At 45.1% G+C, this 143,224-nt stretch overlaps 3 protein-coding genes across 7 annotated transcripts; 1 reads left to right on the top strand and 2 right to left on the bottom strand.

The window, feature by feature from the left end:
- Nucleotides 1–3,780: 3,780 nt before the first annotated feature.
- Nucleotides 3,781–23,784, bottom strand: ATP12A (ATPase H+/K+ transporting non-gastric alpha2 subunit). Its single transcript, XM_062594411.1, has 23 exons — nucleotides 23,776–23,784; nucleotides 21,540–21,689; nucleotides 19,746–19,805; nucleotides 18,579–18,782; nucleotides 17,861–17,974; nucleotides 17,550–17,684; nucleotides 16,926–17,043; nucleotides 16,460–16,728; nucleotides 15,204–15,402; nucleotides 14,623–14,732; nucleotides 13,760–13,894; nucleotides 13,288–13,480; nucleotides 12,671–12,846; nucleotides 11,480–11,616; nucleotides 10,599–10,749; nucleotides 8,656–8,824; nucleotides 7,765–7,919; nucleotides 6,981–7,104; nucleotides 6,479–6,624; nucleotides 5,709–5,842; nucleotides 4,671–4,772; nucleotides 3,999–4,090; nucleotides 3,781–3,809 (listed from the first exon to the last, which is right to left on the bottom strand). The coding sequence occupies exons 1-23, from the start codon at nucleotides 23,782–23,784 to the stop codon at nucleotides 3,781–3,783; spliced, it is 3,111 nt and encodes a 1,036-aa protein (XP_062450395.1).
- A 24,882-nt stretch (nucleotides 23,785–48,666) lies between these two features.
- SCN3B (sodium voltage-gated channel beta subunit 3) lies at nucleotides 48,667–55,259 on the top strand. The gene is made up of 7 exons (XM_062594410.1): nucleotides 48,667–48,727; nucleotides 48,958–49,125; nucleotides 50,700–50,863; nucleotides 52,523–52,748; nucleotides 53,754–53,892; nucleotides 54,580–54,676; nucleotides 55,174–55,259. The coding sequence occupies exons 1-6, from the start codon at nucleotides 48,667–48,669 to the stop codon at nucleotides 54,641–54,643; spliced, it is 822 nt and encodes a 273-aa protein (XP_062450394.1). The 3' UTR covers nucleotides 54,644–54,676; nucleotides 55,174–55,259.
- A 2,144-nt stretch (nucleotides 55,260–57,403) lies between these two features.
- On the bottom strand, nucleotides 57,404–125,527 carry LOC134150518 (protein Aster-B). Of its 5 annotated transcripts, XM_062594513.1 has the most exons (21): nucleotides 125,407–125,527; nucleotides 97,432–97,642; nucleotides 90,104–90,124; nucleotides 85,690–85,788; nucleotides 81,386–81,470; nucleotides 80,394–80,497; nucleotides 80,147–80,242; nucleotides 79,585–79,665; nucleotides 77,197–77,312; nucleotides 76,548–76,704; nucleotides 75,729–75,918; nucleotides 75,225–75,368; nucleotides 74,035–74,153; nucleotides 72,456–72,598; nucleotides 71,674–71,777; nucleotides 71,059–71,262; nucleotides 70,758–70,848; nucleotides 68,340–68,447; nucleotides 64,834–64,951; nucleotides 63,919–64,037; nucleotides 57,404–62,446 (listed from the first exon to the last, which is right to left on the bottom strand). In XM_062594513.1, exons 1-20 carry the CDS (start codon nucleotides 125,427–125,429, stop codon nucleotides 63,948–63,950), a joined length of 2,304 nt encoding a protein of 767 aa, XP_062450497.1. In that variant the 5' UTR covers nucleotides 125,430–125,527; the 3' UTR covers nucleotides 57,404–62,446; nucleotides 63,919–63,947. The 5 variants fall into 5 exon arrangements, with proteins under 5 accessions (XP_062450497.1, XP_062450496.1, XP_062450498.1 ...); XM_062594512.1 differs by having other exon boundaries at nucleotides 57,404–64,037; XM_062594514.1 differs by lacking the exon at nucleotides 85,690–85,788 and having other exon boundaries at nucleotides 57,404–64,037; nucleotides 81,386–81,488.
- Between the last annotated feature and the right edge of the window lie 17,697 nt (nucleotides 125,528–143,224).

Raw genomic sequence — 143,224 nt, 5'->3', positions numbered from 1 at the left:
GTCTGCGTAAGGTGAGTTTCATGTTCACTTGCCTCAGATACCATAACATCAGAGATGAGTTAGTTTTCGGTGGAGAGCAGTTATACTGGACCAGGAGGCATTCCCTGCTGTGTCACGCACATGCCGTTACGCAGTGGTCTGTGTTGTCCAGTGCAATAATTCCCAGATGCATTTGTTCTAACAAACACGATGTATGCCACTGAGTGAATGTAGGATTCGTTTTTTACACGCTTGTGGCCTGTTTGTCACCCCCATTTGCCTTAATGCTCTCCAGATCTTGCGTAAAACTAGAAAGTCTCTTAAATTTAGAAACAGTGAATCTGTCTTCAGGCCTTCTTGGGTTTGTCATTCTTGGAAGTGATGTTGATCTTTTGATTTCTTCATCTTGCCTTTTCAGTTTGTTACTTTGCCTGCAGCTGAATTGGACTGTCTGTTTAGACACTTGATACAATAAAATTGCTAAGATTGCTGAGTACGTCTTATTCCCTCAAAGAAAATAATGGCATGAGGGAGTCATAAGCATCTGAACTGTAGAGGAGCTGTTAGGCTACATATTGTTCTTAGCTTCTAAAGTGAGCTTTGAACTAAAATGACATGTTTAAAATGCAAAGGTGCATTTGCTGGTGACTCTTGTTAAAAGCAGAAATGACTTTGCTGGTATGAGAGCAGACCATTTCAGAGTCATCTGCTAGATTTGAGGTTTCTGCTCCAGACAATCAGCTATTTTATTTTGCTGTTACTGATCTTCTAGATGACTTTTGTTTTAAAACCTAAAACAAATATTCATGTGGGAATTTGTGATGCTGCAATTCCTCCCCACTCCACTGCCCAAAAAAACTTGTGCTGTGCTGTTCACCAGACTGACTTGAGCACAGAGGGAAATGGAGACATACATTTACTAGGTTTCCAGGTATTATTATGACAGACTTCTTTTGCTTTTCTGTTACAAGCATATGCTAATGCTAAAAACAGATATATCTAACATTTAGGTTTACCTCTGAAATCCCTTTTTTTTTTCCTTATGCTGTTTTTTTTTTTCCAGCTTGCATTAATTTGTGTGTTTTTTCCCAATTTCCCAGTTTGATGCCTTCTCAAGCCCAGGACATCATATGTCAAAAGTTTCTGGTGACATGCAAGGACACATTTTGTCAGAGGAAGGCAGAATGATTTATAATATGGCAGGGAAGAATGTCCCCACTAAAATAACAAAGGGGTTGGACAGAATTTCACCGTTACGGTTCTAATGATGTAATTTGGCCTTGAAATCCTTGAAAAAAATTCTCCCTTGCGGCTCTCTGGTTTTATCAGTCTCTTCTGCTGTGTTGTGAGATTGTGATGAGCAGACAGTCTTCCCTCCAGCCCATATGCCGCAGTCTCACATATCACATTCATCCCATTTTGACGGAGTTAAAACCATGCTTTTCTCTCTGTTGTATGGCCTGTTTGACTTCTCTTCAAATTCTTTTTGCAGCTTCAGCAAAAGCTTTTCCTAAGAGAGCTTTCCAGATTGACCCTGCAAAGTAACAGCTTTGTTCTGTCTTTGTTTCTAGACTTGTGTTCTAGAAAAGTCATGAAAAAATAAAGAATGCAAAAAGATTATACTGTTACTGCCCATTTGAGAGCAAGGCCCTATCCTACATATTGTGCTTTTCAATATATGATTCCAGGTCACAATTACACGTGTCATTCTGGCATATCCGATGCAATTTTAAAAGTATATACAATTCTGTGAATATGTTTTTCTTCTGTATTAGCAGCACAAATGGATGTGGCCTGTGAATGTAGTCAGAAGTGCTGACTCCAAGTGACAAAGCAAGGCCAGAAAGAAAACGCAACCACCTAGGCTCCCCACTCACAATGTTTAGAGATAGCACTCTTCCATTCTTCAAGAGCAATTGTATGAGGTGGTAATAGCAAGGATTTAGAGCCCAAGATAAATCTCTTTTTGTAAGAGCTGTTTATCTAATTTGTCTACCAAATCTAGGTCTTTGACAAGCAGAAACCTTTGGACTCTTTACTCCTGAGGTTGTTCTGCAGAGCAGCCACTGGATTTCTCAGTGATTTTAGGGTTGGGTGTGTTCTGTGAGTGGACAACCTCTCCAGTTACCTTTTCCCAGAGTTTTCTCAGAAAAATGTATTTTATACTTGAAGTAAAACAATCGTAGTTGTGTTGCTTCTTGGTTTTGTGCAGAAACTGTGCCCGCATTTTGCAGAAACTGCCCCCCCTTTCTTTTATCTTTCTATCTAAGTATGAACAGGTAGTTTTGGCTAAGTATTCCAAATCTGTAGGTGGTGGAACTAGGATTATGTTGTTCCCCTACAGCTTTTCCTCATGCTTCCTGTATTTTAAGCAGAACAGAAAACAAATCAGTCCCGATGCCTGACAAAGGAGGAGGTGTTGAAATTGTGAGCTTGACACCTTACGTGTTGGTTCTTGGTGTGTTCTGACAAGGCTGCTTTGCCAAGAGATAAGGAGCACGCGAGGGCATGTGCCTGGAATCTGGACTCGCCCTCATAATTCATAGTTTACATACTTACTCTTGTCACTCTTCCTTCTTTTATAATTCCTCTTCTTCATCTCAATACGTGAAAAACAATACTCAATATAATTGATACTCAGTGTAATACCCAGCTGGATATTACAGGGAGGAGTTTTGAGGAAGGAGGCTTACAAAATGCAAAGTAGCTTTTAGCAGTTAAAGGTGGGGACGTTTGGAAATAGGCAGGCCTTAGGCTGGAAAACATTCTCCCGGTCCCCTCCCTCAATTCTTCTCTTGATTTCTTTCTCATTGGTAATCTCTCTTTCCTTTTGCTGCAACAGGAAGTTCCGTGTCTGTCCCTGTTTCTTTTCTAAAGCTTTTTAGAGATTTGTGTTTAAATGCGAAATAGCAGCATAAGTTACTTATCTTGTTTTCTTTAAAATTTATAATGTTGTAGTCTAAACAGGGTGTGATATCTATCGATTCTTGCAGAACTGGGCATACTAAAGCCTTGGTTTCAAAGAGAATTTTAACTGAGCTTCTTTGCATGCTAAGGTCTGTTTTGCCATATATGTTGTGGGCTGTGGAAAATATTAAAATATTAATTGAACCTCTTAAAATGCTTACATCACCTGAGTGTGCCTTGGTTTCCAAGATGCATTAATCAAAACTGAACAGGTTTTTGAGGTATGTTATTCTCAGTCAGTGAGAGCTGCACTTCTTTTCTCTTTCACCCTGGCAGAGATTAGATCCTTTTTGGTTTCACTTAGATGTCCTTAGTCTTTACAAGAAAATAAGGTGAAGAACTGTTTTCTGGAAAATACTTTTATTATCAAATTATTCCTATACAGCCTTGTTACCCCTGGTAACATAATTCAGGTTTATGCTTGCACTCGTTTGTAATTCAATTGCACCAAAGCAAAAAAATCAACAAACACCTCTAGTGCAAGTTAGTGCCTTATATTATTTGGATTTTGTCTTTTTCCCCCCACCCTTTATGTGTGTTTTCGTCTCTGGGTGCTCTCTACGTTCATCTTAGAAAGAGAGAAATTTGTACTTGTTACAAAAATAGACAGAGTTTCAATTTCTAGACAAGTGTAAGCTTTACAGTACAGTAGAAGGTAATTTATCAGCCTCTTAAGTCCTTATTTCTTCATGAAATTCATGACACTTCTTCAACTCTGCATGGGGCAAGCCCAAGTGATTATTGCACAGACAGGACGTTTAAGCAGCAGAGGCTGAATGAGGATGGAGAAGAAGGTCTCCACAAGGAGGAAGATGACCAATGATAAGGACTGTTTCAATAATACATGTTCTTGTCCCACCAGCCTGCAGTATAAGAAAGAGGAAAAAAAATCAATAACTTTATTTTTCCCCAAAAAAGAAGGTAATCACTAGAACCGAACAGTCCATTTCTAAGCAGCCCACCCATCCAAGGGAGCTAAGGTAGGTGAATGAATTAAAGGATGGAAAAGGACTCCTTACACTCAAATCCTAAATGCAGAAAATTCTACTTACTTCCTGGGTATCTCCTGATAAACAGCTTGCGGACTTCATCGTAAACCCATATCAAGATGGCAAATGGTACAGCCACAAGCCAATACTGAAACCTGGGTGTGAGAAAGGAAGTTCTTATTCAGAAGCATCTAAGCACTCAGCTGTTTTTCTAGTTAGGCTTCTCACTAAAAGAGAATGTGCCCTTCTTGGGTTTTAAACATTCAAGGAATTAGAAATAAAATGGTGTTCATGTAGGCCTCCCAAGCTTAAATAGTCACTTAAATTCTTTTATTCCAAATATTAGAAAAAAAACTTGCAGTCTGTGAAGATGAAACAAAAACAGAATAGTTTGAAAGTGATAAAAATAAAAGTTGCTTCTCTAGAATTAAACAAAATACTATCTAACCTCTAAAGAATATTGAGGGAGTCCAGGGAAGATAATTAAAATGTTTATTCTACACAAGTAGGTTTCTGTATCCTTGTTAATAAATCTAGTTTTTTTAAAAAAGGCATGTTTTTGTGGAAAATAATAGCCTTTTTGGCTAAGAAATTGTTTGCTCCATTCTTCACAATGAGTATTCTTAAATATTTATCTTTGGATTGAGCTCTTGTTTGCCTGTTCCTGGCAGAGTGGTACATCCAGATCTGTTTATACATGAAGGGCAAAGGAAGTGTGCACGCAGCAGAACTCACCTCAGGGGTGTGAAGTTCAGGGCTGTGACATGTCCAAGGCCATAAGTAAGAATCAGAGCAATTCCTATCTGGGAAAATATACCCACCCAGATGACTTTGTTCCTGTAAGAAAACCAAAGAGGAGAAGTTTACATGCTTCTGTCCATGTATGAAAAACTGATGCTGCAGCATAATGCAAAGACCATGACGTGTGCAGAGTCATGACTGTGCATGTGGTAGCAGCTTCAACGATGTGCATCAGGTGATAAGCGCTTGCAAACGCAGTAGTGTGGAACAACTAGTAGGCTCTCTAGCATTCTTGTGTATCACATTCACCTGTATCTTCCCTGCTACTGTTCCTGTCCTAGCTGGATCAAAGCTAGCTTGAGGGAGACCTGCAATATGCTTTGGTCATGTCCTCGAGTTGCATTGAGAATGTGCACATTGTGACTCATGTATGTGGAAGAAGAAAATATACATAGGTATAGGCTCTGTGCCTGCAGATAAAGAAAGGAAAATAATTTGCTTTCCTATCTCTGAGGAAGAAAATATACGTAGGTGTAGGTTCTGTGTTTGCAGATAAAGAAAAACACTTTGCTCTCCTATGCTCTGACTAGATGCCAGCTTTTATACATGGCCTCTGTCTGTCCAGTTAGGTATTTCTAACTCCCTGGCTTTTATGGGTTTGAAGAATACAAAGTCTTTTGCAGAGGGCAGCCAGGGAGTTTGACCAGCAGGTACCTCTTCTGTGGGAAGTTAGGAATCCCTGGGAGAAGACCACATTTTATTGAACAGAATGCACAGTTGTTTTTTAAGGTGGTGCATCTTCAGAGATAATGGTAAGAAGTTTTTGTGTAATGAAACCCACTAGTATGAAATAGTATGAAAAATGTTTTATGACACTTTTCCCCCCTCTTCTTTCCTATTGCTTGAATCCAAATTCAGTCTTGGCCCGAAGACTAAATATCAGTGGTCTGAATCACTGTACTAACCTTCTGCTAAAATTACCAGTGGACTGATTTATCCTTCGATGTCAGGTGAGGAACCTGCAAAACTTACCTGAAAAGACCTTGCTGGAAAATGGAGTTTCTTCGTGTTTTCCTGATGATCAAGTCTGCCACTTGCTGAATTGTGATGCTGACAAAAAAGGCAGTATACCCAGTCCACTGTAGGTACATCCTCTGGTATTTAGTCTGCAAAGCAAAGAAAACAATAGACACTCATTTTCTGCAAGTGACTGCAAACCTAGATAGTGGAATTTAAATTATTAAGATGTGAATGCCGAGTTATTGCAGATTTGGAAGTCTAAAGATCAGATTTTGGCCTGTTGTTCCAGTCTGCTAAGTTGCTATTGGTGAGTAATGAAGCAGGAGAACTAAGCTGGTGTGGGAAGGAAAGCATATTGATTTATTATTTTTTTAATTATTTTTTATTAGCTTTTGTGTGTTATTTCTGTAGAGTGAGAGAGGGAAGGTCAAGAATGAAAGCAGGAGGCAGAGTTTGCAAAGTATTTCAGTAGTGTTATTCAGAAACAGAATTGAGAGATTATGATGCTCAAAACATAAAGTCCAGAGAAGATGTATTTGCAGGGACTTTGAGGCAGAAGAACGGAAACTGCAGAAGAATGAATAAATGGAGTGTGAATGGAGGAGCCAGGTGGAAGAAGCTCTAAAGAATCTATCCTGAGGGACCATTAGATGAAAAACAGCTCTATTTAAACATTTAAATCTGTTTCTTTCTTTCTCTAATCTTTTATTCTGGAAGAGTGCAGAATTTTTCAGAAAGCGTTGTGTAAGAGAGAGTGTGAGGGCATTTCAGTGGTTCTTTACCCATTCCTGTCCATATGAATCCTCAAAGTCATTGATGGCGTTGTTTTCCCAGTTGACTCGCACACCAAGCAACGTGGAGGGGAGGAAGCCTTGTTCAGCATACACTGTGAAGTAAGTTACAAAGGCTCCCACTGACTGCATGATACCTGCAGAATCAAAGAGGGAAGAATGAGGAAGAAGCAAAATCTAGGAGCACTGGGGTATTTTGTTGATTTAAGTGCTGAACTATCTCCTAAGCTGTGCAACTTGACATGGCTTTTAATATAGTTTTACTGCTCTCGGTGCTCTTAAGCTTCTCGACCTCTGTAGACAGAAAGTGTTGCACTGGTACATAATGAGGGACAGAAAGAAGTTAGTTTATTTGCCTATGCTACCATAGTGAACTGTGACCAGAGAAAAGATTTGAATTTCAGATCCCCCTCTTGCTCTCAAGACTGTATGAAGCTGCCTCTGTCTTGCTCTTTCAATGCAATATAGAGTTTCAGAGAATAGGCCAACCTACCAATGTGCAGATAGGAGTAAACAGCAAGTTGTTCGTTCACCAGCCTGTCTTTCCTTTTATTTCGAGGTCTCCTGTTCATAATATCACTTTCAGCTTTTTCATAGGCTAATGCAACGGAGGGAATCTACAAAAGAAATAAGCCATGAGAATCCTGGTGGCAAAATTTGTATGCTCCTCAGAGGCTCACCAGAAAAGTTTTACTTTTCAAGTGTTTCTGTTACTATACCTTGGTTTTTCAGTATATACAGAGCAAATGAAAGAAGGCCTAATGTAGCACTGTGTTGACACATATAAAAGATTTGAAGGAAGGCAGAAAGTCTTTTATAGGTTTAATGATCATATGACAATCCAAAGGACTAGAGGACACTGAAAACATTAAAGGGTTCTCCGTATCTCCCAGACAGGGCTCTGATCGAGTGTGTGGTATTCCTTCCCTGTACTGACTGCAGTAATCTGTATGATCTCGTGATAATGGTTTGTCTGTATATTCTAATCAAAAGATGCTACCAGAAGTTCTGCTGGTCAGTGCAGAGAAGAAAAGTCTTTTCTTTCCACTCACCCCCTTTTTCTCTCTGCAGTTTTTTTCATCTCCTCCTCCTCCATACCCAGCAGTTTTCAGTCTAGTCCTCTACCCTGTCACTAGTTCTTTACTTGGTTCCATGCTAAAACAGCTAATTCTTCTAGTGAGCAGCACATCCCTTTGTACTCAGCCTCTCTCATTTATCATGATTTTTCAGTAAAAAGTAGCTAAAAAGACACCAGTTATGAGACAGCAACAACTTACAATGTCTGTGCCCAGGTCAATGAAGAGGATGGTGATGGTGCCAATGGGCATTGGAATGCTGGCAATAATGTAGATGAGAAAAGGGCAGAGTTCTGCAATATTCTTAGTCAGAGTGTAGGCAATTGTTTTCTTCAGGTTATCAAAGATCAGGCGGCCTGGAGGAAAGAGAAATATGTCTATAAAAGCTAATTGCCAGTAGTGTTTTCAAAAACAAAAAGGAATTTTTTAACTAAATGAAGCGAAAGTATTTATGGTTTGTGTCTGCACTCCTCATATTATTTTTCCTTTTTCTTTTTTTTTCTTTTGAAACTATTCCCCTTCCTTGCCTTCCACCCTTCTGAAAATTCAAGGGGAAATAAAAAATCTCTTTCACTAATGATCTCGGGAGGAGAAAAAAAATCCCATCCCACAATAAGCTTTAGTGTTAATGGAAACTGCAATCTCTTTGCTGTGAGAGTGTGATAGTGTCACAGATGGAGTAGGGTGATGATGATGTGTGAACAAGTTACTGGATGAAAATGTAGAGGGAAAAACTTGGATCTTTGTGAGGCTCAGAACTGTATAGGAGCAAGTAAGATGGGACGTGCTTTTGTCTGGAGTTTGAAAAACCAAAGAGAGCAGACTGATGACTGCTCTGCTTAACAAATATACGTAAAAGATAAGGGGAGAGAGGGATGATTTTCTTTCTGTCTATGAGCTTGTCATATGTCTGTGAATGAAATTAATTCCCAAACTCTTTTGAGTATTACAACTACATTTCCAAATCCAGGAAGGCAATGAAAGAAAAGGGAAGGGAGTGGGTGGGGATGGTGGGATTCACAAGGACCTGTAAGTCCTATGTGGCTGTCAGTAGCTTTCAGATGAGAAAGTAGATAGCAACATTATTTTTACCTTCTTCCACTCCTGTGACAATAGAAGCAAAGTTATCATCCAGCAGTACCATATCAGCTGCATTTTTAGCTGCATCAGAGCCAGCAATACCCATAGCAATTCCAATATCTGCTTTTTTCAGAGCAGGGGAGTCATTGACTCCATCTCCAGTCACTGCAACAACTGCTCCCTGCAACACACAAAAGGATCCAGACATGATTTCTTGAGGAGATTGTGCTATCTTCTGCTAAGCAAGATCTCCTCTCGTTGTGCTCCTTGTCTTTAAAGCTCTAAGAGAGAGTGAATAGATTAGTACTTCCTGAATTCCTGCATTGCTTTTTAAAGTTAATCTGTGCTGCTAGAAGGTACTCTGTGAACCATATGGATATGATTTTTTGAATCTTCTTCCTACCCACATAAAACATATCCGATGTTCAGAAAGACCACAGATAGGATCAGTGCAGCAGCAGCCTTCCGTGCTATAGTGTCTGTATTGTCTAGGCTCCCTTCATAGTTAGCAGAGAGAAATGGGAAATTCAGGGGTATGATTTATCTCTTTCTAAAGCAGACATCTGAAGTGGATGCATCTAAGATCTGGTTATTTCTTTCCATGCTATACAGCTTCCTGGCTATAAGGGAGCTTAAAAAGGAAGACATCTCTCCCAGTATATATAGTCTGTCCCTGTTCGAATTGGTCCGGGCACATCTGTGGGAGATTCAGTAGACACCACATGTTCTGTCCTCCTCTTTATTCTGACGTGCCTACAGAATGAGCCAGTTTTGGTATTAAGTGTCTATTACATAACTGTTCAGTTAGAGACTTCTCGTCTGACCCAGCATCTTTTGGTCACTACCAGTTTGGACTAGAGTTGTACCTAGTGACTGAACAGATGGAAAAAACTGATTCCTGCAGTCAATTTCTCTGGTATTTTGCAGAGAAACATCTACTGCAGCTAAGGGTCCTGTTCTAGTTGATGCAGAAATTCATAGCTTAATAGCAGTTCAGTGTGTTCTGAGTGGGAGAAAGCCTGGCAAACTGATTAAAACGAATACTGAATGTCCTGTCCCTTTGAGGATTTAGCATAGTGTCATTACCTATGAATAATGCCATGTACAGAAGGGCTCATAAGCTCTCAGTATTAAACACAGCATGTAGACTGACTGGCTTAGGGGTTGGAGGGGTCATTCCTCTTTATCCTTTAAAAAGATAAATCCACTAGAAGCGTGGGTGTCTAAGCAGCACAGAACACATTTACTCTATGTCAGCCAAAGGCCATTCAGAAAGACAAAAAAAGACAAAAAAGAGATGAAATAGAAAGATTTTATCCCCCTCCTCCAAAAGCAATTCAGACTTAAAACCAAAGCGCTGATAATGATGATTGGAAAGCTCAGCTCTGGTGTAATTACAAAAATAAAGTAATGGCTTGTGCCTGCATCTGCTTTGTTTGCATGTTTGCAAAATTTAGGCAGGGCAGTCCTGTAGCTTGCAGTTCAGAAAATGTTGTGTCAAAGGGGAAAATCCTCTGATGACAATGTGACTCTTTTTCAGAGTGCAGCGCATCTTATTTCTTTTCCTCTGCCTCTTGTGCTTGCTACAGTTAATGCTACTTTACATAACAATAGTGCCTGCAGATGGGACAAACTCTCTTTAAATCCTGCCTTATGTTCGTAAAGTTCTGTGAGTTGTTGTACAGTCTTTGGAAGTAATTACAAGGCTTGTCCCTGTATAAATCATGCTATGACATTTTATGGGATTCATACCTTATTTCACTTTGTCATTAGTCGTTATTTGGCAATCTAATAGATAGTGTCCTCGCACAACGAAAGAATATCAGCAAAGCTTAGAGTGCATTGCAAATTGGCTTCCATCCTCTCACCTAGGGGATGATACCTGAGGAAAAGCTACTGCCTAGTGAATGCCCTATAGCTGTATCTGTATATAACCATTTACACCTCTTACTCACCTGTCTTTGGCAGCCTTCCACTATAATCAGCTTCTGTTGGGGCGATGTCCGAGCAAAGACTATCTCTGAATGGTTACACAAGACCTCATCCAGTTGCTGCAAGCTCATATCCTTCAGTTCCATCCCATTAACTACTGCTGCTGTAGCTTGCCTGCAATAGCCATGAGAAAGCTGGGTAAATTTTTGTATCAGAAGATTTAGATAAAAACAGTGCACTCATACAACATATGCAGCTCAAAAGTGAGGAAAGCAGCAAATAGAGTTAATTTCAGAAGCTTTAGTTGTTAATCAGCAGGTGCTGAATGAAAGCTGAATGTGGAAATGCGGACTGTGTTACAGTTACCTAGATACAGAAGGTAGTAATTGAAGCTTCCTTCTGAGTAGACAGAAACAGCAGAAGATGATGGTAAAGAGGAGTCCAGGTGGCGTAGGGTGGAGTGGAGCAGTGGTGGTGGTGGTGGGGGAGGACTTCTTTTCTATAAAAAGCTTTTATGTTTCTCTAAGTATGCTAATATTTTTACATTGAAAAGGTGAAAGAGGAACTTGAACTGTCAGTCGTTAGGCCATCATCCAGCACTGCATGTGATTCTAGATTTTGCTTTTCGTAAGTGCATGTTTTTTCAGGTTGGCAGTGACAGCAAAGCCCAGCATGTTCTGCAGAGTTTTACTTGCTGGGAATTTTCAAGGGCCAGTGAAGGCTGAGACGCACTGACCTTACGTGCGTAGTTATTTAGGTAGAGGCGACGCACTGCGTGGACACAATGGCTGGGAATGTTCCAAGCAGCCGTAGTGTGGAATAGGCTAAAAGCATTGTGGAGGGAGAAGGCGTAGCTGTCAGAAGATGAGGCCGTATGTATCCTGCGTGTTCTGTCTGCTCTTACCGTCTGTCGACTTGCTCGACTGGAATGTTGAGGCGCTTTGCCAAATCTTCCACAGTCTCACTGGTGGCTGAAATGATACCTACGCTCTTGGCAATGGCCTTGGCAGTGATTGGATGATCGCCAGTGACCATGATAACCTGAGGAAGGGACAAGCACTTAGGGTGAGTGAGAAATGTGTATGCAATAGATGTAGAGAGATAAGATGAAATAATCTATTGTTGTAGACCAGGAAGCAATTATCCAATCTGCACTTGGAAAAGTCTATTGTGTACAGAAGAAAGACAAATTATGACTATTAATAAATTAGCTCTGTATTTACACTAGTTCTGTACCTCTTGTTGTTGGCCTTATTTTATCCGGGCTGTAAGGGAACTATTTATCGCACCTAGCAAGGTCAGAATAATGCAGAATAAAGAAGCTTTTGTGTATGAATTTACATTACATATACTCAAAGGCTCGTTAGAGAATCACGTCATAAACTGGACCCTTGTGACTCAAGTGTCCTGACAGACAAATCAATGATTTTTCTAAATATTTCTTGAAGAAGGGTTGCTAATTGCCATGTCTGTCTTCAGACTACAAAAAAATCAAGTCAGTGTTGGGACTTGGGATTCATCTAATCTGGGATCAGTAATTTTAATAGCAATTTTGCTTTATTTAGCCAGATTACCTCTGAACCTAGAGCTGAGAATTCGTGTGTGGGTCTCTTGGGAGTGAAATCAGAATTGGTGCATCAGGTCAGCTTGACCAGTTTTGAGATTTTAATGACTCCTGTGCATGAAAGTTCATAACAAGTGTAGCCCTTAGGATCTGCGTCCTTATACTTTCTTGAGAATTGTTTCTATTGCTTTACACTGTTTACAAATCATTAATTCTAGCTGGCAATGGTTTCTGTATTTTAGGAATAGATCCAGTGAGCTTTTCCAAATTTGGATATTCAGTCTCAGTTCCACACATCTTTACTGTGGTCTAATTCCCGCATAAACTGATCTAAACCTTTATGGCTCTCCAGGCCTTCAAGTAATTTCTTCAAGTTATAATTGCAAAACAATGTTAATGACTCGAGTGTTTACATCTTTTCATAGATGCCTCTAGAAAGATATTTAATGACAATGCAGTGGAAGATCTTATGGTTTTATTATCATGAGTCTTTTTGTAGACTCACTGTATGCTTCATTGTGGAAACCCTACCTTGATCCCAGCACTCCGGCATTTTGAGACAGCATCTGGCACTGTGGAACGTGGTGGATCGATCATAGATAAGAGCCCAACAAAGCACAGGTTAGAAGTGGGGAAGTTCATGGAATCTGTGTCAAATGGGTAAGTGTCTGGAAACTCGTTTTCAGGCAGATACAAATGACAGAAACCTGGAAACAAATTTAAGATGATGAAATGAACAGGAGATGGTGGGAAAAAGAGGAGAGCTTGCTAAGGGTTTGATTTTTTTTTTTGTCTATAAATCTGTAGTGAATTTAATGTATAGTTTTTCATGATGGAATTTTTAATCTGCTGCAGTAGCCTGCACATTGAAGTTTGTATAGACTTGGCATTTAGTGCAACAACGTGGATTAGATACAGATTTTTCTTAGCTATGCAGTGTGGCAGGACAAAAAAATCAATATATACTGATGAGAAGGTCTCTGCCACAGAGAACTTGGAGCATATCAGTGAGATTTTAACAGTCTGCTTGAGAGGCTATATGCTTTTCTTTTTTGCCTCCACTGCAAGAGGAATTAAGCCCAGAAGCACTGGATTGTACCAGGATTTGAAACCTCATTTTGCACCACAGTGCCCCTGATTGTACTCACCCAGGACTCTCTCTCCCATGCCCCCCAGCTCCATGTATGCTGTTTGGAAAGCTGCTGCCTTTTCGCTGTCCAGTGGTTCTTCCTTGCCATTGATCATGATGGTGCTACATTTCTCTAGAATCCTCTCTGGGGCACCTTTCATCACCAGCAGAAAGCGTTTGTCATTGGGATCGTCAGTCTCGTGAATGGAAAGCTGCATGCCACAAACATGAAATAATTTGAAAGAGAATATATGATATCATCTGTCTCTGGTTTTGGTCACTTTGAATGGAAATAATGTTTCTTACCATTTTCCCTGAGAATATTGTTCTTTCCATGAAATGGGATGAGCTACATTCATTATAGCTTAAATTTCCCATGTCATTGCGTTTCCACGCTAAGACTGGCATGTCACAAATAGTTGAGTTAGACATGGTAATAGAAACAGATAGGTTGGAAACCGCCTGGCCTAATTTCCAAAAATAGAACACACCTGAAATTTGTTGGTAGAGTTGAAGGGAATTTCAGCCACTTTCTTGTTTCGCGCTCTAATATCCATGACGTCACCCAAAACTACTTCTGCAAATTTCAGCAGAGCTGTTTCAGAGGCATCGCCTACCACAACTCTCTATATGCACAAAAAAGAGGAAACAGTTTGTAGTATATATGCTTCTGCACTTCTACCAAGAGAGCCTTTATATTTTTGCAGCATTCTTTGCATGTTTAAGTATCAGTGAACCTACATGAAGCAACAGTTGTTCTGAAAAATCATTACACTAACAGTTTGAGGCATGTTTTACAGTTGTTGTTAAATCAAAGTTGTTGCAAAGAGATGAAATTAGTGTATGATTCTGAGAAAGTGCAAGATTTGTAATGACTTTCAGGTTTCAGTGGAAGCTTTATAATGCAGTTCTAGAGTGAGAGCAGTATGCACATGCAGCTGAGCTAACAAATGGACAGAATGAAATGACTTTGAAGAAGGCATTGACGGAATAAATAGTAGAGATCAGGGATGTATATTGCCTATAGTCTAGTCACCAGACTATTCCACTTCAAGTGGTCATGGTAAAGATGTTAAGCAAGGCATGCTTACTTTTTCTATCTCTTGCTGTATTAAATTAATAGTGTAGTAGGAAAATTCCTGATACTTGAATTGTCTTTTTACTTATAGTGATAGCTGCTCTTGGTTTTATGTTTCCCCCCCACCCTGTTCTTCAAACTTTCTGTGAGTATGTAGCAAATAGTAACTTCAAACCTGGGCACGTTAAAACTGAAGAGACTGGTAAAGCTAAATACAATAATCCTTATATATTGTTTCAGAGGAAGAAGAATAAATTGATATGAAGTAAGTGGTACCTTCATTATTGGGAGGTTCTCCTGTCCTGGTTTGAATTCTGCTCGGTTGCAGAGAGTTACAATTTTTGATAATGCTATCCATGTCTGAGAACTTTGATCAAAAGGCTGGGCTGTGAGGAAGTAAAATAAATATTGTGTCCTTCAACATATTGCTTGATAGCATAAGAAGCTTAAGTTTGAAATAAAAGGGTTGAATTACTTGCAGAAGCAAATTGCTCTTTTGATAGGTTCTGTTATAGAAAAATAATTTGACACAAACTTTTCCATCTCTCAACTAACAGTTCTGGCAAAGTTACTCTGTTTATTTCCCTACTAAATTTACTGTTGGTAAATGGATCTGGATTAAAACCTCCTTCAGACTTACTTTCTGTGAGTGGAATTCAGATTTTAGTTCTTTCTTCACATCGCTATATGACTAAGAAGGGACTTTGCTATCGCAGACTGCATTTTTGTGTGGCAGGGAGACATATCTACTTTAGCTATTAAAAAGCATCCCTATTGACATCAGTTCAACAGCCAGTGGATGTGAAATGCCATGTTCAATCCATTTAGTTTCCCAGATCCCCTGTTCCCATATTTACTTGTCTGATCTTCACTGGTGTCAGCTGAGTAGATCTGATCATCAAACCAGAGGTGAGCAACAGTCATCCTGTTTTGTGTGAGGGTCCCTGTCTTGTCAGAGCAGATGATAGAGGTAGAACCTAGTGTTTCTACAGCTTCCAAGTTCTTCACCAAACAGTTCTTCTTTGCCATCCGCTTGGCTGTCAGAGACAAACTCACCTGGCAGATGTAAAGAAGTTGAGCTCACTGTTAGTAAGGCATAGTTAAAGAACAACAAAATGAGGTTACAAGCTTGCTGTTTTTTTCAAAGCGAACTTCTTTTAAAAGACTTCTACCTTTTGGTTGACAGCAGTACGTTTTTTTTATTTGTAATGGCATTATTAAGATCAGAGGTTTGGCTGTAACTAGCAAAAGAACACATGTTGGAAGGAACCTGCTTGCATGCTGATGGAAATAGAGTGGAGTATCTAGTTAAGAGGCCGTTCTAGATGAAAGAAGCTATTTGGGAGGAGCTGCTGATTGCCAGCTTAATGAATTCTGAACTAATTCTCCTCATTATTGCAAAACTTCTAGTTGGTCTTGGTCGCTCTTGGTGTACTTTAGGGCTAGTACTGCTTGGCTATTCTCCTGCTGCTTTTCAGCCACGGATTTTACTGGTGCTTTTTTTGAGTTAATGTCTAGAAATCCCATACATCCTTTAGGGTACCATAGCCTCATTTCAAACAGGAACAGGCTGTGGGGAAATGATTCATGTCATGCATGGGTAGCAACTGAGGCAGAATGGTGCTTAAATAACATTCTGTAGAACTGCCTTAGGATTTTTGTGATGAAGTTCTTAGGATAGATGGCTGAGTTATATCAGAGTTCCCTGTTATGACCTAGGAAGGTGCCAACTCTGAAAAAAATCTCTCTTTGTGGTAATGATTTTAGAGTGGATAGAAAGCTGTGTGTGAACACTAAAGCAGATGCTGTCAGTTTGCTACAAAACTGCTAAAGAAAGGGTCAGCAGAAACAGGGAGGGAGGGTGAAGTAAATCTGAATTTGAATTTTTTTTCACAGCTAGTGTAGAATTTCAGAATTCATTGAAATTTGAAGAAATGTTTATGTTTATCCTTTTGATTTCATGAAAATAATACCCCTGTTTTTAACTTGACTCTGCCAAGTCACTTAATAGAGTGAGCATCCGTCCTGTTTTTCATCAAATAGTTTTACACCGTAAAGAACTTGAGAGATGAGGAACTGCAGTGGCAGCCAGTGGATTCCAACACAGACTTACCGTTACTGTGGCTAGCAGTCCCTCTGGCACATTGGCCACAATGATGCCAATGAGAAAGATGATGGAGTCCAAAAACTTGTTTCGCATGGAAAGAGAAATAATGAAGAAGAGAACACCAATGGAAATGGCCACTCCTGCCACCAGGTAGACAAAATGTTCTATCTCAATAGCAATGGGTGTTTTCTCGTTCCCGACTCCCGATGCGAGAGAGGCAATGCGCCCAATGATAGTGCGATCCCCAGTGTTGATTACAATGCCAGTAGCAGTGCCTACAAAGAAATAGCAGGCTGTCAACTCGAAGAGGGATTGATCCTGTCTTCTAAACACAGTACTGCTTTGACAGAGATCTTTCTCTGCCTTTGTGTGACTGACACATCACCATAGGCTTATGTTAAAAATATGTTAGCAGTATTATGTAGCATCCTTTGCACGTGTCATTTCTGGACACCCTGCTCTTTGTACACACCTTCCACGCAGGTGGTTGAGTAGAACGCAATATTCTTAGTCTCCAAGGGGTTGTCGTGGGTGAAGTCACAGGAACGGGACTGTGGTTCTGATTCCCCGGTGAGTGAAGAATTGTCCACCTTTAACAAAACAAAGACATGCCTATATTAAAATTAGTAATATGTGATTACGTATTGCCCAGAAGATAAGACAGCAACACATTTGATAATAGATCACAGTGCCATCGTCTCTGAGTGCCTGTGTTACTGAGAGAATCTATTTCTGTGGGAATTCAGTTCAGTCAATGTCATGCGTCTGTCAAGGGGATTTAGGGTAGCAGCCTGGAAGAAAACATGATACGAAGATCTACTTCCAGGTCTGTGGAGACACTAGTATTGTATTGGTGTTTCTACCTCTTCCCTGTCAGAGAGTATTGCCAGAGTATGATATGGTCACAGTGGCTTATTTTGGTGTTCAGAAGGGTGGGGTAGTGCATGAGCTGGGCATCACACTAGAGCTTCTGCATAGACATTGTGTCTAATCAAGGATCTGATAATTCCTGTTAGGTGCTGAGAAATTCTTCCTGTGTAATAAAGCCTCTTAACCATGTTTTTCCCCTCTCCCCACACCGTATGCATCATTATACCTTACAGCCCTGAGTAAAGATCAGACGGATGTCCGCTGGGATCCTATCTCCACCCTTTATTTCCACAATATCTCCAACAACCAGCTGGTCTGCTGACAACTCCTTCTTTTCTGCATCTCTGATGGCACGAGCTTGCTGTAAGACGAACGTACAACAAAAGTAAGCATTGCCCCGTCCTCCGAGTGTCTTAGAGCTAAATTCAGCTTTGTGCACAGAATTCAGGGTGTTTACTGCTCAGGTCTCACTGTTGTCATTTGAAGGTGCACTATGAGAACAAACTATCTCAAGTAGAGTTTCTTGGTTACTCTTACCTGTGGAATCATTTTACTGAAGCTGGCCATGATGTTTGTGCTTTTAGCTTCTTGATAGTAAGCGAAGATACCAGTGAGTATGACCACCAGTGCAAGGACTACACCAAGGTAGAGCTGATCAATAAAAGAAGGAATCCAGTTAATTTAGATTGTGTGTTCAGGACTACTTTCACTGGAATAAATTACAATTCTGCTATGTTGTCTCAGGAGACTCATAAAATGAGATTTTGGGCCAGTCTAAAAGTTCTTTAATTAAAAAAATAAAAAAAGTAGTTTCCGGTTTTGCCATATTAGTGATCAACTAAGGCTCCTTCGGTACAAAAAGGGGTTTTAATAGCAAGATTCCTGTCTCTCTCAAAGCCTTCTCCAAACTAAAAGCTGACACGAACCCAAATAAATTGTATTCCCAGCAAAATGTACCTCAAAAGGGAATCAAAGTCAAAGGCTCCTGAAGTCCTTTATGGACTTCAGTATTCCTCTTACGAATACTCAAGAAATACGATTGTGGGCAGTGGTTATAAACCCTTGGACAGGCACTCTTAGACAGAAGTGGTATGTCAGGTATTTGGGCACTTATCAGAAACATTCAGTAGCAGAGGCAGAGCGCTGAAAGAATAAAATGCCTCATTGTAGTTACTGAATAGCTATGAAGTAGTATTTAAACTACTTATATCGTCACAGAGTCAAATACTCACTTTGTAGTTATTCAAATACTTACGTTGTCAAAGCGCGATTCAGCTCCCTGAGCAAACTGAATGCCAAATGAAATCCAGGAGAAGGCAGCTCCTATCCATAAGAGGATGGAAAACCCTCCCACCATCTGCTTGAGGAACTTAACAATTTCAGGAGTGGCTTTGGGAGGACTGAGTGAGTTGGGACCATCCCGAGCCAAAATCTCTGCTGCTCTTGCACTGGAGAGACCCTGCAAAAGTAAATGACACCATTAAAATGAAGTCACAGAGAACAGATTTGTATGTCTCAACTCAGAACAAAATTTACATGTTGCTTGTTCCTTAAACATTATTTCTGTGATGGATCAGCTGCAGTAACCTGCATCTTTGATTCCCAAACTCTCTGATTTCAGGGTGGCTTCTATTAGAATCTGCTATGGAGAAACACTGATTTCTTTATTGGAACATTGAATTTGAGGCAGTGTTCTCTGATTTCAGGGTGGCTTCTATTAGAATCTGCTATGGAGAAACACTGATTTCTTTATTGGAGCATTGAATTTGAGGCAGTGTTCATTAGGAGTTTTCATTCTCTGACAGTTATCTGTCAAATATACATGTACTAAAAACAAATGTCTTCAACATTTTTTTTGCTGTTGTTTGGTGTTTCACTAGGAAGTCTGTGGTTCATGAGGTCCTTGGACTTACTCTGTGTACTCGGGACATGTTGCATGCTTTGATGTTCAAAGGCAACACTGTTAGGTGTCAGAGAAACTCAGTGTACAGTTTCTCATATCTACTGTTTCCTTCAAGATAAAACCATTTCCCATGTTCTTACTTGCTATAGATTGTTACAGTGCTAGTGAGAAATGAATTGTGGTGATTTCTGAGCATCAGATAAAAACTTCCTCAATCTTTAGGGAAGCTGAGATCCTGCTTAAAATATTGAGTTCAAGTTTTGTACAGAGATTTAGATTTTAAGACAATAGATAAGACTCCTTCAGACTTGAGAGAAGCTCCAGGCTAAATCCAGGTGAGTGCTGCTGGTTGGCTTGCTATGTGTTTCTAGGTTTTACTGGCTTTTTGTGTATCGTATTCATACATACGATCTGTTGATTTGAATGCTTTCCTACTGCCTCTACGAAACTTTGGATCAGCCAGAGGTAAATGAAGGCACTTGATTCGAACAGTTTCTTAATGATGCCCAGTGGACTTACTTTGCTGATGCTTGTACCATACTTTTCTTCCAGTTCCTCAGTGCTGAGTTTGTGGTCATCCTGGATCCCCAAAAGAAAGAGAAAATGATAGTGAGCAGAATGTCAGGCTGTTAGAACTTGTGTTTCAGGGTGTGGAGAATGTTCAAACTGCTTTAACATCTGGGACTGTGGGTCCAGTTCCTACTGTGACATCCTAGCTTCATGGATAGACAGTGTGCATTTTTTCACAAAAAGCACGAACCTACTCTTTTCTATTCTCAACTCTGCTGTTTGCTTTTTTGAAAAAAAAATACCCTGCAAATCATTTTCACTTGTCTTGAACAGAAATAAGAGGGATTTCACAACAAATGTGAACAAAAATATCTCATGTGGTGTTAAGAAGCTTAACTGATACGTGGAAAAAGGTTTTGGTAGATACATTTAAGTACCTAAGAGAACACACTTCACTGGAAGATGGTAGCTACATTTCTCTTTTGGTTTTGGGAGTACATTTGTAAATATCTCCCTCCTCCGGCAAATCTGTCACAAGAACAGAATGATGCTTTCATGTTAATACGACTTACCACGAATAACTCTTCTTCTTTTAGATAAATAGTTCCTGTTTACATTCTTACATGCTATAAGACCCCAATATCCAGTGGCATAAGCAATATATTGATAGAAGAAAGGCTGTAGTGTCGGAATGTGTGTGACAGTCTTTGCACCTGACTGACAGGGTAGGGTGTGTGGAATTATTTGCAGAAGAGAAGCAACAGGATCTAACCACAGTTAAAAAAAGTGCGGGAGAAGGAAATCGGAACCGTTTTCTCCTTTCCCTGCAGTGACATCTCTGTGATGTCGTTGTCCTACTTATATCTTACACTGAACAGGGATTTAAAAGCCAAGATATTTTAAGTTCTCTTCTCACTGTTGTTTTCACAGAATGATTCGTTGATACCTGGCTGTGTCAACTAACTTGTCTGTGCTTTGGCTTCCCATTTGGTACATGAAGGTAGTATTACATCCCCTGGTGGAAAAGATGAGATGCACTGAGAATTCTTTAGCTGGTACATAGATGGATCTCGGGAAGATGATGGGTGAGTTGATGCCATATTTTGGGGTTTCCTTGCCTTTGAAATACTGTCTAGCCCATAAATAACCTATCTTGTCTGTTGCTCTCAAAGCAATTCAGAAAAGAGGTCAGTATAATTATCTTCATTTTCCAGACTGAGGAACTGAAAGGTATAGACAGGAAGCAACTTTTCCAAGCTCAGCCAGCAGGTCAGTGGCAAAACAGAAACAAAATATAGGTTTCTTGAGCTCCAGCTTAGTGCTCTCTTTTCCAAGTACAGTACGGTTTGTTTGAAGGGGGAGAGGGGAAGAACCTACTTCTAAAGCTGATGTATATTTTTGGACTGACTGGAAGTCTCTGAAACAAAACATATTGCATCTGCCTTTCCCTCTGTTTCCTCACTGACTGTGCAATTGGAAGTTCTGAGAAAACCTTGGTTGTAGTTATTTTGCCTGGGAAAATGCAGACCTGTTTGGGGAGTAGAGAGGAACTGTTCTGAGCCAGAGCAGATCTTAGCATTCTTAGAATCATTCTTTCATTAGAGGCACTAATTCTACACAACTTCTTTTCTAGAATGTACATCTCAAAGAGTGTGAGGAAGCTAATCCTTCCTCATTAACCCTTCCAGTGCAACAGATCTTCTGTTAAGATCTGTAACAGATCTTTGCCCCTTCCCCAGGATTCGTTCAGACAAAGGCTCAGTGCAGTCCTGCCTGGTGAAATGTGAGCTTAGCAGCACTCACCAGGTCCAGTTCCTTCTTAAGGTCTTCTGTCTTCCTTTTTTTCTTGTTGCCTTTCAGGTCTTTGTACATAACCTCTTCATCTGCCTTCTCTGTTTTTTCCAGATCTTTTGTCTCATTGATCTCAATCGAGTAAATATCACACTTTTTCTGTTAAAGAAAATAAGGTTTTGGTGTTGTGATCACATGCCTTGACTTGAAGGAAGCAATAAGAAATATGACAGACAACAACTCTAACAAATCCACTTTTCTAATCTATCTATATGTTGTTACTGCCTCTTTTCCTAGCAACTGAGAGTGCTTGACCTGTCCTACCCTAAGATCTCCACAGCATCTATTACAGCACTCTTGGTCGGGTCTTCAGCAGACATAAATTACAGTGATTTCTGTAGAAATGTACAAAACTTTTAGTATTTTTTAGTTTGACACACAGTGTAGGAATACAGGAGCCCAGGATCTCAGCACTGCCAGCTTAAACTATTAAACCATGTATCAGCTCCAAGGAAAAGATTGGTGTAAAATCAAAAGATTAAAAAACAGGAGATGTTAGTGAGCTATTTTCTTTGCATGTGCCTGGAGCTTTCCAAGTACATGACTTCAAGATAAACTTTTTTCTTTTCATTCAAAATTCAGATTTACACATGTATATAATACAGTGAATGATCTCTCTTTAAAGAGCAAGAAAAACAAATGTTATTGCAACTTCAGCAGTTTAGTTGTGAAATTAGTGTTGCTTGATCCCATAGTGAGAAATGAGGGTAAACATCATACTGGTGGCCAAAGAGAAAGGAGTCTGTTTCTTCTCACAGAGAGCTCAGAATTGACAAGGTGATGGTGAACCCTTCCCTCAATTTTGCCAGTCCACTACCAGGTATATAGAACTTTTAAATAATCTAGGAAAGCTGCCAAGCCTGTTAAAATGTTTTGCTTTTACTAATAATCTATGGGGCTTTTTCCTACCTCTTAACTTCAAGTTAATATCATAGTCTAAAGGACAAACTTGCTGTGTTGTTAATTCACCAGCTTCTATAATCATAATGTTCTGGATCCTAATTATCTTGTAAACCACGTGCTGTTCCATGGAAGAGCTATTTGGTTGACCTTGTTTCTCACTGGGTTCCTTAGAGATTAACTGTCAGAGCTTCATCAGAGTCATGCTTACCAGATCTTATCTGCTGGTGTGCTTTACTAGTGGGATGTGTGAGCATGCATGCTGTTGCTATTTGTCTAAAGAGTACATGTGCATTTTGCAGGACTCTTGTCAATGTTTGTACTCCTGCAGAGGTAATATTTCAGATGAGTTGAAAGTATGCATCTTAATCTTTTCTAGGATGGCATAAAGACTAAACCAGAGAGCTCAAATGATTGAAACATCTTAAAACTTAGTATTTTTTTGAACTCAGAACTGGCATCATATCCTCAGATACTCTTGAATTAGAGGAATGTTGAAGTCTTGACCTTAGCAATTGGAGAAGGGAAAAGCTAAGAATTGGTGGGTAGTTTGAGAAGGTAAATATCTGCAATCCTTCTCCTAAAGCACTTCAATTTGTTTGGTTATACATAACCTAGATAAAGGACATCTCTGTTACAAGAAGTTCTCATTCTTCTTCCTTGACAAAGATGCACAATCTGGTTTATCTGTTGGAATTTTTTTGTCACCCACCTCTTCCTTCTCCTTCCTTAACCATACCACCCAAAAATCTGTTCAGCTTTTCAAATCTCCGTAAAGTAGAGAAAGACCAGGAGAAGGAAAACAAACAAACAAAAAAAAAAACCCACATTATCTGTTTTGAGAACTTAGCAGATGGAGGAGAATAATAAAAAAAATTCAAGATGTTAATAAAATCTATTGATCACCTCTATGTACGATCTACTTTTAGCCTTCAGAGGAGGGCTGCTGGGATTCTTCTCTCAAGCACATTTTCAGAAACTGTCAGCTCTTGGCATTTGCAAAAGAAATAGTGTTCATGGAACTGTTGAAGAAGCAGCCAGCCATTCACAGAATTGTTTTCTATCCAGTCTGCTGTCTTTGCTTTTTAGGATTAGAAGCATACTCTTGTATAGCGTGAAAAAATCAGTTGTTGCACTGGATGCACAACAATGTCTAGCATTAGTTCCAGTTTTCACTTAGCTCACATGCATAATATACCTATGTATATCAAAACTTAAAAGTTAATACTAGTTCTGAAGAAGAAACCACATGTTCAGGAACAGCGATTTTGGTCAACAGTGTACTCACCTTTACCATCTTGGTGATTTTCTTTCTTTCCTGATGGAGTAAAGCAGACAAGGCAAAGTGTCTGGATGAAAACCAAAAACTCAACCAGAGAATTTAGTAGCTCCAAACAGTTTGGGCTATTGGAGTGCAAAAGCTCACAGAGGTTGTAGTTCCCTCTCAGCTGATGAACATTCATTAGCTGGAATACTGCTCGTAATTTGACATCCTTCAGGCAGGACAGGTTTGTTGTCCAGAACCTGCGGAGAAAGAGCAGTGTTTGCTAGTGCTTTATAAATCAGCATCTTGCACTGCCACTCCACCCCTCCACTGCTAGGTCCAGCCCATCTTCTGTTTCACCTGTAGTAGGTGGAAAAATACCACAGTAATGGGCATGTGGGTTTCAGGTCAGATAGTTTCTAATTACTCCTTTGTAGTGTTTGCTCGCAGCTGAGGAACAGGTGTATTATTCATCTCGCTAGAAGCCAAGAGTTTCCTTTAGAGACTTTCCAGAAGCAAACTCCCCTTATGATTTCTAGCTATCATGGCAATATATGGTGGGGTAAAGGAAGTCTTGTCCATATTTTGCCTCGCATAGCTGTTTACATGGCAAGCTCTTTTCCTACTTAGGGTCCCTAAAAGTCAGATGCCTGTGCTATTTAGATGCTAACAGGGACATGAGAAGTTTGTATGTCTCTTGTTAAGTGACTTCTAATAATTGACTGAAGCGGTGCTCCTTTCAACATCTTAACTTGGACTTCACTCTTTATTCTTGCATTGCATTTGTTTGATTTTGAACTGTCATGCCTGACTGAACAATCACTTCCCAATGTATTTTCAGCAAGAGCAGTTACCTGAACAGCTTATTTAAATTGTTTGTCTTGAGCAAATTGCAAACTTCCATACTGAAATGATAACAAAATTTATGACACTTTTAATACCTGACATGTCTCATCGGTCAGAAGCCAACTTAACTTTTCATTCTTCTTCTCCCTGAAGTTTGACTGAAGAAATTCTCAGTCAAATATGGTGAAAGTTTCTTTATACTTTTGTAATACTTCTGGGGAGACTGTCTTTCATCTGACAGAATGGGTCTCACTGCATAACATAGCCTTTCAACAATTAGTCTTTCACATTATACAACTTGGCACCTTCGAATTGCATAATTTGAGAGGCTGTGAGAAACCACAGTCACTAGCTAGTGATTCAAATTGCAATGAGAGACACAAAGTGTTAACAGTGATAACCAATGTTGACCATTTCAAGCCATATATGTAAGTTGTTAGCCTGGGGAAGCCAACCAAGAAGTATCATTTACTGTTTCAACAGGAGCAATTTAATATTCAAATTAGGGGCAGATTTCTAGCAACTCGAATATCATACTTCCTTAAACAATGATTATACTGAAAAATGTAACTGCTTCTACTTCTCAGTTGGTGTTTACTGGTCTTTTTTTATGACATTCTTTGATGTTGGAATGGTTATGCAAGATACAAACACAAAAGCGTAGCTGGAAAGGTTTCATGTTGAGTTTCTTCTGTGATGAGTACTGGATTGTGTTCTAGAGCTTGAAAGAAAACCTTTCCTTATGTTAGTAAGCACTGGAGATCTCACCATATGTGCAATACGCAAAAGTAGTGATACGTTCACTGTATCCAGTGAAACTACATGTGTCATGTGTTAATCTATACTAAGATTGGTCTATCCATTACTGAAAAAGGTACTAGAAGTGATAGAAGTGAGAGGATCAAGAAATACAATGAGGCCATTTGGCATCAAACAAGACTGCTGAGGCAGGGATACATAAAATGAAGTATGGACTTGGAAACAGTGAAATGCCTACCAGGAAGACAGCTATGTTATCCGTAAGAACTGTTAATAGAGATGGCACACTGGAAAATGTGGAAAGGGACTAATATACTTTTGTCTTTTTCACTTAGAGTTCTTAATTGGAACTAGGACTTACAGTCCAGCACCCAAAAGTGATTGGTAGATGGAAAACAGGAAAGTATATCATTATATCTTGCTCTTCGCAGATTTGTAAAAGCAACTACACTCAACTTTTTAGGAATAGTTCCTGATACAGAATGTTATCTTGCCTGGTCTACATGCAGTATTTGCACTGATGCATCTGTTTTCTTAAGAGTGTATTTTGTAGCAAATTAATTAAACTGGGAAAGCTCCCTAGATTGTATGGTAGCTTTACAATATGTTATATTCACTTGATTTGTTTCCTGTATTTAGAAATCATTGAGCTGTGTTTGGCTGCTGACAAGTGATCCGTATTGAGCTGCCAAACTCAAAGTGCACAATTGATAGTTTAGAAGTTCTGTGTCATGGAGTTCATTAGTTTGTCTGCTGAATGGATCATTGGTTTTCCTACGAATTATGAAGTAATGATGGGAAGCACTGTAAAAAAGACTAATCCATTGTTCCCTGCGAACCGACATACCGTGGTTGGACAGAATAATATCCCGCTACTAGGAGGAGTGGTCTTTGTTAGTGGCAGTCACTTGTCACTGATTCTCCCGTCTGTCTGTCTTGTTTTTCTGTCGTTTTGCCCTGCTGAAGAGGTAACTAAAAGTGGGGCCCACATGAGAAGTCAGGCTGCGGTTCTGGACAAGTGCATATGCTGTTGAGTGCTGCCAATGAAGCGCTTGTCCTGTGGCTCGGCAAGATGTGAACTCACAGCATGCAGAGACAGGAATGTGGCTGTGTGTGTGCCAGAGCGTTGTAATGCTCGTGTGTGTTTCCAGAGTGTCTCAAGATTTTTAGTGGAGCCCTCTTTAGAAGGTGAAGTGAATAAGTATTGTTATGAATTCTAAATTTCTGCCTAGGAAAATAATGTCCCTTCCCAATTACCCTGTCTCGCTTACATCTTCACTAGAATTAAAATGTGCTTTGGTTCCATTCTAACTTCCTGTATGTCTGCATGCAAGTTCTACAAAAAGCAACCCAGAGAATGTTTTGCTGCTGCTTAGTGCACCGAGACCATTTGTCTTAACTCATGCAATGTGGAGATGGCAGATCTGTTGTTAGTGAGATCAGCGCTCAGGTTCTCAAATTATGGTGCAGCTCTGTTGCTCAGGTTGTGATGGGGAGATAGAAATGTTTGTAAAAGTTTTTGAAGGAAAGAAACAAAATCTAATGGATTTGATCTTTGCCTCTATTTTTCTGCCTGAAGATGCATAACTTCAGAAAGACTACTGTGTTATTTTACGTTCCTCCTGTTTTGTCGGAAGTGGGACCTGTGTTAGGAAAAGTGGCATTTTGAGGCTTTGGAAGTGACTGAAGCCGCAGGAGTGAGTGGTTGGTAGGTCTGTACTTGAGTGTGCTTTCCCAAGGTGTGGTGCGGGCTGGCTGCTGTTGCCCAGAGGGACGCAGCAGCCTCCCTGCTTGGAGCTTTCTTTGTTCAGTCACTACTTTCGCACCAGCAAAAATATGAATTGCGAGAACAGAGCGTGGGTGCGTGTGTGTGTCGCGATGTCTTGGTACAGGCCTGTCTCCAGCTGTATAGGGACATGGGGTTTTTTTTCCCCCTTTGTGACCAACTTTAAAGCAAAATCTGAACTTCAGGGGATAGTTTTGTAGCGTTAGTCATCTCTTGAAGGTAGACTAGAACTACAGTTCAGCTAGACAAGTACTAGCAGGTATGTACGTGAATTGTATGTTTTCGTTGCGCTTTGCTGAGCCTTTGAAACAGGGCCTTGCAGCCAGTTCCCGCAGCCAGCCATCTCGAGGGGCTGGCAACGTGTTAGTGAAAGCAAGTAGAGGGGGCTGAGAATGTCCTCCGGGTTCATCCGTCAGCAGAGGCAGGAAGCTGTGAGGCCTCCCTGCTTCCTTGCACAGGGAGAAAGGAAGCTGCCCTCTCAGCAGAGAGCTATTGTTAAATCACCCCTTGTTCCCTCCTTACTTTAGCTTAACGGATGTTAACCCCTAATTCACAGGCCACAAGTGACGAACACAGCACTTGAGTAGAGCTCTCGGGAGCCAAAGTGAAGCAAACACTAAGGCAGTATTTTGAAATGGATAGTTGAGGTGTTGTTCCTAAACCACTCCGCATCTGAGTGTCTACAGCATGTATTCATCTGAAGAAGTGATAGTTAGGTGTGATAGGTGTGAGGGGAGCAAGTGATCCTGTTCTCTCAGACCTTCTTTATGGACTTCTATAGTGTTGTAGTAATTGGAATTCTGTCACCTTCGGATATAGAGAATTGTTTGTTCAAAGTACTTTACCGTGGGTTTTCAAGAAGCTATGAGTGTCTCTAAATAGGCAAAACAGTCCTAGGTTATTTGAAACAGTGAGCTGGAGAGAGATGTCTTCCATGGTATGCTATCAACTGCTGATCTAGCTGGCCTCTACCTAAAGGACAAGAAGTGGGACACGCACGTTTCTTGCAGAGGTGGGGGGATCGTATTTAGAGACTGTTTTCTCTTGACTTTTGCTGTCTCTGAGGAAGAAAACAGAAGCAACAAGATAGATGCTGTATCTAGGACTTTTCTTACTCTTCTTACTATTTTATCTTCCTACTTCCTAGTGCTATTAATATGAACCATTACTCAATTCCTATTGACATGGTATTAAACAGGAGGGAATATTCATTGTCTTCCTGTTTGAAACTTCCTGGGGCTGCCCAGAGTACAGTCAGAATTGAAAGTTGCTGTGGAAACACAGTAAAGCTATCTCCTTTAAATGCAGTGATATTTTCAACATTTTATTTGCAGTTCTATGTGATTTATAGGAATTTGCACATTCTTGGCTTTCTTCCATGCAGTTGCTGTCTTGATGCTTTCAGCATTCTCTCACAGATAGGTTTTTGCTTTTAAAATGGAATCCAGTGTGCTGGTGTAGTGTGCCGAACTGTACATCTAGAGTTTGCAGGACCGATTTGTAGTTCACACTCTGAGTCTACTCCTCTGAAAAGACCCCACAGCCTGTTAAGTGACGGAGGCAAACTAACTCTTCAGGTTAAATGGCAGAATGAAAAAGGGGATATGAATATGGGTCTTTGAGGCTCACGCTGGGCCCATGGGAAGAGGAGACGGACAGTGCTGCCGAGGTAAGCTTATCCCAAAGCACTACACAAATGCAGGAGAGGAAGTTTTGGAGCGACCTTTTGCTTGCGGGTTATATGTGCTTGCAAGATACCCTGTCTGGAAGTGGCACTCGGTAGCCACAGCAAAGGCTTCTGTTCTCAATGTCTTGGAAGGATGTTGTCCGTTACTTGTTAAAGTCACTCCGTGAATAGACAGCAATTATTTCCTAATTTGAGGTGGAAGCCAGGTAATTGTTATTTGGCAGAAATGCTCTTTTGCTTAGAGAACTTTTATATTCTACTTTTCGTTTTTGTGATGAAAAGCAGGTCATTGCAGGAATGTGACTGCACGAGTAACTGATAGCTGATACAGTAGGACTAGATGTTGACTGGCAAGATAATTCTCACTGGAAGATTGCTAAGATTCATACGGCTACATGTTTACCATCTGGATGACCTCTATTGGAAAGTGATTAAAAATGACTCAGTTGGTTGAATGTGGGTTGTTCAAACAGATGATCCCTTTTTTCCCTGTGATGGCCTTACGTTGCTGTAATGTCACACCAGTTCTGCTCACTGAAAATGACAGTTTGGCAGCAGAGAAGTGGTGAGTGTTTCAGCTGAGAATGCCAAGATGCTGGCTCACAGCTTGCAGCAGCTGCTAGCAGAGCAAGTCGAGATCTTTAGTCGCAGCTTGCAAAGCCAAATGCTGAGACTGGCAAAGTGATGGCTCATGGTTTACAGAAGCTGGCAGCCCGTAGCCGTTGTTCTGATGAAGACTGACCTCTGCGTTTGATATTCCCGTTTGTGATCTGCTGGCAGATTTGCAGGCAGGAGTAAAGTTTAAGTGACCAGTAGTTGAAAAGGATGTTGAAAACTGTGGGCTTCAGCAGTTAATAGAAGAAAAGAATAAACTGTAAAAACTGATCTTGAGCTATTTTTTAAGTTTTGCCTTTGCCTTTTTGCATTCCCACAAGAGTGGGTAGAGTGTATAGGGCTGCTACAAGAGCAAGACTGTTGTCATCTGTTGCAAAATTTAATGGGGAATATTGTGTTCTCTCCTTTTTTTTTCATTTAAATGTGGTATTGCTGTGAAATTCTACAGGCTTCTTTAAAAGGCAGGGAGGGAGGAAGACCATTCTCTACTCAATTCTTTATATCTTCTGAGGTATTTCAGAAGAATCTGCATGTATTTCAGTTTTCATTTGTATTTACTTCTGAAAGTCTGTCCTCTAGTAGTAGCGACCATGCTTGTACATGGGAGTAAAATGCAGAGAAGGCTTCCAGCATGAGAGAAGAGGAACCTGAATTAGTTCAAGGTGTAAAGCAACTGGGGTATTTGAGTTGTGATACGAAGTTGCAAACAGCCTTTTACCTCTGGAATTTGAAACTCCCCTGGGTTTGCTCACAGCCTAGAGCAGTGCAAAATCTTTTCTGTACAGACCTTGCGCTCGGCCTTGTACTGAAAATACTTAGGGTCAGGAAAAACTTGTTTTATATTTGTCAAAGTCATGTGAAGGGGCATGGCCAAGTCTCCCTGCCCTCGCTGCTGTTTTGGCCCCGCACCACAGTTTGTGCTCGCTTCCTGGGTGGTCCGAGGACTCGCAGCTGGGGGACGAGCAGTTGGGGAGGTCGGATGCAGAACTAGAGGAAGCACTGCTTGCACTAGTCATTTCTACTACTGCTACCCAGAGTAGAGCCTTTGCAGGAAGAAACTCCCCCTGCCATTTCTCAGCAGTTTCTAGAAACCCAGTTGTTGTGGCTGTACGCTGCTAGATCAGGTTGCTTGTGCTTCGGCCCCCAGGCAGATCCACGCGTGCTGCGGCGTCTCATCGTGCTGCACGCTCTCTGCAGCGGGGGCGCGACACCAGGTGACGCTTTGGTAAGGATTCTGTGATACAGAAAATCACAGTAAAAAAAAAAAAAAAATAATGTCCTGCCCCTGAGCTCCATCCAGGGAAAAAGGAAGCGGGATGCGCTGTGGCCAGGTGCCAGCGCGGGGTGGCCTCAAGGGGAACGATGGCCGTGGGTGGGGGAAGGAGTCTTGGCAGCGCTGTCGGAGCCGCCCGCGAAGCCGGCGGGCGGGCGGCAATCCGCCTCGGCCCGGCCTCGCCGCGGGAAGCCCGTCCCTGCCCTCTGCGTGCGGGAGCCGCGCGTGCCGGCGGGAGCGACCCTAACCTTTCGCCTACTTCCCTCTCGGGAAAACGCCGCCGGCGTCGATTCGCCGCGGCGGAGGCCGTCGGGCTGCTGCCGAGAACCAGTCCAACCGCTCGGTCGATGCAGATTGGAACAAAGTCGGTTGAGAAAGAAATCCAAGTTCTGGGATTGGAGCGCGGCTCGAAGGGCTGCCCATCGCCCGCTTTCCCAGGGAGGAGCGGGGAGAGAGGGCCAAAGCGCATCAAACTGTATTCAAGGGCACCGTGTGGCTTGGGGGGGGGTTGGAAACGGAAAGGTGTCAAATACCTTTGGGAATTTGCAATCTTTTCTGAAACTGTCAGAGATTTAGGGCAGTTACTGTTCAGCGGCTCACTGATCTCCACATAACGTGACTTAGGCCCTTACTCAGTACCTCATCAACCATACTTGAAGTAAGTGCATGGGGTGAATCCTGTCTTGAATTCGGGTCCTAGTTACTGGATTCTGCTCTTTGACACAGTGAGGTTTAAGTTAGTAACACAGTCTTAGTGCATTTTCTTACATTCTTTCCTCATTCAGTCTTTTCTTCTAAAATAATTACGAAACAGACTGACCAAATACACTCTGATTAATATTTAAGTAATCCAGTCTTGTGCTTTATACTGGCAAGTCACCACTAGGTTGCATACAAAGTGTGTTTCTGTGCTGCGCAGCATTATGTGAGCTTGTAGAAGTATTAGGTACTGTTGCAATAGGATGCTAGACTTGATGGAGTGGAAATGCAGAGATGATGTTACCATTTGTTTTGAAATCACTAGTTATCGTAATCTATTTGACTTTGAAAATGTCTCAGAATGCAAGGTTTTGCTAGATCTAGGACTGTTTTACAGTCCTGTTTTGGTGGAGCACTCGTATTTAAAAGTTTTGAAATGTTATGTTAAACAGAATACGTGTTAGCTGGGTTTAAGTTTTTTCCTGTTACCTTTTTCCTTTTCAGAAGCCTGTGTCTGTGAAATCTGCTTCCTCACTGTGCTCAGCTTGAGGAATGTCCCAGAACTGGGTCTTTAGTGTCATACTTAAATGTTTACAAATCCCTGTATTTAGTGAGTAAAAATACCTGTGTGTGTATTAGTGGGGTTTTGTTCATCAGTAGATCTCAAAGTATTTGACAAAGGAGGACAGGAACATCATCACCACTTACAGATGGAGAAACTGAGTCACAAAAGGACAGTGACTTGTACAAGATCACCCAGTAAATCTAGGTCATACTCTAGTATCCTGTCAACTTGGGTGTGCAAGCCCCTTAGTGTTTTCTCCTATTCTGTGTACCGACGGCCACCTCAAGCACTGATGGAAAAGGATGGAGTGGTCGCAGTGTTCTGTGAAGGGGTGCAGAGCGGACCGCTGTTTGCCTGGGGTGACAGCCTCTTCCAGTGTTGTTACAGCGGGCCATCCCCACAGGCTGAGCGCTCCGTGATAAAACCAGCGGCAGTGGCCAAGTCCCAGTGAAAGAAGGGGACTTGAGTTTTCTGCTTGCTTGCTTCGTTGGTGTCACCTGCCCATACGCTCTGCGTGATAGCTACAAAATGTAATAGAATTGCTTGGGACAGGATACAGCTAACCTAATTTAACTGTCTGAAAGTGAGGCCACAGTAATCACTCAGGCTGTCTTTATAGTCACAGGAAGAAAAGAAGCACCTCTAGGCAGCAATTCATCTCATTTGTGTTAGGCATATATGAGATGAATTACCCTATTGAGGCATGCTGTTCTCTGGCTGGAAAAAAGGAGGAGCCTGGGAGAATAGTTCAGATGAAATAGCTAGCTTTGGGGGGGATGTGAATCCTCTTCTTAGGAACAAAGGTAGATAGATGAGTCCGGGTGACACGGTTTAAATAGAAAAACAAGCATCTCCAAAGCTTGGGACAGGTTTGGATTTGTCTTTTGTGTACAGACATATCTGAGCTGGTCACAGATGCGGGCACGTGTAGTTTTTGGGCTTAATTTTAAAATTTTAACATAAACTAGGAATTGAGCTCAGACTGTCAACACTGATTTGCCATGGAGAAAGATTTGCTTTTAATATTGATTTTGCCAAGAGGGGATCTTGCTAGTCCTGTTGACGTTTGCTTTAAGAGTCGATTTTTTTGAATGCATCTGAATGCATTCAAAAGTGAGAGGACTTGTAAAAAAGCAACCATGAGTCAAAGGCACCCCATATCACCAAATCTGACTTCAGAATGCAAAGTTCTCTGATAAATATGTAGGTGGTGGTTGAGGTCTGTTGGGAATTACGTGCAAATAAGCATAATGTTAGTATAAGCAAGTACATAAACTGAACTACACCTAGCGAGATAACTGTGCTTTTGAGAAGGAAGACAAATTGAGACTTATTAGTAGTGAGTCTGACCCAGGTGATTCCCAGGATTGACGAAGCTGTTTCTCTACTGGGAGAAGTGTAAAGTGCTTTAAGTCTTTGGCTGGAAGCGGAAAGTGGAATCAAAAGTGAACAGAGTCATAGGAGACACTCTGGACTCGAGCAAAGAAGGCAAAGAACTGTGAAGTGCAGCATAGGCATGATCCTGGTAATCCTGTGAGAAGATGGATAGAGCAAGGGGAAAATGCAGCATCCTGTCAAATGAACTTTTTTTCATCTTCCTTGCTGCTATATAGCTTGTCTGCAAAGCTGTCCCTGCAACACAACTATCAGGAGCAATCTAAGTGTTGAAACTGAGCTTCATGCTTTGGAATTGAATTTTGATGTATTGCGGTATTATTCCAGGGACTTTCCAGGGCAGGATGGTGGAGATGGGAGTGTCAGAGCATAACTGTACCCTGCAACAGGATGCAGGAAGGGCAGAGACTGCTGGACTACTGGCAAATGAGCTAGCTCCTGAGCTGGATGCAGCATAGCCACGTCAGCGCCGTGCTTGTGTTAATAATAAGCTCTGGTGCACTACAGCGGTAATTGTTATTTGTATAGTACTTTGCAAATACGAAAGCATTGCTTCAGTGCAAATGATAAATGTGTCGGCTTCCAGACTGTCAGTACAGCTTACACTCTCTATGAGCTGTTCTGTGAGTTAGGCATTTGATTCAGGTTAAAATAAAAGGTTGAGTCAAATACTTCTTTTTGGTTTGGCTTTGGCTAGGCAGGCCTGTTCCTTTTAACCCGTGTAGATGTGAATCCTTTTGTGTTTCTAGACCTGTTCACGAGAGGAATGTGCAGCACTGGGGGGTCTTGATTCCAGGAGGCGCCCTGCAAGGCAAGGAGGCAGTAACGCTCTGGTTTGCTTAATGTGAGAGCCATGCCGTGATGAGAGATTTACAATGCTCAGTACCATAATACTAGTTTCTCTTGAGAAGTTTTCTTCATTTTTGATGTTGATGTGAATTTAAATTTGGGGATGTGTGTAATTTAGTTACTGACTTGGGGTTTTATTGGATACCGTGCATCTACTTAGCTGGCAGTAGTGAACTCAGTCTTTGCCTTTTCATTTGGTTGTTTTAAATTGTAGCACAATTTGGGCAAGGCTGCACAGCGTAGATGGATTGTGCATTAGGGATGACTAGAAAAGGCTCCAAAATGCGTATCATCCCCCTCTCCCAAAAACACGTAATCACAAACACACACATGCACACGCGCACACACAAAAAATACCCAAGCTAGTAATTGCTTCATTGGCATTGATCTGTTGATATTTCATGTGCACATAGTAATGCTTTTTTAGGGCTGTTTCAGAACCCTGAAAATTTACACTACTGGGCATAATGAGGCTTTGTATTCATAGCTTGTAGAAATTTTAGGTTACTGCAGGATTTTACATTAAATGACTCTTCAGCATAATATATTTTAAAATGAATAATTTCAGAAATTTCTGTGTATCTCTTCAAGAAGGAAGCTCCTTAGGACAATATTTATTTGGGGGGTATTATTGCATAAAATCAGGATTGCATTCAAGTATTTTTGTCTTGCAGTATCATCCTAAAGTGCATTAGAAAGCGTGTTTATGGAGATCATTTGCTTAATGGCCCAAGCACATGTTCTCTGTCTGCTGAACAACAAATTAGTTCTTTCTTTGCTGAGAGAGATTATATGGGTTATCCTAACCCAGAGGAACAGGGGAGGCCATGGCATGAAGCTAACAAGATCAGGAACAAAGTAGAAGCAGAAGATGAAAACTAAATTTAATGAAGAACAGCTGCAAATACAAGTGATCTACTGCAGCAACTCATTCATCAAGGGGATTTGACCTTGCCTTACTCTAATCTAAATTGAATCTAGTTTAGATTCCAAGCAAGGGATGAGAATTTTTTCCTGAACCAAAACAAGCCTTGCCACCTCCTACCTTTTCATTACTCATTCCTTAATTTGTTTGGGTTTGTTATGTAGGACACTCAGGAAGAATAGCTTAAAGCTGTGTGTGTCTGAGCTAAATACAATGTTGTAATCACTGCTTAGCTGTACATTGGGTTGATTTTTTGATGCTGTCAGAGCACCCAGAGCTGGCGATACGCCTCTGCACAGGGCCCCTGGGACCGTAGGTGTGGACCTCTTTATCTTCTTTCCTGCAAGCTGAATTACTTGCGCTGCTACTTGACTTAGTCTGGCGAAGCTCACTACAGTCTTAGGGCTCAAAACAGTTTCTCTGTTTTTTAACTCAGAATATCCGCTCTGCCAGAGTCATCAGATTTATCAGTCAAATCCCTGCCAGAAGAAGGGACTGAAAGATAAGTTTTCTTCATTTTGAGATTTCCTGGTTGCTTACCTACTTTCTATTCTTGCATTATATGTTGATAAACAGCAAAATTCAGCCTCCTAGTCTGTGTATGTCTGGAGTGACTAAATGACATAATTTATTTTCTTTGGCTCCCTTGTCAGCACTCCCAGCATCTGAACCTGTGGTTCGGCCTGCGCACAGGGCCATGGCGACAGTCTTCATTCAGTGCTCTGTTGCTGATTGTTTCTTAACCTGTGCGCTGCATTTGTTCTGAGAGTATTTCTTGGGGGTTGAGAGGAAAGCAGATTTGGGCACTGATTCCAGTAGGGATTTCTGTAACATGAGGCATGTCAGGACGCTACCTTGGAGCGTGTCCCAAACCACCATGCTGCCTCATAATTTTCAGACTCCCTGTCTGCTCCTTTGGTGTGTGCTCCTCAACAGCTTGCCCCCCTCCTGGAAACCGATCCCAGTTCTGAGGCATTTACTTCCCTATAAATCCTCTGCCACCATATAGAAATCTCCTGTGATCCTGTGGTAATGTGCTTCGTAGTCTGGTCACTGCCACAGTGCCAGAAAGCATGTCATGCCTTGCATCTATGTTTCCCAAACAACTAAATTCTGTCCTGCTTGTCCTGGACAGCTTGCCTAGGTCTGAACAAAACGGTGGATCGGGCGGGTTATTGGGCCCGAAGGGTAAAGGGTTTTGCTGCAAATTCAGAACACGGGCAAAATCTGCATGCAAGTGGTGAAGAGATCACTGCAATGGGAAAATTGAGTGGGGAAACAAGGATGGTGAGAATGGTTTGGAAGGGCTTAGGAGGGATGCAGAATCTAAGAAATTACGTAGGTGTTGATGGGGCTGCAGGGACATGTCAGGATGCCGCTGAGAATTTGCTGGAGGAAAAAGCAGATGGTAATTTCCCTGAAGAAGTTAAGGTATGGTAAGAGTTAAATGTTTACATTGAACCAAAGCACATGTGATTTATATGTCTGAAGTCCTAACTGACAGTGAGTTTTCTGCCCTGTTTATCTTCATGCTTATTAGGACTGAGTGCCCTATTTTAGTATTGTTCAATAGTTTCTGCTTGCCAGCCTCCCTTTGGAAAATATTATGAGCCACGTGAATAAATGGGTGATAAAATGCTTAGTAGCAAACAACTGGAAATGGGAGTAAGGATTGTGGGAATGCTGCTTCTTTCCCACTTCCAAGAGCTGCACCAAAAAACAATGTCTGTCACATGTGCGTTGCTCTGTAGATCGCTTCAGGCAAGGGCTGGGAAGCTTTTGTTCTGGTTGCAGTAGGAAATTCCGGTCGAAACCAAGACTCGATTGGCCTCATTAGAGCAGGACACAGGAGGCAAAACATCTCCTTTCCCAGGATTCCTTTCTTGTTGCCGAGGTGAGTATTGGGGTCTGCTATTTAATGCATCTCTCCACCTTTCATGGTACAGTAATTGTGCTCTCTTCTCCAGTCCCCTGCTTTACTGATGCCTTGTACTCTCTTCTCATTTTTCTCCCTGAAATTTTCTTTCTGCTTCTGCTTAGCGCTTTGCTATTGTATATCACATACATACCTGATGATACTACTGCTTTAGTATACTTGGAGGTGAAAAGAATTTGCAGGTTGGTGTTTGGGGAGATTTTTCAGGAATGTGGAAATCTCATGAAATAGCAATAGGTGGACATGACTGATGCTTTATAAATTCTGGATTTTTACATTTTTCAGGGGGTAAAAATCATCATAAGTATTGATTACTTGTTAACAGATTTTTTTTAATAATTTTAAAACAGTTGGAAATAAGAATTAAGTGGCTGGCAGCCCTTACATGCTGCTGAACAGTTTTTCTACCTGCTCCAGTCAACGGCAGGCAATATTTTCCACTGGCAAGCCTGAGTTCTGCTCCAGTAGATTGGGCCACAGTGTTGCTGTCTGATTACTGTTGGTGCAGACTCTCCAAAATGAGCTCTGGGCTTGTGTGTTTTCTGTTAGTGGTTCTGTGTGGCTCGGAAATGCTACTTCTGTTAGCTTAAGTGGATCCCTTTAACAGTGCCAACACTCAGGTCAAGACCACAGTAGGTCATGGAGGCAGCGCCTTCTCACAGCAGCATGTCGAAGCCTTGACGGCATTTGTCTGTGTTCTATTTTCCAAATGTATTTGGAAGATTTCAACTTCCAAGTCAGCATTGTGGCTTTGAGACTAAAATAATGCACAGAAAAATCCATATGCTGCTGGAAATGTTCCTAACTGCATTAGATTTTCCTTATCAATCTAATCGTGCCTTTGGAACCGTGCCATGGAGGCCAAGCTTGTGCTCAGTGTTGCTCAGTTTCGTGCGTACTGTACTTTGAGCGTGATACGTGGAGAGTCTGTGAAGGCGGCTGATGACTGTTTTCAGTGGAATGCGGTAAATTATCAGGAAACAAAATGAGTTTGTAGAGAACTGTAGCTGTTGGCAAATTTAGTGATTGTTTCCCCCAAGAAAAAAGTATGGGAAGAGAAGAATAAAAAAGCATAAAACATTTCATTCTGAGATACCACAAGAGGAAAGCAGATTTTATAACCGGATTTTAGTCAGTCAAGGACACTTTGAAGTTAAAATGGCAAAGTTTGATTTAGTCTAGATTGGCCTACTTTTGCTTTTGTTCCCCCGTCCTAATACAGTAATCAGTTGTCTCTTGCCTTCTACTGGAACTGTAGGACCTATCTTAAAACCTGTTGTTTGCGTGACATCTGCAGTGGAGCTCTCTCTGTAGCAAAGGATAAAGAAATTTTCGTGGCATATGTCGAATTAAGACAGTGTCAGATTAAGAACTTACAATTTGTGAAATGGTCATAATTGGATGATAGTTCATATAGGATTAGGAGAAGGTTTGGGAGGTTACGGTCGGTATTCCTTAACATACTTTAAAGGGACAACTTGACACAGGCAAGTGAACATGCTGATGTTGCTAACTCCATCAGAAGTGGACTTCTGTCCACTGTCCTCTTCTGTACCTGCCTTTCATGGTATTTCATTTCTTCTCGTATGGAAGAGTAGTGAGGGAAGTGGATCCTGTGTTGTGCTGCTGCAGTACCTGCCCTGCTGCTGCTTACAGAATTATTTAGGTTAAGAGGACACAGAGGATGCCACTGTTGCCAAGCAAACAAAGGCAAAGGCTTTTGATATTTTAAGTACTGAAGTGCTTCCTGTTTGCATGTTGGTAGAAAACTGGAGGAGGGGACTGGTGTTTCAAGATACACCATGAAAGATGCAATATGGGGAAAAGAAGGGGTGGCAAAGCTTTGCCTAGAAAGGGAAATGAGGTGAGAAGGTTTTGCTGAGCAACCCGCACAGGGGGAAGGAGAAAGATTTACATTGCTAAAGAAGCCGGTGCGCTCTCATGGGACAGCAATGAAGGCGTGGGGTCAGTGATGAGGCGGAGGCTGTGCAGCCCGGTCACTGGAACAGGAAACAGGAAGCGAAGGGCCCTCGCCTCAACCCCACGGTTAATACCGGCCCACGAGCAAATCACTTCACCTCGGTCTGCCTCTGTTTCCACTCCGCCTCACGGGAGGGGCGGTTTGATGCCTCATCCGTTCAGGTGTTAGAAGACCTCATTGGTTTATGCACATACGTATGCCATAGCCATTGAAATCACAGGAGGGTGCATGGAGTGCGGGCTTGGATCTGCTGGTTTGCATGGGCCTTCAAGTTCTGCATTTAGGGGCTCCACAGGAGTTGGAAAAAAAAATACATATCCTGCTTAATTTTTTGTTACAGACTAGGAGTGTTGAGCATTCATGGTGTTCCAGATCAACTCAGAAATGCTTTTGGGTTTTACATGTTTGTTAATCCCTTACAGTTAGTTAAAAAAAAATAATAATAAAAGATTGCATTCAGTAAAACCATTTCTGGCAGAAAGAAAGTAAGCAGCTACAGTTCCTCTAAAAATTCAGTTTTATTTCTGGTTGCCAGAGAATGAATGAAAAACTACTCTTACATATTTGAGAGAGAAAAACATTTCCTTCTAGGTTGAAATAAGCTCCTGCTTCTGTTGAGGGTATGTGAATTCACATTTATTTCTGCCTCAGTATATAGCTTCATGGCTTGTGCCTTCAGTATTTTGCACCGATAGGATTTATTTATTCTTTACTTTTTAGAGAAACAACTGACGTTGGTACTATTTGTAGGCTGTTGCTCTTAGATGCTGGAAAAAGGTGTTAATTTGAATGGTATGTGAGAAAAGGGCTATATATAGACCAACCAGCTCCCATGGCTGGAGTCCTTGTGCTGTTTGCACCAGGGTGAGCGTAGGAGGAGGAAAGACTGTTGTCAAGGCATGGGGAGTTGCCCTGTGCGTAGCGAGCGGTCCGAACCCGCTGGGCGCCTTCCTCCGTGGCTCTCAGTGTGGTGTACCGCCGGGGCGGGGAACGGGTCGGTGCAGAGGACGAGCACACAGTCCTTACCAGGATGGAGCGTGCCTGAGTGCAGCTCATGGAGAACTTCCGTGTGGGTTGTGTTTTACAGTGCAAAGCGTGGTTCCTAATACAGTGAAATTTCTGGCAGAAAACCTGTGCGCTTTACAGCAAAAGTTAAATCCCTCTCCCGCCCCCCCGTTCAAAGACACTTTGGACAAAAGGTGGGCATTTAGAAAACTTTAAGAAAAGCTGCACTTTGCTATTGCACGGCGTTCCGCGGGGGAAGGTTTCTTTCAAACCAGTTGAGCTTATTGCACTAGCTCAGTGCTTCCTCTTCCTCTGTCCTGTGGTCGTTTGCTCACTTTGCGTGCGGATCCAGAGTAATCGCTGCTTCCGTGAGGAAGGTTGAGACCCCCGGGTTTTCCTCCTGTGCGTAGCTGCGTACCGTGCTGAGATGCCCTTCTACAAACACTCACTACCATCTTCAGTTTGCGCTGTCCAGAAGAGTGCTTTTGGAAAGCTCAGATTTTGTCGACCGGTCTCCTTGTCCTTCCTGCTGTAATTCCCTCCCTTCAGGAATGTGGTATCAGTGCATCGCAGATGCTCTGCTGAGCTGGAATCAGAAAGCCCATAGATTGACTTGACGGTATAAAATATTGCCCTGTTTTTACAATAAACATTGTACTTCCAAAAATGTTTTTAATCAAGGATTATTTACATTGCAGGACAAAAATAATAACTACCTGGCGTAGATATAATGGAGCAGCTTAAGCACGTGAGTGATCAGAATGTAATAGCCCCTGTACTGTTAGGGGCTGATGGTCATGTCTAGTGCTGCTGGAATGGGAAAGGTCACACTGCTGCGAACTGGGTCACAGAGGCAGCCTTTCACCTCCTTCTTACTAGGCGTTTGTGACCATATGGGTCACTTCCACCCATACCCACCTCTGTATAGAAGGATGTTTGTGTATTTGTCTGTCTTGGTGGTGTGTATGTGCTTAGTGTTTTAGTATAGTGGCCTTCCTCTGATATGATCAGCGTAACTCCTTACCAAAATCAGTTGTTATCACTGGATAATTGTATCTGGGCAAGGATCCTGTGACGCTACATCTATAAAAATATGAAAGAAAAACGCAAAAGAGATTACAGTCCAAGTGGTTTCCTGTTTTATTTATTCAATTGTATGCATAATAAAAACTTAATAAGGAAAATGATGTGTAAGTTGCAGACAAAACTTAATTGTCTTCAGAAGAGCAAGCTTCTCTCTCATGGCTGAGGTAAAACAAATACCCTTTTCTTTTACTAGGAAGTGCTACAGATAAGAAGGGCTTTCTGGAAGCCCTTGGCTGAAGTTCTATATTTTGGCATGTGTGCATATAGGTGGGGAGCTTGCTTTGACAGTGTCCCTTGGTCTTGAGTTGGAGGGCGCTGTCTGCAGCACTGGAAGACAACTGTTTCTACTGTCAAAGCAGACACCATCCAAAAAAGTTTGGTTCTGTTTTGGTTGGTATTGAGGATAGGCATGCAGTAATGGCACCAGGGCCATCAGGACATTCTTGAACTCGTTTCATCCTCCTCGTGGTACTGACAGTTGGCACTAATGTTTAGTCCCTTGAGCTGATGACCTAGTTTCAGTTCACCCTGAAATAAGCAACTGTTGTGACCTTCAGCCAATTACTTGACTCAGCTAGTTGGCCATCTTGTCTACTCTGTGTGGACCTAGGGGTGCTCTTGTCATGCTCTGTTAAGGGTTGCTGGTGGAATCAAATTATTCTCTGGGGTTCCAGCTTGTCTGATCAAATATTTTTTTGATTTTTTTTCGTTATTATTTTATTTATCTTAAATAACTGGCTGTTATGTGGCAGGTGCACACTAAGCTCTGTGCCTGATATCAGCAGTAAATGATTCATTCTTCTCAGAGCATCAGGTTTTTTAAATATAGCCAAAGCCAGTGTTTTATATAGTCCGTAACTTGTAATGACTCAGTGTAATTGGTTGCTGCATGCAACGCAGTCTATTTTTGCGTAGCGTCCCCCCTGCTCGGTGTAAACTGCTCTTTAGAGGCACTAGGGAGGAAAGAGTAAGCCCCCATCGAGGGGGCACTGCGAGGGGGCACAAGCAGAGAAGGCTTATGGATAGGGTACAGCCAAGGGAGAACGGCAGAGAAAGGAGGAGGGAGGGACAGGAGCTGGGCAGAGCGAAGAGGTGAACGGTAAGAGGTGAAGCAGGCTGGAGAGCGAGGAGGCAAGGCGTATGCTGAGCGGAGCACATGCAGTTCTGTATTCCAGGGTTTAGTCCACAGAGGACTTTCTGCGTCCCTCTTGCTTTTATTGTGTTGCAGAAATCTAATTCTGACGTCTTTATTGAGGGTACGACTCTCGCTGTGCTGAAGGAAGAGTTCCAGAAGGGCACGAGCCGAGCGTTGTGGCCTCTGTCTGTGTAGCGTAGCCCTCAGGTACACGGGCAGAACCACCACTTAGGTCCCGTATGGCCAAACGCTCTTAGAACTTGTCGGGTTCCAACAGAATAGCTCTTCTGCCGTCAGGATTTCACGGTTTCGCTTCAGACCTTCCAGGTGAAAGCGCAGCATTCGCCCCTGCGCGCAGGCAGTCCCACGGGCCGCAGGCGCCGCGGTGGGACTGCGGTGCGGGTTTGCGCCGCCCGTTTCCCCGAGGGAACCGACGTGCTGCTCTAGAGCGCGGCTGGGCGAAAGGGGAGTTTCCTAGCGCGACTAAGAAACAAGGGGTGGCCCAATCTGTCAGCAGGCTACTGAGGGGAATCCACGCCAGAAAAAGACTGTCGCGCTGTTTTGGGGTGCAGCTCGTTGTGCAGCCCCCCCCCCCCCCTTCCGAGGGGAGCTGCGGGCCCCACCGGCGCTAGCAGCTGGACGCGCGGACGCAGCAGCACCGGCACGGGAGGACGCAGAGGCAGTGACACAGCGGCTCTCGCTCTGCGATCCCTACTGCGTGAGGGCGCCTCGGAAGGGAGGCCCTCGGCTTCGCCCCTCGGGCCGAGCCGCGCCGGGCCGGGCCGGGCCGGGCGGGGAGCAGCGGCCCCTGCCGGCCTGCCGCGCTCGCCCCTGCGCACCCCGCGGTGGCCTTTCTCCGCCCCTCGCCACACTCCGGCCTCTGCGGGTGCAAGCGGAAGATTTCGCTGCCTTTGTTTGGTTTCGCTGTTTCTCCTGCTTGTTTCTTCGCTTAAAGTTGGTGGAATAACTGCCAAGTTGAGCAAGCTACAGCAGGACACGAAGCCAAGAGAAGGGCCCTGCACAGATTGTGAGGGACTGGCAGGACGTTCCCACCAGTGGTGGTCCTGCAGGAGAAAGCAACTTCTTACAGTTCCTAGGCTCTGTGTAGCCAGCTTTTTCGTACACACCAGGGAGATGTTCCTCACTGTCAGATTTGCAACATTTGTCGAGCATGAAAAAAATGTTTTCTCTTTTGTGTGTTACCTAATGTGTTCCATGTGTGCTCGTTCTTTCAGATGAAACTCTGCTTTCCAGAGCCAGCCACAATTATGCAATCAGGAGGAGAGATGGAAACCCGCTGATGGAAGGTGTACAACATAGCCAAAGAGCAAAAAGTTTCTATTTCACAGTGGGAAAGTTGATTCTGCAAGAAAATGAGCATAACTGACAAAACATCTCCAGTATAAAAGAAATCTCAGAATCAGTGTTTCCATGGTTTCCATGAAAACAAGTCTCCAGAGAGTGAGAAGTAGTCCACAGCCATCTTCTAGGGAACTTGAAAATGAACTTCAGGTTATATATCCCTGTTTATTGACAGCTCTGAGGAGGTTCAGCCTTGTGTTCACCATTTAAGAAAAAATGCAACATCTAGTACTTCGATGTAGTCAAGGTAAGATGGTAACGCTTATTATGGAAATACAATCATTGCATGATGCTAAAATAATTGAAGCTGTTGATTCATTAGACTCTTTTACTAGCAGTAAGACTGTAGAAATTAAAAGAGCAAATGTGAATGAATATGTGTAGCTATTGGACACACTAATGGATTTTTATCCACTGCTGAAGTAAATGAAGTGAGGAGAGGCCTAAAAGCTTATTCCTGTGCAAGTGCCACCTCATTAGACTGTAGATTGGTAAAACAGCACTTCAGTTACGGCACACAAAGGCCTGCCTATGTGCCAAGCAGATACCCTCGACCTGATTGACAGTTCGTCCCAGAAAATAATACCTGGGGCAACACCAGGGCTCGATATTTCCAGGATGCATACAATAACACCTGTAAATATTGTGAGGCCTGTATTAAAGCTGTGCATGCCTGTGTTTGCTTGGTTGTTGACCAGAAAGTGTTAGTGACATGCAGGAATGCAGCTTATTGAAGACAGAGGGGGAATTTTCAACCTAGCCTTTCAGAGTGCATGTCCCCTAGACCCTGCCCGTTCTCTGTGCAGGCCCAGGCTTTGGCTTATACAGCAGTGCTGGGCATTGGAGGAAGTATTTCTGTGACAGAGTACCACTATGAAAAATCCTAAAGGCTCTCACGCAGCTCAGGCAGCCTGCTTGCTAGAGCTGTTTTTTCTTGTTCACAGAGGGGAAGACTTTGCAGTGTCCAAGGCTCCTTATTTTTAGTCCGGAAAAGAAAACGATTCTCAGAGACAAGGATAAATAGCAGCATGCTGAACAACCTGTGTTTTCTCTGGGAGATAAGGGTGGTAAAGGGACTGTGCCTTGTGTGTCTTCAGTGAAATCAAAAAAAACGGAGAGCAGCCAGCATTACTGCCCATCCGGCAGGGAGGCCTTGGCAGTCGGGTGGCCTCTTCCAGAGGCACGTTCTGAGCTAAGGCAAGCTCCAGTTGTAGCGGTAGAGGGTGGATGCCTTCACCTCTTAAATGCAGCACATTTAAATTAGTGGACATGGGGCTGTGTGACAGTTGTGCAAACCTTTACTGGTTACTAATCACAGGCTGCTCTGTAAGGCCAGCAGAGTCCAAGTGCAAAGGGTGATCTCATCGTTTTCCTTTCTGTGCTCTTTCTTCCAGCATGTGTTGTGCATCAGGAGGTTGCACTGCTGTTACCCGGCCCTTCCTCAGCTCCAGTGGCCTTTAGACTGGGATGATTGACTCAGAGCAGTTGATACCAGCGGTGAGTCTCTGTTGGCTCCTGACAGTCAGGAGGGGCTGTGTGAGGAACAAGCCTTGCTAATACTTAGCTGCACAGTAAAGAGGACAGTTGCACTGAAGTGAGCTGATGTGATTGTGGATGGCAGAGAAATTGCTGAGGTAGCTGTCGCATGGAGGGCAGGCATGTAGGTTTTGTGTCCCCACTCCTAAACCCTGGCCGAGAGACCGTAACAGTAAAGGTTTGGTAGGTGTGTGGATGCTGAATTTATTTTTTATCTCCTTGTCTTCCTGTGCCTGTGCAAAGGTGCCAACCTTTTTTCTTTTTTTTTTTCCTTTCTTGTCTGTGCAGCATTAACTGGGTGGGTTGCCATAGCAACCCCTGCATGATAAGTTGGGCTGCTTCCTGCAGCATTCAAGATTTATCTCCCTCAACATTCACTCCCCTTCACCATCCCCCCTGGAGTGCCAAAATGGTGAAGGGTTTTGTGGTGCAGAGTATCCTGTGCCCTAAGGTTTACACCTGTCCTCTAGCCTGTGGGGCTGTGTTAGAGCAGGAAAGAGGGGCTGTGCATCCTGGTGTTGGAGAGTTTTTGAGGAATATGTGTACTCTACCTTTGCTGCAGCACACAAGGGCTGAAGATTGAAACAAGCTTCCCATGTCATGGAAACTGTACTGTGACATCCCATTTATTTGTGGATTTTCCTAAAGAGGGCTGGGCAGTGTTTATTGCGTGTTCAAGATGGGCACGTGGAGTTGTTGGAATGGTTCCCAATTAAGAGCAGACCCGAGCAAGAATTAAAGTATCTTATCCTTTCATTCAAAAAAAACATAGAGTCTCCCTGAGTAATTCCAGGTAGATTTAAAAAAAAACAAAAAAAAAAAAACCCAACAACAACAAAAAAAGGCCCTGGCAGTTCAGTGAGCTGGACTGACTATGAGAAATTATTTTAAATCATGTTTGGTTTTGTCTGTAGTACGTGGAACATGCTGTAGGTGAAGAATAAACTTCTTCAGAGCTGGGGGAAAGGGTGTGATCTCCATTTGCTTTCCTGGCTTGAGGCTTTTTTTGTTAGCACCCAAGCCCAGCTTCACCGCAGATTTTTGTCACCTCTGGGTCCAGTTTCCCGTCCTGTAATGGTGGTTGGAATGCCACTCCTCACGATGAGGAGTATGTAGCACCTGAGGTCTGTAAATTACAGGTTCTGAAGGACAAGTCATTACTTTTTTAGGATGTTTGCTCACTGTGGTTTAAATTGGTTGGCAGATGAGTTGTGGAGTGGCTGGCATTAGAGAAGAAAAAGACTTCTTTTTCTGCCGAGCGTTCCCCAGGAATATTGTTCCCAAGGTCACCTTGTAAGGGGAGCACCAATGCCCTGATGGCAGGATTGTGCTAAGAATTAAGTAGAGAGAGTGAAGGGTCAATTCGTGGCTGCTGACCAAATCAGCATTATAGAGCTGCTGCTTCCTCTTAATCTTATATTCTCAGACCCTCTTTCTCTTCCCTGGAAGGATTGTCCACAATAGATGTAATTAGAGTGGCCGTAGCACAAACAGTGCTCTGCTGATCCAAGCGTCCTGTTTTCTGGCAGTGCACCTGGCTTCCTGAGAACAGATGTTATTTCCCTTGCACTTCACGAAACAGGTGGTTGTCAAATGAGATAGCCAGGGACATTGTTCAGTCGTTTCTGTGTCTATAAAAAGCCCCATCATCAGCATTCATCCACGATGCACAGGTTGGATTGTTCTAAAAGAGTTAGGAGCAAATCCCGTGGCTTAGTCTGCCTTTCCTTTATCAAATTGTGAATTTAGAAAGGGGCAAGTAGAGAAAAGGAGATGACTTAATGTAGTGGACTATGTCCTTCCATGATCTCTGGATATTATGAGCTGCTGTTTTGTCTTCCTGTGGAGAAAAAATCGAGTTTTACGGTTTGGATATTCATGAAGGATGGCTCTTAAGAGGGAAATTGGGAATATGTTGCTGATAGCTGTGGACTTCTAGGTTCTTGGTCTCCAGAGCCACACCTGGCTCCCAGAAGTACGTTAAATAGGTGGTTTTAGTTTGATAGTAAGTGTGCAGAGTAACCCAAAGAAACTTAGCAGAAGAGGGGGCAACGAGTGAAACCTAACAAACCCCTGCGTGTAGGAACTGTGGTGGCCTTGTTCAGTCCCTGCACTGTAATACTTCAGGGCTGCAAAGGCTTGGGGGGTCACAGTTGGCCATGGGTTGGAACAGGGCAGAGTGCAGCCTGTCAAGTGAGTAAATGAAGTAACCACTTCATTTCCTGAAGGACCAGGAACTGGGAGGATATCTTCTTAGCTAGGAATTAATTGGACTCATCACCCTCACCCTGAGAATGGCTCTTCACGCACAGGTACAGTATTTGTAGTACAGTGGTGCCTAATTGTACCGGGACATGTGGATGCTGCTTTGACATGAGCATGACTCATGTTACCCTACCCTTGATCAGGCAGAGAGCTCACAGGAGGACATGAGGGATGACGTGGGGGCAGCCACTTCGCGCATGGTTACTGGTAGGTAACGAATGCAGCCTGCTGATACAAACGTGATTAGATGATGTCTAGGAAAACCGTTTGCTGCCTTTGTTCTCTGTGTGCTTTGCGCATGTGCGGGGACTGGACTGCGCGTGCATGCCCTGAGCACCAAGCCCCCCGTGCCAGGAGGCCACAGGGGTGTGTGGGCACACATCAGCTGGAGGCATGCTTGCTCAGCTGCCTTGCTGCGAGTCCCTGTGCAGCTGACCGTCAGAAAAGGACGGATGGCTCTGAGCTGATGCTTTCTAAAGGCTGCAAATTTCTCTGTTTGGGTGGGTCCTGGTGTCTGCCTACTGGCTGTGTCCAGCGTCCAACACTTGCTTCTGATTTTTGGCACTGGAAGTTGCTCGTGTGCCATTCTCTGCTTGGGCTGGTCAGGTTTAATTCAGTTGATGGTGCTGTTTATTGAGCTGCTGTCAGAGTAGATGCTTTAGAAAGAGGGAGCGCACGTAACAAGCGTTTGCTTTTTCCCTCCATGCCCACCATGACCTTCAAAGGTAGACGAGCCCTTCTGGGCACTGTGGCTCCAGGCCAAGAAGAGAAAGCCCAGCCTGCTGCTGGCATTAAACTCCTGGGAATCAGACTGGAACATGAGAGGATTTCCCAGTATTTCCAACTGTGACCTTCAGAGCTGTACAAATGTTGGTATTAAACTCATTAGGGGCGGAGGCCCTTCTGTGAGCTCCGTGGGTAACTGTCCCCCGCTCTCCCCCGTGGCTTTATTTCGGAGGCCGGGTGACCGGTGCTAGGACCCCCTCCCAGCTCCTCTCGCCAAGGTGCCGGTCCCCGCAGCCGGGGAAGGAGGGAGCCCAAGCGCTGACCCCGCCGGCGATTCGGGAAGGCGCCGCAGAGCCCGAGGGCAGGAGCGGGGGGCAGGTAGCCGCTGGCGCGGGGGGAGAGCCGAGCGCCGGCAGGCGGGGAGGAGCCGGCGGCGCCCCGCGGAGGGGCCGGGGCCGCGGCGGAGGCAGGCCGGCGGCCGCGCATGCCTGGCGTGCGCGGGGCCCCCCGCCCGGGCGCGGCTGGGCTCCGCGCAGACGTTGCCGGTGAGGAGCGCGCAGGGCGGCTGCGCCCCCGCGCAGCGCTGCGCGCTGCCCCGGGCCGGGCCGCCGGCCCCGCCGAGGCCACCTGCTGCCGCCGCGGGCGCGGAGCGGGGCGCGCCCGGCCCTGTCCGTGGTGCTGCCGCCGGCGCTCGGCGCAGCCCTCGCGGCGTTTGGGGCCGCAGGGAAACGCTCCGTAAAATCCGCGCGGGCTCCCCGCGTCTGCCCGTGCTCAGCTCCCTCCTCGCAGCCGGAGGCATCCTGTTGCGCCGGGCTCGAAGCGAGGACGGGAGCAGCAGCGGCTGCCGAAAGCCTCTGCCCAGCCCGAGGTCGCCCCTCGCTCGGAACAATGGCCGCGCTGCCGAGGCTGCTCCGGGCCGCTTCGGTCCTGCTCGTGGTCTGGGGTAGGTGCTTCCTTTGCGCGTCGCGGTCAGCCAGGTGCTCCCCCGTAGCTGCAGCTGGCCGTTCGTGCGGCGCTTCTTTAAAGCGCTGCGTTTCCTAGCAAAGGTCCTCTAACGCTAGCTGGAAGCCCAGCCTTAGAAATGGCTTTTAATTTTGTTTACAGGAGGAGAAGGAAATGATATTCATACAGAGTTAATATGAATGTAATGGAGTTAATATGAACAGAGAAAATACATTACTGCTAAGTGATCCTGTGGTAGAAAGTGTGCGCTTTAATATGCATGCAAGTTCTTCAGTGATTCCAGTTCACTGTTGTTTTGAAATTTGTGATGTAGTTTAACATTTGGTTGCTTCAGAGAGGTTGTGCAAACCTTTATGTAGTGCATATTAATGCTTGTTTTTCATGCAGCCTATATAAACTAGAGATGATTTTATTGTCATTTCAGTGTCCCTTACAAAATGAAGAAAAGATCGGTTAGTTTTGCAAAAACAGCTACATCTTACATGCATATGTACTTACAGCTCTGTATGTAAATACATGTACGTGCTTAATTTAGCAGGAGTTAAGCATGTTCCAGTGATTTCTTCTTTATTTCTCACAGGAAGCTAGTGCCACCCATGGACTGGCATGGAAAAATTGGAATTGTATGGAAAAATTGGAATTGGCTCTTTCCAGCATGGGTCCTAGGATAATACAGTACTTAAGAGTGTGGGTTAATGGTATCTCAAAGGCTGGGGAGGAGGGAGCAGCTAGCAAAGTCAGCATCTTCACAGTGAGCTAAACTCTAAGCTGTGGAGGCAGATTTGGACAGATGTAACCCAGTATTGTTTAGCCCAAGGGACAAATGTCAGCAGGGATTTCATCCGAGATGTTGTGGTGAAGCATTTAGTTTCATAAGAAGTATTCAAGTTCACAGACTACAGTTTTTGCTGTGTTTGGGAGGGCGCTCTTTCACAGTTGCCAGTGTTAGCATTGATCTGATCAGAGGCATTTTGAACAAGAATGCATGTAAAACCAGTAAGCTGCCCAATTTGCTAGAGGCTAAGCCCCTCGGTTCCTAAATACTCCTCATGAAACCGAGAAGCAGGAAGGGCAGTGAATCCTAACAATTTGTTTTGAACGCACTGCCAGGCTGAAACATCGAAGCCTTTTAACTTGGCGCAGAGGCAGAGCTGTTCCTGTGCGTGGATTCTAGGCTTTCTCTAATACGAGACTCCGTAATTGCTCTAACGGGAGCATGCTCAGTATGTGTGTGAGAGAACGAACAATGCCTCTAAAGTAGCATTAATTACTATGGAAAAAAATAAAGTTGTGGCAAAGCAGATGCTGCAGAGGTGAATCTGCATAAAGTGATCACGGTCTGTTAATTATTATGAATTATTTATATCTCAGAGAAGGAAGCTTGGTAAAAATTGACATTTGAGACTCTGTTGTCAGGGGATGCTTAGTAATGAATCAAATGGTTTTTCCCTGGGGATGATGTGATTGTAAATGCTGAGCTGTGGATAACTGATTTCTCTCTGTTTCTGTCTTGCACTTCTCCTCACTTTTCCTCTGTTGCTCCTTTTTCTCCAGCTGGTTTTTGTTCTGCCGTATGCGTTGAAGTTCCCTCAGAGACAGAGGCTGTCCAAGGGACACACATGAAGCTGCTCTGCATCTCTTGCATGAAGAGGGAGGAGGTCACAGCCAGCACCGTGGTGGAGTGGTTCTATAGGCCTGAGGGTGGAAAAGATGAACCTGTATGTATGTTTGGTAGCTGAGCTCTTGCTTTCAAAGGTGTTACTGTGTAACATGGTCCAGCAAACTTTTGCAGGAGAAACCAAAAGGTATTAGCAGAATATAGCTTTGTTTAACCACAGGAGCCCTGATGAAGACTATGCGAAGAGAGACCAAATATGAAAAGAAGCTTTCTGCCACATTTTGATTCAGAGTATAGAAATAACGAGCAGGCTGCTTTCATATCATGGAGAAAGGGACTCCTCCGAGTTTAGCAACATGCTGCAGGTCTCTACAATTTCTGCAGCATTTTTCACCCAAAGGTTCCATAGCACCAGTTTTTGGCAGTAACTAAAGCATCTTTTTCTTCCATAGCTGATTGGCTAAGCACTGGGGCACCATGCATAGCCATGAGCAAGCTAGCATTTCTTGAGCCAGGGCAGCTGGAGCAGATGATCTCTAGAGGTTTCTTCCGATGCCAATTGTTCTATGATTCTTTGCAGGAAGAGCTAGAACCGATTGCTGAGTTCAAAGATTTGGGGTTGCACATATATGAATATGAATTTCCAGGTCCTTTCCTTGAGTAGATGTAGCCTAATTAATAAGGAACTTAAGAAGGGAAACAGAAGTATGGAATGACTCCAGGTGCCGTGGGAAAGGCTCACCTCTTGACTTCCAAACCTCCAAACTCTACTTTGGAGATTAAATCAGGTTCCAATAGATCTGCAATAGCAAAATTCATTTCCTTTCACCCCAGAGGAAGCAGTGATATCCTGACTGTGGAATCAAGTGAGTTCTAGATGCACTGCATGAGTGAGGGATCTTTGTGAGTTGCTTTGGATCCCTGTCAGGAAAAGATAAAGTTAGTTTTGAAAGTGAATTAAAATAGCAGCCTTACATACAAGGGCCAACTGCAATTCAAGAAAGAATGGTAAATCTGAGAATCATTCAGTTTGAATGCATACATTTCTTTCTAACTATCATATCTGAGTATCAGAGAATTAGATGAGTGCTTGTGATTCATCGCAATTGGGAAGATGCCAATTAATTTTGCATTATTTGAGAACTAGAGAAACTCTAAGGAGGGAGATGGGAATTCACATTCAGTCACCTGGGTCATGGTTTTGCTGATGGCAATCCAAGGAATGCTAATGCAAATGAGCGAGGGCAAGCAGTTTAGTGATGTGGACTGCAGTCAGCTAGAAACTTGCAAGAGATTAGGCCTGCGAATGCCAGTTTCATACTGTCAGATTATTCTGGAACACTTACATTTCAGTTGAACATCCTGTGGCTCACTAAAAATGAATCTTCTCTGTCTCTGAGAAGATGATCTTATGTCCAGTAACTGAAAGGCTGGGAACTAAGACGTGCAAGATTTGAGTTTTATTTCCGTTGCTAATCTTCGGTGCTAACGTCAACCAGTGTATTTGCTTTTCTGTGCCTTAGCTTTTCTACTTTCATGATGAGGTAATTCAGTTTTCCATCTTTCATAAAGCATTCTCAGATTTTCAAGTAAATGATGGTAGACTATGAATACGTGCTATTTCCAAATAGGCCACATCTCAGAACATACTTGCCAAGTGTGCGTAGCTAGAGGAGAAGGTTGTTCTTGTGTATGCTGTGTTGTTGTCCACGATACGAGTCAGTGATTAATCAGAATGTCCCTTCACATTTTCTCACAGATCTACGAGTACAGGAAAACAAATCATGAATTTCCGAGCCGCTTCAGTGGTCGGCTACAGTGGAATGGGAGTAAAGACATGCAGGACGTATCCATCACTGTGTTAAACGTGACGTTGAATGATTCGGGTATCTACACCTGCAATATCACCCGGGAGTTTGAGTTTGAGATTCACCGACCTCTCTTCACGAGCTCCAGATTGATTCATCTCACCGTGGTGGAGGAGGGTATGAAGGATTGGCAGAAAGTGTTTTGTGTCTGACTTGCCATAGGTGTCATCATCCAGGCACGTTGCAGGAGAGGGGTGAACGAGCTGCCAGATAATTGTGTCTTTCTTTGCCAACAGCAAACGCTACTCAGGGTTCAAGGGGAAGGCCCTGCGCTTTGTTTTCTGGCTGTGGCCTCACTTCAGGCACTGAGTGGTTCTGTGAGTATGGGAAGGTGTATGCAAGGAAAGCCTGGGCAACATCTAAGAACAGCTAGGCAGGCACAGAGTGCACGCAGATGTTCCCAGTTTCTCCACTCAGAACCCTCACTTCTCCCTGGCAGCTGTAGGATGCTACAGCACGGCCTCTGCCAAGATAGCCACGGCTTCTCCTTCCTTGCTTCTCCTCCCTCTCTCTTTAAACAAAACTCCCATTTTGATAGCAATCTCTTGCTTCCTTCTCACCCCTAGTTCCTCCATCCATTTGCAGCGCTCCTCTGTTTTTCTGCTCCTTTTGTTCTTCTCTGCTTCAGTGCTGAAAGCCTGGCTGCTGAAAACCAGTGGGAATTTTGCTGTTGATGACAAGGAAGGATAAGATTTTTAGCACTCACCTTTTCCTGCTCTGTCTTCCCTTCCTTCCTTTCCTTCTCTGTGTTTTGATTGCTCTCAAATTACTGTTCTCATGGTGGTGCAATACAATCAAGTAACACCAGGGAGTAAAAACTGCAAAGGAAACCGTGAAGATGAGACTGGCTAACAGTGAGCGATCTGTATGAAAGCGTGTTGCAGAGAACGCAAGGCACATGCAAGCCTCTGTGTGTTCGATTCCTGCGGAAGCATACAGTGGAATTACTGCTGGCATATTGGGTTGGCAGCAGGCCCCATCTTTTCACCCCTCACAGAGTAGCGGCAGCCTGGTTCTCTGTGGAAAGGCGGGTTAGGAAGTATGACACGAGGGTGGAAAGTTTGAATCTAGCTGCTGTGCTCCTATAGTAAATGATCAAAGATGATTTAATTTTCTTAACAGCTGGAGAAGACTTCACTTCAGTCATCTCTGAAATTATGATGTATATTCTTCTGGTCTTCCTTACGTTGTGGCTACTCATAGAAATGGTCTATTGCTACCGAAAAGTCTCCAAGGCAGAGGAGGCTGCCCAGGAAAACGCGTAAGTGTGAAACCTCCTCCGGTGTGACCTGCTCTCAGAGGGCTCTCCAGATGTCTCAGTCCCAGCTGTACTTCAAGAAGACTGAACTTCGCTATTGCACGTTTCTAGCTGACGTTTGCCATGTCTGAAAGCATCGCAAGATTTAGGAGCGCTGAAAGAGGCTGTGCTCTGACAAAGTGAGGGAGAATGCCCCAGGTAGGAAGAGCGGCCCAAGTGTGCAGTATCCCATTAGTGGCCTACTGTGAGCTATGCAGAGATCATTTCGTGGAAGGCTAACTTGCAGAGCTGACTCTAAAGGCTGTGGCATATGCTGCTTTTAAGAAGAGGAAGAGAAGGGTAATTCTTGCTGTTGGCACAGGGGAGAGAGATTCTGATTTCTATACTGTCCCATTTCCATCCATAGATGTGACTTGGATAAGAACACTCTCTGTGCCTGGAAAGACGGATGTATGCATAGGATTTCACGCCTGGGGAGGACTCAGTACTGGCTCCTGACATTTTTTAAGACTGTGCCAAGGAGCGGGTCCCTCTTCTATAGGTTTTCACCTTCTGCAGGTGAAATTTGGTACCATAGAGATACTCGCTCATAGGCATTCTGTATCTTTGAAAGGCTAGATGAATCTGAACTGGTTTTTGCACAGTACCACTTGAGGTATATTTTATTTTCCACTTTCCTTCTAACTGCAGGACAGACTACCTTGCGATTCCATCAGAAAACAAGGAGAACTGTGCTGTGCCTGTGGAGGAATAGCAGAGAGGAAACAGTGGAGCAAATGGCAACAAGGTAGGTGATGAATGAGCAGTCAACTGCTGCTTGTGTCCGTCAACCCTTCAGCCTTTCTGTAGCGTGTTTGGGGGTGGGAGGTGCTGGTGAAGTGATAGAGGGGGGATTTCTGGAGTCCGGCTCTGCTTCTTCTCCGAACTTAACCAGTCACCTTAAAAGCAATTCAGATATCGTTAGATGATGGGTGTAATCAGATTACTTTAAAACCTTAACAAACACACACACTTGCTTTCAGGCCATGATGTAATACTCCTTGGCCCATTCCTGTGTATTTGGGAATAGTCACTCTCCCCTCCATGCAGATGGGGAGCTGTATTTGGCATATGAAAGCACTGTCTCCAAAGGAGGTGTCTGCTGGGAAGTACTTTGTGTGCAAAAGACCAAAATCCAGATGATCTTCTCATTTCTTATCAGTTAGTATGCTAATTATGTATCATGATCGTCACTTCAGTAAGATCAAATGACTCATGCTCAGAGTGCGATTCTCTCACTTGCAGGGGCTCTGAAGACAGAAAGACCACATCATGCCAGCCAGGTTTGGGAGAACTCTGTGCCGTCAGGAGGAAAAGCGGGGAAGCGTAAAGTCTCTTCCATTTGCCTTGGACGCTGTACAGCCTTCACTTTGGCTTCATGACTCCATTTTGAGCTGTCAGTGCATTCGGTAAAGGACCCTCCTTTCAAGCACGCGGAGCAAAGCACACAGGGACATGGGCAGCACAGCTCCTTCCCGAGTTTCAGTCCCATCATCATGTTAACAGCTTTGTAAATATCAGCGTCGTTCCCTAGCCGCTGTGATCACCACCACCTGTTTTTGCAAATCTGTTCATTCTCCACTGCAGAGGTAAAGGGTGCCTCACCTTGCTCTGACCCACAGGACTGGAAGCAAGGTCATTTTTGGTGATGCTCCATTTGTTACAACCCGAGCAGTTGCTATAGGTGTTGAAGAAGAAGACTTTAATTAACTAGTTACTGCTCAGTGGGTTGCTGTGGACTTCAGGCTGCCAGTGCAGGTGTAGTGAGTGGCATGAGGGCTATAAAGCATTAGAATTGTTGAAAATGGTAACAGGAAGGATAAGTCCATGTGCGAAGTTCAGACTTACTTTTCAAGGAGAGAACTGAGAATTTAAATCCTTAATCTGAATTCTAATTTGGGAAGCTATACGATGTAAGTATAAGAATCCCTTACATGCTCCCTTTCCTTTAACAAGCATCAAAATTCTTACTTCCTCCCATTGGCCTTGTGTGGCAGATTTACTCCTCAAGCACACAGAGGCCCTAGTGATGGGAATAACCTGTGGAGTGGTGTTCTGTGACAGCAGGCAAGCGAGGTGGGACAGGGTATGCAGTGAACCTGTCTATGGGGAGAGCCTTGGAAGGAGGACAGCCTGATGCAAATAGGCAAGCAGATTAAATAAGCTGCATAGTCCTCAGAGGAAAAGGACAGGTAACTTTGTAGACCATAGCACTTTTTTTAAATTGTGGTAGTGTTTTTGTACCATAGTGTAGCACCACCTAGAGGCATAAGTAGGAAATTCTTATTCTTTAGTAGTAATTATTTCTTGTGGTAATTAGTCCGTAGTTTGAATAGTCACTGTTCATCTGAAATGACCCACTACTGCACAGGAATTATGCTGTACCTTCTGTGTTTCCTATACAAACTTGCATTCTGAATTTCATCAGATAAGGCAGAGTAAAATTTGGTTTTTTGGCCTGTATAGACAACAAATAAGTAAGTTTGTGGAGCTCAACAACTAGGATTATGCGGAAAAAAAAAAAACAGGTAGGAGCATTGGCTTGGAGTGGAACTGGACCTTAATACAGAATGGGAGGTGGTTGAGTTTTTTTATACAGTACAAGTTCTTGCACACCTGCTGCAATGGAGCCTGTGCTGCTTGCAAGACTTTGAAAATTTTGCTACACTGATTGCTTCTACATGGTTGTAAAATGCTTGTGAATCAAGGCATGCTTCCCACATATGGAATTCCTCTGCTTTGTTCTGCTGTAGTTTATATGTTCCTAAAATTGCAGAAATTGCAGAAATCTGCGTACTGGTTCCTTAAAACCTAACATCCAAAAGGGGGAAAAATTAATTCTGCTGAGTGTCTTCTCTTTCCCTAAGCCAACTTAGACTAGGCCTCAGGGCAATTTGGGGCATACTCCCAACTCTAGATCCACAGCAGCAGAGGAGGGAGTAGATGGTAAATCCAGGGATTCCATCGCTGACCTGAAGCCCAGGGTGATTTTTAGGTAAGGTCACATAATCTCTTTCCTACTTTTGCTCTGCTCCCTCTCAGTCCTGGTGAAATACTGATAACCTTCTGATGTCGTAACACTGAGTTAATTGAAAACTTCTTGAGAGCTACCTCAGGAGGTAAAGAAGAGCTGTCCTTTAGTACTGCTTCTTCTAATAGTTTACACACAGCTTCTCAGGATGTCTTTATGGATGCATCTGTCATTTACCCACATCCTTCAGAGATGTGACTGACCCGCTGTTTTCTAGGTAGGGGAAACTGTGTGTAAATTTTGCTCAAGACTTTCACAGGAAAAAAAAAAAATGGAACCATCCAAGAGCAGTGTTAAAGGCAGGCTTTGTCCTGGAAGAGATGGTCCTGGTCGGTACCTGGAAAGAGTGTCTCTGTGTATTTGGAAACGACAGAAGAGACTTCAGAACAGGCAAGACAATAAAAACAACAAAGCACTCAAAGCACTCGTGAGTCACGCTGTTTGTTTGATAGTTTTTTTTTTAATTTATACCGTACTTCTGTTGTACTAGCTACTTTACAGTAAGTTTTGGCTGTGTAGCCTTTATAATTCCTAGGTTCTAGCAGGTAAGTTTCATTATCATTTTATCACACTTTGCGCACAGCGCAAAGTTTATGACAGTTAGACAACTCCTAAAACAGAACCATAGTTCCTCCCCCACCCCCCTGAAGTTCACGTTAGCACTACAGGCTGTGTCGGTCTTGGCCAGCAGCACCTGCCCTTCCTCGGCTCTGGTGATGTGACCGAGAAGGGAAGCGCACGCTTAGGGGTGATTTAGGACCCCTTCCCTATCCTTGCTGACATGAGATGATCCTTGTTAATTTGAGATTACGCACAGCAGTTGGCATTGTAAAATCCAGGGCCTCGGGTGGGGAGAGCATGCTCTGGGTTTTTAGCAGCTTTATCCAGCCCTAGAGCCCTAGATGAGGGATGAACTGCAGGAAGAATGACAACGTCCTGGAAGCACCACAGCCTCACGATGCCAAGCCCGGGCAGTTGTAACCATGTATGCCGCAACGTTCTGCTGCTCCTCCTTCCCCTCCGAGCTCCTCGAGCCAAGAGCCAGGTTAGTGCTTCCGTATGTGCTATTACAAGGGAGGTGGGCTTCCGAGGACACAAACTACGTGCACGCAGCACAAGCCCTACCACTCTGCTGGGTAACGTCGCCGTTTCCCAGCAGCCACTCTCCCAAATTCTAGTGCCACTGGGGCAGTTTGGGCCGACACTGAGACATGACCAAGTGGCTCTAGAACCTGAGCTGCGCGTTTGTTTTCACCTCTAATCAGCTCAGAGCTCGGGTCGGGGAAGGTGGCCATTTACGTTAGCAATGGAATTGGCCTAAATGAGTGAGGTAACAGAAATGGCCAGAGGATATTCCTCCCTGAGCCATGTGCAAATGTTAATTCCTTCAGCAGAAGGAAGTCCTTTTCTTACTGAAAAAACAAAACACATTCACTTAAGGAGCGTACAGACTGCAGTGAGGAAAGGCAAGCGGGGACAGCACCGCATCAGTCCACCGATGACAACGGGCATGATTGTCCGGCAGCGAAGGGGAGAGGGGAGGGCCACAGCCCACGCCGCAATGTGCGCGTGGGAAAGGAGGGCCTGGGACAGCATGTATCCGTGCTAACAGCAAAGCCCATGCTCTCTGGCTAGGTACGGGAATAACCTCTATCAACAGTTGATCCAAGACTTGAGATCAGTGTTATTTGGCCAGTGTGCACATTTAGAAAATAATAATATGGCACAGAGAGACTTGGGCTGTAGAAACTGCAAAGCATAGAGAGATCAAAGCATGGCAGGCAGGGGGAATGGGCCAAAGGGTCAGCACAGCCACATCTTGCGAACTAGGTTGCCACATATGGTTTGTGAGCCACTTACCTCAGATGCTTTGGTTTAAGAGTCTCTATTTGGACTATAGTTTAAGCAAGCCCCTGCAGGGTCTTTTAACCAGTGCCGAGACCTTTTGAAAAGTCTGAGACAAAAGTCCACAACCATGCCACAGAATTTCTCAATGGTAGAAAGCCTGGCAAAGATCCTGTTGGAACGAACTCTTTGGATTTCAGCAGGTAACTCGGAAAGCATGGTTTTGCCAAGAACTGCCGGGTGGTACCAGCAGCCTTGGCAAATGCGACAGAATCACCCCCTTGAGCCAGTCCCTTCCTTCCCTAGCCAGCAGCGCTACAAGCTGCAAGCGTTGTTGCTTTAAAGCTTCTGTTACCGACTGTACTTTTCACCTATAGCACACTAGGGAATTGGAAATTTCCACCTTTAAATTAGCAAGCAGCCTGCTTCTGTCCTGGTTAGGGGAAAAGAAACACTGAAAGACTACTTGGTCATATCTTGGAAAATGGCTCGTTCAATACATTTCCTGCCTAGGAAGAATCATGGAAACACTATAAGGACATTGGGTGGAGGACTACTCTGAGGCCATAATCTCTAGAGTGATGGCAGAGCAGGACTCGACATGTTTGCCACAAGCTACAAAAGCACCCCTCAGGGAAGACTGGGCCACACTGCAGACAGAGCCTCTTCCCAGATCACTGCAGCAGTCTGGAGACTCTGTATGCTTCGGTAGTAGCGGTCACAGATGGGTTTTTCAAATACACTGTTGTATGTGCTGGCTTTATGCTGTGCCCATATAAATAAACCCTAAGGATGAGGAGTCACAAAAGTCTTCCCACTTCTCACAGCATAAAAAGACCCATCTAACTAAGCGGGAGCATGTTTACTCCCCTGAAACATCTGCCACTAACCTCTATTTTGAAGCTCGTTTGTCAAGAGCAGTGCTGGTCTTTGGGATTATCTCCATCGCGCTCGCCTAGTGCTGCATGGTGTGAAAGATGGAAACTGCCCTCTCTGTCTCCTTTCTGTTCAGGTGCCTCTGGATCTCTGAAAGGTGATGGAAATGCAATTCTGAGAAGGAAGAGCTGCTGGGGAGAGTACTACAGGCTACACAGCACAGAAGCTAAGTGTTCACCAGAACCTGCGTGTATGTGCTCCTTTTTGGTTAGCATTTCTGACACGCAGAAAGCCAGACAATGAAGTCTGCAAGTGTGTCCACTGCTCAGCCTTGAAGCCGGGCAGGCTTCCCTGTCACCTTTGTAGCTGCACAGAAATCACTGCAGAGCCTAGCCAAAAGGTCTCACTGAGCACCTGGACCAAAAAGTGTCTCTAGCCACTATTAGGAAAAAAAAAAGAAGAAAAAAAAAGAAAAAAAACAAGCCCTCCACCTTCCCATATAAAGAAGGCAGAAAAAAAACCATACTGGATATGCTACGTGGCTTAGTGCTGTAGTCTAAAGTAGCTAAGTAGGCTGAACTCTGTCCCATCTACATATATAGGAGCTTCTGCAACTAACGGGGTCTGATGCGAGAAGAGCGCAGCCTGGCCCGTGAGACTTTCTCAGAAGGGATACGGCAAGGCAGGTGTCATTATTTCAGAGCAGCTTTCAACTTTTACTGCTGTAAGTTGAGCACAGTATCGCACTTTGAACTACTGCCTCTTTCAGTGTAGGTCATTATAATAAAGACGTTATCTCTTAGGTTTCTCTTTATTAGAAAGAGCTGAAGTAGATAAATGGGGTCAGGTGGTCAAAAGCAGTCTGCGGGTATGGCTGAGTATAAGCTGTGTGATACCTGAGAGACACTGGGGGACAGCAAAGCTATGTTACTTCTTTTCTCCTCTCTTAAAGGATTTATGGATAATTTAATATCAGTTAATATCAATTAATACCATAATTCTGTGGATGACACATGCCTTGGATTATTAGCTCTTTTCATACCCCCAAAGTATGGTTGTCCAATTAATTAATAACTGAGCTACTATTCTTTCCATTGCAGGTTCCTCTCTCTCTCTCCTACAAGGAATGCGCAGACACAGCAATGCCCCTGTCTTGGGCACACGTTTCTGATCTTGCCACCTGAAATAATGGAAGCCCTTCATCTTTCCCAGAGTCTACATGCAGATTCTGCACTAGATACATTTAGTATCTATTTTATGATATGCATTACTGCATAGCTGTTACCAGGTCTCAAATTCAATTTGAGCTTGTCCCAGATGGCATAACCCAAAGCACCTCTTTTAAAGTAAGCAGTACAAGGCCAACAGTTACTGGAAATAAGATTGTATGAAGCTGGGATTAATAAGTAAGTATGTTGTCCTCCTGTATAAGCTGGTGAGATATACAAACCAGGAAGTCAGAACATGCAACAACTTTTGCCTTCTCTCTTCCCCCTGCTCTCAGTAAGTAGTATGGTATTTGGCAAGAATTAGGTTACCAGCTGTTGGCATTGATTTGTATGTATTACATTTGGCTGAAGAAATGCCTTCTGAAACATGTATTTTGTAGTTGTTAAGTTTCTGCAAATTAAAACCTAGCTATGCTCACCTGGCAGACTACCAGTGGCAGAAGGATCAGATGGAGGACCTGGCAGGGGAAGTGTGTTTGCGAGGTGCGATGAACTATCATCCACGGTGGGATTTCTGGCACAGGTGAGTAATGCAGGCAAGTAAAGAAGTGAAACTCTGTCAATGAAAGCCAAGCTATCATTTGGCTATGATTGCTTAGGGAAGGCAAAAATACCCCCCTCCTGCAACATTACTCAGGTTGTTCAGTCTTGCTCCTAGAAAGCATTACTAATTTATTCAGGAAATTTAACCATAAAGTGAAAGGGCCGACATTTTCCATGGATGCAGAAGGAATTACTCTGTCCAACAGAACTGAACTGCAGTAGGAGGTATTTTCTATCTCAGCTCTCTGGAAGAGGGCATCCAGACAAAAACCTTGCTGTGGTTTTGGTTAAGACCTCACATCTAGAAAAGAGGAAGGTGGGCAGGAAAGGATTTTTCTATACTGAGCAATTATGGAAGTGAATAATGAGGAAACGAGACTCTTTCTCAGTTAGCGGGGCACGTAGTAGCGGGGAGTCGGTGCCCTCCTGTCCCAAGACTAGCAGCAGAAGGCTCTTCCCAGGCACTAGGAGCTCAGTTTCACTGTACAGTGGCCATTTCAGCAGCCTCACTGGAAAAAGCCAGGGAGTAGTACAGTAGTCAGCAGCATTAAATTAAATAAATAGTCATAAATACAAGTTACAACTCCCTAGTTTCCCAGGCATGCATTTGGCAGTTGTACCTTGACTTTCCCACTCTTAAATGTCTTCTCGACAACCTGTCTTTATCTTCACTCCTTCAAATGTGAGTCTTCCCTGGGACACGTTGGGGTTAGCATTTGATCGTGACACTTGGCTACTTTGGGATAAATCACTAAGTTACCCCTACCAACAGCACCCCTCCCTGGTCAGGCTATGTGAACAAGAGACTCTCTGATTCAGGGACCAGTTACTCACCCTTTTGTCCCCTGCTCTTTCAGTGCCCGTGGGAACTAGAGACAACGGACAAGCTAGAACTGCACCATTTGCGTACGGGAGACAGCCAGTGGACTCCTCCTGCTGAATCCAGGTGTTGAACAAGGTGGAGACTGAGGGCCTCGCATAGCAGCTAATCTACCTGGCTCGGTAAGATGAGAAAGCATTTATTAATTACTCGGGCACCCTGCATCCCACCCATTCGCAATGGTGTTGGTACACTCCACAGCATAGCTTCTCTGCCCTTCTCCCTTATTTGGCTGCTGATGGGAGCTTGAAATTATCCTCCAGAACAAGCAAAAGTGCGTATTGCCTTTGTAATGCATCTCTAGGACCTGACCTGCTTACAGTGCAAAGGCTTCAGTATCCAGCGGATATGAATTGCCTCACACTGTACACATTTGTTCAGATCTGTCCTGCACCCGCTGAGTCCTTTGTTTTCTTTTGGTCCCTGTAACTTCTTCTGGACTGATGGATAGATGCCGTAGATGTAACTCATTAAGTATTCACCATGAAGAAGGCTAGGAGGTATGTCTGAAATGGTGTTGCTGACCAGGGGCAAGAGGAAAGCAGTTCTGTGGAGTTCCTTAGCTCTCCCACCCCACACCCTGCTAAAGCACATGGTTTGGTGGAAAGGAGGGCTTGCAAATAATACTAATTTTGGTTTTGTTTTTAAGTTGGAGCACTCCTGCTGTCGTGGGAAGTCACACAGGTGGCTCTTTCAGCACCAATGTCGATCTTGAGCACAGGGATGACTTAATGTCAGGGACTCAAGCACATGGAAAGCAGAAAACCACAGAAAACATAAAGGGGACACTGTCAAAGGAAATCGAAGTGTGCAGTCTGTGGTGGGCTTTCCTCCATCTGAGCACCAGGTAGGCAGGTACCCCCCTTCCCCACCATCTTCCTGGCTATTAATGCAGTACCAATAACAGGAGTAAACACATCAGTGCTTGGAGAAAGTGTTTCAGCTCGTTTACGTGCTGTACTTTGCTCTCTGAACCAGGCTGGCCAGCACGACAGCAAATTGCATTTCTGCTCCAGGAGACGTAGGAGGCGATTGCCAATGAGACCTGCTGTCTACAGACCTAGAGCCATTCTTTCTGAGGCCTCCTCTCCAAATGCTGAATAGTTCCATAAGGGATTTGGTGATTGCCAAAACCTCTCTGCCCTGAAGCCAGCAAGGTAAGATATTCATGAGACAGTGTCCCCTTTATACATAGGCATTACATAGTTAGTCAGGGACCCTCATGCGCAGGGACGAGGGGAGGGACACTCACTCTGATGCTTCCCTTTGAAACAAACAACAACAAAACAGCCAGACAGACAAACAGCCAGGAATATACACAAGAGTGGTGCAAGGGCCCAGGGGAGCTCACTTCGGTGAGCCCCTAAGCGCACCTCAGTGCTGGGAGAGCCCAGCCCCCCCGCCACACGCACACCACACTACCCCAGAGACACTCCATTTCAGCCAGTGTTGGAGGTCAATCCTTCCTCTCGATACATAGGCTTTTTTTTCTCTTAAAATCTGTATATAATATATATATTTATATTCTGTATATATATATATTTTTATATATATATTTATATATCCTATATACACATATTGCACACCGTCCTCTGGCCTCCTGCATTCCTGCCTGTTAGTGGAAACGTTTCCGTTTCTCCTCTGGATCTGACCCGAAGTCCCGGGACCCGATGCCATTCTGAAGGTTTATTAGCGAGTCCTTCATCTGCAAGACAAGAAACATCTCCCACGTTTTGCTACTCTAAATCCAAGAGGTGAGAGAGCTTTGGGGTTTTTCTTCAGCCCTTCCCCCCCCCCCCCATGCCTTTCAGCTGCCTCGTCGTTCCATACAGAGCACTTTAATTATATTCATCTGTTTTTTTGACACTGATACCTCAGGGCTGGGATGTGCCAGTAGAGAAATGGGGACTGACAAGGGAGCCAGTGAGAGACCATTTTCCAAAATGACCAGGAAGCGGCTAGCAGAATGAGGTGCAAGGTGAGTTGCTCTGTCCATACTGCAGAGCACTCTTCCTTCTCAAGCAGGCTGGTGTACATCTGGCTCTTTGGCAACGGGTGCTGAAACTGCTGACTTTGTGGTATTAAGCGCCGGTGCACAGCATGTCCCCTCGGTTCTCACAAGCTGCATGAGAACCCAGGCTGGAAGGGGAAAGATTCTGCATTCCAAACAGGGATTGACAAGGTCTCTGCAGACCCCACTGGGATGCCGGAGACTAGATGCAAGGTGTAGTGTTTAATCTAAGGTTTTGGCTGCACAGACCTCTCTTCTTGGCTTGCCTGGACTTAAGAGATGAAAGAGAAGCTGTGGCAGCCTATGACTAGCTCTTGGGACCTCCTGCACACACTGATGTCAGAAGAAGCCTCTAAAGGGAGATGGGAGCAGTGATCTACTTCACTGGCTACAGTGGCATCAGGTAAGGCTGGAGGATTGCAGGCAGGCAGCTAAGAGGACATGGTGCCCATCTAGTCACAGCACTAACGGGCCAGAATGGTATGCTCACCTGGTCTAGAAGCATCACCGAAGATTTGATGATCTCACGCCATTTCTGTAGCTCTGAGTCATGATACTTCTGCTGAGATTCTAGTAACTGGGCCCATTCTGTCTGGGATTGGGGTAACCTGTCAGGCAGAATATGAGCGAGAGTGAATCTGGGAAAATTAAGGTCAAGGTGGGCAAGGCAGATTGTGTTGGTTTCTGTCCAGTCTCTCCACCTATGAGGCAGTTTCTCTCCGAATGTGCTTTGTATTTTCCTAAATTGGATACGCTAATGTTACTCTGTTAACCACAGTAATAATAAAGGAAGAAAGACAGACTTGCATTTGCAGAAGTGCCCTACTATAGTTAGAGCTGAATGCCCAGTTTCCAGGGGGAAACCTGAGTACAGAAGGCAGTGCATGCTCGTTGCCTGGGATGCGTGTGTTCTCCAAGACGGAAGTGCTTACATGGACGTTATACTCTTGGACAGATTGCCAGGTACTGCTTCTGTGGTTGTGTTTTTCTAGATATGCTGCATTAACCTTTTTAGTACAAGGCTTGCTCTTTGTCCTGAAGCACAGCAGCACCAGACCTATTTTGCAATGGTAGGTAAGTAAGTGTGGGCACAAGGCCGAAACAGTCCCCCAGGACAGGGCTGGAGGCTTCTGCCTGGAGCAGGTTCAGGGCAGACACCAGCCCTGAGCCACCGAAGGGGAGGTGGCTGCCTGCAGCTGCCGCTCAGGAGCATGTGATGATGGGGCTCAGGCACGTGCCAGCTCTGTGCCTGACGAGCGGGTGGATTGTGGCTGGGCCAAGGCAAGGATAAAGCTCAGCCGAGCAGAGCGAAGTCTGAGAGTGAGGAGCATAGTCAAGGCAGTTGGCAGTGACTGAGGCCAGCACAGGCTGTCTACCTTGGAAGGTAAGCTGAATGTAGCTTCTCTTCTCCTTGCTGGTCTGAACTGGTGCCTTTGTGGGCCCTTAGCTTCTCACATGAGGCATTGCTAAGATTGCTTTGCCTTCTGCTTAGAGTCACAGCAGAGGACAGGCTGTCTTCCTTGATTAGTAAGTATGCTGAATGTTCTCCTTTTGCTAGCCTGAAGCAGGTGCCCTGCAGCTTCTCATAAAAGGCTGCAATACTAATTAACTGCATTACCTGTTGCTAAGATAAGTAAATCTCTCTTATGCCTGCTTAGGTACCTGAGTCCCTCCTCTCTTGTGCATTGCCCATCTTACACAAGGAGACACTGCTTACTTCCTCAAGAATTATATAGTCCTGGTCTTCAGCCTCCTATACCAGAGTCTGAGTAGAGTTTCTAAAGCTACCCTTCCTGTGGGAGTTCTTATATTAGTAAGAGCTCCCCAAACTAACCTCTCTGGTAGGTAAGTTGTTCTTTTTCTTCCTAGCAATTAATAATACTCTACTTTGTTCCCTCTTACCTCAGGAGGAGGAGGAGGGCAGAGAACCAGCGTGCTCTGCCGTGCCTTCCTGCCGTTGCCAACTGCCGTGCTAACTGCCTTGACTACGCTGCTCGTCGCTACGCTCCTTGCGTCGCTCTGCCCGGCTGAGCTTTATCCTGGCCATGGCCCGGCCAAGATCCGCCCACTCATCGGGCACAGGGCTGGCACCTGCCCGGGCCCCGTCACATGCCTCTGAGTGGCAGCCGCAGGCAGCCAGTCGCAGCCACCTCCCCATCAGTGGCTGAGTGCTGGCACCTGTCTGACTCACTCAGCATCCTCCGGCCCTGGGATTTGCTACATAATAGATAATGTTAAATATAACAGAGTAAAAAACACAACAATAAAACAATGGTTTCAGTCACAAGGGTGGGAATTCTAGTCTTTTCAAAAAATAGTGCTCTACTACTAATAAAGACTGCCTTCCTTGTCCAGCTATAGAGGCAACACATTGAGAACTGGTGGTACTTAGTTTGGGGGAACACTGAGTGCCCCTCTCCACACTGAATCTGACTGTCATTGGAACCAGAGATGAAGCAAATGTGGAGCCTTAAACCGCTTCTTAGCATGCCCAGCCTTGGATCCCAGCAGCTGGTTGGGGTCTCTCGCAGGGCAGGGTGGGGTGCAGCACCTATTTCTGCAGCCTCTCTGCAATTGCTGTCGCAAAACGATGAGGTTACCTTTGCAAGGGAATAGTATAACTAACTCCAGTACATGCACATTACAAGAAGCATACAAACACTGTATGAGCCCTACACTAATACTATAGTAGCAGCCTAAATACCAAGAGTATAGAGAGGCTATTAGGGAAAAGAGCAAGCCCTCCCTGAAAAGGAGAAATGGGAAAGCCCATAACAGGAGGCAGGTCCTGTCAGAAAAAGACAGACATCTCTGAAGAGCGTGTCACCAAGATGTCTAAAGACAAAGCAAAAAGCTAGCAAGGAGAGCTCTGCGACCATACAAAAATACTGCCGGGGCGGATGGGGACATCATAAACAAACACCTTACAAAAAGGGGGCTTTATGTTCCCCACCTTAACTGCTAAGAATAGTGACTCAAAGCAGGAAAGCAGGCTTATCCAGCAGTCTGTGTACAGAAAGCACTCGCCTAAAATGCGGGAGGGGACTCGTAACACAGAACTGCTGGCCCATGTTACAAACAAACAAACAACAACATCAAGCCGCCAGTGTAAGTTAAGTGCCATCTGCAGAAAGGGTCTGGAGGGCATCCTGGGAAACAGCAACTGGAAAAAAAGCAGTCTTTGACCTTAGACAAGACGGGAGAGTCTATAATAAAGACTGATCCCAAGAATAAACTCGGGCTGGTTGGATGCAGTCAACATGCCTTCTGCAAAGAACAATATGGAAGCCCTGCTTCACTGCCTAGAGGCCTGCACACATGTCAGTAAGCGCATACTCAGTAAGACATTATGGAAAGGATGCTCAAAAAGCCTTGGACAAGGTCCCACGCTACCAGTTATGAAGAAAGGCTGTCATCTGCAGTCGCTTTTCACTGCTTGCCACCTACACCTCCAGGGAACTCAAGGTCGTGATGGAACTCCCTGTGCCCGCCTACTGCTCCCTCTTCTCCTCCCATGCTATAGCAGTTTGCAGGTATCTGGATCTTTCAAAACACTTATTTCTCAAAGTTAATTGGGTGTCACAAGCTCCAGTTCTCATTGGGATACACATGCTTTTCAGAAATACAGAGAGGTTTAGACATCAAAACAGGGAGGTGACAGCACTGGCCCAAGCTTGCAAAACATTTGTTCCTAGTGCCTGGGTCCTCAATTACATGGGAGAGAGAAGAAGCAGAAGTTGCCTTTAACTCACCGTCTTCTGCTCTAACTGTCCTACAGTATAAGACTTTTACTTACTTATCTGGAAACACTGAGGGCCTCACAGCTTCAGCTACGTAGCAGCTTGATCTGGCTAAAAAATTTTACTTTTCTTATAAATACAGAAGGAAAGCCACCTACTTGAGAACCCTAGGCTCTGGCAGTCTGTAAACTCCTCTATCGAACACGGGAAGAACGCAAGAAGAGACAAACGCAAAACGGACAAGGTGTGGCGTTACCTTTCCTGTAGCCGTAAGCCCTGCCATGCCGTGAGCGTCTGGGTGGTATATTCCAACATCCAGAGTTTGTAGAACAGCATCATATTGAGAATGACCAACAATACCAGACTGGGAATTAAAAAAAAAAAAAAAAAAAAAAAAAAACAGACATGTCAGTTTACTATGAGCACTTTGTAACTCCATTCCCTGCCAGTCCCACTTGGGAAAACACCCAGTGCTGTAACAAGGTTTCTGGGCCCCGGGCCACTCTGTACGGGAGTGAGAATTTAATCCGAGTAAGGGCCAGGTGACCAGAGCTCAAAACCTCGCCTTCTGGGAGAGCTGTGAGAGCAAGGAGGACAGAGAGACAGGGATGACAGATGGAGCAGACAGAACAGGCTAGATGGGTGGCTGTGCTGAATGCAAAGAAAGGGAGGGAAACAGGCAAATAAGGGGGTAAAAAAAGAGCGACAATACCTGAAACAGATCCTAATGGGAGCAGGGAAGAGAAAAGACGGAGTAGCTGCAGGTTAGAAGCAGACTGACACAGAATGGGAAAAACTGGACTGAGCGGAGATAGCTCAGAGAGGGTACGGAAGATATATGGGGGAGGAGGGAAGAAAGGAACAGTGGGAAGAGAGTCAAGAAGGAAAAACAATATTCACGCGCCTGCAACTGTGGGTGAGAGTCAGCAAAAGCTGAGCTGTGGGAGGCTCTTGTGGTGAAGCACAGAGCGTGCTCAGGTGCAGCACTGTCGATACGGAAATGCACGTTTCAGCCTGCGTGCACCCAGCCCTTCGCTCCTGACACCGTTCCCAGAGATGGGAACACCACGGCAGGCCACGCAAGCCCGCGCTCCTACCAGACAGGTACTGTAACTGCTCCTGCCCCGCCGCCAGCCCGCACTCGCATTTCCACTCCTCCCGTCCATCAGCCGCAGTGACAGGCTCAGGCAATAGATTCCAAAATAACGCGCTTGTGCCTGTCTCTGAATACTGCTGCTATTTTGCCTGAATAATGGCCCACTATAAGCCAGTTCAGGCAGATGGCAACTGGCCAGATGTGTTCTGGAAATGTTAACGAAGGGTGCTCTGACCACTCTATGCTAGTAGCCTGTAAATAGAGATTGTTCTAAAGCATTTGTGCTTTCCTAGCAAAAACATCAGTTGTGTCTCGGCTGTCCAGACAGAGAAGACGGCACCAGGCTGTCTGCCCGCAAATGTCTGCCGTATGGCCCACCTGTCTCCCACAGATACCTGCACTGCTGCTACATGTGCAGTCACATCTACCCAAACGCCAGACAGCTACTGAACTGCCTTTGGTGGGAAGCTTTTGATTTGCTGCTGTAAATCTATCCAGTCTTTATGGGAAAAGGAAACACAAAGGAGCTAAATTCTGAAAAGTAACATCAGTCTACAAATCTCAGCTTCTTCAGACCTCACAAAAAGACGGATGGAGCTTAACAAAAGAACGCGCAAACATCCTCTATTCCTCGAGGGTTAGCGTAAGGTTGCCATTTCCCTAAGTGCTGAAAAGAAACCCCAGCCGTATCCAGATCACTCCTTCAGACTGTACTGCTTCGGAGTCCAGTTCTGCCACAGCGGCAACACTAACGCATGAAAGCTCTAGACAGCCCAAAAGGCAGAGATTTGATAAATATTGCTGGGTTTTGGGCCTAACGGTAGAGTCACAGGGATATGCGGGCTCATTTTGAGCACAGATCCAGAAAGTCCAAGACCAGCAACTGTGAAAGGTGGTGGCAGAAACAGGACTCAGTGTAAACCTAGTTCTTGCTGCCCAGCTAACATCTCGCCAATCTCTCTTGCTTCCTGTGATCTTTCCTGATAACAGCTAGCTTGTTGGCATATGACATTGAAAGACATGGTTCACAAAATACATTGTTTAGAAGACATCAGAAAAATTAATCAAAATCTCTAAACTGCATCCCCAAAATAAAACAGCCACTCTGTGTTTGTCCAATTTCCCTTAACTGTTGACTCGCTTCTCCTTGCCTGGCTTGCCCTTTGCCTTGTGTGCCAGCTAACAACACTGCCTGTGTCCCATACAGTACAGCAGACCTCCCTTGAGGACTCCTAGGTACATGCAGGAACGTGGAGCCTGTGCTTGGTTAAAGCAAGGTCAGAACTGAGGGGAAAGCAGAGACCTTGATGAAATAAGAAGCTACTGAGCCAAATCAGTGGCTGGTTTAGGTCTGCAAGAGCTGTGATCAAGCCAGACAAAACATTTGGTGGGGCATTTGGGAGAAATTTTAACTCATCCTTTTCTGCATCTCATTGCTTGTCTGTCCTCGACAAAGTTTGGGAACAGAGCGGAACAACAGAGAGAACAGACTGGCACAGGGGAGCACAGAATGCCAAAGACACAAAAGAGGCCCAAAGAAAGATGGACTGTGAAGGGAGAGCAGAAAAGATCACTTACACACAACTGATAACAAGGAGCAGCCTGGAGACACTCTGCAGGTGGAAACCGCTGGGGCTCTCCTCAGGGATGTGCCGTGTCTGAGTGGAACCTGAGGAGATGCACTTAGGCAGTGAAAGGCCACCCGATGGGCACGGCAAATCTCCACCCACCCCTTCATCTCATTCAAACACATGCATCAGCTGCTCTAGAAAACTCTGATCCCTCTCTCCCATTAACCCTCCCTGCAACACAGCTATGGCTTGTCTCCAGAGGTACCCAGTTCTCCACCCTAACCCTTAGGTGTCTGCGCGTTTCTGACCTGCCACATGCTTGATTCGATGTGCAACCTCCTCATCTGTGGGGGTGGTGACAGGACTCAGCACCTCCTCCAGGTGTGGCACCCGCAGGTGGGCATGGGCGCGTTTCCTCCGCCGCACAGTCGACTGCTTGCTCACTTTCTCTTTGGGGGATTGTCTGTGGACCTCGGCCAAGTACGTGCTCTCGGTTTTGGTCAGTTCACTCTCTGCAGAGAAAGGAAAAAGAGCTTTAATAGGAGGGGCACCATCCTTGCACACTGACATCAACTTAGAGCCCTCTAATGGCACAGCTGCTTGGTGGAGCACCAGCTGAACCAAAGCATCCTGGCATGGGCTGGCGCTGGCTGTGCCAGAGGAAGATAACCCTGCATAGCCCTGACTGTCTGTACTCATGCCAGAAAGCAGGATCTGTGTAATTCCAGCAAGTGCTTCCAACCACTGTGATAATAACCTTAGCTTGGCCCCAGCTGAAAGCCACCCTGAGAGCTGACCCTGTGAAGGCTGGCAAGCAGATACCACACTGTTTGCTGCTTGCTTACAGAGAAGCGTGCACAGACTTCAGGGTGCCACTGTTTGTGGGACATTACCGCAGCTCCAGTCATTGCCAGTCTTCTTACCCAAATGACGGAAATAATCTTCTAGGCCACTCCAGAAATTTTTCTCGATGAAGGATTTCACCAGCCCCCAAGGCTGTTTCCTGTAACGTAACTCTGTGGAAACCCTATGTGAAGGAGGGAAAGTCACACTGAATTTTGTTTCCAGGAGGTGATATCAATTCACAAGCCTTTTTCCATGTAAATATGCAAAATAATTATGCACAATGTTACTTCAGGAATGGTCTTTGCCCTTCGTGTTTCTGGGTCGGAAGCATTGCATGAAATGTCCTTCTAAAGACAGCAGCAGGAAGGCCTTAAGGGAGCCTCACCAGAGAGGACACCCAAGACCTTTGGCCAAGTGGCAGAGAGGCAGATTACTAATCCAAGTCAAACGCAAACGCCCATAGCTCTGCCTGGTACCAAACTCTTCTGCTGTCCCCCACAAATGCTTCTCTCCAGAGAGACAGTCTCTGGAGCTACGTCCCATTGCCTACTGCATTTTGTTTACTGTGCATGCCAATTGACTCTGCAAGCCACTGCTTCAAAGAAGGGGGCAAGAAAAGTCTGTAAATCTTGTTCCTTATCCAACTGCCACTCCTCTGAAGCTGTTTATTGTTTGCTCGAGGTCACCACAATAGATGGCTGCCTCTCCCGCAGCAGGAGGGTTCTGACGACAAGAATGAAAAAATAAGGTTAAGTTCTCCCCAACCCCTTCTGACACACCAAGCTGCAGAATTCCCACCCCAGTTCCCAGAGGTGACTTCTGGTTGTCAGCAAGGCTCTTTACCCCACAAGAAGTATACCTGAGTCGGCTTTTGTTTCTGGCAACACGGGTCAACGTGTAGCGGTTAATAGTGTAGAAATAATCGTGGTAGGGAACGTCGTGAGTTAGCACCTCTGCATCTATGACATAGCACTCGCTTTCTTGGCTGGCTTTGTACATTGTCTGCATAAAAGACAGCATGCAAGGCAATCATTAGTCTGGTTAGAACGAGGCTGCGGTAGATAGGCATCTTCACTACCACTTTACAAAAACAGTTCCACCACAAATAAGAGACCATGCACATGCCTGAGCTCCATCTCTACAATTTTTCAATAAATCAGCTCATCTTTTCTGACAGGCATATTCAAGAAAACCAAAAGTTCCTCTCAGGTGTTTCCCAATGGCATATTTCAAAATGGGCAAACATTCCAGTAGCTCAACCTCCAGCATTTTTTTTATTATTAGTTACTAGTTACATACACTGCCACATGCCACATGAGTACCAATTCTTCAGGGCCTCTGCAAGTGATCAACGTTACTTCTCACTAAACCGATCAGTGGCTCATAAGAGAGCAATCTGATCTAATACCAGAGACTGCCCTGCTTTGAGCAGAGGTTGGACCGGATGACCTCCTGAAATCCCTTCTATCTTAAATTTTATTCTGTGATTCTAAATATCAGAAAACCTCTCACTCATCTTTTTTAAGTGCTTCCGATCTTTCTGACTTTGCCCTAAAACAAATCTCTCGAGGGGGCAGACACAGTAACTGCAGACTCATACGTGGAAGTATGGCTCTCCTTACAGACTCCTTCCACTTAACTCTGCAGCAAGGACACCGCAAAGCGTGTCTCTGTGGCTGACCCTATATTCAGAATCAAAAAGCTCATGTCCCTGCTTGCCTCAGAGTGCACTACTTCCCTCTAACTATCGCTCTCCTATTCTGTCTCTATCTTCCCTGCACACAATCTTTGCTTCAGCACAGTTTCCTTCCATCCTTACTTGTGGGTACACATTGCTGCTGAGATCCTCTTCTGTCATGTATTACCTAGCCACTCCACCTTTTCTTGACTTCCTCTTACTATTCCTCCCAAGCTAACTCAAGCCTTACCTGCAGCCCCTAGCACACACAGTCAGCCTGGCTCTTGTAGTGCATTGCACCTCCCATTTTTCACCTGTTAAAACAGGTCATCTGATTCCCCCCACCAGTAAAAAGACTGGACATCACTATGAAAAGCTGTGGGAAGGACTAGCTGACAGTATCTGACCTTCTTGCCAGTCCTGCTAATGAACAGCATGTTTCACTGACCACAGCTCAAGACCACCCGTACAGTCAACAAGCATGGTTGTTAGAATACACTGCTTGTTTGCAAATTGATCTGCTTTTGATGGAAATTTTATGGTCTCTTCCTTGCCCTTCCTTGCCACGCAATCCAGTGTGTGTAGAAGACTAGCTATTCACATCTGCAGTGATACTGGGTAGCAAGTTAATACAAGAAAAAAGTATAAAGGAGAATGTATAGGGAGAACGAAAACTTGCAAAGCCGCAAGCCTGAGCCATGAAAATAGACGTCAGATCTGTTTCTACAAAGCATTATGTCCCTGCTGCCCTTTCACATACCTGTGTCTCAGTGACAGTGGCAGTTTTAGGGGCCAGAGGGTTGGTGAGGGTGATAGTGTACAGGATCACTCTGGTCTGATTGCCATTTTCTTCCTTCTTCCAGGGATGAAAGATAATATCTGGGAGAAAAAACATAAAAAACAAAAAAAAAACAATACTCCATTAAAGTAACTGGAGAGGGGTCTCAGGTCAGTTCCCTGGGGAAAGCATAATCACACAACCAAGTTCAAGAGAGTATTTCCTGCTCCCTGCGGAGCCTGGCAGCAGTAGCAGTAGAGCCAGATCCAGTGCTAAAGAAAGGTCTCCTGTCCTAAATGCTCTCACGGCAGGGACGAGGCATATCAGCACAACAGAGGGACACAACCGCTGGTATTGTACCACTCCCAAGATTAGGTGGAGACATCTGTGCCTGGGGCTGTCAATCGGACAGTTAACATATGATTTCTTATTTTCTCCGGGGCCTTTGCCTCGACCTTTCAGAGTCCCACAAGTCTGCTACTCAGAGGGACAGGCAGAGCAGCTGTAGAAAGAGCCTCATTGTAGCAAGGCTTCAGATTTAGAAGTGCCTGAGGAATAAGAAGTCTAGGAAATACTTTCGCCTCTTTCAATGTATGAGGAGGGGGAGAGGCTGGAGGTCTCTCTTTTTGCAAACTGAGAGTGACAGGGAAATGGAAGACCTCAGTATGCTGAGGAACACTCTCTTTGTAGAGTCATCAATTGCACAGTCTGTCCCAGTGTATGAAGCGGATTTTTCTACAGACTGGTAAGCCTTCAATGAACTGGTCTTAGGTGATGTTAGAGGGAAAGAAAGAAAAAAAGAGGGAGGAAAAAGAGAAGGAGAAAAAGAGAAAAAGAAAGACACAAAGAAAGAGAGAAAGGGAGAAGGAGGGGGAAGAAAAAAAAAGAAAAGAAAAAAGAAATAAGAGCCTGGCTCTTCTACAACCTTAGATCTAGCTTTTACAAAATATAGCAAATATAGTTTAGGTAGCCAAACAAGGCTTGTTCTAACTGCTTTTAATTACTGACAAAAGCTATCCCAAGATTTTCTCAGAATATTACCCAAACCCTTTATCTTCAAAGTTGCATCTCCAGGAATGTACTCAAGAACCACACGCAGAGACCTTCCTTTTGTGCAAGTCTTTGCTCCTGTGCCCATCATCAGTCACTGGGCTTCAACCTATGCAGCTCACCAGAAAACCGGCGCTGTTCCATGAAGTCCCTCTGGAACTGGGAGTCCGTGAAGAGCAAGTCATATAGTTTGTCCACGCTGAAGTTGAACACTTCATTCACATACTGACGGCCATTCAGATCCTCGTAAAAGGCCTGGACTTCCCCTGTGAGGAAACAGGCCCGCAAAGCCCAACCATGATCCTGTTCTTTTAGACTTTAGTTAGTTTTACTTTGACCTCAGTGAAGACAGGACCCAAAGGAGGTGGTTCTACCCTTTTCCTCCACTGATCCCAAGGCAAGAGTTACAACACCAAAAGGGGTGATTAACCACATGGCGTTATTTCAGTGACATTCTTCCAGCCACCTCCCACACATTTGCTTTCTGCAGCCCAGAATGGGAGTTCTTTGTGCCTTCTGAAATCGTAGGGCTCAGAAAAGGGGTTCGGAAATTGCTACCCCAGTCCTTCACTGGAAAGAACAGTAGAAGGCTGAACACAACGCTGACAAAGTGGCCCTTCCCCTACCTTCATCATGGGTCTCCGATGAGTCACTGAGCTCAGTGGGAATGTCTTCGTTGTCATTGAAGTCCAAGGAAGGGGAGTTCACGGGGGCAATGATCTCTATCTTCTCTCCCATGATATTTGCAATGGCCAGGTCTTTCTCCACAGGAGACTCTACCACTGCCTCCTCCTCTTCAGGTAGCACTCCATCAAACTGCAGCAAGAACAGAGCAAAATGAGGGCACAATCAGCACCTGGAAAGTGGTGGTTACCTCTGTAAACTGTTTAAATCTGTGGGACAATTTTCATAGCTTTGAATGTTTGTGTGGCTTCAACACACTGAAAAGTTGGCTAACAGAGGCAGGATGGGTTACCCCACGCTCTTTGTAAAACACAGGGATGTATTAAATCACCTCCTCTTGAAGAACCACATGCAGTTCAAGTTTGTGATGTACACCAGTTTTTTTTCTTTCTTTCAAATGCACACACATAATGACAGAAAGAACATGAACAATACTATTTTTTCTCTCTGAACAAGTGTAGGAAAATCTGAATTCAGGTTAAATTTAAATAGGTCTGCTCTGGCGTGATACTATGAAGGCACACAGCGTTTCCTAGAGGATAAGTGAAGGAAGGGAAAAAAAAATACAGCCCTTCTCCAAAGCCCTACTTCTTTTACTCTGAAACTACAGACGGGAAGATGCCCTTGCTGCTGAAAGTCTCAATTCAATGGCTTTTCAGACAGGCAAGTTTTGCTCATTTTTGCTCAAGTGCCGTGCCCACAGACATCAGTGACTCAAGGACCGCGGGTCAGCTGCAGTGGCAGAGGACACTGACACTTACCGAGGCAGGTGCTTCACTGCTTCCTGTAGATGTCAACGTGCTGGCAGTGACAGATTTCTTTGGCAGCTGAGGGCTGGCTTCTGGCTTGGCCTCCATGCTGCTTTTTGAGGAGCTGTCATTGACTTCATTCTCTTCCACGGGGATTTCTTCACAGTAGCTGAGACCCCACAGAGAACACAGGTTTTTATGTTTACACCTCTCAGTGCAGCTACAGCTGGACATGTGGTGCAAGTAAGACAGTTGTTACGCAGTTGGCAATCTGACTGGAAGCAGAAATGGCTCAGTGCAGGGGATATCAAGCCCAAACTTCTCAGGTGTTTACACGAAGAACTGACAAACATCAGCACTTCCTGACCACGTAACACACAGCCTGGCCTGGTGACTGGGACATTTTGGTATTTGCCAGGAACGAACAGAATTGATCATTTAGCTTGGTGAGGAAAGAAGCAGCCATTTCAGTTCCTACTGACATCCATGAGGAAATGTTATGCTTTAACAGATATGCTTTTTCAGATATTGCACTTTTAAGGACAAATACTTGGCCAGAACCCAGAATCTCTCACAGGGAAGAAATCAGTAGCATCAGAGCTCTTGCCTTCTCCAGGCCAACTTTCTTCATCGCAACCAGATTTTGTTCCTGCTCACTCACCCCATTGTGTTGAAGTCATCGTCAGGAGGCACATAGTCTTCATCATCACTGGTCAGACCCAACTCATTCCCGTAACACTGGTGGACAAAGTGCCAAAGCTCCTTTGGACAGAGAGGCTAAGGGGGAGAACAGAGAAGAGCATGTGTTTTCACCTGAGAATCCTAAAAGCTAATGAATTCACTTCACTTCACATCTACACTGGGTCTTGCACTTCCAAGTACTAATTTGGTATTGACTAAATAATTTTCATATTTGACTTAGGCAACAGGTCATGGCAGTGAACAGCACTAAGGACTGTGATGCCTTTTTCCCCAGCCCCAACCAGTTCCCCACTCTCAGGAGTATAAAGTTTCTTGCCCTGAAAGCAGAAGTGAAAGATTCTGACACAACCCCTCATAGGAGGTCAGAGGCGGACTGCGTGCTATGGGGAGGGCGGCCCAGGTCCATGCTGGTAGGGGTTGCGGGCACAGGTGTTCTTACACGCTTGTGTCAGGTGGACTTAGGAAGCGCCCTGATCAAGGATAACAGGCACTTCGGCCAAGCAAGATTTTACTGTCAGCTCAGGTTCCGCCCTAAAATCCAACTTGGTTATTTTTCTGTGCCATAATCTCACGTTATTCAAAACACCTTCAGAAAGCCAACACCAGGCTACATCCAGAGCAGCACAAGAAATGAGGGCTTCTGCATGTTTAATAAGCTCTTGCAGAACTCTGATGCTGTATTTGTCATAATGTGAGCAATAATTCTGCATTTTCTAGGAAGTGATCTCTCCTCCATACAAGTTCTTCTCCTCTCCTCTGCTATATCTCCAACTATCCCAAACTCCAAAGCCTTAGGAGTTTTCTTCCTCGAGCTTGTTTAAATTAAAACTGCCTTAAGTTTTATTCACAGTTTAAACTATCTGAAACAGCAACAAAAAGAGAGAAAAGTTTCCTGCTGCAGTTCAAAACCAAGAAGAGTTTATCTCACTGGGTATTACTGTGAAAAGCATGCATCTATCTCCAGTTAGAAAGAAAAAATGAATTATCAAGATGACTCTCTAGGACTGCAGATCAGTTGATCACCATGACTGCATCCTGGAGCACCTACGAAATGGGGCTGGAGAACTCGTGACTTAAATCTGTGGCACTGGGATGAAAAGGGCTGTTTTTTTACTCATGAGAAATTTATGACCAATGACAAAAATTTCTTCATAATCAGGGGAAACAAATCTAGTGAACTTTTTCAGAGTTGGCTGGAACTTCTTCCTGCAGTTACTGTATGTGATAAACTAGGGAAATTTTAATCTAGCTCCTAATAGTGCAGCACTGTCAAAGTAAAATCAAAGGCATGGAAAATCTCAATTGAGAAACCTATCCAGAAGAGTATCTTCCTCTGTTTCACCTTCTTCACATACACATTCTATTTAATTCACATGTTTTATCAGGAAAACAGGGTCAGGTTCCTTCTTTCTCCCCCCCTCTCTCCTGCCAGTCTTGGACCCTAGATTTGGGAAGGGAGCTCTTCAAGCATTTCCTGCCTATTCTGCTCCAAATCTCAGTTCCCATTTGCTTTGACCTTGAATCCAAGGGCACTGAATTCTGTTATGAACTTCACAAGGCTGATTAAATTACAGCATACGGTAGCAATACAAGCCACCCAATGCAAAGTGATCCTTTTGCATACTAAGTATTGCCCTGATTTAAGGATGGGGCATTCTGGTGCTTGATTACTTAATCCTTCAGGTATGGTACGAACTCAAGCTCAGAACATCTCAAAATGCCCTGTAAGATCGGTTCATGAGTCCCACTCCTGCAGCGAGCCAGAAATATTGAGTGGACTGTGGAACCGCTACTCAGATCAGATGCAAGATACATGGGGCCTCTGGCATAGCAGTGCACATCCCTGCCTTATTTTAGAATTCAACCTACTGAGCTCTTACCAGCACACACTGCACCTGCCATCCTTCTCAGATGTTTTGGGGGATGCCCTGAACACACATTCTTGTCCTGTCCTATCTTGAACTCTAACCTTTTGAACCACAAACTTGCTAAGAGCTCTGCTTGTGGAGTCAGTTACTAGCGCCACAGTTTTTTACTGCCTTCTGGCCTGTTTCACTTGAATTAAGTATCTCACAAAAACTCCTTCCTGTGACAGACGCTTCCACACCTCAGCAGAGGCACACAGACACATGTGCAAGACATATTTCCACAAAAAGGGAATTCCATGCAAAAAGAGACAATTGCACCTGCAGTTGTGCACTCGCTTTGCTTAAAAACATGTGTGCTTACTGTCTCTTTCATCTTACATCTTTCTTCATACGTAAATTAGATGGCAGTATTATGCTTCTGCATCAATTCACCACTTCCCTGCCGTCCCATCCCAACACTGAGGTGCTGTTCTCTGTACCTTGTCAAGGAGGGCATTCTGCCAGAGTCTGAACATCATCATGTACGTCCTGTCTCGGGCCCCAAAGGAAGTAAAAAAGTGCTGAATGGGAAGAGGTGGAGAGAAAAATCAGTTCAGAAAGGGCCCAAAAAAGGGGAGAGGAAGAGAGACAAGCCTGTTTGGATCACTTTCCAGTCACAGCTCACAGAAGGACTGAGCAAGCCAAGCAGCACAGCTGCTCAGTTCTTGGGCACAGACCGAAGGGGAGAGCTGAGTGCCTCTCACCCGAGGGAGTGAGTCTGAGCACAGGAACAGCTCAGTGAGCTGCGTGCTACTGCATAGCTCAGATCTACCTGCCCCACACCCCACATATGAGCTACATATGTTTCAGATTCAGCTCAAGCCTGAGGTCTGCAGAAGCTCTACACCTCCCTTTTTTCCCTTAGTGCTTCCCTCCAGCCCCCAGGCACCACAAGCAAGGAGTCTGGAACCATCCCTCAGAGGGAGCTTAACCCGCTTAATACTCCCCTGCCCCTGAAATCCATAAAGTGTGGCCCCAGAGATGGAGGATTCAAGGATGTACCTTTTCAGTGTCAGTGCAAACTTGGATGGCATTAGGAATGAGCCGTGCTGTTTTTTCCTTGGTCATGGAGCAGATATCCTTCAAGCGGACTGTCAGCTACAGTCACAGCCGTGCAGAAAAGGGAAGGGAGAAAATGAAAGCAGGTAGAGACACTGATGAGAAAGGCAATGGAGAGAGTGCTTTTAAGGCTGTCAGCAAACATGCTGACATAAAACATATGCTCAGTGGGACAGTCAGAGAGCCTCACCAGTGTCTCCCAGCGGAAGATGTTGCTGTAAAAGCAGATCCAGTTTTCGGAGAGGTAGAGGCGGCCCTGCAGGAGAATGTCTCTTTGAAGCGCACATGAGTAATCTGTGGGTAGAGAACATGACAATTAAGGAGCACCAAAAACAGACAGGACAGCCTAAGGGTGAGGATAAGCAGCAGCACCAAGAGAAGAAACAACCTGACACAACCCTGCCGGAAGTCAAAGGCAGAGCTGGAAGGTGCTGTGCCACAATTGCTGCTCTGTCCACTAGGATAGGATTCCTCCCAAGGACACGTCACAGGCAATCTGTCTTACTGAGTGACTATCTCGCTTTATTAGCACGACATTCTGAAGCATCCTACAAAATATTTCCACATTTTAACCCGTGTTTTCCTTTTCACCTTCTGGTGCCACTGTTCATCTCTCTCCCAGTTTAAGCATCCTAAACAGTTTGTGTTTCTCTTCTACTATGTGCATCTTTCAACGGCATGAGACATGGAATGAGATCACCAGTTACATAAGATAAAAGAACAGATGCAGTGCCGTAGGCAATCACTAGTCCGTTGCATGGCCAAAGCCTAAATGGATATGGGAAGGACAGACGTGTGTGAGTAGGGAGCCCGGAGCATACACAAACGGGTTAGAAAAGGGGAAGCTCCATGGCACGCGTGTTGAGACGTGCCATCCTAACCTGATGAGAAAAGAGCTCAAGCTCTGACAAACTCTCAGGTTTCGGGAAAGCATGCTCCTCTAATCATGAGGAGACAAAGCTGCAGGTGACACAAATCAGCATTGCTCTCCTGAAGCCGTATGAATGAAACCCATTAGAAATGGCAATGAGGGGGATTGACTGTCCACAGGAAAGAGACGCCGGGCTAGTTCCTTTGGTGACAATCTCTTTGAAGAGAAAAAAGCTGTGTGTCCTGGTGCTGGATTTCCTCCCAGACGATGGGCTGGTGCAACAGACTGCAGCACGAAGGGGCTGTCCTTACCTACGATGAGGCGCTCTGTGTCAGGAAGCTGTTTGAAGAGTTTCCTGAAATCTTCATTCCGTTGTTTGTATGTTGGACTCAACACCTGCAAATAACAGAGTGCCTGTTAAAGAGAGGGGCAGGCATGAGTATAGAGAAATGGAGTGCGAAAACAGGAACACCTTGGTAAGGAGGAAAGGGATCAGATGCACTTACAAAGCATGAGGCCAGGAGCTCCCATCACACCAGACATATGGATGGGAGGATTTGGGATTTAGTGCATTAAGTGAGAGGAAGAGGAGAACCTGACTCGTAAGGAAAGAGCAAGAACAGAGTGGAAGGGCTTTGCCTTTGTCTGCTAGGCAGCAATATGGAATTATGTGGAAGCTATGGCTGTAGGAGAAATCTCATTTCCTGCAATTCTACACCACACAAGGTATGACACACGCTCTGTTTGCAATTCATCAGTGAGCTACCAATCCCCAGCACTCCCAAGAACAGTGTAGCAGCCCCAGGAAAAGGGCGTTTTAGTACAGCTACAATCCTGCCAGGGAAGCCTGCATGATCACTGTCATCAAGAGCTCAGGAATTCTGCAGTCATCCCTTTTCCTGTCCCCATCGGGCGCTGCACCTGGCAGCCAGCGAACCCACAGCTACTCGCCGGTATAGCGGGGACGCTTCTGTGGGGCTCCAAAGAGGTTCTCAGAGGGACTCGACCACGTTTTGCATTTATTATGCAGACGCTTGGCCTCAGGGAAGTCAGTCAAAGAAAACTTGTGCTGTTGGCTGCACGGCAATCAGGAGCTGGCTCCTCTGGTGTTTACTAAACTTTAACATGACTCCGTCTCTGGAGCTACAGTTCCAGCCAAAGACTGCCTCCTACACACCATGCACACGCTGACAGCTGCTCAGAATAGCCAGAACATCACTTGGAGGTGGAGCTGACTGAAATAGAGGCAGGTGCAAATACCGGAGGCCCATATCTCTCATTTAATCTATCAACTTTCTCCCTCAAATGTAAGGATGGTGAAGCAACCCTGGGTACAACCTCTTCCCTGTCTCCCTCTCCTCTCTTTACAATCATTTCCCACCTCTTCCAGCTGTGCAACACAAATCTCCCAATGCAGAATTGTGGACAAGGCCCTGAAAAATGAATGTGATTACAGAGGGCACCTTCTGTTTGAGAAGTGGTGTTGGTGGGGTCACAGGATTGGAGGGGATGTGAAGATTATTCAGCATTAGCCTTACAATATTTTCAAATGCTGTCAAACGGAAGAAGGAAACACAGAACCGCCTCCCCCCATACACACATACAAAAAGCATTCCCTCTTTCTTGCACCACTACAATGAACTAGAAACACTCTCCCTTGAAGTCTGGCTGCACTCCATGATCCACATTTTAATATGATTTACTAGTAAATTAGTATTTTTTAATTGCTCAGCACTTTAGACACTTGCTCCATTCTTGTGGGCCCAAAGGAATGTATCTCACTTCTCATTTAAATATGCAAAACAGTAGATGAAAGAAATATATTTTTACTCACTCAACTTCTAGCCTGAATATTGGGTTAGAGATCTTGGTCAGAGATGGTCTCCAGCAAGAGCCCAAGCCCAGTATTTCCTGGGGCAGGCACAGAGGATGGGAAAGGAGGGAGGAATAGAGATTACAATCAGATCTGAGCTTTGGGTTCAATGCCTTACAGCAACCAGACCTAGCAGCACAGTTTCCATGTGGAGGGATGCTCCTTGCCCTTCCCCACATCAGAGATGTCCTGACCTATCCAAAACCTGGATCCTACCAGACACTTCCAGTTTAGCACCAGAACTTCTGTTATAGAGACAAACAGCTCAGTTTAGAGACACTCACTGCCGGAATTTCATCTGATCCGTGGCTGACATATTCCTGGGATCCGTCGACCAGCCCCTCCAGGTCCCAGAGCAGACATGGGAATTCTTGATGCAGTACAGGATCCCAGAGAGCCCCGCACTCCAGCAAGGAATCCATGGCGTTCCCTCAGCACTTGCACAGCTCCCCGTGTTCTCAGTCAAACTCTACTTTTCCTGTTCCTGCTGTCACTGTTTCTTGTTCAGATTCAAAGCCAAAAGACATAGAGCAGCTGGCAGGAGTATATGTGCCTTCACCTACTTTCCTGCTCACATTCAGGTCGTCTGCCCTAACAGGCTCTGTTGATCTGAGAGAGGATTCACCCTCCAGAGGACTTTGAAGAAGCGGCTCATTAGAGGAAGCGTGCTGACGAGCAACCTTTGCACTCTTCTGCTCCAGTCTCACCAGCTTCTGGCTGAAGGTATCCCCTAAAGGAGCACTGCAAAAGTGCTGGCGCCCTGAGCAGTCCAAAGCAGGTCTGTGTAAGGCATCTGTAACTCCCGACCCAGGCCCGATGTCCAGGACTGCCAGAGCAAGTAACCTAAATCGTTCCGACAGGCAGCACCCACTGGACTAGCTGTAATTCACAGACCTAGCTGCCGTCTCCAGGACTCAACAGGACGGTAAATAGCTCGAGACTTCAGCTATCTTTTCCTTTTTTAAACCAGACAAGTAGTGATTCTTACTCCTTCAGTGCCTGCCTCCGGCTCTCCTCTCTAGTCCCTCTCTCTCAAAGGCGGCTTTGGTCTTTGTTAATGTTTCTCATGGAAGGAGCGGGTGGGGAGATACCAAAATGACTCGCACATGCTTTAAGTTACTGTAGCTGGCTAACTCTGTCGGCCAATGCCCTGCAGTAACCCAGGCTCAGCCCTGCCTCCCAGCAGATGTTTCCTGTAATGGAAAGTTGTTGGACAGAGAACGTGTTGGGGGAAGCGCGAGGGGGGGCTGCAGTAAGCAGAGACCAGTCTAAAGAATACAGCAATGATGAAATCAGCCAAGCGAGACCCAAATAGCTGGAGTTCTCAGGGGCTCTGCAAGTCCTGTGTGCATCTCTGAGCCCTGAAAAGTACGGGTCTTAATAGGTTTCATTCATGAGTCAGGCTGCTTCGGAAAGGAGGAGCAAAAGCTTCCTCTGGGCTCCAGCATATGAACTCCCTGCGGGTTTCAGGAAGATTGCTTGGAGGTCTGGAATGCCCTGACGGTGCCCAAACTCTCCAGCCCTCTCTGCTCAAGTACAGAAATGCACAGGGAAAAGACCACACCACACCACCAGTGCTGCTGAGCCGTGATGCTGAGCCTGCACAAAGTGGTTGTAAGCATAAGCATATAAAGAAAAACCCCAATTCCTCCTAACAAAGAGGCACACAGATATCTCCAAAACAAAACAAACAAACAAGAACTCTGCAAAGTCACTGTTTCATTCCAGGACCAGTGACTGCAAGATGCTCTCTAACGGCAAGATGAGACCAGCTCACTCTCCCCTCTTCTCTTCCTTCAGGGGCTCCACAAAAGCACTGCTGACGCGGGGCAGCTCACAGGTATCTCTGCTAGCACTGTTAGATGGAAAGCAGTATATCCATCTGCCAGCAAGAAGAGGGGAGAACAAACACAATGTCTGTAACCCATGGTATTCACTGCAGTCCCTGCTCGACAGCAGAAGGGCAAGGTATTGGCATCACGGACAAGCGCACAGCACTGGGACCGTTCACTGAACAGGCCTCTCTGCTGGAACTGCTTATGGAACTACTTCCAAAAAACCCGCCAGGATCTGTGTCTACCCACCCACCGGCCTCCCTTCACAGAGCACGAATGGCACACGTGACACGGAGGACTAACCAGAGGTGGTGACAGTAAACGTTAACTCTACTGCAAACAGAGAGAGACAGGACCGAATGGCACTGGGAAGGGTGGAGAGCAGATGCTCAGTGGGAGAAAGGGGGAGAAAAGGGTGGCTCTCTCATGGCAAAGTCTCACTGGTTTGGGCTGTTAATACACTAACAGATCCTCTGACAAGAAGGCTAAAGCAACTGCTGCTGGGGGATGGGACCGGACGACCCGGGAACAGAGAAAGGCATACAGCACGCACCCCAGAGAACAGCAGGGAGGAGATGGCAAGAGGTAGGGAGAAGAGGAGGAAGGAAAAACCGCCTCTCCGATTTCATGAATGATGACCTTACTCCTAACTCTTTAGGGAAAATTTATGTTTTTTCCAGAGAGAACACTGAAAAGCACAGAACACATCCCCCTGCTTGGGTGGGAGAGTTTAGACCTGCGCTGACAGAGGGCTGCGATGCTCATCAGTGCCAGCAGAGAACCTGGCAACCTGTCCCACAGCAGAACTTGCTTCCCCCCCCCCCCCCAAGCGGAAATGGCAGAGGGAGAGGCTTCAAAGAAACTACTGGCAATTTGGAGTGGAAAGCAGATTTGAATTCAGCATCACCTGAGCTTGCACCAAAAGCCATTCTAGTGTAGTACTTCTGGGCAGCAGGAACAACGCCAGGCCTCGTAAGCCATATGGGAAGAATCTGAAAGGAACTGCCTGTAAAGAAAACCCGTAGGACAGTGAGTTTGCATTGCTGCCGAAAGAATTTGACAAAATGGTTGCCAAAACTTAAAGCTGGCTCCACTGATTTACAGGGAAAACTGCTGTTCATTCAACACCTTACTAACTCCTCAGTGGGCCTGGCTGCTGAGTCAGGCGCAGGCTGCCACCCGTTGGAAAGCTGTTTTGGGTATTTTCTCTAAAAAGATGAATAGATTATCTCTCACAGACTTTAGAAAGAATATTTTACTCTTTCCAACAGCTGGCATTTCTCCTCCTTTCTAGTATCTGTGAGATCTCCAGTAGGGTACTGCAATGGAAAAAAGACACCACATTAAGGCCAGCAAAGCCTGATTTCATACAGCATTCGGTCTTCAATATTGTTTCTAAGAAGCTGCTAGCTCTGTGTGAAGGTTCTCCCAAAGTTCAGCCCTTCACAGCATCACAACCTGCCATGGATTCTCAACCATCTCTATCTCCTGATGTGCTTGCTTCTGTTGCAGCTGCCCCGGAGCCAGGGCTCTCTCCTTTACACAGCTACCTATTTGCATATAGCCTGAGTTATTCTTGAGACTTTCACCACTGCAAGCCAGGCCAAAATTGGCTCAGAAGTTCACAAGTTACAGAGGATACACACAGACTGCACAGACCCAGTATTACTATGTTCACTGAGCGTTATTTTCCCACCCACTCTACAAAGGTGTGAACAGTGACACACCGTACACAGCTCCAGTGCTACAGCCGGAGAGCACCTCCTCTGCTGCACACCTGCGACGGGAGGGAAAGCACGCTGCTTCGAGTGAGGCGAAGCCAGAAGCTGACTGTTCAGTTTTGTGAATGGCTCAGCAGAGGCCTACACGAAACGACCCCCTGGAGCCGTCAGCAGGAAAGCTCCCGGCGTGCACAGCGTTTGGTTGCGGAACGGCAGATGCGGGGCTTCAGCCAGGGCTTTGTCCCGCTCAGCGTGATCCGCAGTGCGATCCCCAGCGCAGGCTCTGCTCTCCCAAAGCCAAGCGGGTAGAACTGTGCTGCTGACAATCTTTTCTGCAGACATCTTACGAATAGAGCAAATGTTTCTACTAGTATTTAAGAACACCAGAGAGTGCAAATTAGTGTCCTCTGTTATTTTTTTTGCACTAGTCACCAGATAAGACATGCACAAATTCTTCACCTCTCTAAGCACATCAGGTCTGTGGAACAAGCCCCACCTGTGTTTCAGTAAACAAAACTACAGAGACAACTTGGTTTTGAGCTCTACTCTTTCCTAAAAGGTAAATAATAATTCAACATGCAAACACTCAGGCCCAAAATAGACACACTCCATCCAACTGCATCCTGATGCCTAAAGCATGGCTGACCGGCAAACTGAGTTTTAGTCCGGCAGAGTAACGGTTCTTCCAGGCCAGAGTCTCCTTGCCTGCTGCTCCTCCCCAAAGGCACAACAAACACCTCAGAGGGCTTTTCCTTTCTGCTGCTAGTGGATGCCGCCAACCCAGTGATGTGTGCTCTTCTGCCACGAGGACGCAAACCCAAAGCAGGCTCCATAAGGTTGAGCATCTTTGTTCTCAAACTGGAGTTCTTTTCTAAATCTCACAGGGCACCTGCCATCCCCAGTCTGTACTCTTCCTCTGGAGGGCAAAGAAGAAAAGGTACCAAGACCAAGAAAGCAAAGGTCTCCTGCCAAACCATATCATGACCTCGGTTCACTCCCTTTCTCCCACTTGTCAATCTGCCAGGGACAACAATCCCAAAACGCATCAGTAGGATCAAAAGGAGAACACACAAGGAAAGAGAAGTAAGTTGCAAACATCTTGAGGAAAAAGTAGCAAAAAAGGAATCCTGAAGAGAGAAAGGGAAAGGTTCCAACTGGCAAAGAGGGACACAGCTACAAGGAAAAAAAGACCAGTTAAAAGCAGCAGGCTGAAGTTATCGTCTTAGAAAACTGGCCTTCTGACCAGTGATGCTCTGGGGAGTTGGGAGGATTGTGTGCTCTCCAGGCAAGGACTATCTTTTTGGTGTTTGTACAGTATGTGGCACCTGGGGTTGCCAAAGTGACACACACCAACAACGTGGTGCATTTGCTCTGAGCATACAGAAGCTTAAGGAAAATCAGTGTGAGGGGAAGCTAAATTGCAAGACTTCATGGGGGGGGGGGGGTAACCTCCCCCAATTCATTTCTGGAGCTGTTCTCAGTGCCAGAAGGAATAGGGTAATCCAAATGGCCCAAGTGTCACAAATATTCTGGCTGGAAGGGGTTGGCAAAGAGGGGAAACTATCTCAAGGAGATCTACAAGTGTATTTTTGACAATGATCATACTGCCAAGTAGGACTCACTGCCTTCCTGGAGATTGTGGCCCATTCCTATTTCCACATCGCTGCTTTTATCTGGCTAGAATGCCTCTAGAAACTAGAACACGCTTTTTGTTTTGTTTTGGTTGGGTTTTAAGGAAAATAATTAGGGGTGGGGAAAACCACAAAGAATGCAGCCAGTGCTTACTCTCCGGATGTAATGTCTCTCATGCTGAAAATACATGGAGGAAAAACAAGAGAACAGAAAGATAAGATAGAGAGGACATGAAAACACAGGAGACCCACAGAAGCAGACCACAGCCAAGCATCATGCAGCAGGGAACGGATCTCAGCAGCTGCAGTCAGAAGCAACTCTTGTCTAAAAGTAAAGCTCACCTCTAGCATTGGCCACGGACTTCACATTTTTGCTGTAATCTGTTTGTTCACCTGCCTGGTCAGGCATGTGTATCTACCCAAACCGCCTCATTCCACAGTTCCTTTAACTGCCACTTTTCCACCAGTTTGGTCTGCTGTGGTTTATGCTTTATTCCTATTCTTACTGCCTCATGCTTCTGACGCCTGAACTGGTTATCCAAACTGGCTCTTCTCCAGCGACAGAAGGGGTTTTGCACTGATGCCACAGCAAGGAGGACAGCTGTTTTCTGTTCACACTGTTACCGCCCCTCCTCTCCAGTGCTCTTACACTCTCTCCTCTTGTCGAGGGAGGCCAGTCCACTTCCCATCCACAGTTCAAAGAATCCCTACATCAACTAAAGCACATTTAACACCTGAAATAATCCTCAGAGGAGATTTCCTCCCAAAGGCACGGCAGACGTGCACAGGTTAATAATTACTAACGCAGGGAAAGGTGCACAGTGAATGAGGAAAACATACCTCCTCCTCCACTTGGTAACAAAGAAAGAGCCGGCTCTGTCAGCAGACCTCTGGGACAAGTCTATCCTGTGATCCAGGCACACAATTCCAGATACACCTGAGCTAATGTTGATGCTGATAGCCATGGATCTGCAGCATCAGGGCTTCAGCTACCTGATACACATACTCCACATGAGTCAAACCCAAACTCCAGCGCTTGACTGGACAGAAATGTCCCGCTCTCTCCACAAACAACCGACACTTCTGAAAGGTGGGCCAAGAACAGCTAACGTGGTAGCACTGATCCAGAAAGGATTCAGTCATCCATCTGGCATGGAGTATCCTTTGAAACAACTGCTGAATGAAAAAGGCTAGTGCCCAGCCACGTACAGGTCAAATCAGGCCCTGATGCAGCTATTGCTTTTGCTCAATAAACTTCAATTGAGGCTAGTGCGATTACAGCAAGCAAATGATTCCGCCTTCCATGCCTTCATCAAACCCGACCACAGCAGGTCAGCTAAAATCATGGCTTCTGCTGTCTCAGGTTGCAGGAAGATAGGAACTGCTGTTGAGCACAGAACGGCTGCTGCAGCTGCCTACAAAGTCACTGCATTGCTCCTATCTACTTCAAAGCACTTGAGAGGTGGAGGTTCAACTGTGCAAAGGTGACACTACCGGATTGTGGAGATTTGCTAACCAGCAGCTTTGTGCCTAAAACACTGCCACTCTCATGCTTGCAGAGCAAAAAATAAGATATAAGATCAAGGCAGAAGCACAAGATGGCTTGTGTTTCTGTGAGGTCAACAGAAAATAATTCCTCTCTCACCCCAAACCACCCTGAGAGATGCAAAGGGTTTGCATGGTGGCAGCTCTGGCACCACATCAAGACAAACTCTGCTGGGAAACTGGGAAGTACAGGATGCGGAGATCATCAGAAATGTGACAGAAAAGACAGAGCTTTTGCTCCCTATCTCTGGCATCCTTCCCATTCGGATGTCAGCCCTCCTTTGCCAGTTCTGAGCCATTTCCAACTCCTCTTTTTGGAAATGGTCAGTATGCCCCAGTGCCACTGCAAAGCCCCTTTGCACCTTCTCCCTCCCAAGTACCCAACCCGTATTCGCCAAGGGACAAGAGAAACTGGAGTACTTACATTATACCAACTCTGGCTTTTCTGTAAGGACAAAATAAAAGAGAAGCATTAGTTAGCACAGAGATCTTAGGATCAAAAAGAAAGGTGGACAGAGAAACTAAGTCCAATCTGGTTTGTATAATTAATCGAAAGTGGGATTAAACAGAAGGTTTCAGTGGATTTCACAGAGTGGTCTGACATGGTTATTCCCAGTTATAGGAACAAAGAAGAAATCCAAGAGCACGAGTCTATTATAGGAAACGGTTCAGGCTAATGTGTGCACGTCCACACAGACGCACGCACACACGAACATGCGCGCATGCTGCAATCACTCTGGCAGAACAGCAGCGCCCGCTAGCAACAGAGAAGCTAATCATTCGTCAGCCATTTCTTTTAGAAGCTTCATTTTTCCACATATCTGCTGGCTAGGTTGTAAAAATCACACTGTAGTCTAAGGACCCCGTAATAAATAAGCCTTCAAAGAACTAGGAGGAGCCAGGGACACAATTTTACTCACAATAGCCATCAGGCAAAACTTTCAATAGCATTTTAAATTTTAAAAGGGACACACACAGAGACAGGAAAATTGCTGATGAAAATTGCTAGAACAGCTGAGCAGCCTCCCCCCGCCTTTTTTTTTTTTTTTTTTTTTTTTTTTTTTTTGCAAAACTTCAGTGCATAGCGTTTTGCATCATCTGTGCATGTGATTTTTTGGGGGTGGGGGGGCGGTCCTCATTTCAGACAGTTTGAGAGGCTAGGCCACATATCACATCAGAGCGTGCAGAAAACCTAGCTCAGCTTGGAAAGCCACACTTGGCAGTTTTCAGCTGCAGATGAGATTTATCTGCACAGAGAGAGAGGACGAAACAAGCTTCACACTCCCGCACCAAGGGAGCCTTTCCAACATCAGGACCCCGAGCAGAACTGCAAGGGTATTTTAGAGAAGTCAGAAAGCACAGGCATCCCCCACTTTCAGGCACATCTACCTCAGGGCAATGAGGCTTGGGGCACTGTAGCCTTTCAGCGTTAACAGTGACCAGCGGCAGCACGTGTCCTCCACCCCGGGGGAGTCACTCTAATGGACAAGGACAGAAACAGCGTTTTACTACATTTCTTTCTTTGATGTCACCTTGCTTCTGACCTAGGACCCAGAGTATTTTTCACAGTATTATATCCACTCTGGAAAATGAGGGAAAACATAAAGGGAAAGTAAGTGCCAAGTGTTCATGAGATCGTGTTGGACCAGACATTATGAAGATGACATGTGGTTGCTGACACTGTTTGCTCTTTCTCTTCCTAGACCTCAGTGCCTTCAGTTTCTACACTCACACATGCCACTTCAACAGGCAGTTTTACTGGTGCCTGGATCTCACTCACAGAGCCGACATTTCTCAAGAATCCCCTTGCACCCTTGGCCATTTCTGCCAGTTGGAAAAGCATCTTGTTTCACTGCACTGGTCTCCAGTGACTACACCCACAGTAATAAGGTACATGCCACAGTCCAAAACACAAAAGCTACACGTTTCAAAGAACGCCACCCCTAAAGCCTTCCCACAAATCCTGGGGACAGGACATGAACTGACAACCTGAACACACAGAATGGCTCGCCAACTAACCAGAGGAGTTTTCTCTTGCTAGCCACATTTCTCCCTGGTTGGCCATATGCTGCACTAAGCAATCGAGGGTATGTGCACTGCTTCGAGGGGGGTATGGTCAAAGTCATTCTTCTCTCCAAGTAGGGCACGGAAAAAGGCCTTATGCAATTCAGGCTACACTTAAAAAAACCAAAACAAACAAAAAACAAAACAAAACAAACAAACAAAAAAAAAAAAAAAAAAAAAACAGGGGAATTAAGTGTAATCCCTGCACACACTACCTTGTGCTCAGGAGCACAGGGTCTAAGATAGAGCAATTTTCCTGCAGATTTGTTTTGCCATCTGTCTGAATGAACGAGCAAAAGGCATTACTTAGAAATTCCTGGGGAAAAAAATCCATAATTAACTAAAAGTGGCAGAGAGAAAACAGAAACACTGCTGGCACTGTGACTTCAAAAGCAGGTTGCACATGTTGTGGTGTCAGCACACTGCAAAGGGTTTTTGTTCCCCTCTGCTGCATTAATTACAGTAACCCACAGCTGATTTCCCCAAACCCTGGCTCCTCTGGGGCTTTTTTTCCCTTTTCCACAGAGCTGTGCTGATAGCCTCCCTGACTTGGGTACACACTCCTGCCATTTTTTTGCCAGTGGATGTTTCCTTTGCTCTTCTCCATCTCACAACTACCCCACTGAAATGTTCATTCTACGAGTGAGAATAATTTCCCTGTGCACTATTTACCATCTTTACTGCCAGCGGAAGTTACAAAAACAGAGCAACGTCTTGCTGAAATGATCCAAAGCTCACCTTTTGCCTCCACCAAGTGCTCTGAACTTTAGGAGATCCCTCTCTCTCGAGCCTGCTGTACTACCAGCAGGTAGAACATACTACAAAAAGCCCAAAGTGAAGGGAGACCAAGCCTCAGTGTAAATCTGACCTTCTGCCTCTATCTTCAGATAGTTTCTTGAGGGGATAGTTGGTTGTTTTAACTCACTCAGGGTCAGGATAGAGGGGGATGGGAACCGTGAAAACCAAGAGATGGTACAATGGGGGGAAGAAAGAAAGGAAAAGGAAAAAGATATTCTTACTTTGAGCAGGTTAAGTCTGTCATACTGGAAAAAGAAACCATAAGCATTAGAACTGAAAAGAGAAAAGTAAGTAAGTAACAGAGGAATGGAGTTGTACACAGAAGTGGAAAAGATGTCACTGATTTGCAGAGACGATACTGCAGGGGCAGACAACAGAATTCATAGTTACACAGTGGCGCTAACTTGCAAAAACTTCTCTTAGGACACCCTGAGGAAGGAGAGAAACGGGGGGTGTGTGTGGGGGGGGGTCACAGAGGCTTCAAATAATACAGAGCTGCCTCTAACTCTTCATACGGTAATGACCACAGATTTGCATACACTGCTTTGGAAGATTACAGCTTTCCAGTGCGGATGGGAAGCAGTGGATCACATTGTACATGAAATGCTGCCTGGTAGCTTGATGCCAACAGAAGTTTCACCTTCTAGCATTACTGGGAGCAGGATCATAACTCACTCCTCTGTACTACTGCTTCCAGGGCAATGGAAACACTGCCAAGTGAATCACATGTCCCATGGTCAGGGCAGATCCTTACTCTTAATCCAAGTACCTCTAAGATCTAAGCTATTCATCTGGCTTCTGAAAACCCCCATGGCCAAGAAACTCAAAGAAATTGGTGGAAATGGATCCAAAACAACTAGAATCTCACTATCTACCTAAAGAGGGATTTTACCACACAATGGGAAGGGTAAAAGCAAAGACAGAGCCAAATTTTTCTCTTAATTGCAAAGTGAAAGGATGAGATGCAACAGTCATAAGCTGCAGTAAGGGAAATTCTGTCTGGATAGAAGGAAAAAAAACTGTTCACAACAGGAGCGGTTAAGCACTGGAGGAGGGGCTCAGTGAGGCTGTGCAATCTCCAGCCTTGGAGATTTTCAAATTGTGTCTGGAAAAGACTCTGAGCAACCTAATCTTTTGGCATTAGCCTTGCTTAGAGAGCAGGAGGTTGGACTGGAGACCTTCAAGAATCCCTTCAAACCTAAACTGTCCTAAAGTACATCAAAATTCGTGTTTTCTCCCAACCTGATATAGGTCTTTTTTATCCTCAGCATTCATAACTAGCTATAGACAGAGGGAAGATTCTGAAGGATTTACAATGGAGAGGAAAATACTTTTACCCCATGGGCAAGAGCAGAAAAGTTAAAAATACAGAATCCATTTTTAGCTGCAAGCAGAAAACTTTGTTCCTGAGTTCAGAAAGCTGTTTCAGAAGCAGCTTTGTTAGCCACTAAGAGCCTAAGGCTGATGCAGGCCCATAGGTGGTTCATTGCATGGCAGCCTGGTGGAAAGCATGGAAAAGCAAGCTCCAGATACAATTTCCTACACGTAACCCAGTGCTTAAACACTCCCGGTGAAGCGCTCCCTCTGATGGCAACACTGCAGTATGACAATTAACAGAACAGACAAAAGAGGGCAAGGGACTTCAAGCAGAACTGTCAGCAACTGTACAAACACAGCATCAAACTCATGGGCTCAAGCTGTTCCCTTTCATCAGCGAGACAGGTTGGGAAATCACATCATTATTTTATTCTTGCAGAAGGGGGTGAGGAGATGAGGAGAGGAGAAGAGGCTGAGAAAGGAGATTTTAAAAGCTTTGCCTTTCAGTTCTTTGTTTGTAATCTCTCCATCCTGAACAGACACCATCTGTGTTGGGGGGGGATCTGGGGGCCTATGGGCCTCAGATATCTCACCTGTGCCACGGAAAGCCGCACTGCGGCGTGCCCACCCCGCGCCCCGGCCCCAGGGAGCGGAGCAGGGGCTCGGGCTCGCAGCCTTTGGAGGACGTGCCTGCGGCTCCCCTCTCCGTACACCTGGCTTCCTCTCAAGTTCGCTTTGCTCTTATTTTGCTGATTATTTTAAAGTACTCTTTCTCTCAAAAAAGCAAGCGGCTGGCTGCAAGCACAGCATATTACTACCACGAACACGCTTAACACATACATCTCTCCACCAATGCTCTTCCCACCAGCCCTTCTGCTAACAAATCTCTCCGTATCTTAGTCAAAGCGTCCCTGGCCTACCGCAGCCCAGCCGTGACTTGTCCTGACCCACACGCCTCCACTCACCGGCAGTCCTTTCAGGACTCCACACCTGCATTTTCCTGAGAACCTGCTTCACACCTCACCTGAGACATCAGTCCCACTATCCTCATTCGTAGCATCCAGACAACAGTCACCATGCGCAAAAGACAACCTGTCTAAAGAAAGGCATCAGGGAGTTTCCAGCAGATACCAGGAATCATGCAAGGCAAGGATGGCTACAAGGAGTGTTATGATCAAGGAGGAACGGTAAACCAGTACTGTAAACGTCTCTGCTTACCAGGAACTTCCCAGAATTTAATCCAAGGCATCCACTGGGGAAAGGCCAGGACATGGATTCAGTGGATTATGATGCTATGCAAGCCATTCTGCTTTTAACTTTACCCCGGTACATGTGGAGATGTCAACAGCCTTGCACTTTGTCCAACAAACACCCCACCAGCATTTCTGACTGTTACGTTCTTCTGCGGGCAGCAAAGAGATTTGAGATCAAATCTCACATGAGCTAATCTCCAGTCCAAGCACCCACAGAGGGATTTTCCACTCGTAACCTTTCAGAGCGAGCCCATGAATTCTCACAATTCATTAGGGACAGGTCTGTTCTAACGGGTGTAAGCTGGGTTCATTTGAAATCACCAATCTCTAATATTTACATCACACAGGGGAACATGTTGGGGCAGGAAACCGAGATCAATGGCCACAGATCTATTATTCATCATAAAAAAAGCAGGCAGGAAGGTACAGTGAACAACTCCCATCTCTAAAAGGCATAAAGCGTGAAGAGGTGAAAGAGAAGGGATTATAGTGCCGTACAGCCTAGCAAAGCCAGCAGATCTTTCTCTGCAAAGACAGCAGCTCTGCTTAAGGGAGAGAAACAGCAAATCTTAAAATGTAGCCTGAAATTACTCGCAAGTCATTGAAGGAGTGTGATGAACAGGCCAGTGCTCATACCATGTGAGCAAATATTGAGATTCCAGTGACCTAAGTGAAACCAGCTTCACAGCTACAGGCAGCGGGGTGAGCTGTCGCTGACATTCTCTCAGCCGCACCAGGAGAATGCCTTAGTCGGGTCACGGCTCAGTGCCACGGGGAGGGTTTCTGAGTGAGGAGACAATTTGACAGTGGGGCACAGGAGAGAAAAAAGAAGGCTTACTTTGGAGAGGCGCTTGTGTGACTTAATCGGAGAGAAAGCATGCAGGAATGAAAAGAGAGAAATTAAGAAAAAAAGAAATTGCCTCACAAATTGAGAGAAGGAAAACCCACAAGCCCGATCAGAAGTGTTATATCCCCCTCCTCCTTGCAGAAAGCTCCAAGAATTAACGTCCAGCTTTGGTAGTCACTGTGTTGGCAGAACTGCGTGCCCACAGCTTTGAGTCACAGCACTTTATGCGCCACAGTAACGCAAGTCACCACTGTAACACCCCCTTAGCAAGGAGTCCGTCCCCCTGACAAATGTCCCACAGTGTGGCTGTAAACATAACGTGCTCTGCATCCTGGCCACCTCCCACCTGCATGGCTTCTCTTAGGGACAAACTGCAGACAGCCAACCTGAAAGAGCCTGGTGGCACCGTAACGTGTGATCATCTAGAAACTCTTTGTCCCTCCTTTTGAACACATACCCACCCACACACTCCCTTCAGCGGTGAGAGATGAATTCAGCCTCTGTGGCCCAGTGAATCCTGTTTCCTCTGCTGACAGTGACAACAAACAGGGTGCAGATAGGGACTTTTGTGAGCATGACACAATCCAAAAATAAGTTGGGCAGAGGATCCGCCAACTCGTTTCACAGAAGCCATTAGAGTAATGCTATGCAGTCACCTATGACACAGTGAAGTTATTCACACTGAAACATTTCACTACACAAAGCTGGAAAACTACAAATGCTCCTGACAGCTAACTATCTTACATGAAGCAGCTGATGTGAGGGTTATAGTCAAAGGTTCAATTTGGTTCCCAAGCCCCTTGTGTGTGTTTCAGCAGGTCCCACTGCCTACAAAAAAGACCAAGCCGAAACCCGCTTCCTCGTGCATTTTTGTACAGCAAGGCAAAGCTGCTATTGGTTCTATTGCAGTCAGAAGACATGATACCTATTTTAGGGAAAGAATCATCTATTCTGGCCAAGGCTTGCATGGAACATGCCAACACTCATAAAAGAAAGTTGCCAAGGTGCAGAGGACTGGCAAAAGGATTCAATGCCATCTGAATCTCAATGTAGGACTTAGACAGGACCGGAGAAATGCATGGGCCCTTCAATGGCTGTCTGAATTTGTTCTATGACCCTTCAAGATCCAGCTGATAAAGAGTAATTGCAGCAGTTGATTTTCAAGGTCTTGCTCAAAATCACAGATCCTCCTAAGGAGAAAGGGCCTTGACTGCAAAAAGTTTTGCTTACAAAAGCCATTCGGGAGCTGCAGTACAAGCCATCAGCAACTCATGAACCGAGTTCACTAAGAGGATGATAGAGCTGTCCTAAAGTCTGACCCATTCAAATGGCTCCCAGTTTTTCAGAAGTGTGATGGGGAAAGGAGGAGGGCAGTTAGAGAAAAAAAGGCACAGGACAATGCCAGTGTACAACATTAGAGAGTTTAGAGCAGGGGATGTGCACACATTTTGAGATAAGTCGCTCGCTCCTCACCTTGGAGTTCTTGGCCCCGCTGCGGCCTGACTGAGAGGAACAGCTCCGCTGTACACCCTGCTCCGGTGTGGAAGGGGATTTGTCTGACGAGTGGTCCGAGCCTTTCTCCACCATGGCGTCTCCTTGGGAGTCCTGTGGTGTTGGGGACCGGGACCGTTTGCGCAGGATGGGGGAGCAGGCAGGCGTGCTGCGGTTTGAGTTACTGGCAGTGCTGCAGAAAGAAAGAGCAGAGTCAATAACCTTCAGCTCAGACAGAGAGGAACTGTATAGCCACGGCTTGAGGTGCAGTGTTACCCGTAGGTTTCTCCACTAGCACATGGGCCAAATCTGGCTTCCTAATGGACCTAATGCCACCCTTAACCCTTGTCTCCACAGTGAGATCAGGCAACAGGCAGACAGCATTTACTGTTAGCAAAGATAACGTTAACTGCCTATCACTGCCTCTCTCCACCCACTCCTCAAGTGATCTGCCCACACAGAAATTCATGAGAGAGCAAACTCATCCTCTCCTGCAGGCTCTGAGGGTTCAAAATGATGATCTGAGCTCAGAAAATCTAAACTTGTGCTCAGGTACGAGGGACATGTTGGTGTGGTCTTGATCAGTGCCGCCCTGTCCCTCCTTCGCTTCTTTATTTCAGGAAGCGTTAACTGCTCTGCACAGCATGCACAGAAATGGAACCATATCTTAGAAAATACTCCCTTAAAGATCATCAAAACCCCTGGGGCAGGGGAGGAGGATTTGATACCAGTGACAGACAGTGCAGTCCTGATTTCCCTGTATCAAATCATCCCTTCTCACACCAGTTACAGTAGGGTATGTAAAAATCTTCCCTTCACAAAAAAGCTTTCATGATTAAAAAAAAAAAAGAAAAAAGTTCCCCTTTCATAGCAGGGCAAAAGCAAGACCTTTCTGAGTTTTAGAGAACTAATGAAACATTCAGGGGAATGGAACTTCTCATCCCACATCTTCAGCGAATGCCCTAACACCTACAACCAGAAAGCCAGTTACAACATATTTATACAGAACAGAGCCGCAAATCTCAGTACAGGACAGAGGAACTCAGATTTCCTTACTGCTCCTCCACTTCTCTTGCCTTTTTTTCCTGCCGGACTCCTGAAAACACCACAAACTTGATCCATTTTACACTAAAGAATGAATTTCTTTCAGTGGTCAAGTTTATTTTATGATCAGACCAAAGGTCTTGAAGGCTTTTCCAGCTGGTACTGCCCTGCTCTGCAGGCTGCAGGTTAGCACGGAACCTGGGCTGCTCCAAAGGCGAACTCCAGGTCAGCTCTGACATGCTGAGCTGTTATGGTACCCTGTTGTATTCTGAGCATGAGAAGGTAGCTCACATTTGAGAGAAAAGCAGGTAAAAGAAAAAGGATGAGGGAATTACAACTGCAGAGGACTGAGTTAAAGGAGCTAGTAAAATCAAAGTCTTAGATTTACAACTTCAGCCTGCTTACACACATCAAATCGAAGTTTGCTCCAATCAACAGGATGCATACTGAGGCAGCTAGAATGAGCCCTTTCTTGCCCGAGAATCCAGAAAAGTTGAATATATGCCTGAGGTTTCATGGACTCTCAGATAAAACTAGTATTTTATCACCTCTTTCCTCTGAGAATGCCAAAGCATTTTACAAATATTTGTTAGCAGATACGGGTAGATAATGCAACACATTTTCTCCAGTCACTATCAGGTTTATTTTGGTTTGTTTTTGTCTTGAATGAACTGGTCTCATAATGCGTCCTCTTTCCGTCTGCTCCTTCTAGTTCAGCAAATAAGTGATGAAACTTTCATTAGACAATTTCCAGAAAGCACCCAGCAAGTTGCTTGTGCAAATCTGCACAGAAATCAATTTTCATGCTCATACACATGATGAGCTTGTAACTTGCAAGAACATTAACATGACACTTTGCAAAAAAAACCTTGAAAGACATTTCAAAGATACAAAGGAAGAAAACTCATACAAACAATGAACAAACTGGAGAAAACAGGTTTGCAAGATACTCTGTAAGCAGGCAGAAAGATTCAGTAAACTACAGGCTTCGCTCCATTACATATTTCTCCTTAATAGATCAAGAATCAGATAGATATAGAAGGATAAAAAGGAACTTGTTCAAGGCTTAGGTTCTCCCTGTAGCCCCCAAACTAGCTCCAGTGCAAAGCCCAGCCTAATAGTGTAGTCCATCCTTTTTTGGCTTGTTTCTACACAGTTCACACTTAACATGTTAATACGCCAACAGTGTTCTGTGTCCCCCCTTCGCCGGGTCAATACGCAGGTACTCTGAATCCTGAGTACACCTGTAACAGAACTGTGGCCATATCCAAGGTTTCATCCCTCTGGGTTATATCTGAAACAAAAGAATAACTGCGCAAAAGCAGATCTGCACCCGTCTCCCGGCAGCCCTGTCTGCAATAGATGAGCTGCATCATGAAGTGACATTCAGTGAAATTACCAGGGGTCTTCTGGCTTACTGAAATGTAAAAAAGCATCAGGTTTCTTCACAGACTTTTCAGATGATCCAGTTAAAACAAGTATTTCACCTCTTTCTCCTCCCTGCTGCCACATTTCCAAGCTAAATTCAAGATGCATAAACTCATTTAACAACCCAGCACACTGCCTCTTGCTGTTTGAACTGCATCTAGGAACACCAAAGACAACCAGCAACTATGCACACAACGTGCTGTGGAAATGCTGTTGAAACTGGAACTTCATCAGAAATGCTTCCAGAATTCAAAACGGGTTTGAATAGCCATTCCTACGGTTATTACGGGCTGCACTGCTACTGTCTATGCTGAGTAAGGGTTCATCTGGCATTACAAAACATCTCCTAAATCTCGCTCCGGCGTGCTTGGTTCAACATAAATCGATCTCTTTGAGAGGTCCCCAGAAATGCAAGACAAGAATTTGAAGTCAATGTTCCTGAGATACTGATCACTGTACAAAACATCTTTGAACAGACTTACTCATTTTTTCTATGGCTCTGCGAAACCTGAGTTTTTCATGCACAAACTCCTTCTCATTTTCAGTTCATGTGAATTCAAACTTGCATGTTTCACTTTGAGTTTCAGCTTCAAGCAACCCTAAATAGACCAAGACAAATTTAATCAGGGTTCCTGCTTGCTTTTAGGTTACAGTTATGAAGGAGCACAAACTCTTGCCTGGCTCTAAAGTAAAGCATATAAAAGAAAGAACAGTTCAACATCTGGGCACAGATGCACCATGTGCATGTGAAACTCAGATGAAACTTGCTAAGAAGGTACTCTTTTACCCAAGTTGTAATCCAACCAGAAAGGAGACTCCTCTTGTGGATGGTAATAAACGCATTAATACTGGCTGCAGCTGAAATACGCTCACTCGCATGTAGACATGGAAAATACCTTCTCAATTTCCATGCTCTGAGTACATCCACGCTGCAACTTGCGGACATGCACTAAAACTGGCTTTAACACGTCTAGCTCAGATACTGCTAAGCAGCATGCAGGTATGGATGCCAATTAAAGCTAATCACTAAAGGACTTAAACAGCTCCTCAGGTGGTTTTTTCAGGCACAGCAGAGAAACCCAAGCTGCTGCAGCTACCTGGCTAGCAGCATCAGCACTAACTAGCTTAGAGCTGGCACAGACACATTTGTCCAGGCTCAGCCCACGCTGCCGTAGCTTTGGCACGAGCCCTGCAAGTTCCCAGCAGAATTTCTGGCAGCAGACTCTGGCCTACCTGCATATTTTCCATCACTTGGCATCTCCAGCATGCTTTAAAAAAACAAATCCATCCAGACATACTGTGTTATGCATGGATGGACGATCAGCTTTACACAGATAAGGGGGGAGGGGGATGCTGCTAGGGCACCTTCTGAGGCCACCTGTTAAGTCAGTGGCACAGAGATGATCAAACTCCAGAGGTCTGACTCCTCCTTTTCTTCTCTGATGACCAGGTGATGCTGTGTATTTCTCACGCGGAGGACTCCACTGGTGTGCACACTACGAGCGACATGCCAAGTCTGTTATTTCAGGCATTCATCTCGACTACAGCGAGGACAGGCACAAAAAACACAAGGCTGCAGCTTTGTCCCAGCCGCCTTCCCCCCCCTCCCCAGCCTCTCACAAAACTCTCGCTGCTGCCACTCAGTCCCAGCAGTTTGAATCTGACCCAAGGAACAGCCATGACGAACGCTTTCTGCAGTTGCCATAGGGACCAAGGCCTGCAATAGAACCAGGAATCAATGCCTGAAATGCCAAAACAGCTTGACCCACTTTGAAAAAAAAATAATAGTAATAAATAATGCTTTACAGAACTAATTGACCAGAGAGCATTGAGGGCCTCACATCCCCCTGCAGCACAGCCTTTAGTAGATGCAACAGATTAAATCAGGGACACAACACAAACAAGCCCACCTAAGATGAAGCCCCTTGCTCCTAGGTGAAGCCCTTGCAGGGGTACAGGAGAGCACAGAGGGCAGGGTCGGTCTTCTCACGTTTGTACAGCACTTAATAGAAATACCTAGTCTAATCACCGGCGCTCTTAAGAGTGACTGCAACATAAATAACACAAGCAACAGTGCCATGGCTAGAGGAGGCCAAATCCTGTTCCCAGTCATGCAGAGAACATGCCTAGATACCTGGAGCATTGCAGTACAGTGCTCCACAAAGCAAGGCTGCAAAGCAAGGCACAGGCCATCCCCTCCAATATGCAGTAGCTCTTGGGAAAGGCTGCAGTCTGTACTCCACAAGCTAAGCTTAGGACTTTTGCAGCTATAAAGGAACCCAGAGGGCCATATCTAACACCTTGCTACGCTCAACAAGAAACCTGATTTTGTTCAAGTTTGTTAAATAAATTTTGCATGAATGACATTCAAGCCATTCTGGAACTGACATGAAAGCCTGCCCATCCTACCAGATCTTCTGAAATAATCACACTGCCTGCAAGCGAAACAGCCATTCCTGCGATTAACACAAGCACCCTGTAACAGTTTATTCCCAAACCGCAAACACAGCAACACTCAGCAGCCACCTCCAGAACGCGACAGCTTACGGTGCAGCACTGCAGCACTTGGGACAAAGAGCAAAACCGTGGCTTGTTCTCTTCTCAGGTAGCGATACGCGCAGATAAAGAACAGGAGCACAGCAAATCCATTCGAATCTGCCAGTTGAGAACGTGAATTAGAATCCAGCCAGCAGTAATCACTACATTACGAAGAGTACCAAGGGATTTGTAACAACCAGGGCGGCTCATCTAAGCAAGCGGCCACTTCAGCTGCACAATGCTCCCTACCTTCGTTGGGCTCATGAGCTTCTCAGAGGGCCAAAACAGACCAGCATCGACACCATTCCCTACAGTGTATTTCTAAGCCTCACAGGCCTCCTGAAGAAAGTCCTAATCTGGAAGGCTAATCAGCAGCCTCCAAGGCTGCCACATTTGCAGAAGAAGTGGTTTACAAGAGTAAATCCCTTTAAGTTATCTCTTATCTCCCTGCATCCCATAGTATCTACCCAACAGCAAATGCTTCAAGGCACAAAACAGGGCTTATCAATAGCACTGCTAATATTGGGCCCAATTCTAGAAAGTGCCGAGCACCATAAGCCCAAATTAGCAAGAACTTAAGCATAGACTTATGCTTTCTGTACGGGATGTCTACTGGCCTTGCAGACAAAGTCACGCCTGGGCTTACACGTCTTCGAAGCAATGATGGAGGGTATCTGCAGGGAGAACAGCAGAGAGCAGCAAAAACTGGAAGGTCAAGAAGGCACCTCAAGCCTGACTGTAGCACAAAAAGAGTTAATTCTCCTCAGAAAGAGCTAGCAAGGGGGTGAGTTAGACGCCTACAGAGATACTTCTCTGTGATACGGTCTGACATCATTGGGAAAAGATGAGATTCAGAAACTCATTATGCAGTCTACCAAACAGCAAGCAGATGGTAACAACTTCTGATCATTGCCAACCTACTCTCACTTCAAATCGACAATCCACGAATGAAAACCTCCGTATACCCTCAGCCAACTCCATCGGCTTTCCATTGCTCTGAAAGCAACAGGCACAGGCTATATGCATCTCCCAGGAAAGAGAAAAAAAGAAAGCATTAGATTTGAAAGCAATGAGAAGTGTAGGGCTGTACAGAGATTGAGCAGTACTTCATGACAGTGGCTTGAAAAATGTATCTGAGAAGAGTAACCATTCTGCATGTTTTTTTAAAAAACCATACACTTTTTAACAGAGAATTCCACCCTTGCCGAAGAATTGATCTGCCTGTTTTGAAGTTTCGCAGAAAGCTGTCCTTCTTCTAAGAAAACCAACAGCCCTTTTGCATACTCATGAGATAAAATTAATAAAATTACTAAGCTTCAGGGGATTAGCAAATCACTGCAAGTGTTAGGAAGCAATTTGCCTTCTATGCATATACAGCACTGTGAGGTTGGTCAAATGTATTATTAATAATGTCACTGTCTTTCTCTGAATCATCTGATACTCTTTGCCACTAGAGAAAGAATATCAGCTCAGAGGGACGAATGGCATGGTCCAGAAACTCCCACTGCGCTGTGTTTGAAACAACCCTCCACTGCTTCCTTCCTAACTTGTGAGCTCTCAGAATTACAAAAATTCCAAGGACAAGCCAGAAAGTGTTTTCAAAATAGAACCAGACAGATCTTAATAATATTGTCCAATAATACAACGATCATATATTAGAGAGGATCACTGACCTGGATGGAAGCAAAAACGCTTTACAAATTATATACTAACCTCTCCATCACTCACAAATTAATATAGCTGTATCTGCTCTGAAGAAAGAAAACCACGCTATGATGTGCAATGAGATGAAAATGGGGAAGTAATGCAGGGGAAAAAGTGTAAAATAAGAATATCACATCCCTCTGAAGCTGATAGCATGCCTGTTTCGGACAAAGTCCCAGCACTGTCGCCTGCAGGTGGCTCGCTCCCGTCTACCTCCGGAGGAGGAACACCTATGTGCTTTGTTTCCTCTCCTCCCCATCACAAAGTCAACGGCCCCTGTAATTAACAGGAATTGCAATACCTGATGCTATTCCAAGCTGAAATCTTGGGTAAACAGAAGAAAGCTTGCAATTCATGTTAAAAAAAAAGGAAAGAAAAAAAAAGAAAAAAAGAAAAAAAGAAAAAAAAGGAAAAAGAAAAAAGAAAAAAAGAAAAGAAAAAAGAAAGAAAGAGTTTAGCCATTTTTGATGTCGAGAAAAGTCTGAATATCCGTCAGTCCCAAAAGTAGAAAGCAAATGAAAATAAACCTGAGTAGATTTATCTTAAAACTAATTAATTCAAAATCTTTCAAAGGCTGGGAGACATAATGTTGCTGTTATACAGCAATTCATGTGCATTCAAAGGAGTTAGAAAAATGCAATACAAGACCAAACATCTAATGACAAATATCCATACTAATTTTTGGACAAGGATGTATTTGTGTGATACAATCCCTTGATTACCTGAATCAAGCATTCTTCCTTCCTCATCTTCTGCACCAACTTCAGCGACACTAAGGGCATTCCAGGACTTTATCTGTAGGTGCAGGTAGTGTCCTCGAACATATTCTAGTCTTGTGGCAGGGGTTTTATAACCTACAGATTAAATGTCTAACGAAGCCTCACACCACATCTTACTAGTGACAAGGCGGGGGTGAATAGGGATATTGTATATCTCAGGACTGGAAGATGAAGCTAGAGCTTTACATCTTCCCACTCGCTACCTGCTGCTCATCGGCATCAGCTTTCATGGGTTAACGAAAGATATCATGATCTTCGAAGTTGAGCTCTAACCTTTTTCTTTTTTTTTTCTTTTTTCTTTTTTTTTTTTTTTGCTCATCCCTTTATGTTCCATCACTTCATCATTCTGGAAACAACAACGGACCAATTTCACATCCCACCACCCTCACATCCTCCAGGCAACCTTTCTCCTTTGCTCTAACTTGATGCAGGAGCACTGTTTGGTTGAAGGTTAAAAATAGACAGGCCAAGGGCTGCAGCTGAGACTGTGAAGTGTTAGAAAGCATCAGTACATCAGTGCAGGAGTCACACAGAGTCCACTGCCCTGAGGACCTGGTTGAGGCTTGTCCCCGCACGGCATGTTCTCTCTTCTTTAACCAGCTTTCTAGTTTTCAGTGACATGAGCAGTTGGGGGCTTCCCCTGGCAGAAGGCTGGGCAGTCTAAGGCATTTCACTAACGGAAAATACATTTCTGAGATTTAGCATAAAGTTTCCTGTAGGAGGAAAATCATGAGCTCCATTGTAAATTTACCAGCTTCCAAAGGAGTTTTCCGGAAGATGCATTTGACTCACGGAGCAAAGAGACACAAATACATTCTCTTTAAAGAACATAGTGACATAGTGATTTCCACGTTGGACGGGACGATGCAGGTCACCAGTGATCTAAGAAGCAGCAATTTTTTTAGAGAATGGGGACTCATCAGATTCTCCCTGCCTAAAAATAAGCACAATGCAACAAGCCTTCCTATCCGACTGCTAACTCCTGCCAAAAACCCAACCAAACAAAAACCCACCTGTCTAGGTTCTGGAGCATGGCCTGATAAAGTGACACAAAACAAATTCCGTCCCCTCCCATCACTGCAAACATCTAAACACAGAGCGGAACGCAAAGCAGAACCTAGACAGCGGGCATGCTCCGAGCCTTTTTAAAAGCCAGGGAGCACATGGGCAAACAAATACAGCACATCCCCGCAGCAGCTCCAGCTGCCCTTCCGTGACGCATCCGGCTTCAACCCCCTTCTGCCTTTTCCAATAAATCCAGACGCTGAGAGAGTAATAACTGCCCCTTCGGGGCTGGGGGTGGGGGAAACGGGAGGCGTAAAGGCAAAAGGAGGAGGGGTGAGGGGAACGAGAGCTGCAAACAACCATCAGATTTGATCATCTGTCGTTTCAGACAATCAAAACGGCTGCTTTAGCAACCCCATGCAGCAGAGGCAGGGCGCGTGCACGGGGGAGAACAAGGAGAGAAGGGAAACAGCTTGTGGAAGGGAAAAGAAACGAAGCATCCCTGCAACATGATGTCACGCTGTCTGCTTTCAAGTCCCCCAAACAGAAAGGAGCAGCAGCAGCAACCAACATGGACTCCGGATTTAATCTGCCTTGAAAGCGTATGTCTCAGATGGTAGCTTTTGCCCAGTAAACCTGTGCAAAGCACAGCACACGCCGCTAGCGTCCTTTGGCTCTTTCACACGCATACATGCAAACATACACGCGTGCACACACATGCTCCGGGCCGGCAGACAGCACCCACGCCGCGGGGAGAGGAAGAGAGGCATGAGCAGAAGGAACAGGAGAGTAACACTAACCTGGTAGCCATTAGGGACCGTAGTGCAGCGTGGAGCAGCTAGGAATTCATTCATTCATGCACTTGCGTGTGGTGGGGGAAGAGCGAGGGTGGGCCAGCGCTGCGGAGGGAGGGTACTCACCTCCCGCACCATCTCAGAGCCCTTCCTTGCGGGAAGAGGGAGGATGAGGCGCCTGGGGCTCTTCATGGGCACCGCGAGCCCTTGCCCAGCGCTCGGGCTCCTGCCATGGCTCAGCCTCCCCCCCCGCCGCCGCCGGCTCTTTGTGATTACGACCGTCTGCACGGCTCCGCCGAGGTCTCGGTGCCTCCCCCCGCCCGGCGGCTTCCACGCGCGCTCCTGCCCGCGCACACACACCCGCACGCACGCGTGCGCGCGCGTGCACGCTGCCCGCGCGCTGCTGCTTTACATAACGCAACCTGCTTAATGCCCGCCCGAAGAAAGGGGCAGGGGGAGCTCCCGGGGGCCTCCCACGTGCCCCGACTGTACCTGCCCTTTCCACATGCTGGTCCTAGGGTCTGGCAAAGGCTCCGAGTTGAGATGTTACAGGTTAAAAACCTCCATCCATCCTCTCTGTCACACGCATACAGGAGAAAGTTTCCAAACCTGTCAGCATGCCAATACAGGAACACTCAGGAATATTACACCTAATTAACTGGCAAAGTGGATTACCTAAACTGAATTAAACACTGTGAGGACACACTCATTCAGAATTAAGGTGACCTCCACTCAGTTTAGCTTACTCATCTAGGTAGCTAATTTGGTTTAATTTTTCATGACTGTCCACATGTAAACGGGCCTAGGATTTTTAAGCCACTTATCAGAGGGAAGTTTACAACGCTAGTAGTACACCCGGTGTTACTTCAGGGGATGTATGCACCACTCGAACCGTATGCACCCACACATTTGCAGGCCAGAATAAGGAAAAGGGGTTTTATCTCTGTGAAAACCTCTTCCAATACAACATAGACTAAGCAGGCTGGAGGATGAAAAAGGAGAAAGCGAAACGATCAGCTAGCTTACACTTTTCCTTCCGCTATACGAAACCAGACCTTGTCTGGGCAAGGAAATAACGCAGAAGAACTAGTCCAGAACAGCTTCCGCTACTCACACGCTTGAGCTGAAGCACAAGTGTCCATGTGGCAAACTACTCTGCGTTATTTTAGGGCTTTAAATGTGAAATGCATAGCTAGGCCCAGAAGAGTGTCCAGAGAGGCTCCTGTATCAGTTTAGCTACGGTGGTTTAAAAACTTCCACCTCGTGCCAATTCCACGCCTCAGCAGTCCCTTCAGTCTGTATTCACATCACCCACCTTAGACGCTCACTTTAGGCGTTTCAGCTCCTTGCGCTGCTCACTGAGCCAGGCAAGTAACTCCAGAGCACGTTTCAGGGTACCTAATGCAGAAGTTTAACTACAGCCAAACTCCGATGCCGTGAACGAATCCCGTGGGGACCCCCTCTCCCCACTGAGAACACAAGGAGCTCTACCCAAAGTTAAGTGATGTAAACACTCTCCACTCTGCTTTTTTTTTTTTTTTTTTTTTTTTTTTTTTTTTTTTTGCATTTTACCCATGCAGTGCTCAACCATTTTCTTTATGATCAGCCACCGCCTTCAGCACTAAGGTCCCTGAAGACCACCTCTCCAAACAGCTGAGCATCCACCATTTCACAACAATTAAAATCCATGGGGCCAGGCGATGCCCTGGGCCTACGAATCAATGCTCTGCACCAGCAGGCTCAAGCCACTGTGCAGTTCAAATGCTGTGCAGGCTTTTAAATTGAAAACCTCTATCACCATGCATACATCTGTACTAGGATACTTCAACAGTAACAGCATCTCTTCTATATTATTGAAAAAATATGCATACATGCAAATGAGTTCACCATGTACATGCAACTATTTTAATACATGCATCTGCATCTAGAGATCCATCAGCTTGATATAAATCTTGTGACACCCTTGTCATGACCAAGCTTCTTACTACACATTTACAGTACTGCCATCACAAACATCCAAAACACATGTCATCTTTCATCTCAGACATAAATTTGGCTCATAAAATCTAATAGCATAAAAGCAAACCCATTTTTACTCCTTCAAATTCCTTTACCACATGTTCATTCAGGTTGTGTTCTCAAGATAGTCTCTGAAATCATGGGAGAAACTTCCGTTAAACGAGAAAGTGAAGTTTCTCATACAATTGGACGTCTACAAGTATTGGAGAATTACAGAGAGTACCAAACAAACTGAAACCCATAATACAACCACAAGAGTTAGCAAAATATCTGCTACTTCCACTCATCCAGTAATGTCTGATTTTAGGCTCTAATGATGCACATCCCCACAAGGACAGAGCTTTTTACCTATGTGGAAACCTGCTGTCTTTAGCAGGACAAGATGAAAAGCTGAGTAACAACAGGCAGTGAAGAATTAGGGCCGAATCCTGCATCCTCCTGCCCAGACATATACTGACATTTCAGCCACACAGAACCCCGTGTTAATTTTACAATGCCTTCTTCTCAGACTTAAATTTGGGTTCACTGGACCACGTTTCTCTGGTGGGTTTTGCAACTGGAGAAATCAGCAAGTAGCAGCCTTGAAGTCCTCACCAAAAACACTGCAGCATTTCTGCAATACAAACTTAAGTACTAACAGGAATACCGCAAAATCTCAGTATCTAGTCAGAAAAACCAAAGCAATCAGTACTGCCACCAGAACTTGCAACTTGATTTTTTATTTGTAAATGTGACTATTACAAGTTTCAAAGTTTATGATTGTTTACCAACTGGTGAATTTTACAGAACGTATTCACAGAAAAATGGCCAGTAATATACAAACCATCCTACTCCCGGTGTCTGATGTAACCTACCTCTATATCCAAATGATAGTGTAATTCCCACTGAAACACTGTGTCTAGAACTGTATCTAGTTTCAACTCACCAACAATGTAGACAAACTGGACAGGGTTCAGATAAGAGCAAATGAATGATAAAAGACAAGGCGCTGAGTCTGTTCAACTTAAACAGAAGGTCAAAGAAATGACAAACTTTAAATATTTACTTGGAACACAAATCTGGCAACACTGGGTAACAGTACCAAGTGCTGAAAGCTGAAGCTAGACAAATTTGCACATGGAGAGAGGGACATATTTTTTAAAGTAAACAAAACTAACCACTAGAACTAATTCAAGGCTAGATTATCCATCTCTGGAAAATATAATACGGAAGATTTTGTATTTTTCTAAATACCGTGCTGTACCTCAAACAGAAGTCAATTCAGGAAAGCCTTACACTTCCCAGCTGACAGTTCAGAAGAGATAATCTTTTGGTTTTAGAATCTATGAATCTTCCAATAATGTTTTTTTTCTGAAAGATACATGAGAACAGCTGGAAGTGTGATTCTCTGCCTCTAAAACTTACGGTATGTTTTGTTCGAGTGACTGTTAAGGTTTCAACGAGATACTATTTTTCAATAACCACAAGCGAGCTACACTGACCAAATGCTTCTGGTGAGATTCACTATGATAGCTACTTCAGATCTTCAACCACGGAGATCACGCAAAGGCCCAAAACAGGTCCTGAAGCAGCAGGACAGCTCTAATATGTTAAGTATGTTCACCCACTCTTCAGACAGTCAAGAGTTAAGATGAATCAAAGAGAAGTTCTGTTTTCCAAAGCACTGAACACAGCCACCATCAAAACGCAAATAAGTTACTGTGAGAAAAATTTTTCAACTCCTTCAGCTTATCTTGCGGGGCATGCAAAAGGCAAAGCTTGGGGTAACTTGGGGGATCACACAGCACCTCAAATGCCTTACAAAATTTATTAGATCTGCAAAATTCAAGCAAACTCTCAGAAGGACAAACAGCCTGGTCACCTTTCTGGCTCTTCCGCGCACCGCCTGCGGCGCTGCGCAGACAGCAGACTTCACGGTGCTTTGACAGGACTGCACTGGCACAGGGAACTTTTAGAGGCCTTTAAGGAAGCTCTTTCGAACATAAAGCTACAAGTTTCCATTTGGTTAAGAGCTGCAACTCTCTCACTTTAACTCGACAGATTTGCTTATGCACACACATCCCACAGCCCTCGCCCCAGTACTGGGGTGAAAGATGCAAAACAAGCAGCGAGACATGATGTCACGTGGGAAGGACACGACTGCTGAGCTACCCGCGGCACGGTACAGCCCCGTGCCACAACACTAATGCCAAAGGACCACCAAGCCCTTCAGAAAGGTGCAAACTCGGCCACGAGGCCGCTCTGAGCAGAGCGCACGCGTCTGCGGCAGGCTGCTCAGCGCTCCCACCGGCGGCACGAGCTGCACCTTCGCTGCCTCCCGGACCCGGCCCGTTCTGCTGTCTCAGACCCAGCCGTAACACAAGCTCACTCACACATATGGCATCTCTCAGGTGACAGGAAATGATGCACTGTCCAAGTAATTAAAGCCCAAGGCTGATGACAGATACAGAAGAGACAGTCCAGCATTTGAACATCCAGGCCTCTACAGCTACAGCTAGGTTTGAGATAAACTATACCCAACCAAAGCAATCCTGCTCTCCCTGCAAGCCACACCAGCGGTACGGGAACAGACTGCAGTCTTTAAACGTCTGTCTGCAAAACATCTGTGAACCGCGAGCACCTGGATTTGAGAACAGACGAGATTTCTCATTTCCCCTTCCCAAGTAATTCCTTGTCCAATTTTAATAGGACCTTTTTGAAAATTTAAAGCCATTGGGACAGATTCTCCCAGCGCCTCTACTTTTCAGCTGAGTTCAGAACTGAAGAGAAGACGACTAACACTTCCATAGTACCTCCGGCCTTGTCTTCAAAAAGACACGTCACAGATCTCCAGAGAGCCTGTCCTCAGGAGACATTCAGTGTAGCACTACGGCCTCACGATCTGCAAGTAGGACGAGCAGTAATTGGTAACTGACACATCTGGACAGCCATTAGCGTTTTGCACATATTTAACCTTTGCTGGTGCCTTTGTCAGGGCACTGGATTCGCTCCTCTCCTAGGTACTCCAACGGCTACAGCTGTATGGACTCTGCTGTCCAACGTGCAGCACCGTACAGGCTCGGGTCTCCGACCGCGCAGTGCAGTGCTGTTTGCTAGCTCCTGCTCAGCCCATGGAACATCCTCCCACCCTCCAGGGTGCAAAACGGGTGCTACGCTTCAAACCATCGTGTTCTCACTCAATTAAGCAATAAGGAGTGTGGCCCAAACTCTTCCTTCTCCCTTTGCAGACAGTGTGCTCCTAGACAGGTACCAGACAAAGCAAAAATCTTGCAGTACTCCAAACTGACAACAGCATTTTCATGGAGCAAGATACAGTGGCTGCTGGAGTGCACGGATTCCTACAGTAGTGGGGGAGGGAGGAGGCAGGCAATCATGTGCTCAAAGGCACGGGGACGAAGAGGGGGAGGAGGAGAACAAGGAGAGAGAACAAAGTGTCAACATCTTAACTGGGACACACAAAGAGCCAGTTCTTAGTAAGAACTTAATCCAGGATTAACAAGAGGTCAGCTACCTCCACAAGGAGACTGCACTAAAAGGAGCTAATTAGCTCTCTTTAATTGCACAGAAGGAACCTCAGAGAACTGAAGATGTTCACAGTAGCAGATCCCACCTCATCTAGGAAACACAGCCCTACCTGTTGTCCTCAACATCATGCTCAGAGGATCAGCACGTGGCAAGCCGAAAGTGGAAAATGTGAAATGATGTTAGGGAAAGGGGTGGGGGGAGTTAGGCTCAGCACCAGGAAGCGAGGTGTCTGAGCAGGACCCCTGCTGAGAGCTGGAGTCTACATCAAACAGGACAAATGGTTTTAGCATGGCCAGTATCCTTCTAGACACTTTCTTCAACAGCCATCTGACATCACATCTGGAATTGCCCGAGATCCCTACAGTAAGTTCAGTAACTGCTTTCATTATCAGGAATATCCATGAGGATATCTAATGTAGTTCTTGTCCTCTTTAATTCAATGTCATATCTGAAAACAAGGAGGAAGGATAGCCCGAGGTAAACCAGTCACATTTGCTTTTTAGCCCCAACTCTGTCCTGCAGTTTGAGTCAGACAGAATCATATCCCAACTTGACTAAACACAGTACCCTGGTCAAGGTACATGGGCAGCACAAAGCAAATGCTTCGCAGATTACACACGAGCAACAGATCTCAGCTTGGAAACCACTGGCTTCAGACGATGCACTGGAAAAGGCTGGCTGAACTGGCCTCCTGCAAATTCCCTATCTTGAATTTCTAGTAATACGTCCCAAGCATAATTATTTGTGAACTGTGTATTTACAATACTCCTCCAAATGCTGATGTGACAAAGAGATGAGCAGGTGCTTATTCTCTCAGTTATGCAGCTCTTACATTGCACCAACTGAAAATCTGAATTTCTAATGGCAGAAGCATAATTAAAGGCAAAACTGTAACTTCAAAACTATTTTGATAAAATTCCCATTGAAAAAATTCTTGAGCACGTTGATTATCTACAGAATGAGCTGAAATCTTTCATTGAAAGGAAAGCTATGTAAAAAATATGAAATGCTCTTTTCTAGTGTAGCGATAAGCTATTGGATATTTTATCCCAGAGGCCCACGCACTGCACTGACAGATAACGCATACACGTAGCCAGTGTATCTGAAAACCAGCTTAGCAAGCGCATCAATAATGTTGTCAGAACTCTCTCTCAGCTCAAGCACTAATAAAAGTAACACCAGTATTTACTTATTTGATGGCACCGCGCTGAGGGGCTGGGCAGCTTGCAGACAGACACGGAAACAGGACCCTCACGCTGCAGAGCGCAAGACCAACTCTGCAGGGACAGGCACGAAGACAAGAGGCTGCACTCATTTCAAACCTTCGTGCAGGCAAGGGAGCCACCTGCAACTGCTAAGGTGCAAGTGCACCCCTCCTGAAAGGTTAGGGCTCAGTTTAAGAGAGGAGGAAGAGAAAAGCAAAACAACTGGTTAATCAGAGAAGAATATGCACACAAAGAACAACAACAATAACAGCTCATCCATTAATTACAGGTCCCCGTGGAAACAGAACAATACTGCCTCCATCATCTATCTATATATCTTTCTTTTCTCGTATCTTCAGAAAAGATTCAAACGTCACGTCATTGTGCTTTCAGTTATGTTGAGAGCACAGCCAGCAGGGGATAAGTAGCAGCAAAACCTCACCTCAGTCCCAACAACGCAGGTCACGTTCCTTGGGTACCGCTCTGCATACGAGGAAGCCACATCCATCTCTGCTCCCAGTATTGAGGGAACAACCCTCATACATGCTGTCCCTTTACAGGCTCAGCACAAACAGAGAACTCCCTGACATCTGCATGAAGCTTCAATAGCTGCCATTGGAGACAGCAAAACGCACATCAGCTGTTCCAAGCCAGCGGCTTGGCTACACCCAGTCTCCTGGTACAGACATGCCCCACTCCTCCAACCCCCTCCACCACCACCTCTCCATGTTGCATTAAGCTTTAACGGCTCTGACCCACGAGTAAATTTATGAAGAGAAGAAAGAGAGAAGGGAACCCCTAAAAGGGTCCAACCTCTTTCTTTAGCACTGTCTGGTGCAGAGAGTACTTTTATATCATGTAATATACTCCGAGTTATGCCAGCTTTTCCATTTCTCAGGACTGCTCCAATGTGCTTATCCCAAACAAAATCAGCCTCCTAAAGGCTTTCCCAAAGCACTTCCCCAATCCCCGCTTACAGAACCCTCCTGACCAGCTCTGATCTGTCCTGACACCCATTCAGGCATACTAGATTCACCCCCATTCTCACCAATCAGCTTTCTTAACTTTGCCCGACTCTTCCTTCCAAGATGATCTCACGTTCCTGTAACCTTCTGCAGCGCTCGCTCACAACACTGAAGAGCTACTGAATCTGGCCCTTTCCCCCACGAAGAGGCAAACGCCGCTCCCCGAGAGCTCTGCTGAGCCCCCGCCGTCCCTTCCACCTCAGGCTTAGATTCCTCATTTGAACCCTCCACATCTCCCCGCCGGCCCTGCACTGCGTCAGGGCATCCTTTTTCCCCGAGGAACTGCCTGACCTCTCAACGCACACACAAACACAAAGCAACCTGCAGCCACAGGAAGGAGTCCTCCTGCCTGCCTCGTAGATGAGAAACAGGGAACCAAATGATCATCTCACCACCTGCTACCACATCGCACTTCCCGGGGCGCAGCTGCGTGTCTTCCCTGCTCCTCTGCTCTCCGATTCTGAAACCACCATTTAAACAGCAAACAGAAGTGATTCTGCTGGGGGAGAGATCATCAAACCATACAAGAATCTCACTGCTCCGATGCATTTTATGTTCTCAGTAGCAGTCGACAAAAAGATTCCCTGCTCTGATAACGGTTTCGCATGGCTGAAACAAAGGTTTCTTTGCAACTTGCTGACCAGCTCCGGCATCTGAACTGGCTGCTGTCCACTAGGAAGAAATGTATTCACTATCCCTTTAAGAATGCCCTGTATCCCTCATCACCGGAGCTTCAGCTTCGTTAACCCTGGCTGCTCCTTGCCCTGTTCACACAAGACAAGACAGCTATGAAGCTTCAGCACTTCCTCAATTTTCTAAGTCCTCTGTTCTCACCTTCCTGGTCTACCGCCCTGGAGAAGCTTCTCTGTGTCACTGTGTATTCCCGGCATCCCACAGCTTTCCACATGGACTCTTCAGCATAGAACTGTATTAAATATCCCTGTACTCTCGCCCCAGAGCACTTCTGTGACGGCAAAGGAGCACCACACTGACCCGAGCATCCTAAACACCCCTGAATTCAGCCTCCTTCCTCCCACGAAACACTCTTTTCTGAATACTCCGACATTTCTACAGACATCCTGACTCCTCACCTCGCTGAGCGAGAGGAACGATGCACCCTCTCTAAACCTGATCAGACAAACTACTTATTGCCCCAATACAACAGCAGAAAACACTGCCAGCAACAGGAGCAATACTAGTCTTCAACACACAGTTATTTCCAAATACAAGCTCTCTGAAAGGCCATCTTCTACGGACAGGTTATAAGAGGCAGAAGGTAAGAATGTGAATCATATTCAAAGTGTGTATACAAACATACATATAAACTCCTGCCTCAGGACGAAAATAAACAGAGCCTGGGACTGGTTCCGATTCTTGGCAAAGCATGAAGAAAGCCATCCTGTGGCTGTCCTTGATTTTGCATCTCCTGCAAACAGGGGTAAATAGAGAAACAGTAGGTCATGTCCAGTGATTAAAAGAGCTAAGAAAGGAAGAAAGCAGAACAGTTCAGACAACGTGCAGGGTAAGAGCTCAAAGAAAATTAGATATGTTCTTGTAACACGATATAGGAGCAGAAAAGACTAATGTGATTCAGAGCTGCACATGCTAATCAATCGTATTTCATGCTAGCTGGTATAATATTTGGCCTGTATGATCTGTTAATTTGTATCAGGAACTTCATTAGAGGTATCATATAATCAGAAAGATATTTGTACACAGGACAAAGTTCAAAGGCAAGAAAAAGGAAGAAATCACTATATTCATGAGTCTGACAAAAAGAAACTTGAGGGTAAACACAGAAAGGAGTCAACAAATATCTGAAGAATGCAAATACCAAGAAGAGAAGAAAAAGCTATTTATCAAAAGATTATAATAACAAAGAACAATGAGATGCAATTAAATGGAGGGGGGAAAAAAGATGAATGTTAGTCACATCCTTGCAGTCGTGAGAAACAGAGAAGTGGTATAAGCCCCTTCACTTGTCATGTTTATAAAAAGCATTGGACAATCATTAATAAAGGCATAACAGGGAATATTCCTGCACTGGCAGGGGCATGGATTAATGACTCAGTTCCCTTAAGTCTCTTTCTGTCTCTAGATCCCGTAATTCTCCTAACAGGATGCAGTCCAGCTCCAGTAACTTTTTGGTTACTGCTGTTTCCTAGTGACGCAAGACTCTTAAAAGACTCTCTGTTTGCATTAGGTTAGGTAAGCGTCAGAGTTGTCTGAGCATCATGATTTAGAGAGAAATGTGGTGATTTTGACTTCCTGTATTTTTGTTTCCAAAGCCTCCAAATGAAACATATCCACATGATCTGGAGTTTCATAACGGAAATGTTGCAAAGTTCCATCTAAAATCATCGGAAGTTCTCAAGACTATGAATCTGCGCCGTGAGCCTTGAGAGAACAAATGCCCTTACGACAACCACAACGTTTCCAAATACGAGCAGAGCATGGATGGCTTTTGGGCAATTATCTAGATTCAGCTTGTGACATTGGACAGGTCACCTGTAAGAAGTGCAGGGGACGTGGTAGGCTGGGATTGCATCACTGATGCTAGCTCTTCCATGAGTATAGTCCATTGTCTCTGAAGAACTGTCTTAAACCGTTAACAATGTTTTCTCACCTAAACAGAGACTCCATCAGGGAAATTTTCTAGTACAACTCTATCAGCCATGTTAAAAGCAGAAAAGCCTTTAATCTCTGTGTGCCTCACCTGCAAACCAAGGATAATACTACTTCCTTTCTTCTACACTTTGCCTGTCTTGCCTACACAGGGTGTAAGCTCTTCAGGGAACAGATTGTCTCTCAAGATGTGCATGAAAATCTTCTAGCACAGCGAGGCCCTTCTTATAAGACACTCTCAGTGTAAAACAACAGAATCTTAAAAACAGATCCACTTCCAAAATCAGTACTGCCATTAGCTGTCGTCAAAAAGGAAACTCAAAAGAGTGAATGGGGAACCTATTCTTCCTGTTGGAAAGTTTGGAAAAATAATTTAATAGGCATTTGAAGCAATGACATAGGTTTACTGCCTTAAACCAGCCACCGAACATTGGTCAGACTCTCTGAGCTCCAGCTCTTGGACACATACCTTCTTTAAAGGTCTACAGTTAAACAACAGTTGGCCTTGCAAATCTCATTCCAAGACGAATGTCTCACTGAAGGCTACCACGCGACTACTCCATTTCCTAATGGAGTCATTTTCCTGACAGCCCTGAACAAAAATAAATCCTGATTTTGAGGTCTGAACAGCCTCAACAATCTCCTCACAAGCAGAACACACTTCTTGTGGACCTCTATACCTGTTTGATTCCTATTCCTAAAGGGCCAAAATTACACCAGCGTTACAGCTCTAGCTCTCCACCTGCTTCCTAGAATGCCGTATCTGTATCCCGTGCAAACTTTTACATTCATAGCACTTCACATGTCATCACTACACAAGCAAGGGATGAGACCTGCAAACTGTTTCTCTGAAATCCTCAAACTTTACCATCTCTTCCTCCTGCCATTTAAATCCAGGTTTGTTTGCTTAGTATTTCAATTAAAAGAGCAGTTCTAGTTACAGAGACAGTTGTTCTCTACACTGAAGATAAGTCTTCCTTTGTCCTCCCCTCCTCCTCCAGCTAACTTGGTGCCTTATATTACATGCATACATGGATAGTTTCTTCTTTTACCATAACTTTGCTATACCAGAATACATACCACCTTCTCTCCCTACTATGTCTTTTTTTTTTCTCAACTAGTTTCTCCTCCATTTTATTCCTTCCAGTTCTAAGGCCTAAAAACAGGTTCAAATTGCATTTTTCCTAACCTGATATTCCAACTGGTTTGAAATTATGCAAAATATACACCCCAAAAATATACAGCTCCCCCCACCCCCCAAAAAAATTCTTTTCTTCTGTGCTCCCTTGCCGTACGGGTAGAGTGGGTGCAGCATGTTCTCAAATGAGGATGGCAGGATTTTACATCTTGCACTAGCTGAAAAAAAGCAGAGCATCTACCTCCAGGCCACTTGGTCAGCCACAGGCAACACATTGTCTAGAAGAAATGGTTACAAAGAGTAAGCCACTGGAAAACATAAAGTACAAAAACCAGCACAGCCCCAAAGCTGGCCAAATGGAAAACTTTAGTAAAGGAGAAGCTTAGAGAACATTCCACCATCTTGTATTCAGCCGGCTCTGCAAGAACATAAGTAAGTTATAGACAGAAATGAAAAACTTCTGATTTATGTATAGTATTTGTTTTGGTCTGAAACATCCTTTCTCAAATTTAGATATTCTATACATATTGCTACTATATCTCAATTTATATACATTACTTTTACCAGCCTAAAAGGGCTGAAATTAACATTTCCATGCATAATAAATATCAATTATAATAATAATAATGACAGTCTGCCATTACGTTACACTTTCTAACCAGGATTGAATTCACAGGCATACAAGGAAAGTTTTAAGAGTAAACAAGGCAGCTGTTTAATAGGTCAAAGCAATACCACAAACTAGTCCGGAGTGAGAAATGAAGTCCTGGATTAGCCCAAAAAATATTTTAAGGGAATTTCAGTAGGCAAAATGTGATTAAACAAAAGAGATCTTGAACAGGACACAGTGATTCTTGAATAACACATCCACAGGAGCTGTGATAGTAATATTTGGCTCTGTCAGGCCTTGACCTTGCCTATTTGCTGAGGAGTCTAGCCTGAGCTAGCAGATATTTAGCTGCAGTAGAAGTATTAATGCACACAGGGTGAATCACATGCTTACAAATCATGGAGCAGTGTTCAAGATACTCTTTCTAGTACATTTCACATGCAAAAATATCCAATTGCTTAAGTGAGAGAGCACAAGAAAAGAGAGAGGAGAGGAATGCTGTGTCCCATTTTGCAGATGGAGAAACTGAGGCAGAGTCAAGAAGATGATACAGCAGGTCAGTGACAGATTCTGGCACAAAACTGGCCTTCCCTGACTTCCAGCTGCAATAGCCAGGATCTTGCTTCTCATCTGATGGTCATCATCCATTTAAAGGGCACAACAAACAACACGCTCAAGCTCCGAGAGAGAGAACTAGCATCTGCTCTATTTTATCTGTAGCCACTTTTTCACCTGGTTTGCCTCTTTCCGAGCTCCTTCCTCCTGCCCAGACGAAAAGAGTCTCTGGAGAAGCCTTACTGCAGCCTCACACATCTTAACTTCAGGCCCTGAGCAGCAATGCCTACAGAATTCCCACGACCGCTCTGAGCTGTTGCCCTTCACTCGACATTTCGGAGACTGGCGAAGGACTGCACAAAGAGCAAGGTGATTTCACCATTTGATAAGCAGACAACACAATTTTAGCAACAAATTACTGGGATTCAATTAATCAAAATAATCTCCAGCCCAAGTAGAGATCTGAGGGAGAGATACTGGCTGCTGGCAGCAGATGTACTGCCAAGCTCAGCATCTTCTGCTCATGTCAAAGACTCCTTCTGTTTAGTTGCCTTCAGAGAGATTTCAGTAAGCACATATATATTAGAGAATAAAATGTTGGATGTTTATCAAATTTCAAGTCAAAATATGATGCCAAAAACATGCCACATAACGAACAAAAAACCCTAACAAGGCAGTTTTGTCTATCATCGCACAGAGCTACAGCAAACCAAATCACAGATCGAGGGCCTCATAATGACTCAGCCTTTTTTTCTCCCCAAATATTCTACTTCCATCATGTTTTTCTTAGCTGAAACGATCACTTCACTAGGACTTCATACCACATCACCAATGAAAGCATTAATTCAGCGTGGCAGAGCGCAGACCAGGACAAAAAATGGGACTGGGCCGATCTTGGTTCTATTTCTGTTTCAATTCCTGACTACGAGTACTGTCTGGCCACTTGAATTGCCTGTGAGTTCTTTCCTTGACATTAGCAGACTCTGATCAGGCTCTTAACTGCTTACTTTCACTTCCCAGGAGTGAAAAGCCCAGATAAATTAGCAAAAAAATGCCTGCTGACCACTTCATTAAACTATGAAACCATTTACAAAATAAACCTACCGATACTGATCTTGCCAAATCATCTGACGTAACATCATCAAATTTATTCCTGCTAAAAGAGAAAGGATAGAAACTGCATTTTAAAGACAAAAATTCTGTTAAATTTTCAGAACCTTCTGGATACCTGCAGAGATGACTGATGTATTAGCACAGTTCTCTCTTCCTACCGTGCTGTCAACACGCTGGAACATTTTGATTCGTAAAATCCAACTGCAGAATTTATAAGAAATGAAAGCCTCTCGCTTCCAAAACGTTACAGCCAAGTTTATAAGTTATGTGTATGTGGGTCACCTTTGATGGGTTTTAGTGGAGGATTATCAGTATTTATTTCTTCCTTCAGAATAAAAAACAGAGAAAAAAAAGATGCAAAGGCGGAAGAATGGATGAATACAGAGAAGAAAGTAATACCGAACATAACACTGTAACCTTTAATATGAAGGTCAAACAATGCAATATGTTATGCAATTTCAACTAAACTACCTTGCTAGACTTCTCCAAAAAAGTGACAGGGAATTGATTTGAAAATTAATCTTTCATTCATGGTGCAATAGAACAGCGTTCATTAGCACTGCACAGAGTAGCTCTTTAAGTCTCGGCAGTATCAATATAAAATTGAAAATTATGTAAATAGCATCACTGTTTCACTATATATTTAACAAGGTAAACGGCAAGAACCCTAGAAACCCAGAACCCGCATTTGTAACTTTATTGTGTTATGGCAAGCACAAATTCTCGGTAGCTGAGGGAAGAACACATTCCTCCTGCCTCCTTCGCAGCTCTGTTATTTTAGACTTCAAAGAAGCTGCAAGAGGAGACTGCGGGGACAAAGCTACACAGGCCTGGCGTGGCAGTTCAGGAACCCTTTTCCTCTCCTTCTTACAAACGAACGGCACGGAGACGCTCACAGAATCAATCAGAAGGGCAGGTGTCTTTAGCCTGGTCTAGATGCAAAGTAATGCTTAAGTCACAGCCTTACAGCACGCCTAAGTGAAACTGCCTCATGTTAATCCGCGCTGCTCCCTGACATCAAACAACTGCTAATTTTAGCTCCGCTGTTCTCTAACCCTACCTACTTCCTATCCCACCCCCACGACTATATAATAGATCCTTCCTTCAGATAAGTAGGGTGTTGGAACATTGAGAGTTTCTTTCTCACCCACAGGCACTAGTGGAAAAACGAAGTACAGATTTATTTTTGGGTAGAGCCTTTAGTCCTTATTTTCTCTGTAGGTTCCACATAGAAGGCTCTGAAGCTCAGAAATATTCTAATCAACAAACCGGCACAAGCAATGCAAAAGGAACCAGAAAAGGAGGAAAATCAGATGAGCAGAGTGTTTTCCATACACTATTTGCAGGACACCAAGCACAGCTACAAGCTTGCGCCTGCCCCTGCAAGACCGCCTTAGCCGTTTGATTCTTGTTTCCCAGGAATGATCCAAAGCGGCAGTGCAACCCAGCCACGCTACGCTGGACCACGAGCTCCCCGCAACCCCTAACAAGGAGGGCTCTGGCAGCCAGCGGCATCACCAGAGGCCCAGGGGAGGAAAGTCGGCTGCCCGGCCCGCGTAGCTTCTGCCTTCGTGAAACACGAAGCCCGGGGCCTGCCTGGTTATGGGCACCAAGGGGTGTGAGATAACGGCGACCTAAGATTACAGGCTGGAGTTCTCCCTCACTGGCAGGTAATGATACTGCATCACGGCGTGAAGACGCGCGGCAGTACGCCACCATCACGCTGTGACACGAAGATGTCCCGTCAAACCAACACACCAGGCCCTGACGAGACACACGTGCCTTCCAACGTGGTAACAGCGCACCAGGGCGCTGCGGTATCATTTCTGATACCAGGCAGCGGTACCGCCACAGCAGGATGGTGCGCTGGTACACAAGGACTCTGCGTCGTAAGACTGCACAGAAACTTCTGGTGTCAGGGAACTGTGATGCTGTTATTACCAGGGCTCTGCTGTACTGCAGCATAACGTGACAACTTAATAACTCTACGGTATGCAGCTATGCTGTGATAGGATACCAGATGGTGATGAGATCATTTTAGGCAAAATTAGGTGTACTGCAAAAGTGCACGACACCGTATGAGAACTCAATGCATCGCCTTATGCCAGAACAAGCTTGCATTGAGACTCCGAGGCGGCCCAGAGGTTCCCCAACAAAACGCGCTACGTCATCTTGTACAGTCTAACAGCGTAACACTTCCCCTGTCGTGAAACGAATGGCTGGGTCTAAAAATAGGCTGGAGCACGTCCACTTCCTAACGGTCAGAGAGGGCCGCTCCTGCTGACAGTGTTCTGTCCCTGTGCTACTGCCCTTCCCGGTACAGAGAGGAATCGGGCGTCTTTCTAAAAACTGCTCCGTAAGGAAATCTGAGTTAACCCCAGCAGCGCCAGCCAGAACGCAGATCGCCACAAGCAGCCCAAAAGACATAATTGTATGTCAGCTGCTTGGTATGTTTTTTTTAAGAAACAAATACTAACCTCTTCCTGTAAAGCTATTTCGTTATGAATAGTTGAGGCTGTGCATCCTACATTGAGACAGCCTAACTGCGCCTGACAGACAGCGGAGAGCGGGTAACTGTGTTCAGCGCTGGGAGCCATGCCCCCTCGGGCCCCACCGATCATTCCTGTAGCGACAAATGTAGCAGCACCAAGTGAAACAGGACCTGAAATCACATCCTTAATTCACCCTTCTGTGCCCTGATGTGGCAGCACACACAGTGAATAAAGCTGTTCATAACACAGACAGCCTAGAGGGGGAACAGAGGAACTGCTGCGAACGTTCAAAGTGCTATGTATGCTTATTAAATAGCCATTTAATAACGAGAACTGAAATTTTTCTCTCTAGAGCACAGAGGAAGATATAGGAGGGACGCTAAGGAGGCAGAACGAGCAAGGTTGGGCTAACAGTCTTCGAGTGTGTTTCCAGGAGAGGAGCCCAGGACCTTTAGCGCACTCCCCGCTGGGACCCAGGCACCTAGGACAGCAGGGTGCCCCAGGCACCCTGCAGGGATCCTGATACAGAAGCAACTCAGAGGAAAGAGCGTCACCTACTGAAACACTACTATCATTTCATCCAGCGCACAAGTAATCTCCTCACCTCCCCCATGCAGCTCCTCAATCTGCCAGCCTTGCTTGCTTAGCTCTGAAGTCTGACCAAACTAATGCACTGGCTTCAACAGTAACTGCTACAAATACCGCGATAGACCCGGGTGCGCAAAAGCGCTGCAGTTATACAATTAACAAAAATAAAAACACACGGTGTTGTTCGTGAATAGCCACAGAGGCGAATGCAGCGGGGTGCCATGTTATTGCAGATGCACATGACCGCGGCAGTTCTCAGGCACGCTTTGCCTTCCTGGTAGTACGCTAAGCCATTATGCAACTCACCAGCCCAACTGCAAACCTCATAAAGCAGCAGATCAGTGAGAGCTGTGCTTCTTTTCTTAAATAGCAAAAAAAAAAATACTGTAAAGCTTTCAAATGTTAACATCTATGTCAACTACATATTCCATATGGTCACATGCACACCAGAAAATTTCAAAGGCTGCAACTGTAATCAAATAAAACACAAAATTACAGAAATTAGAGAAGAAGATGACCTATTGAGTCATCTCTGGCTCTAGTCCGGCCCCTGGGGCCCAGTACTAGATGCTGCCTAGTGTTATGCTGTAGTTGTTTTTTTTTTTTTGGGGGGGGGGGGGCTTTTTTACACAGCAAAATGAAAAATAGTGACAACTAAAAAAAAACACTAAATGAAAAATAACTTGATTAATTTCTCACACTTCACAGGTAAGGACCTCAAAGCACTAAATGCGCACTGATGCTTCTAGCATCCTTGAGAGGCAGAGTGCTTATTCTATTATTATTTTTCCTATATAGAAAAAAGGATTAAGAAAAAGAAACAGGCCTTCACGTTGTTCTTGTCATCCAGTTCACAATTTTAATCCAAATTACAAAGTCACATTGCGCTACTGAGGACAGAATCATTCCCATCTGATGAAGTTTTAATTAAATAGATTGTATCGTGGTATCACACGGATATTTGATTAGAACTAATTAGTTTTAATATATGGGAGATTTTTAAAGTTTTGATATACTATAAGTTTATATACATCTCCACTACCAAGCTTCTAACATATACTATATATAAGTTATATAAACATACACATACATATTTTTTCATTTACCTTTACATCTAAAATACAAACTTGACCAACGAAAATATTTACATGTGAACATTTTACATGTACACACAGCTTTACTGGTTAAGTTTCACTCGTGCAACGTTTTGTTTAGTTACTCAGTTGGTCACACCTGGAAAAACAGAGTTTTCCCCCAGAACACCCAGGGAGCGATCGCTGCACCAACAAGCGCTTCGGAACCTGCCAGGAAGCTGTTAGCTCCTTCGGCTACCAGCTCTAGTATCTTACTACAGGGACACGCCAGCAAGGTGCAGCCCTAAAAGCCGCTATGTGAGGACAAGCTGGGCAGGGGCCGTTCTGTGCGCACAAGACTCAGCACCCGTCTTCCTCTTTCTTCAGAAAAAGCCGCAAATGCTCGTTTTCTCCGTACGCAAGCCTGCTCCGCAGGTGCGCGGGCATTACACGTGCACGCAGCGACGCGGATCCGCGCACAAGCCCCGCGCGAGCCGCAGCGGGCGGCGGCGGGCGAGGGCTGCGGCCGGCGCGCAGAGGGGCCGCCCGGCGCCCGGCCCATCGCTCCGTCTCCTCGCTGCCCCCGCGCCCCCCGCGGGCGCTGCAGCGGCCCGAGCGCGGCGCCGCAGCCAGCGGCCAACTTAGCGGAGCGCATCGCTCTCCAGCGGCGAGCGCGCCGCCCCCCCGCCCCGCTTACCAGGCGAGCTTGAACCCTTTCATCAGTACAGTCACGACAAGCCGGTGCCCGCGTCCTTGTCCGCCCACTGACAGCTCCAGGGGTCCCAGGACATATTGGAGGAGCCCCGGCCGGCGCGCGTCCCCCGGGGCGCGCCGAGCCCCATGCGCAGCGCCCCCCGCGCCGGGGCACGGCCGCCCCCCGCCCTCGGCGCTCCCCCAGACCCCCGCCGAGAGGCACAGGGCTCCGCGCACTAGCAGCGCCAGCGGCCGAGCCGCGCCGCTCTCTGCTGAGCATGTGCAGCACGGGCAGGACAGCGCGCCGCGCAGCATGCCATGGCCCCGCGCGCGCCCGCCGCCCGCGCGCGCGCCCCGCCCCCGCGCCGCCCGCAGCGCGCGCGTAGCGGCGGCGCGCAGGGCCGCGGCCGGCCCGTTCCGCGGCGCGGCAGGGGCGGGCGGAGCGCCCGACGGGAAGGGCCTCGCCGAAGCGCGCAGAGAAGCAGCGGGCAGCGGCCTGGGCCAGGGCTGGAGCAGGGTCACAGCAAAGGCCTCACGGGCCCGGCGCCCGCCGGCACCAGCGCCGCCGACGGGCCGGGCGCCTCGCTCTCCAGCGCCCTACACGAGCCGCGGCGCTGCCCCCCTCTCCCGGCCCCGGCGCTTCGGCTGCGGGAGCGACGGGCGCCCCAGAACGGCAGCGACGGGCTCGCGGGGGCAGCGCTCCCTCCCCCGGGTACTGCCACGCGCCCCTGGGCGCGCAGAGCGCTGAAGAGATGGGAGTAGTGGGAAAATAAACATTTAACTATCTGAAATGGTTAAAAGATATTTATCATTCTGATCTCCCACTTGATTTGCTGCAGTTCATGTCTAAGTGCAAAAACGAGAGAAAATAAAAAACCTTGGTGACATGAAAGAGTATAGCCCTTCGGCCTAGCCAGAGAAGTGTGCGTGCGCGCAATCAGCGCCTCCGCTGTGTTTCTTTTCCAATAGTTTAGGGGGATGTGGGGAGTGGAGGGGGAAAGAGAGAATAAGTTTAAGTCCCTGCTCTAATTTACAAAGCTTTCTTCGGGATTTGCCCTCCTTTCCAGAGGGAATATTACTGAGACGGTGATGCCCAGCTCCACCCTACAAAGCAGCAAGCATTACACACTGCCCTAGTCTCACCTTTGTTCAAGAAAGCTGCCAGAAAGGCAGAGCTTGACTAAACTTTCCTTAACAACGCTCCTGTACCAACAGAGCAACAGCAGCAACGGTGCAGATCCGAATTCAGCTGGAACAATCTCCTTTACAGCAGTTTGGTTTTTCCAGGGCATCCAGGAAAGGAAACGCAGGATTCTCTGCAAAGGGTTGAAGCTTCAGAAACTGTTCGAATTACCCCGCAGCCCCTTCCTGGGGAGCAGAGTCACAAAGGGAAAACGCACCTCAGGCCTCTGAATACATGTGACAGGTTGCACTCTTTCTTGCACTGTTATTTAATACTGTAATGCTTGGGTAGCTGCTTTGTAAGGAAGCAACCAAAGTGAAACTGCATCTGACCTGGAACCCGCTTCCACGGCACAGCGCCAAAGCAGCTGTGGGACAGGACCCCGCAGAGGCGTGCAGAGGAACCGCGTGAAACCAAACCTTTGAGAAATTTGTTTTCAACATGAACTTCACAGCATGCCCTTCTATTTATTTCTAAACAAAAGCATTAACCTAGCATTAAGTTGGGCACATGTATTTGCAGAGAACATTACAAGCAGTATGGGAGAAACAGTCAAATCCCACCACCCCACATAACCCCAGATTCAGTCCTCCTTGCGTCCAGCCTACGTCAGATTGGGCTCAGGGCAGTTTCAGAACTGCTCCTCTCCATGAGATGCTCAGCATCTGTGGCCTGCAGGTTGTCACGGAGGGAAACAAATTGCTATGCTGTAAAATGGGTCAGGAGACCTGCAAGCTTAGCTAATCTGGGACAGACCAATGCTGCAGAGTCACATGTCTGGAAATCAAAGCTCAGGCAAGTAAGGTATTAGGAGATGAGCGCACAGTCTTTTTCTTTTCTTTCTCTCTCTCTCTCTCTTTTTTTTTTTTTTTTTTTTTTTAACAACATGTAGGTCAGGAAATTATCAGAGGAGATAGACCACTTCGGAGAAAGTGTTTGTAAAAGCATCGGGCTCTGGCAGCTGAAGCCATTCTCTCTGCTGTAATTCAGCTGGGATCTGCTCTCTGAAATCCTCATAGCAGGAGCCTGGCTGAAAGGGCTATGGGTCACCAACCATCTTCAGTGAACCCCAAGCAGGTGACCCAACCGTCATTGCTAGCTACAGTCCCAGCTCTGCATTCACTTGACTAGTCCATTTGTGCCAGTTAATGCTGCAAGGGTGAGCCCCTTCCTTTTTCCTCCATCCCCAGCACATACCCACTCCAGAGAAAAATTTAAAAAGTCATCTTAAAATTTAAATAGGGTAACAAAGGAGCATATGCGGATACCAAGAGAGGCTACACACTGCCACCCTGTCCACCTCCACAGTGCTAAGAATACTTAGAAGTCACACACAAGTTGAATTTCAGATACATTATCTACCTACTCCATCCTGAGTATCTACCCCACCAAACAGGAAAATGGGAAAACAAAAAGGAGCAGTCAGAACTGGGGCTTGAGAGATCCAAACCTATTTCCAATTCTGCCACATACTTCTGCTCTGAAAAGGGGTAAGTCCTACAACCTATGGCTTTGCAGTTATCTGTAGAAATTACGCTGTAAGGAGACAATCCTTAGAGTTGTAATAAGCTTCTAGGATGCATTGTTTTCGACTGTGTAAGTGTGAACATAGGTGACAGATCTTTGATGATCGTGTTTGGCATGCGAAAGAGCTTTGCCAAGCCATTGTTTTAGTAAATTCCTGTTTTTCAATGTGAATGGTAAAAATATTTTTTAAACTGGGTTAAAGACATTTTTGTTTTTGTATTTCATAAGAACAAGCACATCACTAAGTTGAAAACAAAGATTTCTGATAGTATCTTCAGACAGCTTTAGCAATCACAGTAACCTAGAAATGCCACTAAATTGCCTCTTACATCTTACCTGCCATTGGAGACCCACCACTACCACTTAATGAAAATGTCTGAATCCAGCTGATGCTCATCTGAAACATTCAGAAGTGCCTTTCCCTTTCCAGGAGAAGGGCAGTCATCTCCAACATCCAGGTGCTGAACCAGAGCACCAGGATCATCAGCCAGGTAACAGGACCTAAAAGGCAACTTCTGAGCACATCTCTTTTCCACCACAGTCCTTCCTCTTCCACCCACATGCCTATCTCTATAGGAGGCATTGCAGTTAAGGCTCTTATGAGCCTTTGCTGACAGCCACCCGTGCCCATATCAAACTTAAAACCTTTCATTCTCCTCAAAGCACTTTTCTCTACATCTGCTGGTCCTCCTTCCCTGCTATTTTAATTTTTATCCCTCATTCATCTCTCCATCAGCTATTTCATAACTTTTTGACTTTTTTCTTCATATCTTTTTCAGTATTGTACCTTGTACTTGAAACTCCTTTCATATCTTGGTCATTACCATATCACCTTTTTTCCTCCCTTTCAACCCAAACTTTTTTCTGCAATTCTTCCCATACCGATCTCATTTCCTCTTTGTACCGATTTGTATTTGATCTATTTATGTGGAACAATATGTATATTTTCATAAACAAAAATGATGAATGCTCTTCTCTGGCCTTTGGACAGGATGTCAGATGTTTACTGTTTTACCGTCTCGCCTTAAGTACTGACTTATTCTAATAAAATTTAGTATGCTTGCATCTCCTCTTTCTGTTTTCAGACTATTATGTACATTATCTACTAACTGTAAGAGTGAGACAAATCCACAGGGTGCACCCCTGACCTATGCAAAATTCCCACCAACTTTAATAAGGATTAAATAAAGATTATTTGGCACTGGCATACTGCCAGTAAACATTCTGAATACTTCTGATCCGGAGTAAAAATACCATGAACATAACCTCCCTTGTGGTTTCCAGTTGCTTCCACTGCCAGTTGGGATGAGAAAGTCAAGCAGCACACACCAACACTAAAAACAGCAACAAAGGAAAAACCACACAGAATTTTTTAAAACTGAAGACAGACTTGGAGATTGAGTAGTAGAAAAAAAGAGGAGTTGAAAAAAGAGATCAGATGTTTTCCTGACTCGTAACTATAAACTGTGAAGGCCACATGAATTCAAAAAAGTTAAGACTCAAATACACAAAAAACCAAGCAAAGACAATTTACTTCTGACTTCCAAATTGGAGGAGAGCAGCACTGAATGGTACCGTGCAGACCAGACAGTGCCTTACACCCCTCTCTGCAGAAGTGCCTGCACCAAGTGACAGGCAGTGATCAACCAGGTCTTGGTGCTCTCCTGTCTCCTGGTCCGATTAAGAAAGAGGCAATCCTACGTAGCGCTTCATCACTTCTCTTAGGGGCTTAGATGAAAGCTGGTACTACAGAGGCCACTACAGAAATTAAAAGCCATATGACTGTATTTAATATTCGGCAGTATTTCATTCACATGCCTAGCCTTTTGCACTACACGTTTTTCCTTCTTCCCTTACACCTTCCCTAAATCCCTTCTCCCAACAATCCCAATCCGAACTTGAGCTATTAAAAACCAAGGAAGCACCCTCTATACAAAAGCTCCGAGATGCCGTAAATCAGCCTCATCCCTGACTTCACTCAGCGCTCCAGTTACCCTTCGTAAGAGAAATGCTCGTTCCCTTCAAGACAGGGCGAGTAGATCAGGTGCTTGCTTGCACCCCCCGCCGCGCGCTCAGGACAGCCCTTGAACGTACTGGCCGCACAGAGACCAAGAGCCTCGCAGTGCAGGGCGATGAGAGGCAGCTCACGGATTTATGCTCCACGCCTGCGTTAGCCGATTACCTGGAAAGCGATTCACGCGCTCCCAAACAGCATTCTAGCTTAACGTAGGGCTGAATTTCCTTGCTCTGCAATTTTCCCTTTCACCTCCGTATGGAACGGGGACAAAATAAGCAGGGCTACCACCCCGGCAGAGCCCCTACGAACCAAGCTGTGAAGTCACACGCCATCGCGTCCCGATCGCACTGCGCAAGGCCCCAGCGCGCGCGTAGGACTCGAGCAGCTTTCAGGGGACTCAGCTGACAGTTTTGGAAAAAACCCTCAAACTCAGATGAATTACCCTGGGATTAAAACCGCAAGCTAAAACTGCTCGCTACACCTCTCTGGGAAAATAAAGTGCTAAATTTAGGACCATTCTTTGCTGTGTCAGGAAATGCCAGTTCTTGAGACACCCCGAAAGGCATCCCAGCAGTAAAGGAAGTGACAGTGCCATACAACCGAGAGCAACTGTGGAAGTAAATAATATCCTGCTGCTACATGCCAGGGACACTCTCGGGCCTTATGCTGAAAAACTAAATGTTAGCTACCTCCTCATAAATTTTTTGCTAGCCCAGGGCCAGGCTAGCCCTAGGAAAAACTCGAAGTTAAAAGCATCCCTCAGGGGCTCCAGAAACTGTAATACATGTAACATCGGTCTAGATTGGGAAAAGAAAATAGATCATGGAAAAAAAAAAAAAAAAAGCGTGGGATTTAGCAAAGAATACGGGACAAAACATCGTTTGCCATGCTGTAAATCCAAAGAAATCTGTACTTATTTCAACAATTATTCACATTACAAGATTTGTCTGTTTTAGACTGTTCAAACTGAACTCTTTTCATGCTAAAGGTTTATTTTCCAGGAAAACATAATTAGGTTTTCGGCACATTCACACTACAACAATGCTTTAACACTGCTTTAGATCATCTTTTCCTTTAATTAAAACCAAGAAGCTATAAAAAAAAAAACACAAAAAGAATTTTAAAGTGACTTTGTCGTCTTTGAAAAGGCCTACTTTTCAACACTGAAAATAGGAAGTCCCCCAAAATTGCAAACTGCCACAACTGAAATTGAGAAGGTTATTTTCAGTTTGCTCCTATGCCACTGGCCTCCAGCATTCTTAATAGATTTTCTTCTTCAAATGCTAAAACTGCAAGTGGGTTCACAGTGACAAAAGAGTTGAAAAGCAAACGTGATAACGAGGATGATCTCGCCTTCCTAGCACCACATCTATCCAGAAGTACTTCACGGGATTTGTTGACTAATGCTACAAACTCAGAACCTGCACAGACATGCAACCCACTCGTGGGGCAGGACATGGCAGCACTTCACTAGCACCACACAAGCTTCAGGGAAATTAAATCGAAGCGTTCATAGTACTCAACAGAAGGGAACTGGAAAAGGTAAGACATTTACTCAGCTGAGTTCTTGCCAAGCCATAGGAATAACCCCTATGCTATATACACAGCATCACAGAGTTCTTGTGAAGTATGGATTTCTATCTCCAGCTAAAAGTTAACCTCTCAAACACAGCATGCCATACTGCAGCCTTTGGGTACCCAGCTCAGCAGGAGTTCAAAAGGAGAAGTCTCAACTACTAATGCTATTTCCCTCTCTTTCCATCCAAGCTGTAACTCTTTTCAACCATACCTGGTTTCACGCACCGCTGAGAAAGCGGCGCAGCAACCTAAGTCTGCAGTCACAACCCCTGCACATGAATCCTGTTCTGACACCAAATTAAGTCACACTGGTGGCACGCTCACGCTAGGAAACAACTGTTGGCTATGAAGACAGAGCAGTTCTGTGATGAGATACAGCCATCCAACGGTGAGACAGTCTTGAGCATCCCCCTTCTCCCCCCCAAACCATACTGAAGGAATGCATCCTATACATCTCCCATCTCCACCTCCCATGCCCCGACTGATCTATGCAGCCCCATTCCCACAGCTGGACAGCCCACAGGAAAGCAGAACCTACAATCTGCTCAAAGCAAGCAGCACAGGAAACGCCCTGCAGAAAAGGGTGGCTGCACCTACAAGCTCAAATTCCTTGCTCACTTGGAACTCCCTCAAGACCCTTTCCAAAATAAATAAATAAGGTGCTAAAAAGCCATTTCTGCTCCACAACCCAGTTCCAGGAAGTGGGAATCCTGCCCCTAAAGCACCCTCTAGCGTCACTTTTTTATACCACAAAAAAGCCGGCTTCTGCCAGCACCCTGGCTCCCTCCTCCCTGAAACCACGGACAAAGGAAACAAAGTGCCACAGCCTCCTCTCTCTGTCTCCTGCTCCCACCTTGGCCTAGAGCATAAACATTTTAGGACAGGAAGAGCTCTTCTCAAATCTTATAAGGACAGCAATATATAAGCACTGTGGCCATGATATAACTTCAAAAAAAATTTTTTTTTTTTTAATCTTAGCACTACTGCCACTCTCCACATCTGAAAAATGGGGCCAGGAGAAAGTAAAAAGGATGACAGAAAGGAAGAAGTTGCCAAGCGAAACCACTTACGCACAGTGAGGCCGGCAGCATTTCCATCCTACCTTTGCTGTCGCCATATCAGACGTCTCCATGTTTTCTGCTTGGCCTATCAGTAAACAAGACCGTTGAAGGAGAAGAAGGGGTGGGGAGGAGAAAGGGAGAGTCAAAAGATGATGGTGAGGAGAAGACAATATACAGTTTGACAGGAGGATGAGTACAGCAAGGAAGTAATCCAAGTCTAGTCCCAGGTTTTCCCAGCTGACCCCAGAGATAAGAAGAAAAAGCATCCCAGAACTGGTCCCAACTTAGATTCTTGGCTGGAGTCTGGCACAAGATCCAAGTCAGCTGCCAGGCCTCCCCCTCCTCCCTCTGCCACCACCCAGAGCTCCAGCAAGATGCTGAGCAACAGAGCATCCTCCTCCCAGCTTCCTCCAAAGTCTGAGCAGGCAAGCAAACTGTCTTCCGTGGGGATAAAAGGGCACACTGCTCTTTCACCCTCATGCTCTATAAGAAGGGAAAGCAACAAAAGGAACCCCTGAACGGATACTTAGAAATCAGAAGGGAAAAAGCAGATGGGTCCCGGGCAGTGCATGGATAAAGGAGGGGGATCAGATTTGAGGAGGAGGGGAGGGGGGAAGGAAGAGGCAGTTTGTAAAATAAAAGCCACAAATGAATGAGGGGGGGGGACAGCCAGACAGGTGGATAAGCAATGGTACAAGAAAAAAGAAAGCAGAGACAAAATATCTAAAGAGAAAGATTTACATGTGCAGAGGGGGGGGGAAAAAAAAAAAAGCAAGGTGGACGCTAGTTATCTGCACCCTACTGAGAACACTCACCTCAGAATAACACTCAGAAAATACTGGGTCTGAACTAGGAACTCTTTGGTTCACACTCTCAGCTCTGACTCTGAAAAATATCAAACCACGATCTACGGTCTACCTGTCCCGGCGTCTAAAGGCACCGGGAGCCGCGGCGGCTCTGCCCGCGGGGATCGGCGATCCCCGATTGGCGGAGCAGGGTGACTTCACGCAGCCCCGGTCATCACCGAGCGGGGACGGCAGCTCCGCTCCCTGCCCAGTCCTGCAGCCTCCTCCTGGCCTACTTTACTCAAGTAAATCGGACTGGAGCCTGTCAGCTAACCAACCCAAGAGCTGCCGTGTGCAACTGGTCAGAGGGCTCTGGGTCTGGCAAACCAGACAGATGTGAGCAATCCCAGTTGGGAGGGAGGAGCGCAGAGGAAAACCACAGCGGAGCTCAGACCAATTAAGAGCTTCTGAGGACTAGAAGCATCACTGCTTGAAAGTGCTTATTCATACAGCAGCGCAGCACGCTGCGCTCAAGCGCACAGCGGGCACCTCAGCGTAGTACACACAGACTGGGGCACCGGCAGGTAATTTGTAACACACTAAACAGCACATACACATTCAAGAGCAGCTGCGCACTATCTACAGAACTCGCATACTACCCACGTGTTTCTTTGCGCGGGCACGCAAACACCGTAACGAAGTCTCATCGCGTTTTGTTATATAAAGCGTATTTTGCAGTCCGATCTTTAGTGGGCACTAGAAGACATCTGACATATGCCACTATCACGCAGCTACCCAACGCAAACAAACAGGGCCCGGCACTCTTGCAAAACCAAGTCACCTCTGCAAAGGGCCATCTACAGACAAAATACACGCACAGACAACACTCCTGGAAGGTCTATCTTGGCATACAGTAAATGCATGCATCTGTATGTATGTTCCTGTTCTGATGCATTTCATGCATCGTAAAAGCTATAAAAAGATGGCCACACTTCAGCTTTTTACTCCATCACACACAAATACATTGACTTCCCCCTCCCCCTGCTTCAGAGACATAAAACTCCTTGTACGAACACACGTACAACATCAGCCAAAGAATGTCACAGTATTTCTAAAAAAAAATGTTTTTAAACACATTCAGGTTGATCTCTGTTCCAAGCATTGCTGCAGATATAACACATCTTCACAGACTGCTATCCCTCTGCCACACAAGGAAGACCACCACCTGAGCTAGCTAAAATCACCGGCATTAGGATCATCATCCTTGTTGCCTAACGAGCACTAGATGGAGTCCCGAACGGCTCCTATGCTTTAACAACGGTAATAGTCCTCAAAGTAACATAACACATCCAGTGCAGACCCAGAGCTCCATAAACAGCAAACGCACACACTGCAGGCTATCTACTCTCCAACCCCACTTATACAGAATCGCTGAAGTCTCTTGGTGGCAGTCTACTCACTTGCATGTATTTTGCTGTACATTCTCACAGCAATATGAGAAGAAAGAAGGAAAAGAAAAAGAAGCCTCAGGAAGGACCTTCAGCAAATTCTTTCTTAACTAAAGAATCAGTTACACCTGACTCTGCAGTTCAGAAAAAGCAGACTTTCCATTTTGCATTCTTTCTACAGTGGTGCCTACCTGTACTTCCAGCAAGGTTTGGTACATGAACTTAAGAGCAAACAGGAAACATTCCAGAGGAAGTCCACTCTTCGGAAATGAGCAACCCAGCTCAACACACACAAGCTCCTGGTAACAACCTTAGGCTCTGTAAGCAGCTACAGCAGTGGTGCTGCATTATCCTGGGGCCTCATGACTGTCTCCAAAAAAGTCTTACAAATTGGAAAACATAACTCAATACAAGCACTACATCAAGCGTCACTGCCCATTCAAACAGTCCCTGTCACACTCAAGGTATTTAGGCATCCCCTGTATATATTTCGCTACTGCCAAACAATCATTAGGGTCCTAGTTTCACACTAACTAGAGTAGTCTCACTTCCAAAAAGTTCAGTGATAACAACATAGAGTTACTTTTGCAAGTATTCACACCAAGATAGGGTAAAGGAGGCTCAAACATACTGGCTAACTAGTACAAGTACGGGACCTGCAGACACAGAATCCACCAAGCTACCCGTGAGGCATCACCTGAGCTACCGTTCAGATCTCCCTTAAGTCAAGAAAGCTCTCTCGGCAAGACTTTGGGCAGCAGCAACATAAAATGGGGCCTCTGTGGAACGTGCATGCAAGACAAAGCCAGTTAATGAGAAAGCTACTGGGAGGGAAAACTAGAAACAAAATGGGAAATGTCAACGGGAGAGAGGATAGCTATGAACAATGCCAAAATGTCAGAAATAAGCAATGTGATATGCACCTTAGTGTATAGGTGTGCTGATCCCTGGGAAAAAATGAGCCAAGATGGACAGACTGCTGAATCCTCTCTGAAGGCAGCAGTGTTTTTGCAGCTCTACCGCTTCAGCTGTCAGAGAATCTCAAATGCAACCTACTATCTGCAAGCTAGGGCACACCTCCATTTCCCTTGGAATATCTCAGGAGGGACCGCCTCTATGCTGCGGCAGCTGGGAAGTCACATGAGGCTTCATTTCCATAAAATATATGCATTTCACTCTTGGCATCATGGGAGCTGTAGTCCCGCTGGGTACCGTGCACCCAGTGCACGTAAACCACTGTCTACACTACATGGGTGCAGTGTTTGTCACTGCCTGCAAATTATGTCATAGATTTTGTGAGAGTAAGATACAGGAGCATAAAAGCAGGAGAGAGAAAACTGGAAATCCTGGAAGATGAGAAAAGAGAAAAGCTCCTGCGTATTAAGAGGCAAAGAGAAAGACTAATTATCTAAAGTGACTTGAGAGAAGAAACACTTTTTGGCAGGAGAAAGATCATCAATATCAGAAAGGTGGAAAAACTAAGAAATTCAGATTGCTACTGTTTCTTTCTTGAGCACTATGATGAGAGGAGATGCAAGAGAGCTGCGATTTCCACACAAAGACTTTTGGCTATTTCTTCCCCCACACTGACTCAAAGATGTTTCAGCTCTGAACTTTCCATTTGCTTGACATGAGATAATTCCCTCTCCCACTGCAGAAAAGGCTCACTCTGGAAAAGGAGCAGGCTAACAGGAACCTTTCTGGACCTCGAAGAGAAATACGTCCTCGATCTGAATTTGTCAGAAAATGGAAAGCTATCTAATTTCACCTTGCATTGCAAATAACTTCCAGCTGCCAGTGAAAAGGCAATACTTGGGCAGAAATATTATGACTAGGTCAGTCACAGATTACCTCTCTCTTTAAGTCAAGATAACCCAAAGTAACTCACGGCATAAAATAATCACATCGTGCCATAACTGATACTTTATCAGGATGAGATTTTTACTTAGGATAATGCTGAACATATGATCTCTCAAAATCAGAGTATTTTAAGGAGTAGGCACCTAGCAGCCAAGACATTCTGGTTCACCTGCAACTTTGGGGGAGAAAAAAAATCTCACTAAAGTATGCATACCTCATTAGAGTCTTAGCTCTTAGGATGTAAGAGAAACACACCCCTACATACTGATTTGGATCCGTGAGACATCCAGTGCAATATCCTACCTTGGGCAAAAACTAACACTAGATGTTTCAGATAAGAGGGTGAGACAACCTTGCAGCAGGAACATGTACACAATATTTTGGCTTTAAGAAAATCCAAGAGGAATAACTAGAAATAATGAGAGGAAAAAAGGTCTTAGATCCCTGACATTTCTAAAACATGAGAGGAAAGGTCAAAAAATAGCTAGACTGGAGGCTCAAGACCCAAGTCTTGGGCACAGATCTCCAGTTTACAGAGAGAGTATTTCAGTTCAGCAGTGAAAAGCTCCCGTAGACCAGGTCATGCCTCTCATGTTAGAGGGTTCCTCCACTAGTGGTGGCATCAGCAACAAGGTGGAACAACAGATTGTAGGCTGCAGCTAGGAATACAATACACAAGCTGTCTGTTGTCCGTCCCCCCCACACGCTACAAATCTACACTTCACCTGGAAATCCAGAAAAAAGATTTCTCAGGGGACTGAGGCATGGCAGGTGCAGCACCGACAAAGCAACAGTCAGTTGAACCACACATATGGAAGTCTAAATATTTACATGAAGTCCCATAAGAGAGAGGAAGGGGGCCCTAAAATAAAGATTCTTTTCTAACATCAACAAATGAAGTTAGTATCATTTGACTAGGCCCATACAGCCTGCCATCTAAGCAAAAGGAAAAGGTAAGGGAGCACGTAACAGAGCATACCGCAGCTAAAGATTTGGGGGTGGGCCTTAAGACAGAAGGGATAACAAGCAGCAGAGAGAGGAGTTAAGGAAAGGTATTGGGTCAAAGCAGCAGCAGGACAGGAGAATAGCAGAGGCACAGTAGAGGGGACTCAGAGACCTTGGTTAGTACAGATTTTAATGCCTGACCTTGTTACAATGCATGGTGTGGTAGGGAGATGAATGCTGCCATCTTATCACCAAAATACACAGCAAATACTCTGCAGAGGCCAAGAAAGAAACAGATAGGAAGAAAAACAAGGAGGAAGGAGAAGAAAAAGAAATGCAGAGGTCAGAGTGAGCACTCACACGGTTATAGTCATCTGCAGGGATAGGCAAGTCTGTCCAAGTGCCAACGTGCTCCCCAGCAAACTGAGACACTGTTGCTTCAGCAGTAAGAGAACCACTGTTGAACCCAAAGAGGACGGAATCCCAGCTTGGTTACACCTGCACAGCAGTTTTGGGGAGAAAGCGGCATGGAGCGGTAACCTCTGAGTCCACTATGGAGAGCTGCAATGTCACCATTGAGATGGTCCTGGGACAGCTTTTATTAACACCAACATTATTTTAGTCATTGCAGTTTGGCCCCAGAGGGAAGGAGCAGTGACTAGGCTGATGAAAAGGCAGAGCAACGGAGAAATCTCCAAAGAGCCTTCTCTGTGCAAGATGCACTGGTCTCCTCTGTTCTCAGATTTCTTCTATCACAGGAGATCCAATTTTAAAGGCACAGCTGCCTTCAAATCTTTGTCAAATTGGCTGTAGCTGTGGGACAAGATGCAAACCACAGAAAAATAAAGACAAGCCCTGTATTGAAACAACAAAAATGTGAGGTTAATAATCTGAATGAAAATTCTTATGGCCAGAATTAACAAACCAGTCTTTCTTTTCAAATAGACTGTCTGATCCCAGATGGAAGCTAAAACTGCTTTTCCCCTATGTGCCCTAGAATATAAACAGAAGAGTTGGTTTGGACATCAACAGCACACCTGGTTTTCTTCATGGTGAAAAGTATAAGTGTTAGAAGCTCAGAATAATTTCCATGCTCACTTAGAGAACAGAGAAGCAGCTTACCATTTAAAAGGCTAGCATAGGAGAGGAGCTCTTAATAAACATGAAAAGGCACTGAAACATTGAGGCAACTCACACCTCCTCTGAGAAAAATCTTCCAGGGCCTGATTCCTGAGAAGCCTTAATAAAGCACCTTAGAGTACTAAACACCACCAAACCTCAAAACTCTTCTCTGCGTGTCTTGTGGCACTGGGTAGGGTTAAGTCCCAAAGGACCAGCGTCAGGCCTGGTGCCTCTCCCCATCTACACTAGCACCAGCAAAACCTTAGGCCCTTCACTCCATCCTCCATGCTTCAGTTCCTCCTCCTCCTTAGATACATAGTGCTGCTCACTCTCCTCCAAGATATATGGACTAAGAACCTTGTCATTACCCCTGCCTAGGCGACCAGTACAGATTGAGGCAAAAGAGGTTAACGGCTTATCTGTGGGAAAAATCTTCTAAAAGACTTGGGCCAAAATAAGAATTAGTTTGCAGTGGGCAAAGGATTTCTTTTGCTTCCTGTAGAGAATCAGAACAATAAAATAGGAAGGACCTCCTTGGACATCCGGTCCCATCACCTTGCCTTGCTGGCAATCACTTCATACAATAGTTACCATGCAGTGATCAAACTCAGTATGTGAAAAAATATTTTTTTTCCACTCTGAAAAGGAGGATTTAATCAGCAGCCCTCTCTCAGATGACAAAAACTGTGTTCCTCTGTCACCAACTTCGCACAATGCTCAGCTACCCGCTCCCTTTCTGTAAAACAGCAAAGCTCCAGGACCTGCTCCTCTCCCACCTCGACCCGTCAGCTGGAACAGACTGACAGTCTGCGAGCGCTTCCGGCAGATTCTCCCCTCTCATCCTTCATCTTTCAGTTCTAACGTAATGAACATTCCCTTCCCAGTTTAGAGAATCACTCCCACACACTCAAATACAAAAGGGTAAAGCTGCAAATTTCTCCATTAGGACAAAAGTACATCCATTCAAGGTGGAAAAAGCAAGCGTTCCCAGATCCTCTTCTGCCATTCACCTCAACTGCAAGTCCCTGGGGAAGCTGAAGCAATACTGCTGGGTGAAAGCTTTCTCCTCCAGCTGCAGTCCTATGCTTAAACAGAAAGACTGTTTTCCCTTGTGCATTAAACTTCCCTAAGCAGTCAGCTAGAAAGCTGGGGCTGTGAACACTAAAGGCAGCTTGGATTTAGATGTGCAGGGTGATCTGATCCCAGGGTCTCTATAAATTGAGGTGGGAGGAGCACTAGAAAAACACTGTAAAAGTAGGCCTTAGTTTCTACTCTTTGACATATGTTGGTCCCATCTGCCAACTGACAGACTGAAAGGTGAGTTTCTACCTGCTTATCCCTGCAATACTTCTCCCTACCTATTCACTTGGGTATTTATCTTCTCCCTATGCCCACTGCACATCAAAGTCACTATAGTTAAGAGATTTTGCTCCGTTCTCCAGGGGAACCTGATTAAAGACTGAAAAAGGAACACAGAGCTCCAAAATGACATTTTGAGAGATTCACCTTATTGACATATAGCTATTTCCCCAAACTTTCCATTCGCTTCACAGGAGAGAAGACAGGAGAGAAGAAGGGGCCTCAATAGCCACACATCATCCTATCTCGCTGTATTTCAGCACCACCTTCGCTTTACTGCATTCTATTAAGCAATCAATCACACCACAACATAAGAGGGAAGCAAGGAACAATTTGCTTTCTGATCTTTTCTTTGCAGCAGGAATGCCAGGCACACTTACGGTGTGACTCATAGGTACACTCGGGTGTCTGACGCCATCTCAGTTTTAATGTTCCTAATGCAAAGGAAGGTGGGATTCTCTGGCACTTAGAAAGGTATTGCCTACATGGGGATCTTTGGGAGGAACCCTTACATTGACATCCAGCATCAGTTCATTTCTATGAGTGTTATCAACAGGAGAAAAGATCCATGGTAAAGTCAGAATTCCTAAACCTCCCAAGTTCTGGCACACGTGATGCAGTTGGAAGGACAGTTACAGCTCCTGTGTCCCAGGCCACATCCCATATCCCATTTTAAAATGGCATGCATATGTCAAAATGGGACACGTACCACAGCTTAGGAATCTATGGCCCAAAGATTTAAAGTAAACACCTAATAAGTCAGGATCTATAGCAGTCTCTCCTTGCTTCACTACAAAAAGCTGGTTGAGCACTAAGAACTAAATATTAGGCTCCCTTGAAAAACCCTCACTTCTCTGAATCTTTAAAACCCCCTAGCTCTGGCTGCCAGGAACAAAAACAAACAAAAAAAAAAGCCACAGTCAAGTCCCCTGAGACCCTCTGATGGATGATTTTATGAAAGGACTGAAACTTCAGTGCTGCAATGCAAGTTCATAGTGGCCTTCTTTATCGATCTCGCCCTCTATTTGGTGAGCAACCGGATCGCTTTCAGACAACTTCAAGGGATTCCTAAACAGGCAGAATGCCAACACTTTCCCCCTCAGAAAGCCCTCCTTCATCTGATGCAAAGGGGAAGGAGATGCAAGCAAAACAAATCTAAATTCATCTTCTGAAGCACCAGCCATGCTCTGTCGCAACAGCCAGCAGTCACAGCTTGAAGCAACGAAGTACTTGAAAAAAAGCATCCTGGGTAAAACACGCAAGCAGGGAAGCAAAGCACTAAATATGATATATGCTGCACTGCAGCCATCACTTGGCTGCGGTTTATGTCAGTAGAGATCAGTTAGACAACCTAGGTAGCTCCAAAGCAGGCTCATTTCATGAAAGAACCCAGCCCAAAGAGCTGAGGAAAATATCTTATAGTCTAGCTCACACTGAGCTCCAGGAACATGCACAGTCTTCAGCATTCAGCTGGTAGCCTCACTCCCACTGATCTTCTGTCATTCTGTAGCAATACGTGGTGGGGAAGGCTCTGAGGCACAGCAAATCATAGAACCGGTAAGGTTGGAAGGGACCTCTGGAGATCATCTAGTCCAACCTCCCTGCTCAGCAGGGTCACCTACAGCATGTTAGACAGGGTTGCATCCAGGCAGGCCTTGAAGCTCTCCAGAGACGGAGACTCCACAGCCTCTCTGCGCAGGTTGTTCCAGTGCTCCATCACTCTCCCAGTGAAGAAATTCCCCCTCACGTTCGGGCGGAACTTCCTGTGCTTCAATTTCTGCCCATTGCCTCTTGTCCTGTCACATGGGACAACTGAGAAGAGTTTGGCCCCGTCCCCTTGATATCCTCCCTTCAGGTACTTATGCCCATTGATAAGATCCTCCCTCAGCCTTCTCTTCCCCAGGTTATGCTTTGTAGTAAAATGAATCCAGGCCGGAGACTCAGCAGTTGACAGCAAAGTGCACAAAAGCCTGCCCAAAAGGGGCAACGAGGTGCATATGAAGAAATGTAAACCTATGAAAAATGATGATTAATTATAACACATCCCAGTCTCCTCTCTCTTCTGAAAATCCCCATGCTACAGGCAGAAGCACAGCAGAAGAGGTGAGCATTACTTAAGATGAGCGAGTGCAATGCAATTACACAGCCGACCCTTCAGCTCCTGGGAGCAGGAAGGAAGGCAGGGTAAGCAAACTGCCCACTATCTCAGATAAGGGAAAAGAGGGATATTAAAATGCTTCTCCTCATGTTTCTGAGCATCACGAGCTACTGACGCAGCCATGTGAGGTCTGTCAGACCTCCTCTGCATTCAGAGACCAGCAAGGCATACGCTGGGTGCTGGGTGTTATCTAATCTTAAAAGCAATAGTCCAGTAGAGAATTAACTGACCAGGAGAAGGAAGATCCAGATCCTCGCTTGCCCTACTGTTAAACCTGGTGTAGGACTGTGCTGTTGCCTGTGCACTGTTTGCCTTCCCTTGTGAGGTTATGTTACCGATCTGTACAGATTTTCTCACACGAAAAGCTCATTGTCAGAGCAAAGTATGTTCTCAGAAGGAAACAGGCAGGTTTCATTTTACCGTCACAGCTTGCAATGAAGGGTCAGATTTTTAGAAATATTTTTTTCTCAGAGGTCACAGGGACATTGGCACAATCTACTTATTACACGTACAAAAACTATCCATAAAAATCACACTCTCACCCGCAGCAATCAACTGATGCTCAGAAGCATGTTACTGGACATTACTGTCGCATAAAACTACCCTGCCCTCAAGTTTGCCGACAGCTCCGAATTCTTCAAAGCTTGGAGGAACAATAACTGAGCACAGGAAAAGGCACAAGGCAGCCAACTCATCCGGTAAGGTCTCCTCCTTGCCTCTGGCCCCAGTAAAGCAAAGGAACAGAGGAATCCGTCCTGCCATTTGCTTCACAGTTCCGG

This window comes from Rhea pennata, chromosome 24 (assembly GCF_028389875.1).
Source record: "Rhea pennata isolate bPtePen1 chromosome 24, bPtePen1.pri, whole genome shotgun sequence".
NCBI lineage: Eukaryota > Metazoa > Chordata > Aves > Rheiformes > Rheidae > Rhea > Rhea pennata.
Note: the sequence above shows the minus strand (reverse complement) of the source record. Positions and strands in the feature narration are given on the sequence as shown.

Excerpts from the sequence above, each read along its gene's own strand:
- ATP12A (XM_062594411.1), bottom strand. Across the intron at positions 10,750-11,479 it reads GTCGAGCAAGTCGACAGACG|GCAAGCTACAGCAGCAGTAG; the intron begins GTAAGAGCAGAC and ends TGGCTATTGCAG. Across the intron at positions 7,920-8,655 it reads TGTCACAGGAGTGGAAGAAG|GCCGCCTGATCTTTGATAAC; the intron begins GTAAAAATAATG and ends TCTTTCCTCCAG.
- SCN3B (XM_062594410.1), top strand. The coding sequence starts at position 48,667 with ATGCCTGGCGTGCGCGGGGCCCCCCGCCCGGGCGCGGCTGGGCTCCGC. Across the intron at positions 50,864-52,522 it reads AGGGTGGAAAAGATGAACCT|ATCTACGAGTACAGGAAAAC; the intron begins GTATGTATGTTT and ends ATTTTCTCACAG. Across the intron at positions 53,893-54,579 it reads GAGGCTGCCCAGGAAAACGC|GACAGACTACCTTGCGATTC; the intron begins GTAAGTGTGAAA and ends TTCTAACTGCAG.
- LOC134150518 (XM_062594512.1), bottom strand. The coding sequence starts at position 125,429 with ATGAAAGGGTTCAAGCTCGCCTG. Across the intron at positions 80,243-80,393 it reads TCTTCCGCTGGGAGACACTG|CTGACAGTCCGCTTGAAGGA; the intron begins GTGAGGCTCTCT and ends CTGTGACTGTAG. Across the intron at positions 70,849-71,058 it reads TCGAATCAAGCATGTGGCAG|GTTCCACTCAGACACGGCAC; the intron begins GTCAGAAACGCG and ends GCATCTCCTCAG.